The 144,179-nt window shown below is 43.2% G+C and overlaps 2 protein-coding genes across 4 annotated transcripts in view; both read left to right on the top strand.

Annotated features, from left to right (window-relative positions):
- The window catches only part of SLIT2 (slit guidance ligand 2), a 415,524-nt gene extending 410,346 nt beyond the window's left edge, over positions 1 to 5,178 (top strand). For 2 of the 3 annotated variants that reach the window (XM_082243064.1, XM_082243065.1), the window contains one exon: positions 3,344 to 5,178. In XM_082243064.1, coding sequence (XP_082099190.1) covers positions 3,344 to 3,585 — 242 coding nt within the window. In that variant the 3' untranslated portion in view covers positions 3,586 to 5,178. Of the gene's footprint in view, positions 1 to 40; positions 73 to 3,343 lie in introns of all 3 variants that reach the window. The other variant, XM_082243066.1, reaches the window with a different exon arrangement.
- A 73,926-nt stretch (positions 5,179 to 79,104) lies between these two features.
- Positions 79,105 to 134,617, top strand: PACRGL (parkin coregulated like). The gene is made up of 9 exons (XM_082243311.1): positions 79,105 to 79,223; positions 80,728 to 80,830; positions 90,177 to 90,340; positions 92,912 to 92,979; positions 96,632 to 96,722; positions 114,507 to 114,641; positions 120,953 to 121,060; positions 125,366 to 125,446; positions 134,127 to 134,617. Exons 2-9 carry the CDS (start codon positions 80,779 to 80,781, stop codon positions 134,181 to 134,183), a joined length of 756 nt encoding a protein of 251 aa, XP_082099437.1. The 5' UTR covers positions 79,105 to 79,223; positions 80,728 to 80,778; the 3' UTR covers positions 134,184 to 134,617.
- Positions 134,618 to 144,179: the final 9,562 nt, after the last annotated feature.

The raw sequence follows: 144,179 nt of genomic DNA, 5'->3' as shown, positions 1-144,179 counted from the left end.
CTTTTGCCTTATCACATGCTCTGCTCTTCACCCCTTTCAGCCTTCGCTGATATATCTCAGAGAATTCCACAGGTGAGATGGTTAAATAACAAGAGTTCACTTCTCTCCCCTCCCACCTCCATTCATTGTGGTGTCTCCTTCCGCCATATATCAATGTCTTCTCCTCTTTTCCCTCAGCTGGCATTTATTTATTTTGTCTTCAGCATCGATGTGACTGGGGGGCGGGGGTTTGGGGCCAGGGAAGTGATTAACAGATGGCTCATTTTTAGCTGGTTTATACTTTGGTAATTTATGAAGCTTGTGGAATGTAACTTGTATTAAGCAGCAGATTGAATAATACTGAGCTAGAGGTCTAATAAATTAAATTGCATGCTCTCTGAAACAGTTCCCCGATGTAAACAAAACCAGCTGTTTAGGCTAAGCACACTGGATATGGACTTTTATATTAAAGAAAAGATTTAAGCAACCAATTTTGTTGTCACTGTAATAATGCTGTATATGTGGTTCATAGACTGTGAGAAATTTTGTAAAAAAAAAAAAGATGGTTATTAAGATGTAGAAAAATTGAGATGATGGTGGCCCATGATGTGCACTTAACCTTGTTAACCCTCCATTATCCAGCATAAAGACACAGATCCAGTTTTCAGGCAAACTTTAAATCATGAGGTTTCGGGTCTGCAGAAGGAATCTGAAAATGTTACCATTTGCCAGAAGGGATGGCGTGTCAACGAGTGTTAGCTGGCTGCTGGTCCCAATGGGCTGCTCAGCCTAATTCATATCTGCCCTTAAAAAAAGAAAATTTAGAAATAAGTGCTCAGAAATGTGAGGCATTTGGGGATTGATTAAGCTTTTGTTGACATTATTACAACTATCAATTTTAAATTGTTTTTGCAATATGTCACTTTAATACCTAAGGAGACAAATCTGTTTTTATAAATGAGGGCATTTTAAATCGAGTATGACTGGTTTTATGAGTTAAAACTTAGTTCTGGATTTTGCAGAACTTTTCTAGAAGCTGAGTAAATTGGGATTCATTTAAAGGGTACTGGGGTCAGAGGCAGCACCTGTTAAATCAGGGTGACTGGGTTAACATTTTCATGGAATGTTGCTTAGATGTTTGGGGAGAAGATTGGCCTACTGCAGCCATTTATTGGAAACAAGAGAGACAGAGGTCTAACTGGGTTAAGCAGCAATGGTTAAAAATGGTTGGAGGGTAGCACAGAGTGACTATATAAAAAAAAAAAAAACATATCTGCTAAGGAACACATTTAACAAATTTTGCCTGGAGGTATTTGCATATTGCTAGAAATAGACCTTCACTCTTAGCAAGCTAATATTTCCATTATGGTTTGCCTACAGACTAATGACTGGTCTGTACTGAATGATGGGTAACAACTACCATGAGTAGTTTCTGAATGTTAAGCTCAGTGGATATAGATTGTACAAGTAAAGGTTAACATTTTGCCAATTTTAACATAGCCTCCTGTATCATAAAATTAATTGATACCATGGTGTGATAAAAAATTATCATGGCATCCTAAAAATAGCAGAAGAAACTGTGTTTGGGATTTTACTACAAAACTGGATGCTTAGGGTACAACACAACAATTTATTAAAGACTGTGAGCCCCACACCTATTGACTGAGGTTGACAATATGGTTATGCTTCTTAGAGATAATGGGTACCATTAAATATTTCATTTAAAGCTGAACTCTAGCAAGAACTACATAGGTAAAAAAATTAAGTTGTGTAAATCATACACTACTATACTTTAGAAGCCCTTTATGCCCTCCCTTCCTGTAAGTATGTGCCCTGTGCACAACTGGCAGCATTTTGCAATAAAGCAGAGACTAACCCAACTGGCAATATTGTCTTCTCTTTGCAGGAATTTTAAAAAGCTAATTAATGTTTTTAAACCAGCTATTTTTTAAAAACTATTTTTTTTTTTGTTGAATACATAACTGCAATCAATTTTGTTATTTTTATTATTGGCTTGGAGTTCAGCTGTTAGTCATCACAATTTTGTCCTCTTTAAACTGACCCTGTCACTAAAATAAAATGAAATTAAAAAAGCTCCTGCAAAAGAACATGTTTTATTTACCTGTCCCAGTGCCCAATCTTAAAATCTTTGCTTGGTTGCTGAGCAAAGCTGCCCCAAGCATCTTCACATTACCTTCCCCTGCGTTATCTTGTACTTTCTGCCAGCCCCTACATGACTCCTTGACACAGCAGTGATGTAGGGACCAGAAAGATGGATCACAAAACATGGAAACCGGTTTCAAACATAGTGTGCTGGATGTGAAAAGCCTTAAGAAGGTTTTGCTCAGCAATGGATAGTGTATTCTACAAACTGGGCCATGACAGGTAGTTTTAGCTTCAGGATAGCCTTAAATACCCTATATTGTCAAAAGTGTTGGCATGCCTGCCTTTACAGGCACATGAACTTTAATGGCATCCCAGTCTTAGTCTGTTGGGTTCAATATTGAGTTGGCCCACCCTTTGAAGCTATAACAGCTTTAACTCACCGGGAAGGCTGTCCACAAGGTCTAGGAGTGTGTCTTTGGGAATGTTTGACCATTCTTCCAGAAGAGCATTTGTGAGGTTTAGGTGTTCTGTCATGTTGAGGTCATGTTGATCAAGTTCCTCCACCCCAAACTATGTCTTTAAGGATTGCTTTTTTCCCTGGTGCGCAGTCATGTTAGAATAGGAAGGGGCAATCCCCAAACTGTTCCCACAAAGTTGGGAGCATGAAATTGTCCAAAATGTCTTGGTATGCTGATGCCTTAAAAGTTCCCTTAACTGGAACTAGGGGGGGGGGGGGGGATCCCAATCCCTGAAAAACAACCCTACACTATAATCTCCCCTCCACCAAATGATTTGGACCAGTGCACAAAGTAAGGTCGATAAAGACATGGATGAGTGAGTTTGGGATGGAGGAACTGGACTGGCTTGTGCAGAGTCCTGACCTCAACCCGATGGAATACCTTTGGGATGAATTAGAGACTGGGAGCCAGGCCTTCTTGACCAACATCAGTGCCTGACCTCATAAATATGCTTCTGGAAGAATGGTCTAACATTCCCATAGACACACTCTTAAACCTTGTGGACAGCCTTCCCAGAAGAGTTGAAGCTGTTATAACTGCAAAGGGTGGGCCAACTCAATATTGAACCCTACGGACTAAGAATGGGATGCCACTAACGTTCATGTGCGTGTAAAGGCAGATGTCCCAATACTTTTGACAACATCGTTTATATCCATGCATACAAAATGGGAAAAAAGAATTTATCAATAATTGGCTTCTTATTAAAATGCCAATATAACAGTGTGGTATTTCTCTTGCAGAAATCTCTTGCCGAGGGGAACGGATCAGAGATTATTACCAAAAACAGCAAGGTTATGCAGCTTGCCAGACGACCGAGAAGGTATCGAGACTAGAATGCAGAGGAGGCTGCTCCAATGGTCAGTGCTGCGGACCCCTAAGAAGCAAGAGACGGAAATATGTTTTTGAGTGCACCGACGGTTCCTCATTTGTGGACGAAGTCGAGAAAGTCATAAAGTGTGGCTGTACAAAGTGCCCCTCCTAAATATGTAACCGTCACGAGTCTTTGACAAAGTTGTATACCTTTTGACCGTGTTGGACTAATTCAAATTTCATAGTGGAAAATATTTTGAATTATATTGTAAAATACAGAAACAGACTTATTTTTATTAAGAAAAAAAATGACATTTTCTTCACTGGCAATGAAAAAAAACAAAAAGAAGCAAAAAATGTAAGTTCTTATCTAGGACTTCTAGTAAAGAAGAAGATATGTCAGATATGTCAGATGGACATTGACACACAAGTCTACTTAGATCTCTCTTGGGTGAGAGGAATTGCAATTGCTAATCAACATGGTTTGCTATTCTGAAGATAAAGAAGATTCTTGATGTGTTCTGCCGTCAAGTTGAAAAGTCGGGGGGTTATTTGTCCCGGATATGAGGTTTGGTAATTGGCTGTGACATATCAGCCCTCTTCAGCCCCACCGATGGGAAAACCACACAATTATGATAAAGGAAAAGCTGTGAATGATAAGGGATCAAGTTGAAACCCTGAAGCACTGAGTGCACCCCAACTGAACCGCTGAAACTTATCGGGAGCTCTGATGCATTTCAAGTCATCTAGACAAGAACCAAGGATGGGACTGAGAATTAGCCCAGAGTAGACTCATCTTTTCTGTTAATGTCATGTGATAGCACAAGAAGCATACGGAGGTCTTCATCTAGCCTTTTCCAGTATTATTTTTTTATTTTGTTTTATTTTTGTAATATGAAAAATTAACTGGGCCATTAGAAAACAAAAAAGGCAGGTAGTTTTTTTTTTTTTGTTTTAATTAGGAATAATTTTACAACTTCTAAGGAAAAAAAAAGTTTATAAGCAGTATTCAGATTGAATAAGACATATTTATTGTACCAGAGTACATCATTGTTAACAATTTTAGATTATCCCTTTTTTCCAATGCTTTAATATATATTAATTTATATTTGTCCTGATATTTTTCTATTTTGATAAATGCAAAATGACTCAAAGTCAGGATTTTTTTTCCTCTTCTAGAACTAACATGTGTCAGATGAACTAGTTTTTGTGTTCAAAAATGTGGTTGTGATATGCACTGTGTGCTCAATGTTAGGGCGCATGGTGACAAATGTACAATAGAGTGTGTTTACATTAGATCAAAAATGATATAGAAGTATTTTCCCTACATATAATATAAATTTAATGTATATTTACGTAAAGAAACTAAAATTGTGTTGTAGGCAGATGAACGTCACTAGACTAGAAGAAGTTCCTTAATTTTCCCCCCATGAAGTTGTATCTGTTTTTAGAGCAGATTATTCCGTTCACAACTGTGGCTTCCCCCGTAATAAAACTACCATAGTAACACGTGGTTCCCATGTTAATAAGCTGCTGCTAAATCCAGTATATGATTGTTAATGGTCGGTAGTGGGCTGTGTTCTCCTTCCCTTAAATAAAGAAACAAGCAGGCACTCTGTACAATACATTTGTTACGTTCAACATTTTTTATTTGTATTTACAAAGAAATTAGGTGTACATGTATAATGCAGTGTGCTTTGTCATATTTGGACTGATATCAGTAATGCAACTGATGTTTGTAAATTAAACAGATATTACTTCCATATTTTCTGACTTGTCGTCTTGTATTCATGCATTCAAGTTTATAATAAAGAGAAAAAGTAGGGTTTCTCTGCAGTTTCTGTAGAGTTTACATTGCCTAATAGGCTGTATGCTCTGGTCGAAAAGGTGGTTGATGCTTGGAATAGACTTCCAGCAGAGGCAGTGAGTCAGTCAACAGTAAGTGGATTCAAACTTATTTGTGACAAACCAATTTATACTCTGGGGGGGAATGAGGCAGACTCTATGGGCCACTTGGTCTTATTTCTGCTGTCACTCTTCTGTGTTTCTATGATTCTTCTTCACGCCACACTCTGCCAAAAGAGCTGTAAAATCCTAACCACATACAGCATGTTCAAAAAGGGATGACATTTGTCTCCACTGCCTGTCATTTACCTCTGCAAGCACCATTACATACATTGCTGGTTACAGTGGTTAGTGTCACACTTAAAGAGGAACTAAACCCATTGATTTAATGGTTTTGAAAAACAGTTATATTCTCATTATGCTAGGAATGTGTCGCATTTGCTTGTGCTCTCAACTAAACTGTCAAACCATCAAATGGCTGGAGTCATAACTGATCACATGTGCAGGACTATGGCAGTCACAGATCAAACAGAGGCTAATATGAAGGGGGAGAAACCATCTTTCAGCTGCAGGGAGAGCAGCACAGGACATCATTCCTGAAATTGTCCACTGCACCAATCCCCTTCACTGTCTGGACCCCCCTGTGTGCCCGGGCCCCCTACAGGAGGACCGATGGTCCTCCCCCTATCAGTGTCCCTGCATAGATTAGAAAAGAAGTGGGGAAGAAAAGGTGTTGTCACATATATTGAACAAAATTATAAACACAACACTTTTGTTTTTGCCCCCATTTTTCATGAGCTGAACTCAAAGATCTGAGACCTTTACTACATATGCAAAAAGCCTATTTTGCACAAATCTGTCTAAATCTGTGTTAGTGAGCACTTCTCCTTTGCCAAGATAATCCATCCACCTCACAGGTGTGGCATATCAAGATGCTGATTAGACAGCATGATTATTGCACAGGTGTGCCTTAGGCTGGCCACAATAAAAGGCCACTCTAAAATGTGCGGTTTTATCACACAGCACAATGCCACAGATGTCGCAAGTTTTGAGGGAGTGTGCAATTGGCATGCTGACTGCAGAAATGTCAACCAGAGCTGTTGCCCATGAATTGAATGTTCATTTCTCTACCATAAGCTGTCTCCAAAGGTGTTTCAGAGAATTTGGCAATACATCCAACTGGCCTCACAACTGCAGACCACGTGCAACCACACCAGCCCAGGACCTCCACATCCAGCATCTTAACCTCCAAGATCGTCTGAGACCAGCCACCCGGACAGCTGTTGCAACAATCAGTTTGCATAACCAAAGAATTTCTGCACAAACTGTCAGAAACCATCTCAGGGAAGCTCATCTGCATGCTCGTCATCCTCATTGGGGTCTCGACCTGACTGCAGTATGTCGTTGTAAACGACTTGAGTGGGCAAATGCGCACAGAGATACCGGGATGAGATCCTGAGGCCCATTGTTGTGCCATTCATTCGCGGCCATCACCGCGGCCATCAACGACAGCGTGTTCCTGATCCTGCCAATATCCAGCAACTTCACACAGCCATTGAAAAGGAGTGGACCAACATTCCACAGGCCACAATAAACAACTCTTTGCGTAGGAGATGTTGCACTGCGTGAGGCAAATGGTGGCCACACCAGATACTGACTGGTTTTCTGACCCCCCCCCCCCCAATACAGTGAAACTGCACATTTTAGAGTGGCCATTATTGTGGCCAGCCTAAGGTACACCTGTGCAATAATCATACTATCTAATCAGTATCTTGATATGCCACATTTGTGAGGTGAATGGATTATCTCGGCAAAGAGATGTGCTCACTAACACAGATTTAGTCAGATTTGTGAACAATATTTGAGAGAAATAGGCCTTTTGTGTACATAGAAAAAGTCTTAGATCTTTGAGTTCAGCTCATGAAAAATAGGGGCAAAAACAAGTGTTGCGTTTTATAATTTTGTTCAGTGTAGTTATGTAACAGCAGAGGAAACCTCTCCATGAAAAATGTATGCAATTACCTAGAGGTACCCAAGCATTTGATTTTCAAAAAGCCCAAAATTCACAGAAAATGTTTGATTTTTCTAGAAAAATTTGAAAAACTCCACTGTAACAAATAAGAAAATCTCCACTGTAACAAATAAAAACAACAAGGAAACCTAGCCGATGTTTTGTACATTGTTATTCCAATTCCACATTGTATCTGTTAGCAAAGTCTAAAGTGATAAAAACAATGACATTAAAAAGATGTGACATATTTGCATATCAGCACATTGGCCTATTTACTTATTACTAGCAAGCAATAAATAAGCATTAAAATATGCCCTCACTTACCTATGTAACTTCAAATACAGTGGAGCAACTCATCCTCAAATGAGAGCAACTGCAGTTCAGTTCAGGACCCTACTCTTTACTCTCCCTGTGCACCTGCTCTGTATTTACATAAGAAATTGTAAAGCTGGCAGGCTGTAAGGTCACTGCTTGGGGAAGGGCATGGGGAGGTGCAAAATATTTTTTTTTAAAAAAGAGAAAAATTAAATGTTTTTGCTGTAAACTTTGTGGCCAAACAGTGGTTGTATGACAGAGAGAGGAGAAATAGGGAAAAAGGCATTAGAAAAGGAGGGAGAGGGGGGTCTGTAACAGCATGGCTGTGAATGAGGGAAGAGAAGCTAGGAAGACAAACATGGCTGGATAGAAAGTAGACCCGGGATGGCAAGCATGACCGAGAAAGAGGGAGGAGAAGCAAAGATGACAAACAAACATGAGAAGTATGGAAGGGAAGCAGGGAAGATGAGCATGGCTGGAGAGGAAGCAGGGAAGACCAACATGTCTTAAAAGAAGTGAGGACTTACGTGAATCTAAGTCTGGGATAAATGTGTCGTAGAAGTTATTGCCTTGGAGATTTGCTATTGGTCTAGTGCTGAAATGTATGTTAAAGCAGTTGTATCCCGCTTTTTGACACTTTTACCTACAGGTAAGCCTATAATAAGGCTTACCTGTAGGTACAAATAATATCTCCTAAACCGGCACGGTTTAGGAGATATTTACAGTGCATGCAGCTGCTCGCGCGAGCGGCGCATGCGCTCTGAAGGTCCGGGGGGACCTTCAATTAACTTGCCGGGAGCTTGCCGGAAAAATCACTCCCGCGCGCATGTGCGGGAGTGACGTCATCGCGGCTCCGGCCAATCAGCGCGCTGGAGCCATCTCTTCCGGCCAATCAGCGCGCCGGAGCCGCCGAACCCGGAAGAGACGACGAGGGATCATGGCAACGCCCGCATCGATGTCCGGGGGTCCGTGTCGGGGCTTCGTTTTAAGGTAAGTTAAACATAATGGGCTAGTATGCGATGCATACTAGCTCATTATGCCTTTGTCTTGCAGGTTTTTTTTTTTTATTTTTTTTTTTATAGGGTTTACAACCGCTTTAAGTGTGTCACGTATCGCCTGAAATTGGGCTGATCTTAAATGTGGTATGTTTTTTTTTTTTTTGTATTGCTATGAAAACTCCAATAAAAAGAATTTAAAAAAAAGAAAAAGTGATGACAAGCAGAGATTTGCTTGTCTGGAAGGAAAGAAATGAAGCAGGGATGACAAGCATGGTTGAGAAGGAGGGAGGAGGAGCAGGGATGATGAACGAAGTTGAAAAGGAGGAATGAGAAGCAGCATGGCTGGAAGGGAAGTAGCTGAAGCAGGGAGGAAAATTATGGCTGAGAAGAATGGAGGAGAATCATGGAAAAAAAAAAGTTGAAGCAGGGAAGACAAACATGGCTTACAAGGAGGAAGGACAAGCAGGGATGACAAGCATGGTTGTAAAGGAATGAGATGAAGCAGGGATGACAAGCATGGTTGTAAAGGAATGAGATGAAGCAGGGATGACAAGCGTGACTGAGAAGGAGGGTGAAGAAGTACAGAAGACCAGCATGACTGAAAAGAAAGAAGATGATGCAGGAATAAGAGGCATGGCTGAGAAAAAAGAAAGGAGAAGCAGGGACGATAAACATGGCTGGGAAGAAAGGATGAGAAACAGATGACCAGTATGGCTAGAAAGGGGGGAAAAACATAGCTGAGAAAGAGGGAGGAGGAGCATGGACATGGCTGGAAAAGGCAGGAGATGAAGCAGGGATAACAAGCATGGGCATGGTTGTGAAGGAAGGAGAAGAAAAAGGGATAACAAACATGAATGGAATTGAAAGAGATGAAGCAGCAAATAAAACATGGTCAACAAACATGTATGGAATGAAAGAAGATAAAGCAATAATGGCAAACATGGCTGAGAAAAAAGGAAGACAAGCATGGCTTACAAGGAGGAAGGAGAAGAAGGGATGACAAGCATGGTTGGAAAGAAAGTTGGTGATGGGGCAATGGAAGGCGTAGCTGAGAAAAAGGAAGGAGAAGGAAGGATTATAAACATGGCTGAGAAAGAAGGAGAAGCAGGGATTACAGGTATGGCTGGAAAGGAAGGAGATGAATTAGTTGGCAAAAGTATGGCTAGGGAGGATGGGGAGAATCGGGAAACATGAGCATGGATGGAAAGGCAGGAGATCTAGCAGGGATAACCAGCATGAATGGGAAGAAAGGAGGAGAAGTAGGTATAACCAGCATGGCTGGAAAGGAAACAGATGAAGCAGGGAGGAAAAGCATACCTGAGGAGATGGGAGGAGAAGCATGGAAGACTAACATGGCTAAAAAGAAAGAAAATTATTATTATTTATTATTACACAGGATTTATATAGCGCCAACAGTTTGTGCAGTGCTTTACAATGTGAGGGAGGACAATACAGTTCAAAACAGGAGGAACTAGAGGGCCCTACTCGTTAGAGCTTACAATCTAGAAGGGAGGGTCAAGTGAAACAAAAGGCAAAAACCGTGGGGTATGGGGTGATGGAGAAAATGGAGGTACATTTGTTAGGGGTTGGTAGGATAGGCTTCTTTGAAAAGGAGGGTTTTCAGAGATCGCCTAAAAGCTAATAGAGTGGGAGATAATCGCACAGATAAGGGTAAGGAGTTCCATAGGATTGGAGAGGCTCTGGAAAAGTCCTGGAGGCGAGCATGGGAGGAGGTGACGAGGGAGCTAGAGAGCAGGAGGTTTTGAGAGGAACGAAGAGAGCGATTAGGTTGGTGATGTAGCTAGGGGCTAAGCTGTGGATTGCTTTGTAAGATGTTGTAAGTATTTTGAATTTAATTCGTTGGGTGAGCGGGAGCCAGTGGAGGGCTTGACAGAGAGGAAATGAATCAGGAATGGCAAGCATGGCTAAGAAAATGGGAGCAGGGAAGACCAACATGGCTTGCAAGAGAAAGGAGAAGCAGGGATGACAAGTATGGCTGGAAAGAAAACCGGTGAAGCAGGGATAACAATCATGGTTGAGAAAGAGGGAGGAGAAGCAGAGATGACAAGCATGAGCGAGGAAGAGGAAGGAGAAGCATGGGGTAACAAGCATAGTTAAAAAGAAGGGAGGAGAAGGATGACTGAGAAGGAAAAAAAACAATGACAATAAGGCAAAAGAAGGATGACTGATAATAAGCGAGAAGAAGCAGGGATGACTAAAATGGCTGAAAAGCAGAGACGGTATAAATTACTTATATGACCAATGTGTGGAGGGTGAATCAGGAGGTCATGTGGAAAAGGACAGTTTTATAGGAGTTGTAAGGAAACGATGGACTCTATGGACTATGGCTCTTCTCTGCTACAGCAACATATTTTATCCAACAGGTGTTCATGTCCTGTGACTGTGTATCCATTCATAAACAGGATGATTCTGAACCTGGGTTTAAACAATTTAGAAGCCAACTGTCACTGGAACATAACACTTGTACAATACAACTAGTACTGTAAATACCATTTAATTCGCTCAGTTAGCTGCTTTTGAGTTTTTAAGGGTTAAATATTTTTTGATCATTTAACAAAAAACATCTTGCTAATATTGTTTTCCCACACAGGGTGGTTGGAAATCAGAAATACTATGTGGGGCATTATCGATAGTCTGTCTCTGAGAATCCCAGCTATTTCAGGCAAATGCTCTGTGTCTGAACAAAGCTCCTCGGATTTGTTTTGTGTTACAAGTCAGAGCTGGCTATTGATTAAAGATGCTTTCCTCAGATGTTTTGCCATTGTTTTTAAGATGGATCTAATAAAGATGTCTTTTTTTTAATATTTGGCAAAAAATGTAAATACTTTTGTAAATTTGGACCATTTTTCAGCTGTGGTAAAAAGGGAATGTAGATGAGACAGAATTTCTTATGTCTGTGTGATAAGGATTAATGATGTATGATTTATAATGTCTTTACTGCTAGAAGAAAAACATCACTTGAAAGGAATTTATCATGCAAATATTGTTGATTTTCTTTTAATCATATCATATTTTCCAAGTAAGGCCTTGGTTCACATGAGCAAATACAGGAAAAAGTAGAAGCAGCTTAAAGTAGAAGTCTACCCCAAATTATTGTTAGTTGTGGATAGAGAGGGGGAGGAGAAGAACCTTTGTCAGTTTGATATAGCAAAAACAAATGAATCAAACACTGTAAATCAAGGTTGACGCACTGGCAAGTAGTACTACATCATCTAATGGATAGTGCAGTAACCAGACAAGTGCATACATTTCAGCGCTAAGGCCCCTTTCACAATTGTGCGACTTGTCCTGCAATTTGGGACTGCAAAGTCACATGACAAGTCGTGCTCCATGATTTACAATAAGTACTGTTTATATCTGTACGACTTCAAGTCGCAACGACTTCAAAGTAGGCCCTGCACTATTTTGGGATGATTTTAATGTGTTTTGAGGTCCAAAGACATAGGCATTGCTTCAAGTCCAGTCAAAATTGCGTCAAAATCGTGTGACTTTTAGGTCGCATAAGTATGGAAGGAGCCTAAAGGCATACACTACATTACTGTCTCATTGCAGGTAAGAGCCATTTTATTTGAATATGACTCCCTGGGCATGAGGTTGTTAAAAAAAAAAAGGGGCGAGTTCAAGTGTACATCTTTGTCATATAAAAATGTAGCGCTACCCCCGTAGGAACCGCTGGTAAATAGGGATCCCCCACCCTGCACAGCCAGGCATACCAAATCTCCACAGCACACTTGAGTCAGGAAAAAGTCCAGCAACTTTGTTTGTTTTGTTTATTAGGGGTATTAAACTTAGATGGGGATAGGGGTTTTATGGGATGCCCACTTGACTTTTCAGCAAAATAAATTCTTTAGGGAAACAACTATGTACAGTTCATATTTACAATCCTCTTCTGCCTCATGCACAAATCTTGCTTGCAGAAAATCTCAGGCCAAGCTGGAACACTGGGGGATCTAACAAGACACTCCAGTAAAAGCCCTTTACAGGCAGGGACCACAGGCCCCCTTGGTGTGTAGAAAAAAGTGCCAGTGTCCAGCTAACTTCCTGTGGCTACGGATCTCAGCCCCACCTCTTCAGGCATTGCCTGCCCACCTGGCTGCAGCTGCCCCTTTCACTAACCCTCCTGGCTAATCTGCCACAGTCCTCCTAAACTGACTCTACAGCCATGCCAGACTGCCACTCCTCAGTCCTCTCAGGCTGTCTCTCAGTCCTCCCCCACTGTCTACACTTCCCAGCCACCCAAGCGTCTTCTCCCTGGAGATCTCCTGGACGTGCTCGCTGGCTCCTGCAGTCCTCACACCTGCTCCCGTGCCTCTGGACAGGATTTCTCCTTGTGTTGTCCGAGGATCTCTCCTGCACTGAGCTCCAGGCCCGTGGTCACCCCCCTCCCAGAGTAGTTACCATAAAGGGCCTCCGGCAGCCCCCTCAGCACTCCATCTCCAGCTTCCACCCCAACTCCACTACCCCTGCTGGCCTGACCCAGAGCACCCAAGAGATATCTCCCTGCAAGCCCATCCTGCCTGGGGATTGGCTGGGGCCCTAATCAACACCCCAGGCAGCTTCCCCTATACTCCCTCCCATTCTTCTGGACGTTTCTCAAAAGTTCCAGCAAGTAGGGAGAGGTAACAGAGATGCTACCTGATGAGTCATTCCAGGCTCCCTGAGTCACTCACCCTCACCCAGATTCAAAACACACAGTCAAGCCAAACAATTCACCTACACTACCAAAAGCACTATTTATACTAGCACACTAAGCTAGAGGGTACTAGAAACATAAAAAAACATGCAGTACAACTTTCCAATACATGCACATTTTCCCACACATAGTCTATTTAAAAGCACTTGATCCTTACACAAATCCAGTACGTTCTTATTGTTTTACTGCAAGTTGACAACACTGCCTCTGCTGTACTAAAATTTCAAGCAGTGTTGTCATCTCTCTCTGAATTCTTTCCTGCTGGAAAGCACAACACCCACCTGTAACGGAACCGCAACCCCACAATGTGCTTTTGTGCTTCCATCAGAATACCGCTTCCTTCCAGACTTGAACATAGATATCAGATATTCTAGCCATTTAATTTAGCAATTAACTTGAGCCAATTAACTAGCAGACTTGCCCTCATTGAGCTCCTGAAGTACAATACACATTATTATAAGTGTAAACATATCCCACAGTAGACAATAGGTGAGTTAATCAGCAACATCAACAAAGTGTGGAAGACAGGTGTTTGAGCTATTGACATTAGCATCTGCCATGAGTCTGACTGTGCGGAACAGTCCCCTATTGGCAATTGTCCTTTACCATGGATCCTAGGCCTAGAGTCTCAGAGTCTGTGTGTCTTGGGGAGATGTGGACTTGAATCCAAAGTAACTTTACTCCAAGGGTCCCCCCAGCATACACTCCACAAAGAGCAGTGTTCACAAGAGGCTAGCCTGCAGTCCCCTCCAAAAGCCTGTCCTGAGTGAGTTTGTCACACCACCATTCCTCATATCAATAACATAAAGGGGAGGCATCCTATGATGCAGCAGAATAAAACAGTGGTGGTCAACTTTATGATATGGGTGGCCTCAAGTACAGCCCCCAACATCACCAAAAGACATCTAATAAAATTAAGTGAACATTCAGTCTGAGAGACAGCAGGCACGCAAAAGGATATATTCAAAGACTATGGGTATGACACAAGAGATGGTCAGAGACTGCGGACTTAATACAAGAGATGGTCAGAGAATAAGAATATGATACAAGAAATGATCAGAGATTGCTGTCATGATTCAAGAGATGGCCAAAGACTGTTGACATGTATCAAGATATGCTCAGAGACTATAGGCATGACACAGGAGAGGATCAGAGACTGCGGGCATCATACACGAGATGGTTAGAGACTGCGGACTTAATAGAAGAGATGGTCAGAGATTATGGATATGATACAAGAGATGGCCAGAGATTGCTAGCATGATACAAGAGATGGTCAAAGACTGTTGACATGTATCAAGAGATGCTCAGAGTGTATAGGCATGACACAGGAGAGGATCAGAGACTGCGGGCATCATACAAGAGATGGTTAGAGACTGCAGACTTAATAGAAGAGATGGTCAGAGATTATGGATATGATACAAGAGATGGTCAGAGATTGCTAGCATGATACAAGGGATGGTCAAAGACTGTTGACATGTCTCAAGAGATGCTCAGAGACTATAGGCATGACACAGGAGATGGTTAGGGACTGTGGGCATGCTGTAGGAGACTGTCAGAACTTTGAACATGATATAGAAGTTGCTGGAGCCGAAGAACATGCTTCATAGACTGAAGAGACATTGCAGGAGACTGCTCATGAAACACATATTAGTGTCTGCAGTGGCCCTGAGGACTGCACAAAAAGTGCCAAAGGGCCGCAGGTTGGATTCCAAGGGCATAGAAGCTATATAGGATGTGAGAGAAAATAACTTGGACATAAATATAAAAAAAAAACATTTTGTTTTACAATAACTTGGAAATGAGAAAGGTTTGGGGCCTAATTTGATATTTTTTTAATCTGTACGTGACTTTGTGTGGAAATTTATTTTACCTTCTGGTCCCAGTTCCTAGTGTCACCTGGGGCAGGAGGTAAGTTAAAATTGCTTGATGAGGACAAAACCACCTATAAAACCAGACTCTAGCCAGGTTCTAAAGCCCCGTACACACGCAACGATTATCGGCTGACTGATCGTCCGTCTTTTGTCCAGAGTTGTGTTTTGTTGGTTGGAATGTGCCTAGACTGCACACAAATTTTCTCGCCCAACAAAATCCTACTTCAGAAGTGATGTCATGTGTTGGTTTGCTTTCTTTGTGTTCTTTCTTCACTGAGCATGCCCAGACTTGCTCATAAGATTTTTCCCTGTCGAAATCTGTACTGACTGCAAAATCGGCCGTTATGTTGACGGCCAACAAGTCGGTGTTGGTTGTCGGAAGCATCATACTAACAAGCCGAAAATCGGCAGATTCTGTGCCAATTTTCGGCGCGTGTGTACGGGGCTTAACTCTTCCTCATGCTATCCAAAACTAAACAGTTGTTTGCTGGCCCCGCCTTAAAGGAAATCTGCCATGAGGGAAATACAGCAGCTATCATTGGGTTAACTTCCTTCAGAAAATGTTAGTTGCCTGGTTGTTACAATGAACCATTAATTTTAAGACTTATGACAGGTTTCTTTTACACTCATACGCATATTTGCCCATACAGGATAACCTCCATTAGGAGATGGCATACACATACAGCACAAGCCAAAACTATAGGGGAGTGCAGATGAGTCCCTGCTTTAATCTCAGTATTTGGAGTATGTGTCCTGTGTCACTGTGTAGGAATTAAAATATGTTTTATTACAACAACATATTTAAAACCTGGACCTCCATCACATATTTGATATGAAGTTTGCCAGATGTGTCACTTCAGAAAAAAATATCCACAATTTAATTTTACATTAGAATATTGCTGACAATTGTAATCTAAATTAACAAAATTACCATTGTACAATAATATTTTTAAGTGGAAATCAGGGACAGAGTGGAGTCCTAGAAAAGTTATTTTAATCCCCAAAGACTGAGAGCACACTGATAGGACAGCTGGATGTCATATGTCAAAGCATTTACACTTACTGAAACAAGAAGGAATTTTGTGTTAATGTCTTTCTGTTGTCTTTCTGACACCGCTGAGAACTCCAATGTGACATTATCTAGTGAATAAACACAAAGGATGACTCTCGACACATTCCACACTTTGATTCACTTCCTACAAATGTACTTTCACTGATTGTACAAATCAAGAGATTAACAAATCTACTGTTCTTGGATTAGGTAAATTCATGGCTCTTCACAGCTTAATGGCAGTAATATAAGCAAATGAGCAACAAACACTCTAAAGTCACGTGCATATATTACCAATGTTTTGGACCAGGGTGGTGCTGTAGACATTTCACAAGGCATTTGATACAGTTCTACATAATGATCTAATACAAAAAGTTGTAGAAGCTAGGACTTGACCCTTGGGCGGTTCAGTGGATATGCAGTTGGCTAAAGGATAGATACCAGCGTGTGGTTGTAAATTGGGTTCACTCAGAACAGAGACCCGTCACTAGTGGTTTACTACAAGGCTCTGTAATAGATTCTGTTCTATTTAATCTATATGTAAGTGATATGACTAAAGGTTTGTTGGGCAAGGTATGCCTTTTTGCTGATGACACAAAGGTGTTTAATAGGGTTGATATCCCTGGAGGTGTCTGTAACATGGAACATGATTTGGCATTGCTGGAAGATTGGTCAAAGTAGTGGAGGCTACAGTTCAATGTTTCTAAAAGTAAAATAAGGCACCTAGAGAAAAAGAACAGTATTGGGGTACCGTGTTAGCCAGCATTAAAGAGGAAAAATATTGGGGGTACTTATTTTCAGATAATTGCAAAATGAGCAAACAGTGTGACCAGGCAGTGGGAAAAGCAAATAGAATTCTAGGATGCATCATTAGAGGGATCACAAGCAGGAGGAAGAAGCTTCTGATTCCCCTATATCAGTGATGGCGAACCTTGGCACACCAGATGTTTTGGAACTACATTTCCCATGATATTCAACTACACTGCAAAGTGCATGGGCATCATGGAAAATGTAGTTCCATAACATCTGGGGTGCCAAGGTTGGCCATCACTGCACTATATTGAGCACTGTATAAAACAGTGATGGCAAACCTTGGCACCCCAGATGTTTTGGAACCACATTTCCCATTATGCTCATGCACTCTTCAGTGTAGTTTAGCATCATGGGAAATGTAGTTCCAAAACATCTGGGGTGCCAAGGTTTGCCATCACTGCCCTATATTGATTCCCCTATATTGATCTTTAGTGAAACCTCATTTAGAATACTTCTGGAGATCTCACGTACAGAAAGATATTGATAAAATAGAATGAGTCCAGAGACGGCTAACAAAAATGGGGATAAAACATATCGAGAGCGACTTCAGGAACCTAATATGTACAGTCTGGAGAAAAAAAGGGAAAGGGGAGACATGATTGAAACCTTTAAATACATCAAGGGGGTGAATAAGGTTCAGGAGGGCAATTTTTTCAATAGAAAACCAAAGTCAAGAACACGGGGACATGACCTCAAACTAACTGGAGGAAACTAATCCTAAAAAGTATTATTTTACTGAAAGTGTAGTTGATGCTTGGAATAAACTACCAGCAGAGGTAATAAGACAGTCAACAGTAAATGGCTTTAAACATGCTTGGGACAAACATATATCTATACTCAGACAAAAATGTTAACGTATCCTTTTTCTGCCGTCACTTATCTATGTTTCAATTCATACTCATTTAAAAGCCAAGTGCACTCAAAACAGAACTATTGTTTGGTGCTCTCTTAGTTTCCCTTGGGTTGTTATTATTCTGCAATATCTTAAGAGGAAGATCTTCCACTGTTACATAGGTTGAAAAAAGACACAAGTCCATCTGGCTCAACCAATAAAAAACAAACAAAATAAAGAAAACCCAACCTTACAATCCCATATACACAATCCTATACCCACAGTTGATCCAGAAGAAGGCGAAAAAACCCAGCAAGGCATAATCTAATTTGCTACAGCAGGGGAAAAATGGTTCAACTTTACCAATAAATATTAGTACCCAGTTATATTATGTACAACTAGGAAAGAGTCCAGGCCTTTTTTTTTTAAAGCAATCTGGCCAGAACCACCTCTGGAGGGAGTTGATTCGACATCTTCACAGCTATTACTGTGAAGAAACCTTTCCATATTTGGAGACCAAATCTCTTTTCCTCTAGACATAAAGAGTGCCCCCCTTGTCCTCTGTGATGATCTTAAAGTGAATAACTCAACACCAAGTTCACTATATGGATTCCTTATGTATTTATACATGTTGATCATATCCACTCTTAATCGCTTCTCAAGAGAGAATACATTTAGTTCTTCTAATCTTTCCTCATAGCTGAGCTCCTCCATGCCCCTTATCAGTTTGGTTGCTCTTCTCTGCACTTTCTCCAGTTCCCCGATATCCTTTTTAAGAACTGGTGCCCAAAACTGAACTGCATATTCCAGGGGAGGTCTTACTAATGATCTGTACAGGGGCAAAATGATATCTCTCTGGAGTCCATGCCTCTGTTAATACAAGAAAGAACTTTGCTTACTTTGGAAACTGCAGTTTGGCATTGCATGATATTATTAAGCTCATGATCTACTAGAACACCCAGATTCTTCTCCACTATGGATTCCCCCAGTTGTACTCCCCCTAGTATGTATGATACATGCATATTCTTAGCCCCCAAGTGAATAACTTTACATTTATCAACATTAAACCTCATTTGCCACATAGTTGCCCAATGAAACAGTGCATTGAGGTCGGCTTTTAAGTTGGAGACATCCTGTAAGGAAGTTATTCCACTGCAAAGCTTGGTGTCATCTGCAAAGACTGAAATGGTACTTTTAATCCCAGACCCTATATCATTTATAAAGATATAAAAAAGAAAGGGTCCCAAAACTGAACCTTGTGGTACACCACTGATAACCTCAGAGTAAGCATCATTAACAACTACTCTCTAAATTCTGTGATTTAGCCAGTTTTGTATCCATTTACAAACTGATCTTTCCAAGCCTGTAGACTTTACCTTACACATTAGCTGTGAGTGGGGAATGGTGTCAAACGCTTTTACAAAATCCAAGTATACTACGTCCCCAGCCACCCCCTCTGTCCAAGGTTTTATTTACCTCCTCATAAAAATAAATCAGGTTTGTTTGACAACTTCTGTCTTTCATGAATCCATGCTGTATGTTGCTTAAAATATTTTTTTCAGCAAGAACTCATCTATGTGGTCTAACCGATCCACACTTACTTGGCAAAGACTTTGATCCCTTTTTAAATATAGGCACCACATTGACCCTACACCAATCCAGTGGTACTATTCCAGTCCTTAACAAGTCCCTAAATGCACTGAGAAAGTGACATATCTACCTTGGTTGTATATCAAGTAGCTATGTGACAAGATGAATCTTACAAGGATTCTAATCTTTTAACCAACAGAGAAAGGTTATATGGATATGTAGCAACCCCCCCCCCCCCCCCCCCTGGCTGGAACAGGGAAAAACCCCCAACGCAATGTCGAGTTGACATTACTCCATGATGGATGCATTGCTGTAGTGGAGGACAGAAATAACGATGGGCGCCAGTCACCTTAGTCTTTTTCAGTTATTTATTACTTTGGCTCACAGGCAGAGAATGTTTGGGAATCAGATATCTCCAGCAACATGGGTTCCAGACTCTGTCACACTTGTGCATACACCTCCCCAGCAGTGCTAACCTTTGGGGCACCCTTTGCAGGTTTCTGGAGGTTTCTCCAGTTGGATAATGTTGAACTAAATAGTGTGCACGTTGGCCGCTAAATGGAGATGATCCTCACTACTGTACATTACACATATATAGGTTGCACCAAATTTTTTTACAAACTGACAGATGAAGACCTTTAAAGAGCCAAAGTACTGTATAATGTGAACCTGATGCCTATAGTTTATGTACTTTAAGTTGTTATTGGAGTAAGGAAATGTCATCAGCACATCAAAGGGTTCAAAACTTTATTTACATGGTCGGACAGTACACGTAAAGCAACGTTTTGGAGCCAGGCAGTGCACGTGCCTGACGAAGGGGCCCTGCGTGGCTACGAAACATAGCTATATGGGGAGGAGGAGGGGGGTGGAGGAGGAAGAGAGGAACTTCCCTTTTGGATAAAAGCATTTAACCACTTCAGCCCCGGAAGGTTTTACCCCCTTAATGACCAGGCCATTTTTTGTGATTCGGCACTGCGTTACTTTAACGGAAAATTGCACGGTTGTGCGACGCTGTACCCAAATACAATTGATGTCCTTTTTTCCCACAAATAGAGCTTTCTTTTGATGGTATTTGATCACCTCTGCGGTTTTTAGATTTTTTGCGTTATAAACTAAAAAAGACAGCAATTTTGAAAAAAACGCCATATTTTTTACTTTTTGCTATAAAACATTCCCAATAAAAAAAATTTACAATTGAATTTTTTTATCAGTTTAGGCCAATTTGTATTCTGCTACATATTTTTGGTAAAAAAAAATCCCAAAAAGCATATTTTAATTGGTTTGCGCAAAGGTTATATCGTTTATAGCGTTTACAAACTACTGGATACATTTTTGGACTTTTTATTATTATTTTTTTTTATTAGTAATGGCGGCTGTAACGGATCAACCGGCACCCCGACTGGGTACCTCAGTTGACGGATGCTCTTAGTGCTTCCCAAGGGCTCCAAGCACTCCACCAGACACCAAAACCACCTCAGACCCCATGAACCGCCACAGCTTGGTTGGGGTCTCGCCGTCTCCTACCCACCCTGGACCTACGACAAGGCTCCAGGTTCCAGTGGGTGAACCTCTCTTTCACCAGAAAGTGCAGCAGACACAGGAACAGGAGCAAGCTCTTACAAGAGCTTAGTGATTATTTAAGGGAGTATGAAGAGCATAGCAATCCCTTGTAGCAGATTCCCCCAATAAGAGACAGGACTCTCGATTGTATAAAAGAGCAGCTGTACCATTAAAGTTTGAGTTATACTTCACCCTCAGTTTTCCCCCAAAAGGTTACTGCCCAGGTGGACCTTGTGGGGAATAGGCCCTGAAATTCACAATCCAATAAAAACAAAGTTTAATACTCAGTCACTCCCATACAGTGTAGTCAATCCCTCCCCTCCGCATGATTACAGTATCATATGCAGATGAAAGTGTATACAGGAACAGAATTAACCTAAACTAATTATCTAGCCATCTGGACAGAACAATGTGAGGTAATAAACATTTAACAATGGGACAGGCACAATCCACATTCCAGCTCAATAGAAAGACAATAGGAAGAGACCCCAGTATCAGTCTGTCCGTCTCCTACACTCCAGTACATGGAATACACATTATCTCAATACACAAACAATAGGGAAAACCTGTCTGACATTGAGGGACATGGAATACACACATTATTTAGGAGTCACAGACTTCATGGCAATGGTCTACAACAGTCTAAGTCTCCCAGTGTAAAGTGGGAATAAATCTTCATATTTCTATATGAAGATATTGCTGACAAATATTACTGTCCCATCTGAAGCAATTCAAACCATTAATTATATGTCTTTCACTCCCAGTGACGGTGAAGTGTGGTTATGAGTAAGCGATCTTATGTATCGTGAAGTGCGTCAACCTGTTGCATGTCCCTGTGATGCATTGTCTGTATTGATTCTTCGTGAGAAATAAAAGACACTTCTAATTTCATTTACTTCCGAGTGCGGTCCATTTTCCTTTTGTATTCATACTTAAAGTGGTTTTAGAGGCTCAAGGTTTTTTTTTACCTGCATGCATTCTAGAGGGTAAAAACCCTCTGTGTGCAGCAGCCCCCCTAATACTCACCTTAGCTCTGTCTAAGGCCAGCAATGTGCACGAGAGCTGAGCTTCTACTGGGTCTCTCATTTCTCATTGGCGAAGCAGGAACCATTGGCTCCTGCTACTTTCAATCCCAGCCAGTGAGCCAATAAAGAGAGAGTGGGGGTGGAGCCAAGCCTTAGCTCTGTCGTATGGGCGCATAGAGCGGGGCTTGGGAGCAAGCATGCACCAGTGCCCTCAGAGCAGCTTGCTATTGGGGGCATTGGCTGAAGAGGAGGAGCCAGAAGCACCGGCAGGGGACCCAAAAAGTGAATGATCGGGGCTGCTCTGTGCAAAACCCCTACATAGAGGAGGTAAACATAATATGTTTGTTGAAAAAAAAAAAAATAACCTTTAATATCACTAAAAGAAAAGTTTGGGATTTAAAAAAAAACAAACAATTATTCTCGCCTAGGTGAATGCAGCATTAATCTGATACTGCATCTGTCCCCTGCTGCCTCTGCAGTGAGGATTTAGGGATTAAACACCACCAATTGCTCAGTTCTCTCCCATGACTGTCAGTCAGTGGCTCTCTGCTCTCCCCTCCAGTGACTGGAGAGCTGGGCTGTGGAGGGGTGGGAGGAGCTTTCTTAGGCTCCCAGGGGATTGCTGAAAGGCTGACCCAGGTGCCGGTCCAGGGATCTAGGTGGATCCTGACTGTGTGGTTGGGATCTTTCCCAGGCCTGGGCTGGCTAGGTGTTGTGAGTCAACAGCAAGCTTTAGCCTGTTGTCAACTGAAAGCTGATCACATGAGTGCAGAACGAACTGCAAGCCTGTAAACCATAGGAAAAGTGTGGCTAAAAAAGTGTTGGCCCTGTGTGGAGGAGACTCATCAGTTGTACTAGATTTGACAACTGTCTATCTTAACAAAAGATTAAAGGTTTAGGAGCTGGGCTTCTTCATTGTAAGTTATTGAGAACTGGACCCAGCCAGTCCCCAACTGAGCTATTGGGACAAATCCTGCTGAGCTGGCTGGGAAATGTTTGCAACAGGCCTTGACACCTTCTGCTCAGAAACATCTAAAAGGTAAGAACACGTTTTTAATTTTTTTTTTTTTTTTTTTAGGTATGATGTGTGAATAGGAACACATTACGAAAATCTAGAGGGGTTTTAGCAAATCTGACCACAAAAGTGGGAAAAACAATAAATGGGTAAAAAGAATGAAGCCTTGCCCAAATTACTAATTCTCCCTCAGCTGGTATTGTGTGTTCACATTGGAAGGATTCAACACATGCCATGGACTTATTTAATCAGATCAGCTGATTATTATCTAATGTATTTGAATAAATAACTTTTTTAGTAGTCCTGAAATTGACCAGCAAAGCAAAAATGTGCATCTTGGTTGGCTGGAGAACAGGTTCTATGATTCTTTGGAGACTTCTATTTCTGTCTTCTGTTAACTAATCTCTGATCATTGGAGCAACATACCTTCATCTGAAAGAACCACCATGTCCTTTTATCTACAACATTGTCTTCTAATACAAAATTATTTGTGTTTAAGCTTGATATTATCATTAATATTTTTACTAATGAGCTTGGCCTCCTTGTTCACAGGTACTTGGAAAACCAGCAAAGATCATAATCATCATCTGTTCAGCAGAGTGGGGGTCGGGGTTATCTGCTTGTGTTAAGCAGTTATCTCTATAAAGCTTAAAGGCTGACATCCAATCACTGATTATTTGGCTCTGCTGAAATATAAGCCTAGAAAAACAATACTCCTTAAGAATCTTTGAAGGCCTCTAAATCACCTCTGCTATCAGCTCGCCATGACTTGCAGGAAGTTGAAACTTAAATATATTGGAAAGAGAGGATTAGGTAAATCCTCAATGAGAATGTTTCCAGTTATAAAAATAGTTTCAAGATGATCTAGGGGAAAACATGTAGACACGCTCATAATAAATCCCCAAATACTGAGATATATATGAAAAGAAAATCTCAAGGAGTACTGACACATGTTCTCACAGGCACTTTGTACAAAATATTTAGTTCCTTTCTTTTATCATATCAAAGAAAGCAGATAGATAGATGGATGGATGGATGGATGGATGGATGGATAGATAGATAGATAGATAGATAGATAGATAGATAGATAGATAGATAGATAGATAGATAGATAGATAGATAGATAGATAGATAGATAGATAGATAGATAGATAGATAGATAGATAGATAGATAGATAGATAGATAGATAGATAGATAGATAGATAGATAGATAGATAGATAGATAGATAGATAGATAGATAGATAGATAGATAGATAGATAGATAGATAGATAGATAGATAGATAGATAGATAGATAGATAGATAGATAGATAGATAGATAGATAGATAGATAGATAGATAGATAGATAGATAGATAGATAGATAGATAGATAGATAGATAGATAGATAGATAGATAGATAGATAGATAGATAGATAGATAGATAGATAGATAGATAGATAGATAGATAGATAGATAGATAGATAGATAGATAGATAGATAGATAGATAGATAGATAGATAGATAGATAGATAGATAGATAGATAGATAGATAGATAGATAGATAGATAGATAGATAGATAGATAGATAGATAGATAGATAGATAGATAGATAGATAGATAGATAGATAGATAGATAGATAGATAGATAGATAGATAGATAGATAGATAGATAGATAGATAGATAGATAGATAGATAGATAGATAGATAGATAGATAGATAGATAGATAGATAGATAGATAGATAGATAGATAGATAGATAGATAGATAGATAGATAGATAGATAGATAGATAGATAGATAGATAGATAGATAGATAGATAGATAGATAGATAGATAGATAGATAGATAGATAGATAGATAGATTTTGTTAGATAGATAAATAGACATAGAAAATAATTAGAAGAACCATAGGGAACCAATATGGTTATTATAATCTAGAGAATTCTGGGAATTAATAATTGTCCAATTTAAAGGGAAAATGTTGAACTAGAAACATAGAAACATATATTGCTTATTAAACTAGAACTAAAAGCAAAACTTTTTTTTTTTTTTCATTTTAGGTAGTGTAAGAGACAATTGAGTACTGTCCGTGATACTTTTTTTATTTGCACTAACATACAATTTTTCAGGACAAGCTTTCGGGGTATGTCCCCTTCTTCAAGATCCAAGCAGTACTGATTCACAAACTGATTCACAAAATGTTTAGCAGAATGGTAAAAAAACACAAAATCTCTAAGGGCTCTTTCACACGGGCGACCCGATCAGATCCGCCTGTCAGTTTTTTAGGTGGATCTGATCGGATCCTCCATGCAGCTCTATGGGGCAGCGGATGTCAGCGGAGACACCTCCGCTGACACCCGCTGCCATCCGTATCTGATCCTGTCCGTGAAATCTGGACAGATGGAAACCTTATTTTTCCATCCGTTCAGGGATTGGATTGGATCGGATGAGAGCGGACAGGCGGTCCGCTCTCATCCGATCCCCCATAGAGAGCAGCGGGGGCTGTGACAACTCCCTCTCCGCACTGCAAGCGGAGACGGAGCTGTCATCCGCCGGCTCAGCGGCGATCGGCGAATCGATCCGCGCTGAGCAGCACGGATCTGCCTACGGAGGCGGACCGTGTGAAAGAGCCCTAAGCCAAAGGAAAAAAAAGAGAAAAACCAAACAAACATAAACAAATTTAACGTAAGGTTAAAAATCCCTGTCAGTTTTTTTTTTTTGTTTGTTTTTTGTCATCTGCGTCCTTTCGGGGAAATTTCTCTTCACTTCCTATCCCATAGCTAAAACAGAATATGAGAAGAATTCCATAGGTGCTACCAGAACTAGTGTCCCCTTTGGGACATTTTTCCTCTTTTACTGTTCTAGGGACAACCCTAAATTTGGGGTTTTCTTTCACTTCCAGTGATAATGGTAAGTATGATAAATAGAGGGGATTAAACTCTGTAATGGAAGAACAGACAGCAATTTAAACTTGACAGGTGTTCCAATCCCTCCTCAATCTATTTAAAACGAATCACTGGCTTCTCTGTTCTGTGCCAGCAACTCACAATGTAGTGATGTAAGGATATAAATGACAGCCTCGGGACCCACACCTTTAAAAACAAAGCAGCAAAAGCTACTCCCATAAGTATATCCTGACAGGTTCCCTTTAAAGTGTATACTGAGTTAAAATCATTTTTTCTGGTTTTGGATAAAGTGCTGAAGGATTAGAACTCTTTTATTGTTTTCACCTCACTTTCTGTGCTGCTCACAATGTTTTACGGAACATTAGGGGAACTCTGAAAAAGGCAACACAAACAGAATAAAAAGTGCTTTTCTTCTCTCTTGGCATAATAATACATGATGATATACTATGGGTTACTCACTGTGCCTATCATTGACTGCCTGTGCCATTTTGGTTTGTTTTCTTTCTACTGTTTTATCCTTGAATTTAGAAGAATTGACCATACATGTTACATTTGGCGCTTTTCCACTGCATGGAACCGAACGGTTTGGCTCGCTTTTGTACTTTTCCACTGCTGGTACCGCATGGTATAGTGTAGGAACGGTTCGGTACGGTACGGCGGCGCTTTTCCACTGCATGGAACCGAACGGTACGGCTCTCAAAAACAGTACCTACTCGATTGTGGTTCCAAGAGGTACCATACCGGGTACCATATCCCACAATCCTTTGCATGCAGTCACTACTAGCCACTGATTGGTCAGCTATCCAGCTATTGGTCAGACACCCACCCGTTGTTATCCCACCCACTTAACTTTAGTACTACTTTAGTGGAAAAGAAAACCATACTGTACCGTACCAAACCATTCCAACACCGTACCATGCGGTACCAGCAGTGGAAAAGCAAACCGGGCCAAGCAGGGCCGAGTAGAGCCAAGCCGGTACTTGAAGTGGAAAAGTGCCTATAGACCTTGACATTGCTACATGATACCCTGTATCTTGTCTAACATAAGACTATGCCTTGTAATGTACTGAAAACCTAATAAAAATGTTATTGAAAAAAAAATCTCTTTTAGTAGAGTAAGAAAAGACTAGAACCCCTGTCAGATTTTATTTTTGTTTATAAGCAATTCTATTATCAGAATGTTATGAGAGACATGCCTAGTAGACATCCTAACTAGTTCTGAGGTGACATACAATTCTGCATGTAAGTGAATACATATAGTTACAGTGATAGACAGATAAATAGATGTAGATGAAAGAAGCAATCTTACACGGAACTTAAAATTTGTAGCAGAATAATTAAAGGTTTCCTATATGGGTACTAAGACTGGACTACTGTATAGCCAACATAGGCCATAGCCAAGAAGGTAGAACTGTTTGGAGTGGCACACAGCCCCACAAACATCATGCTGTTTATGGTCAGTACTACATTCTTATGTACACTGCTCAAAAAAATTAAAGGAACCATTTGAAAACACATCAGATCTCAATCAGTAAAAAATATCATGCTGGATATCTATACTGGTATGGAGTGGGTAATGTGTTAGGAAAACATCATTTGATCGAAATGAAAATTATCACCCTACAGAGGGCTGAATTCAAAGACACCCCGAAGATCAAAGTAAAAAATGATGCAGCAGGCTAGTCCATTTTGCTGAAATTTCTTTGCAGCAACTCAAAATGGTACTCATTAGTTTGTATGGACCCCCCACATGCTTGTATGCATGCCTGACAACGTTGAGGAATGCTCCTAATGAGACGACGGATGGTGTCCTGGGGTATTTCCTCCCAGATCTGGACCAGGGCATCACTGAGCTCCTGAACAGACTGAGGTGCAACCTGTCGGCATTGAATGGATTGAAACAATGTCCCTGAGGTGTTCTATTGGATTTAGATCAGGCGAGCATGGGGTTCATTTAATGGTATCAATTCCTTCATCCTCCAGGAACTGGCTGTATTCTCTCGCCACATGAGGCCAGACATTGTCATACACCAGGAGGAACCCATAACCCACTGCACCAGCGTAGGGTCTGACAGTGGTTCCAAGGGTTTCACCCTGATACCTAATGGCAATCAGGGGGCCATTGTCTAGCCTGTAGAAGTCTGTGTGTCCCTCCATAGATATGCCTCCCCAGACCATCACTGATCCACCACCAAACCAGTCATGCTAAACAATGTTACAGGTAGCATATTATATATTAAACTGAACTGCTGTCCAGTCTACCAGAGCAATCTAGGTTGGTCCTAATTGTTAGTGACCCTGCACAGTTTGTATACTTGCAATGGTGGAATAGTGTGCTGTGTACAAACTCTCTGGGTCTGTACACCTAGAACTGCTGGCACAGAAGTGAAGCTGGTTGCCTGCTGGCACCCTCTGCCTCTGTGTTACCAGCTGTCTGAGAGGACTGTGTGTCTTCATGCTGGCCTCTCTCCCCCTGCTTCCCATCTGAGCTGCTGGCTGTGGGCTGTGTCTTTTCTACCCGCCTGCTGCCACTGCACTACAAGGAGGACAGAGCAGCTGTGTGTGTGCCTGTGCCAACTCTCCCTTCTACAGCAATGCTGTGCTAAAGAGCAGTTCAGTGGGCTCTGTCTACTCAACCCACTTCTCCCCCCTCCCTCCTGGAGACAGCAGCTGCAATGAACACTAAGAGATGTAGTTCACCAGGAGTGCTGCACTGTACAGTGGATAGGGGCTTGGACTTTAACATCCAGGTTTCCCTGCAAGCAGAGGAGGAGTGAGCAGGACTTTTCCCAGCCAATCTTTGGAGATCCAAGCAGAACAGTGTGGGGAGCCAGAGAGTGTGGACCTGTTGCTGTGAGTGTCTGCACCAGGGAGGCAGTCACAGAGGGCTGGTGTGTGTCTACAGGGGCTGGGGACCCAGCCACAGAAAGCATTTTGTGCTGCAGAGAGACAGAAAATGCAGACTTGCTGCTAGGAGTCTGTGCACTACACTAGAAGAGGCAGAGCCCAAAGCTGGGGTGAGCGTGTCCACAATGAAGAGCCTGGAGACTGATTCATTGAAAGTGCTTTTGCGGTACTGGAACCAGGGCTAAGGGATCTATTGCCACAGGTGCCTATACTGCACTTGAGAGACTGGGCCTTGTGCAGACCCAATCATGAGGACCTGATTGTGGGGATTGAGCCTTCTAGGACAACAGACTGTCAAGCGCACTGGACTAAATCAATTGCCTACCAGGAGTGGTGAGTAGAGCAACCTTGTTTAACCCCTTACTGCCCACAGTTAATGACAATAGAGTTTGTCCCTTACTTATCAGCCCATCAGCCATTTATAGTGGACAGCTTTAAAGGGACAGCATCAGGTGCACCACCTTACAGACAGGCCCTAACAATAGCTGGGTTAGTACTGCTAAATAGGCACCAGGTACTTTATAGCAATCTCCAGGGAAATCCTATGTGAAGAATGCATACACTCATCTGCTATTAGGGCTATATGCATAAAGTGCACTTGAGGACATTTTTCGGGGGATTAGGTAATGTGGTTATAAATAATGCCCACTGTTTATTCCAGCTAAAATCTGGTTTAACTTGATTGCAGTTAGCTAATTGCCATTGTATATGCCTGTGTTCACTTAACCAGTACAGTATCTTTAATCTACAGTATCTTTAATCACGTTAAATTGCCTGTTTACTGATTATTGTTTTGTTTAACTACTTTTCGGTGGCTTGTGGCCTATTTTCTGTGTACAGTTATAGAGAGGTAGCACACTAAGGCTTAAATTACACAGGTGTGAGTAGCCTCCAACATACATACATACATACATACAACCAGGTGTGTTGGTGGGTACCAAGCAGCTTAAAGAGTACCGCTACTGAAGAAATCCACCCCTCTGTAGGTAACGCGTACAGGGGGCGAAGTCTAGAGCTTGACGTCCTATCGAATTTTAGTTGTAAGCCAACACATGCACTTTCCAGCTAGCATTGCTTAAGTGCTTTTGATTGTGTGATTTATTTTATTCTGCATAATAAATATTGTAAACAGAAAGCACTAGATTAAGTATGTTCTGCTTCCATTTCAACATGCACACCTATGAACTTTGAGGTTGACATTGTGATGTAGGAGACATGGATGAGTGAGGACCCTATACTCCCATCTTTATCTCCCTTAGAGGCAATCACTGCTTGTTATGATGCAGGGATCATAACAATAAGGTGAGCGGCTAGTTAAGCATGAGTTTTGGGTGACACTGAAACTGCAAGATTTTGTCACATGGTGGTGGATTATTTATTATTTTTCTTGTTTAAATGTTTCATTAGTGACGGAAGGATAAGTACAGTAAACAATTAGCATATAAAATGTAAACAGGGTGTCATGAGATGATGAGTACAACAAACAAGTATGGACATGAGAGTAGGTACAAAAATGACAATGCAATATGGTTAAATGATTATAACAGAAACATTGTCATCATGGTAAGGGAGACCAGTGGTGCCCGAATAGAGGGGCAAGTAGCAAGGAGAAATGGAAACAAAAACGAAAACATGACACATTAGAGTCAATAGATATCGAAGTCTGGGGTTCATGAGGGTAAAAGAAAAACTGTGGCAACACCTAACCTAATCAGTTGGGGAGGCCGATAGTAGTGTAATGATTTGTGGTCTTACTAAGATTAGGCATGGGGTACCAGAGGCGTTGAGGCTTCGGTAAATCATAGAGGTACTAGGATAAACTTTTGCAAGGTTAATAGCTTGATAGGAAAAGAAAACATATAGGAAGAGAATAGTGGAGAGAAAAAAGAGAGATAGGGGGGAGGGATTGGGTCATGTCAGGGAAAAATGAAAGATGCACCATGCAAATGCATGTGGGTGGTTATGGAAGTAAAAACGAACTATCAGTTGGAGGGTAGATAGCTCTCAACCCAGGGTCTCCAAAGCTTCTCATACTGGGGTACCTTCTCCAATAGTATGGTTTCTATTTTATTCATTTATCATTTTTCATGGACTATTGTGTTTCATCATAGCAAAGCTGACAAGATCACTTTATATGGACATATAAGCGCTTTATAAATTGAAGGTTGATACAGATATCACTGAGTAAATTTGCTATATAAGTGTTTGTTACATATTGTGTTTTAATTTATTGATTTAATTATTTGTAGTTGCGCTGCCTGTTCATTTGGGTTTTAAACCTTCATGCAGAATGTGGTGGAATCACTTTTTGTGGTGTCGGCAGCAATTCCCTGTTTTTTTTTTTTTTATCGTTTATTAGCACAGAAGGAGGTTGCGCTATTTGTATTTATTTGATTTTTAGAGAACCCATCATCACCAGCAGCTCCTGTGGGGGTAGCACTACATAAGTAAAACAGATTGCTTGCATCTTCTTGGTGTGCTGAGACAGAAAGGGAAACCGAGCATCTCCACCCCTAGCCTTAGCATGTCTTATTTAATTGTGATATTTGATCTTGTTAGTTATAAATTAGCGTTAGCCACTCGACTGGGGTAAGAGAGGCAGTTGAAGATTGTTGGCCTAGGGTGACAGGAAATATATATGACTTGGCTTGTGTTGGATGACAAAAGAGTTTTCACAAACATATGAAAAATGCAGCAGATGCCTTCAGATACATCAGCTGTGATAGTCTTTGTAAGCGTTGGATATGCAATAAACAACAGGAACTTTGTGGCATCTACTTACCTGCTAACATTCCCCCCAACATTGTTTTTTTGTATCTTCATGGAGTTGTCCTTCCCAAAAACTGCTGTCAACCAGTCACCTTTCCCCATTTCTTACTTGGCAGTAACATTAGAAATAAAAATATATTTTGCTGTGGGAGATCATAACTATGGAAAAAAAAAATATTTTTTCAGGTCAGTCAGTATGTAGAACTAGTATCAAGCTTAAAATAACAACTGGCGCACAACGGGGAAGGAAAAGTATCACCAGGGACTTCACCGGTATCACTATGAAAAAACAACAGGGGGTAAAATAATATCAAACAAAGGGAAAATTCATGAGTCCATATGCAAAAGTTCCAGGAAAAAGGTCCATAAAAAATCCCAATAAGTACTCCTGAGGCAGCTCTGGTGACAAGTAGAAGATGCTTGGAGCCAACTGAAAGGAAAACACAGGCGCCACTCTAAGTGCAGTATCTTGAGATTTATTGGATAGAACCAAAGAAAGGGGTGTGATCGGTGGCAGTCCGCACTTCCTGGTCGCAGGGACAGGGGGTGGTCCGGGGGTGATTACGTCATAGCGCCGGCAACGCGTTCTCGGAGCATGCGGCCTGAGGAAGGAACGCATGCTCCGAGAACGCGTTGCCGGCGCCATGGCGTAATCACGCTTCCGGGAAGTGACGACGGATTGGCATCAGAGTGTCCCCGCGACCAGGAAGTGCGGACTGCCACCGCAAACAGCCTGTACACCGCAACCGCTGTTTATGAGCTTTGCATACTGTTACCTTTGTGAGTACCCCTTTCTTTGGTTCTATCCAATAAATCTCAAGATACTGCACTTAGAGTGGCGCCTGTGTTTTCCTTTCAGAACTAGTGTCAAGCAGTCCTGGAGCTGGTTAGCAGATCCAGCATGTAGTTAGCAATTACAAACAATGGGGAATGTGTTCTATGGAGCCTGCTGGCCTCCTTCTACTCAAAATGGATCCAAATTCAGGAATAATCAGGAGGCATTTGTGACTGTTAAAAATCACTATATGAAATGAAAAAAAAAAAATTATGTATAGCATTTGTTCAATTTGTGATGCAGAACAACAGCACAACAATGCCACGTTTGTTGATTTAGGGGTAAGCCACGGCTCATAAACTGGAAATTGTAACAGCAGAACAACACACATTCTAGAAGTAAAATTATTGCAAAATGTTAAATCAGCAGTCGTTTTTCAACCTGCTCCCTTAAATTGATACTGAAATGCACTAGCAAACACAATAACACAAGATAAATCTGGAATTAAATTTATCATGTCTGAAATAACAATTTTGATTACTGTTTGAAGCCACTGACATTTTCAAAATCAATAAATAAATTGGAACAAATGACATGACAGAATAGAGAGCTGAGGGATGAATTATTCATTATGATGTCTCCTACAGAATTCCATAGTGGTTCTTTTTCTCTCTTTCAGAGATATTTGTAACACTGTAAATCTTTTATATCATATAAATGCATTTATACTTGAGATACTGTGTATATATACAGTATCTCACAAAAGTGAGTGCACCCCCCACATTTTTGTAAATATTTTATTATATCTTTTCATGTGACAACACTGAAGAAATTACACTTTGCTACAATGTAAAGTAGGGAGCGTACAGTTTGTATAACAGTGTACATTTGCTGTCCGCTCATAATAACTCAACACACAGCCATTATTGTTCAAACCACTGGCAACAAAAGTGAGTACACCCCTAATTTAAAATGTCCAGGTTGGACCCAAGTGTCAATATTTTGTGTGGCCACCATTATTTTCCAGCACTGCCTTAACCCTCATGGGCATGGAGTTCATCAGAGCTTCACAGGTTGCCACTGGAGTCCTCTTCCACTCCTCCATGACCACATCATAGAGCTGGTGGATGTTAGAGACCTTACACTCCTCCACCTTCCATTTGAGGATGCCCCACAGATGCTCAATAGGGTTTAGGTCTGTAGACATGCTTGGCCAGTCCATCACCTTTACCCTCAGCTTCTTTAGCAAGGCAATGGTCATCTTGGAGGTGTGTTTGGGGTCGTTACCATGTTGGAATACTACCATGCAGCCCAGTCTCCAAAGGAAAGGGATCTTGCTCTGCTTCAGTATGTCACAGTACATGTTGGCATTCATGGTTCCCTCAATGAACTGTAGCTCCCCAGTGCTTACAGCACTCATGCAGCTCAGACCACGACACTCCCACCACCATGCTTGACTGTAGGCAAGACACACTTGTCTTTGTACTCCTCACCTGGTTGCCACCACACACGCTTGATGCCATCTGAACCAAATACATTTATCTTGGTCTCATCAGACCACAGGACATGGTTCCAGTAATCCATGTCCTTTGTCTGCTTGTCTTCAGCAAACTGTTTGCAGGCTTTCTTGTGCATCATCTTTAGAAGAGGCTTCTTTCTGGGACGACAGTCATGCAGACCAATTTGATGCAGTGTGTGGCGTATGGTCTGAGCACTGACAGGCTGACCCCCCACCCCTTCAATCTCTGCAGCAATGCTGGCAGCATTCATACGTCTATTTCCCAAAGACAACCTCTGGATATGAAGCTGAGCACATGCACGCAACATCTTTGGACGACCATGGCGAGGCCTGTTCTGAGGGGAAGCCGTCCTGTTAAACCACTGTATGGTCTTGGCCATCATGCTGTAGCTCAGTTTCAGGGTCTTGGCAATCTTCTTATAGCCTAGGCCATCTTTATGTAGATTATTTCAGATCCTCAGAGAGTTCTTTTGCCATGAGGTGCCATGTTGAACTTCCAGTGACCAGTATGAGAGAGTGAGAGTGTTAACACCAAATTGACCACACATGCTCCTCATTCACACCTAATACCCACATACTTTTGTGAGATACTGTATATAGGTGCATTTAATAAAATTAGAATATCATCAAAAAGTTAATTTATTTCAGTAATTCAATTCAAAAACCCAATTTCAGTATCACAGAAAACTAGAATATTACATTAGACCAATAAAATAAGGGTTTTTAATACAGAAATGTTGGCTTACTGAAAAGTATGTCCATGTACAGTATGGTATGCACTCAATTCTTGGTTGGGGCTCCTTTTGCATGAATCAGCCTGTGGCATTGCTGAGGTGTTATGGAAGCCAAGGTTGTTTTGATAGAGGCATTCAGCTCACCTGCATTGTTGGGTCTTGTGTCTCTCATATTCCTCTTGACAATAACACACAGATTCTCTATGGGGTTTAGGTCAGGCGAGTTTGCTGGCCAATCAAGCACAGCGATACCATGATCTTTAAACCAGATATTGGTACTTTTGGCAGTGTGGGCAGGTGTCAAGTCCTGCTGGAAAATGAAATCAGCATCTCCATAAAGCTGGCCAACAGAGGGAAGCATGAAGTGCTCTAGAATTTTCTGGTGGAGGGCTACACTGACTTTGGACTTGATAAAACACAGTGGACCAACACCAGTAGATGACATGCCTCCCCAAATAATCACAGACTGTGGAATCTTCATACTGTACCCCATGCAACTTGGATTCTGTGCCTCTCCACTCTTCCTCAAGATTCCGGGACCTTGATTTTCAAATGAAATGCAAAATTTTCCACAGACAGTAATGGTTTGGGGATTTTTTTTTTTGTCAAAACATTTTATTGAAGTAAAGAACATACATAGTGCAAAAAGAACAATACAGTAAGGGCATGTAAAGGAGCCCTTAGTAATGAACCAAGTACAAAGGTTATACACATGTAGGTAGGGTAAAAAAGGGGGGAACACAGAAGGGAGGAAAGAAAGAGGTTGTGGAGATAGAGGCATTACACTCGAGCATAAGATAAGCACTAAGAAGGCTAGAGGGAGCTGAACATCCAGGAAAGCACCCCATGGCATGGGAATCGTCATTAGTACAAGATCAAAGAGCTACAGAGTAGCCATCAAGCTTCAGGTGCTCAATCTTTGAAATTCTGGCAGGGATTGAAAATGGGTCCAGGGCGCCCAAGTTGTATAGTACTTGTGATGGGAGTCCTTGGCCTGAGCAACGATGTCCTCCATCTCCGCCACCCGCCGAACCCTGCGTAGCCATTCGGCAACCGTGGGAGGTGTGGTGGACAGCCAATGGCATGGTACACACATCCGGGCTGCATTGATCAGATGTAAGGTCAGGGATCTTTTGTAGCTGGCGTATGATAGTGAGGTGTGGTGCAAAAGGTATTGCGCCGGCATGTAGTCCGGTGTGTATGTGGTGATACGGCAGATTAAGGCATGGATCTCCTTCCAGAACGGCTGTAGAACGGGACAATCCCACCATACATGCTGCAGAGTCCCCTTATGTTGTAGACACCTCCAGCACTGTGGGGAATTCGTAGCGGAAAACTTGTGTAAGAGGTCTGGGGTCCTATACCACCTGGAGTAATGCTTATACCCAGTTTCCTGGGTCAGCACATTCAAAGAGCCCTTATGCAAGTGAAAGAGTACACGAGACCAATCCTCCTCTGAGAGGTCCACTCCCAACTCCCGAGCCCAACGCGCTCGAAGGGCTTCTGTGGGGGCGTGAGAAACGGGGAACAGCATGGAATATAAAATCTAAACCATGTGACGGTGCGGACCAGAGGCAGCACAGAGACGTTCAAAGGAGGTCAGGGGCCGGCCCCAGTCCGTTAGTGGCTGCGTGTGGGTCAAGAAATGGCGAATTTGGAGATAACAATAGAAGGGAATAGAGGCTTTAGGGAATCGCTGGCAGAGATCCTGATAAGAGAGTAGTCGAGAGCCATCAAGAAAGTGGCGAGCCTGGAAGGGTATATCCGAGGAAGGGCCCTCGGTAGGCATAAATGGGAGGCCAGGGGGGAAATCGGGGGAGGAATGCAAATAAGTTAAAGGACTGTGTTGCGGGGAGAGATCTAACTGCCCACGAGTGGTGTGAAATACCCGTAGGGTCGCCCCAGTCAGAGGATTAGCTAAGGTGGAGTGCGGAATCTTAGAGAGAGCTGACCAAGGCAAGTAATGGGTGGGGAATGTGGCTAAGACCCCCTCAAGTGGCACCCAATCCTTGAACACTGCGTGGGCATGCCAATCTACCACTCTGGAGAGATGTCACGCCTGATAATATTTGAGCAGATGTGGGAATCCCAATCCGCCCTCCTGTTTAGGACGCGTGAGCAAGTCCCAACTAAGCCTGGGTTTCTTCGAGGACCATAAGAATCTGGAGCACATACCCCGAAAAGATTTGAAGAAGGCAGGAGGGATATGTATAGGTAGGGCCTGAAGGATGTAGAGAAAGCGTGGGAGAATGTTCATTTTGACAATAGCAACTCTGCCTAACCAAGAGAAGTGACCCTGCGCCCAGGAATGCAAGTCTCTTTCAATTGTGTTCAAGATCGCCAAGTGATTTTTGGAGTAGAGGTCTGACAGAGCACTAGGTAGCTGAACGCCGAGATACGTGATAGAGTGGGGGTCCCATTTAAATGGAAAATTGGATTGGCAGAGTTGCAGAAGAGAGGGAGGGAGGGAAATGTTGAGGGCCCGAGATTTGGAATAATTAATTTTCAAATTAGAGAGATCTTGTAAACGTGCAAGAACGGATAGAAGATTGGGGACTGAGAGCAGAGGATCGGTGAGAAAAAGCAAGATATCGTCAGCGTACGCGGCCAATTTGTATGTTTTGCCTTTCAGTGATATCCCCTTGATATCTGAATTGGCCTGGATCTGTCGTAGGAGGGGTTCCAATGTGAGAATATAGATCAGGGGGGACAGTGGACAACCCTGCCTAGTGCCGTTCGACACAGAGAAGGCGTCCGACAGGGACCCATTTACTTTGACCCTGGCTGAGGGGTTAGAGTAGAGGATAGAAATAAAGCGTAGGAACCGGTCCGTCAGACCAAGGGCTTTAAGCGTAGCAGACATGTAATCCCATGCCACCCTGTCGAACGCCTTCTCCGCATCGAGGAACAGAAAGAAGCCAGGGGTACGTGACGTGGACAGCCAATGGTGTAGGTGAATCGCTTTGGTGGTGTTGTCCCGGGCCTCCCGACCGGGGACAAAACCAACCTGATCAAGGGACACCACCTCGGGAATGGAGGGGAGAAGGCGGTTTGCTAGCACTTTTGCAAATAATTTGATGTCCACGTTGAGTAAGGAAATGGGGCGGTAATTGGGTACCAAAGTCGCATCCTTTCCCGGCTTGGGAAGGACAGCAACATGGGCCTCCAAGAAGTCCGGCCCCAAGGCAGACGTATCAGGAAAGGCGTTGAAGGCCTTAACCATGTGTGGAATCAATTGATCCGTGAAAGTCTTATAGTAGCCCACCGTCAGCCCGTCCGGACCAGGGGACTTCCCGGGCTTGGACTGCTTGAGGGCCACCAAGACTTCCGTGGCAGATATGGGAGCATTGAGAGTTGCCAATACTTCCTCCGAGAGTGGCGGGGGAGAGTATTGGGACAAAAATTGGTGAATCTCATGCGCCCTGGATTGTGAAAGTTCCGGCGAATCCGCTCGTGGCAAATTGTACAGGTCAGAGTAATATCGGACGAATTGGGCCGCTATATCGGGGGTAGATACATATTTCTTGCCCGAGGAATCAGAAATGGAATGGATGGTGTTGGCCGCTCTTTTCTTTTGGAGAGCTCTGGCAAGGAGTTTACCCGATTTGTTGGAGTGTTCATAGAAGAAGCCGTGAGAGAGAGCAAAATTCCTGCGGACAGATCTACCAAGGTCCTCCAACAACTCCAGGCGGGTCCTAGTGAGTTCCTCAAGGGTGTTAGACGCTAAGGATAATTTATGAGAACGTTCCAGATGACGTATTTTGGACAAAAGCGCCTCCGTATGGGCTGTACGTTCCTTTTTCCGCTTAGAGGCTAGGGCTATGAGTTCACCGCGGATGACACATTTGTGTGCAGCCCACAGAGAGACGGGAATGACATCTGGGGACGCATTCTCCGAGAAATATATCGTTAAGCGGTCTGAGAGAGCCTTAACAAAAGTGGGGTCGGATAAGAGGGAGCCATCTAGGCGCCATGCTCTTGAGCAGCGTGGGAGGGCCGCGAAAGAAAGGGTAGCACTAATGGGGTGATGATCGGACAAGAGCATTGGCTCTATAGTCGCCGAGGAAAGAGCCGGCAACAAGGCCTGGGATACAAAGATGCAATCAATACACGAGTATCGGTTGTGTGGGGACGAATAAAAGGTGAAATCTTTGACACCTGGGTGGAGGGTGCGCCATGAGTCGTGGAGGAGTAGTGTTGTGAGCATTGTCTTGATAGATCGTGAAGGCCGCGTATTGAAGGGATGAGGATCCCACAGAGGTGTCCAAAAGAGGGGATAGGGCCACATTAAAGTCCCCGCCTAGGATGATCTGGCCGGAGCAAAAGTCTGTCAACTGCTGAAGAGTAGAGCGGAAGAAGGGGACAATGTTTTTATTGGGTGCATATATATTAGCCAGCGTCAAGGCTCTGCCATGTAGGGAGCCGGTAAGGAAAAGGAAGCGCCCATGCTCATCCGCCAAGGACTCAGACACAACGAGGGGGCAGCGCCTGGACAGGAGGATGGAGACCCCCTTGGATTTGGAATCCTTAGAGGTCGCATGATAAACCGTAGGGTACTGTTTAGCGTAAAGTTTTTGGATGTTATCCAAGCGGAAATGAGTCTCCTGTAAAAAGATCACGTCAGCCTTCGTCCCGCGAAGGGAGAGGAGAAGCTTGGAACGCTTTTCGGGGATGTTCAGTCCTCTCACGTTAAGAGAGTAGACTTTCAGTGTATCACCCATGACAAAGATGCAAAAGGTTTCTAGAAGAAGGAAGAGGGACAGTACAGCAGAGGACACGTAGAGAGGGGGGAAACAGACACGACAGGGAGAGACGCGGAGAAGGGGAAGGGGGGGGAGGGTTAAGCGGTGTAGGTTCGGGAAGGGACCACCACCAGACTCGGCAAGTCGAAGCCGGGAGAGGTGGTAAGGTGAGTAATCAGAAAAAAAAGAAATTTAGCGGTAGGGAATAGCAGCACTACTGGTAAACAAATAGATAGGGAGCAACGACCGCTAAGCGGGGTTGGAGTAGGGCAAACCGGAAGACGGGGTGAAAACCAAGAACTCAACCGAGAAGAGCCCGACCACGAGTCCAAAAAAAAAAAATCGTGAGCCCATGTTCAGAGATCGTCCGAGATGAGGGGATCGGTAAGGGAAAGGGAAGTCATAGCAACAACAATAAGGTCAATAATGATAACAATAACATAAATAGCAATAATACCATAATCAGCACCAACTTCCTGAGAAGGGTCTCAGCCCAACTAGGTAGGACAGTAGTGGGGGGATGTATCCATCCGGGGGGACACGACTACCGCGTGGGTTGCCGTGTACTAAGGCAAAAGTGGTAAGCCCGAACAGGGAATTGATGAGCAGAATTGGCCAATGACCGCCTCCCCCAAAATTCCCCCCGACCGCCCCCCGCCCCTGGGTAAACGGGTACTTATAGCCTACAAGCTAAACGAGGGAGGGGCGAACAGAAGAGGATCCAGGACGCCCCCCCCAGAGATCCCGAGGGAGGGTTGAGGAGGGGGGGGGACGAGGGGGAAAACCCAGGGGAGTCTAAAAATTAAAAAAACAATAACCTCGAACATGGCCTAAAGGACAGCTTAACAACATAAGGATCCAGGGCTATCCCGCAGTAACCAAGAGTTAGAACCTATACCCAGAATGCGTGTGAGACAACTATATCCCCCGGGGCACCCACCCGCGTACCCCGCCCCAAGCGCGCCAAAAGCCCGCAGAATCATGCGGAGGAAAGCAGGAATATCTAGAGGCACGGCCTGGGGCGTGAGCACCGGGTATCGATGGGTGCCACCAGAGGGTACAGAGGCATATGAGTACTGCATGAGGCGACCCCCAGTGCAGTACATACACAGATCACACCCAAGCAGACTAATCTGTAAAAGAGCTATAAATGACCGACCTGCACGCTACCACGGCGATGCAGCCAAGCACCGGGAGCGGCAGCGCGCAGCTCAATCAGAAGCATGGCATAGATCAGTCCCCATACACAGTTAAACGGCAGTGCACCCAATAAACAAGAATTCTCTTCTAAGCATACAATCATGGAATCATAAGGGAAAGGCCAGAGCATCACTACTTAACCAACCCACCCCGTGAAGGCCCTATCGCAGTCCTCTGATCGTGCCATAGATCCATAATGGTGCCCCCTCAGGCTGGTAATGGGCCGGGGAGGGCCGTAGCTTAATAAAGACCTACTCTTTGTGACTGCACCTAAGGCCTGATGCAAAGATCCCGGAAGCAATGGCTGCAGGCCTATGGTAACGATGAGGGTGATTGTGGGAAGCTACATAGTCAAAGTCAGCATAAGGCCAGAGGGGGGTGCAAAGTTCACCAGTCCTTACAGCGACCCTGGGAAACAGTGGCGATGCTGGTCCAAGTATTCAGTCAATCGAGGAGAAGTCATGGCATCGTCCTGAGGTTCCAACAGGTGGCACTAGAGCTTATGGGTGAGAGGAGGGGGAAACCAGCATATAGATCAGTTAATCCAACACTCAATACTGAGAAAGTGAAAGGGAAGAGCAGTGTAGTAAGAAACAGTGCAGATCCAAGTGTTTCACCAGAGGATACTATTCTGCAAGCGTTACGGTGGGTCAATTACTCTTCCGAGCTCTGCTCCGTTGGGGAGGCTTGGTAGGGCTGAGAGCATTAGCGGGACCAACCCCATCCCTCGCCGGCCTGTTCCCTGAGGGCGAACGGGGTCTGCGAAAGCGTACTTCCTGGGCATCCATTGGTTCACCCTCCCGAGGTGGTTCAAGGTCAGCTGCATTCCGGAATTCGGCGTACCAATTTGGCAATGCCATGAAAGGGATCCCCAGCGTAGAGCAAAAATGAGGCAGATCTTCTGGCACGCTAAGGAGAGCAGTGCGACCCTGTAGTGAGGCAGACAAGCAGAACGGGAACTTCCACTTATACGTTATATTCCTCGCTCTCAGGACGTCCAGCAAGGGCCTGAGTTCGCGTCTTCGTTGTAAGGTAATTCCGGACAGGTCCTGGTAAAGCTGCACAGGTGAACCCTCACATTCCAAGTGTGGCCTGCCCCTAGCCTTCCGCAGTATGTCCTCCTTGAGGCGATAGTCCACTAGGCAGCATATCACGTCACGTGGAGGGTCGCCCTCTAGCCCCCGAGGCCGCAAGGCCCTGTGACTACGTTCCAGATCAATGGGGGACAGTGGGGGTCGGTCCAGTAAGGAGTTGAATAGCGCAGTCACAGTGGGGGCGAGGTGTTCTCCTTCCACTGTTTCTGGCAAGCCCCTGATCCGCAGGTTATGGCGCCTGCCCCGGTTATCCAAGTCCTCCATGTGGCGCTGCATATCCCTCATCTGTAAGAGGTGGGAGTCTGATTTAAGATAGAGGTCTCTAATAGCCACGTCCTGTTGTGCTGTGGTTTGTTCTACCTCCTGCACCCGGTCTGTGAGGGAGCGGATGTCTCCCCTCAATTCCAATATGGCCGCCCCCAAAGTGTTCTTAATGTCTGCAGCGATGAAGTGGAGATCATCCATGCACAGTTGTTTTGGGGCAATCGGAGGAGTAGGAGCCACGTCTGCACCCCCTGATGTGACCGCCGCATATGACCGGGCGGGGGATGAGGGGAGAAAGGTAGTTGTGGAAGAGAGCCCGGGCTGGGACAGGGTTGCGGCCAGGGAGCGGAAGAGCTCTGGGATGCTCGGGCTCAGTTTGCTCGCCGGATCCCGCAGGGAGCGGGAGCGTGTGGCCGAGGAGGATCGGGCAGTTGTTGCCATCCTTACCGGAGCTCTGGCTGTATTGCAATCTCTGAGCGAGGCTTGTGAGGACTCGTGGCGGCGGGAGCTCCGTTCTCAAGCGGCCATCTTCCAGCGCGTCCAGACCACGCCCCCATGGTTTGGGGATTTTAACCACTTGCCGACCACGCTATAGCCAAGTTGGCTAGTTCCGGGAGGGCTTCTATTGACTTTCTCCTATGCTTGCGCTTCTCATCTGCCCCCTGGGGCATGCAGTTGGGAGTGTCTGTGATGGCTGGGTCCTCAAGACCCAGTACATTACGGATCAGGGTAAAGGACCAATCACAGACCTTTACCATGTGATCGCTCTGTCCAATGATGGAGCGATCACTTTGTCAACAAACCGGTGTCATGTCTGGTTCAGCTCTCTCCTCTCCTCACACCAATCGATACAGTGCGTCAGGAGGGAGACAGTGCAGCAGCATGAGTGGGCTGGATATGGGGTCCTCACAGTGCTCATTCATGCCACATCATTGCCATCACAGTGCCATCAGTGCCCCATCAGTGCCAAATCAGTGCCAAATCAGAGCCATCACAGTGCCCATCAGTGCCAAATCAGTACCATCACAGTGCTATCACAGTGTGCATCAGTGTGCATCAGTGCTATCACAGTTCCCATCAGTGCCATCACAGTGCTCATCAGTGCCATAGTGCCTCAGTGGAGGAGTAGCAGAATGTGTTTTGGGGTGTGTTGCAAGTATGCATATGCCATGTGAGAGAAATAACCTGTTAATATGACAATTGTGTGGAAAATTTCAAAGAATTGTGGGGAAAAAATGACAACTTCAAAAAACTTACCATGCCTCTAACTAAATACCTTGGAATGTCTATTTTCCAAAAATGGGTCATTTGGAGGGTATTTTTACTTTCCTGGCTTGTTAGTGTCTCAAGAAATGAGATAGGCCATCAGTACATCAGCTGTGATCAGGTGTGATCAATATTCAATGATTCGCATCATAGCTTGTATTCTCTATAATCTTCACAAAGACCTAATAATATACACTGATTTGGGTTAATTTGCCAAAGATATGTAGCAGTATAAAATTTGGCCAAAATGTATAAAGAAAAATCACTAATTTGCAAAAAATTTTTAACAGAAACATTAAAAGAAAAATTCATATTTTTACAAACTTTTCGGTCTTTTTTTATTTATAGCCCAAAAAATAAAAAATCCAGTGGTGAGTAAAATGCCACCAAAAAATGCTCTATTTCTGTGAAAAAAGGAAAAAAATTTCATATGGGTACAGTGCTACATGACTGAGTAATTGTAATTCAAATTGTGAGAGCACTGAAAGCTGAAAATTCGCCTGGTTAGGAAGGGGGTTTGTGTGCCCAGTGTTTATTAAATCATGGGGTTCAATCACCAGCTTTAACCACTTGCCGACCAGCTGCCATGGTTTTACTGCAGCAGGTAGGCTCAGTTACACAAAACGACATACCTGTACATCGTTTCATGTAGCAGATCGTGAGGGCGGGTGAGCACCGCCAGAGATGGCACACGTATTGATTGGCTAGCGGGGGAGCCAATCGGCACCGGCGATCACTCCCCATTGAGACAGAACATCGTTGTAAACAAGGCAGACCGCTGTTCTGTCAGTGATGAACACAGGGATCCTGTGTTCTCCCTATTTCGTAACACAGGTCTCTATGTTCATCTAGTAAGTACAACCCCCACACAGTTAGAAAGCACCCCCTAGGCACACATTTAACCCTTTGATGGCCCCTGGTGTTAACCCTTTCCCTGCCAGTGTCATTATTACAGTAACAGTGCCTATTTTTAGCACTGATTACTGTAGTAATGTTACGGGTCCCCTCAAAAGTGTCAAAAGTGTAAGTTAGGTGTCCGATCTCCCCGCCGCAATGTCGTAGTCCCACTAAAAAACGCTGATCGCCGCCATTACTAGTAGTAAAACAAAATTAATTTACATAAATCTATCCCCTACTTTGTAGAGGCGATAACTTTTGAGTAAACCAATCAATATGCACTTATTGGGATTTTTTCTTACCAAAAATATTTAGCACAATACATATTGGCCTAAATTTATGTATAATTTTTATATATAGGAATGTTTTTATAGCAGAAAGTAAAAAATATAGTTTTTTTTCAGAATTGTCGCTCTTTTTTTGTTTATAATGCAAAAAAAAATCAAAAACACAGATGTAATCAAATACCACCAAAAGAAAGCTCTATTTGTTGGAAATGGGTACAATGTCGCCCGACCGCGCAATTGTCAGTTAAAGTAACGCAATGCCATATCGCAAAAAAAGGCCTGGTCATTAAGGGGGTAAAACCTTTTGGTCCTTAAGTGATTAATAAGTCCAATTTTCAGGAAAAAAAAGAATACTTTTTAAGAGGATATTGAAGGCTATTTGTAGGTTCTTTTTTGGCTGATGTCAGACACTTGAATTCCTGTAACTAATTTGAAATGGACAATCATATACAGGCGGTCCCCGGGTTACAAACAAGATAGGGTCTGTAGGTTTGTTCTTCAGTTCAATTTGTACGTAACTTGAAACAGGTACATTTTTAAAGTATAACTCCATCCCAAATTTTTTTTTTTTTTTTTACGTTTTTCGTATAGCAAAGGGAAGAGTTAACACCCCTGTAACATTTGTTTTGCTGTCTGCGCCCCTATTCAGAAGATGTCACCTCACTTTCTCTCCCTATAGCAATTGGATTTTGAACATTTTGAAAATGTTTATAGAGGGGAAGGGGAATAAAATGGGTAGATAAAGGAGTATTGGAGGCACTTAGCCCTAGAATTGGCGTTGCCTCCTGAAAGTCCCACCTTGTTGTATGTGTGTTTGTGTCTTTGTTGTTATTTTGTCCTATATGTTATGCCTTGATTTTGAAAATGTTGGTTTGTTGTGGATTGGTGATAAAGCTTCAGTGGAGACACCTTTTTCCCATGGTAACTCTTACAGGAGTAAATTTCCCTTCTTAGGGGGGAGATTTCCCCTCACTTCCTGTTGTCTCCCTCCATTTATAGGTATGAGTCATACGTAAGTCAGATGTTTGTAACTCAGGGACTGCCTGTATATGAATGTATGAACTGGAAGACAGAAGGACCAGGTTTTGTGTCAAGCAGAGGTGTGGGACTGCAGACTTCTGCCTCCCATTACAATAGAAAATCACTCACACTTCATGCTAAGTGAAAAACATAAAGGATTCATATTTGCATTCTACTTATCAGTTATAGGTGAACGTTTATGAAACTGAGAAGTTTTCTCTCAGTTCATTTCTCGGCAGCTCTCCCTGTTTATGAAGTGGAGAACTTCACTTCTCAGAGGGAGAACAGAGGAGAAGTTTTTCCTCTGAAAACGCCTAAGATCCATGTAAAAGTGGGTGGGCTGACTAATCTCGTGAGATATTGTGAGATTACAATGTCGCCTAGTTTAAAAAGTGAAACCGAAGATAAAAAGAACATGTAATGACACATGATACCTAGCTAAATAAATATAATATCTATATACTGTATATACATACAAATATAATCAGAGTATAGCATCAAGTTATTAAACTCCTGGGATATTAATCTGGTCAGTTAAGTAGCAGAGGAGATTGTTAATCAGTTTCAGATGCTTTGGTGTTAATTGAACTAACAACAGGTGCACTAGATGGGCAACAATGAAACAACCTCCAAAACAGGAATGGTTTTATGGGTGGAGGACACTGACATTTTTTTTCCCTAATATTCTTTTCTGACGGTTTTTTAGTAGTTTAGCATTTGGCTAGGGTCAGTGTCACTATTGCTAGCATGAGGCGATACCTGGACCCTATAGAGGTTGCACAGGCAGACCAACTCCTCCAGGATGGCACATCAATATGTGCCATTACCAAAAGGTTTGCTGTGTCTCCCAGCACAGAGGAGATTCCAGGTGACAGACAGTTACTCTAGGAGAGCTGGACAGGGCCGTAGAAGTCATTAACCCATCAGCACTAATGGTATCTGCTCCTTCGTGCAAGGAGGAACAGGATGAGCACTGCCAGAGCCCTACAAAATAACCTCCAGCAGGCCACTGGTGTAAACGTCTCTGACCAAACAATCAGAAACAGACTTCATGAGGGTCCTTTATTAAACATCCTCTAGTGGGCCCTGTGCTCACTGCCCAGCACCGTGGAGCTCGATTGACATTTGCCATTGAACACCAGAATTGGCAGGCCCACCACTGGAGCCCTGTGCTTTTCACAGATGAGCACATGTGACAGACCTGAAAGGGTCTGGAGAAGCCGTTGAGAATGTTAGGGCAGTGTACATAGATATTCTCTGAGCTGGAGAATCTGGTACGGAGATATTTTAGGGTAACGGCCAGTGAGATCTTGAGATCTCACTTTCATAAACTGGCCGTTTGGGACAGAACAGTTGTGTACTGTGATGAGAACCAGAGAACATGTTCTCTGCTCCTCATCTCAGCTACATAAAGAGGTACACAAATCCTAAGGATCAAGACTTTTCGCTGTTTCATAAACGGACACCTTTGTGAGATACTGAGTACAAAAATAAGCATTTGGTAAATGGTCCCACTAATTGAGCTAAGAACTTCACTTCTTAACTACTATTTAACCCCTTAATAACAAAGGTAAATCAAATCTCAAAACTGAACCCAGTTTTGCAAGTTTGACATGTGTTAGTAAAACTATACATATCATTGCAATTACTTAGTGTATCCAAATGAAATATAACTTGCCTTTTAGCACAACCTTGGCCCTCATTTGGTGGTAAATGGTAATGGATATCTCGTGATGTATTTTAATTATCTCAGGAAAACTGGCCTAAAACAGTACAGTACAGTTTTTTCTACATTTTTCTACATTTTTTTGCCATCACCACATCCACCACCAAAAAACAACATAAAAAGATTTCCCCCCGCTCCTGATGTGCATTTAAAAACCTTATATATGGGTGTTATTTATTGTTTGTACCCGTAGTTGGGCCCAGAAACAATAGTGCACATTTAAATTTTTTTTGTTCTACCTAAAACACACTAAAATTAACACTAAAGTGAAAAATAAAACTAACACTAACTAAATTGACAATGATGCTGACACTAACACTAACCCTAACACTAACACTAACCTAAACCAGCCATGATATAACAATTTTATCTGTATAATTTTTTTTCGCTTTGTATATGCAAAGGAGATACAATGGAGGCTTATCCAACAAGTGATCCCCTGATTTGCTATGACAGTGATCATGCAAATGGAAACCTGTCTTACTGGCTCCAAATCATTACTCTGAGACCATGAGCCATTGTTGACAGCTAGGTTTTAGTGCTGGGCCACCTGATCATGCATATAGGCACACATTCCCTATATCACCATAAGTATTGGGATGGCTGCCTTTACACTCATGTGAACTTTAATGGCATTCCAGTCTTAGTCCGTAGGGTTCACTATTGAGTTGGCCCACCCTTTGCAGTTTTACCAGCTTCTGGGAAGGCTGTTCACAAGGTTTAGGAGTGTGTCTATGGGAATGTTTGACCATTCCTCCAGAAGCGTATTTGTGAGGTCACTGATGTGAACGAGAAGGCCTGGCTCTGAGTCTCCACTCCAATTCATTTCAAAGGTGCTCTATTGGGTTGAGGTTAGGACTCTGTGCAGGCCAGTCAAGTTCCTCCACCCCAACCCTACAGACTAAGACTGGGATGCCATTAAAGTTCATGTGTGTGTGTAAAGGAAGGCATCCCAATACTTTTGGTAATATAGTGTTTATGTGGCAGCATGGCATAAGGCCCAGTCCATGCAGTCACATATATGCGTATGGGTAGCCTTAAAGGGTAACTCCTCTTTTGTGGGAAAAAAAATAGCAAATAAAGAAAAAAGAAAATAGCATATATAGTTACGACAAAATTCAAATTATTAAACTGTTATTAAAAATTACCTTTCCTTTTCAATCTGCAGCCCCTGGAATTTTTTGAAAATGCAATGCAACACTCCCCAGAAACATCACTTCCTGCTTGTGTGATTGGCTCACCAATTTTCCCAAAAGGCTGCCGAAGATACAAGTCAATAGGAACACGTCTAAAGGGATGCAGTCCAAGCAGATTTCCTCATTGGTGCTCCGCAGCTGCACAGCTGATTGATAATTATGAAACCACTCACATTAGACCCACTCAGCACAGAGGCACTGAGGAACAAACAGTGATTTCTTCTGAATAACAAAAGGTAGGAATCTGCAACAAAGTTTGTTATAATCCTTGCAATGTACAGAGATTATCTAGAGGGGAATGTTTTTTCTCAACAAAAGTGGAGTTATGCTTTAAGGAGTTAAAGACTCTTGGTTTTCACTTTAAGTCAAGACGAATAAAATGCATCTCTTATACAGTATGTCACAGAGATGTTTCTTCTTTCCCTTGTAGGATATAAAAAATGCTCTATAAAAATGCTCAATAATTATCCCTGTTGGATAGTGAACCCCATGCAATCTTTGATCTATAATGTAGAATATGTCAACCAGACCAAAGAAGTTTTATACAGAGTAAATAAGACAAGCGGGGTAGTTTCATGGTTAATTGATTAAAAAGGTTCACAAAAAGGTGGAAGATCAAAGAGCAACATAATAATATCATATTACTCTGGGGAGCTGTCAGTTCATTTATTTGACAAGCTGACTTTGAATACTGATGCACTATTGTCAGTGAGGATGATTTTCCTTCCAGCAAACCGGACCTGTCCTGGAAACATTGCAATGACTAGAAATTTAGAAAGTACCTGAACATGGAATAACATCAACTATATTCACAATTATCCGGTATTCAAAAACAATTAAAAAACTGGAGTGTCACTCATATGAGTCAAAGTAAAAATGATAACACGAAAATATGGAAATGCTGGCTGCACAACACTTCCATTATAGTTGCCAGCTGTCCCTGATTCCCTGTCAGTCCTGGGATTTATCCCTGAAAATCACAAAGCTGTTCTTGTTTCTTTCAGGTATCAGATTTAAAGTGAAACTGTAGTGACTTTTTGTAAGTAAGGATGTAAATTTCACAGAACTAAAGGATTCACCAATCTCGGTCGCACTACTATTATTATTATTATACAAGATTTATATAGCACCAACAGTTTGCGCAGCGCTTTACAATGTGGGGGAAGACAATACAGTTACAGTACAATTCAATACAGGAGGAATCAGAGGGCCCTGCTCGTTAGAGCTTACAATCTAGAAACCCCTTTAAAATAATAGCACAAACTGTGCGACAGGAGTTTAAACGGCCACAGCAGCCATGCGAAACAAAATAAATAACATAACATTGATGTAACAATATCCAATTTCAACAATGCAATGAGGAGAAGGTCTCCATGTGTCCTTTATCACTCGCTGACCGCCCTATAGCAGTTTTACTGCTACATGACGGCAGCTGTGCACCAGATCATATATATATATATATATATATATATATATATATATATATATATATTGTGACAGGAAGTCAGGTAAATCTGTGGATGTAGTCACAGACAGGAGATACATTTCCACCTGGTTTAGAAAATTCACCAATTACCATAGGGTGTCAGCTGCAAAGGCAGCAGAAAAGGTAGCCAGGACGGCTTAAGGAAGTTGAAAGGCCTTCAGCTTGTTTGGAATGAGGAAGTTAAGGCCTCTATAATTTGTCCAAATGAAGTCTAAGGATTGCTGCCTCCTGACGCCGTGTGGGTAGAGGAGGACAGTCAGATGTGTGCCTCCCGACGCTGTGTGGGCATGGGAGAAGGGATGCCCCCTGAAGCTGTGTGAGCATGGGGAAGACCTCCTGAAGCGATGTGCGCTGAGGAGGGTAACAAGTGTGAACTACTCAAGGTGAGGTCTTGGATCGTTTCTATGTGAAAAGAAACCAATGGACATTTCCTGTGTGAAGGGGAAATTAATTAAGATTGAAGACTACTCAAGGTGAGGTCTTGGACTATTTCTATGTGGAAAGAAATAAATGCACTGTTTGCTATGTGAAGAGACAAACAAAGGAATGTGTTCTATGTGAAGAGAAAAGCAAAGGGACATGTTCAATGTGAAGAGGAAAAGGGACATGATCAATGGACATTTGTTGTGTGAAGAAAAAACATGGACTATTGAGCGTGTGCTGTAGGATCAGCAAAGTTTGCCCAACAGTAGGTTGGAGACAGATTCCGTAGGTAGGTTCCTGTATGTGAGAAGGTAGCCGCCCACAGTGGCAAGGATTTATTTTGTGTTTTATTTTTATTTTGATGTTTTTGAGGCTTGCACTTGTGTGAAGTAAATTGCAAGAATAAACCCAACTGTTTTTTACAACCACTTCTCGGCTATCTCCCTGTGTAAAAGCACCCCCCCAAGGGGTCATCCATACCCACCACCGAGCTAATCTCCCACAATATATATATATATATATATATATACACACACACACACACACGTGATCTGGGTAGGGGGCACAAATGTACACAGCCAGCGGGACGCTCTCACTGTGATTTCACACAGTGGGAGCTGATCAGTGGGTACCGCAGACTCGATGTTCTCCAGCACCCACTGATCCTCCTGCAGAGACACAGAACTGTGGTCCGCCTATGTAAAAAAAAAGGCAGATCACAGTTCTGAGGGAAGGCATGGATCCTGTGTGTCTGCAAAGCAGGGACTAGGATCCATGTCTTCCCCTAGTAAAAGCACCTCCCACACTGTAGTAAAATACAGCCTAAATTATGTTAATCCCTTCCTCGTCAGTGTCATTAATACAGTGAGAGTGCATATTTAAAAAAAAAAAAAAAATATATATATATATATATATATATATATATATATATATATATATACTCAAGCTATAGTGAATATCTGAATAAAAGTGTGAAATATCTGCAGCTGCTGTGCACAAAGTGATAATCACTTGTAAACATAAAAATAAAACAATACAGCGCTTGCAACCAAAACAAAACAATACAGTGGCTTGCAACTACGTGATGTGACACACATTTGAAAGCCAAGTTTGAAAGCCACGTTGGGGAGATTTTTATTGGATCCTTGAGACCTGCCATTCCCTATATCAGAGTCAAGCTTGTCTGACCCCCAGACTGAAAAGCTGGGAGCCCATTATCTCTGGTAAGTAGGGACACAGGAGGGTTGTGTGTCACATCACACAGTGAATTATTATTTCAAGCACTTCAGCACTTATAAGAAGAATGGAGCACAAGAGCACTTTATATGGAGATGCTGTTTGGATATTGATTATTATTGGACATTTTTTTACTTTTAATTTGGTTCCATATGTGTTGTATATGGTTGCAAGCGCTGTATTGTTTTGTTTTTATGTTTACAAGTGATTAGCACTTTGTGCACAGCAGCTGTAGATATTTCACACTTTTATTCAGATATTCACTATAGCGCAAGTATATATTTTTTATTTTAGTTTTCTCAAATTTTGAGTGCACTCAGTAGCTAGGTATTCACTTTTGTTAAAAATAGAGTTATCGATGCTGATGGATTTTTTCCCCCAAAATAATGGTAATTTAGATTTAAATCAAGATTTCAAACATCTATAAAATGCTTTAGATAAACAGATTAGAACATGTTGGATGTTTTCACATTGGGGAAATGTGAAATATGGCATTACACCTAGAAGACTAAGGTGGGAGGTAGCCCCCAATGATGGGATGGTTGGTAAAGAATTTGAGGATAAGTGGTTCTCCTTCTTTAATTTTACAGAAAAAGGGTTATTGGAACTTCTGATATCCAGAAAAGAGAAAAAAACAAAATGATTGGAGGCTGGTATTAATGCTGTGAAAGCTAAATTGGCTCCTTTGGAGGAAACAGTGGAATACAGAGAGAAAATTAAACATAGTAGGTGAGGTTGAATAAAGACAACAGTCCATCCAGTTCAACCCGTGTAGGTATGTGTGACTGTAATCATCTCGCATACCCCTGAATGTTCTGATCCTTGAGATGTAAGTCTAATGCCCCGTACACACGTGCAGATTATCTGCAGACTTTTGTCTGCAGACTTACCTTTTCTATGTAGTGCAAGGGCCTGCCGGATTGCATACAAATTGAAAGTGTTTAGGTTTGACCTCATGTTATATGGTTTTGATAAGTCTGCAGACAAAAGTCTGCAGATAATCTGCACGTGTGTATGGGGCATAAGAGTCTTTTGAAAGTCACCATACTTCCCGCAGAAACCACCTCTTGTGGTAGACGATTCCACAATCTTGTAGCCCTAACAGGAAAAAACCCTCCTCGTTGCCTGAGGTTAAAACGCTTCTCCTCTAATCGCATTGTATGTCCTCGAGTCCTCATGCAATTCCTTCGAATGAACAGCTTTTTTTCTAAGCTGAGATCCCCATTAAGATATTTATAAATTGCTATCATGTCCCCTCTCAGACGTCTCTTCTCCAGGGAAAATAAATCGAGCGATTGCAGCCGCTCTTCATAGTTAAGGTCCTCCAACCCTCTAATCAGTTTAGTTGCCCTTCTCTGGACTTTCTCCAGCTCCAACACATCCCTCCTGAGGACTGGCGACCAGAACTGGACAGAATACTCCAGATGCGGTCGGACCAGAGTTTTATAAAGTGGAAGGATTATAGTCTTATCTCTGGAATACATCCCTTTCTTTATGCATGCTAATATTCTGTTAGCTTTGGAAGCCGCCGCTTGACATTGCATGCTGTTGCCTAATCTATCATCAACCAAGACTCCCAGATCTTTCTCCATTTTTGATTCCCCCAAGAGTTCCCCCCCTAACATGTATTGTGTTTTTATGTTTTTAGTCCCCAAGTGCAGAACCTTACACTTCTCCACGTTAAACCTCATTTGCCATGTCTTTGCCCACTCCGTAATTTTGTCCAGGTCATTCTGTAGGATATCTGCTTCATGCTGTGCAGTTATTGCCCTGGCCAATTTTGTGTCATCTGCAAAAACTGATATTGAACTACTGATCCCGTCCTCAATGCTGTTTATGAATAAATTGAACAAGGTTGGTCCCAGGACTGAGCCCTGGGGCACCCCGCTTACTACCTCAGACCAGTCTGAGTATGCGCTGTTTATTACCACCCTTTGGACACGGCCTTTTAGCCAGTTCCGTATCCAAGAGCAAACCCTGCTGTCGATACCTGCGGACCTTATTTTATAAATTAAGCGCTTGTGGGGAACTGTATCAAACGCCTTAGCGAAATCCAAGTACACCACATCCACTGGTCTGCCCCTATCTAGCTCACAGCTCACCTCCTCGTAGAATGCTAAGAGATTGGTTTGACAAGAACGCCCATTTGTAAACCGATGCTGGTTACTGCTGATGATGTTGTTGTCTTTAGCATACTCTACGATATAGTCCCTTATCATCCCCTCCAAAAGTTTACATATTATTGATGTCAAGCTGACAAGCCTATAATTTCCCGGGATATGCCTCTGGCCCTTTTTGAATATCGGAATCACGTTAGCCTTCCTCCAATCCCCTGGTACATCTCCTGTCCTAATACTGTCAGCAAAGATCAGGAACAGTGGTCTGGATATAACCTTACTGAGTTCCTTGAGTACTCTCGGATGTACGCCATCCGGACCTGGTGATTTGTTTGTGTTAAGTTTATCCAGTCTTTCCCTGATTTCACCCTCTGTTAGCCATAGTGGCAAGTCCTGTGTACTACTACTAACCATACAGTCATGGTCAGTGTACCCCTCCTTTTCCTGCGTAAAGACTGACGAGAAAAAAGCATTCAGCACGGTTGCTTTTTCAGTGTCCTCTGTAACCATCCTCCCATCATTGTTAATTATGTGTGCAATATGCTCTGCCCTAGTTTTTTTGCTGTTGATATATTTAAATAATTTCTTTGGGTTCTTTTTACTATCCTCCGCTATTTGTCTCTCAAAGTTGATTTTAGCCTTCTTGATTTCTTGTTTACTTTTCTTGTTTGCCTCCTGTATTGCTGGAAGGCCGATACTGTGCCCTCTGATTTACATTTTTTGAAGGCCAATTTTTTTCCCCTAATAAGTTTTTTAACGCTACGGTTTAGCCAGCCAGGTTTGGCTTTGTCTCTTCTAAATTTATTTCCCATAGGAATGCACTGCAAGATGCATTTGCTTAATATGTTCCTAAAGCATTCCCATTTTTCCTCTGTGGTCAGGGATCCCAGGGTTTGGTCTCAGTTTATCCTTTCCATCAATGAGTACAATTTTGGAAAGTTTGCCCGTCTGAAGTTTAGGGTTCTTATGTTCCCCACTTGCCTTGTTATATTGTTATTTATACTAAATGTGATCATCCTGTGATCGCTAGAGCCCAGGTTGTCCTGGACTCCTACCTCCGAGATTATGTCTGGGTCATTAGTGATCAATAGATCCAGGACTGCGTTTTCTCTGGTAGGAGAATCCACCAACTGTGACATGTAATTATCCTGTAAGGTTTCCGTGAATAGACGGGCCTTCTGTGAGTGTGTAATCCCCTCTCCCCAGTCAATGTCGGGATAATTGAAGTCCCCCAATATGATGACTGATCCCAGTTTTGCCACTTTACCCATTAGTGCTAAAAATTCCTGCTCTACCTCCTCCCCTTGGTTAGGTGGCCTATAGCAAACCCCCACAACTACTTTTTTCTTATCTTCTTCCCTATCGAGTTCAACCCACAGAGATTCTAAATCCATGCTCATTCCATCCGTGATGTCACTCCTTTCTATCACCTTTATATTGTTCTTGACATAGAGACATACCCCTCCCCCTCTTTTTCCTACCCTGTCCTTCCGGTACACCGAATACCCTTGGATATTGGCCAGCCAGTCATGTGAGGGGTCAAACCAAGTCTCTGTTATTCCCACAAGGTCTATGTCATCCTCATACATCCAGCAGAATGCTTGGATGTATAGGGAGAGGTATAAGCAGTAGAAAGAGAGAAGTGCTTATGCCGCTGTACAGAACACTGGTGAGACCTCACTTGGAGTATTGTGCGCAGTACTGGAGGCCATATCTCCAGAAGGATATAGATACTCTAGAGAGAGTTCAGAGAAGAGCTACTAAACTAGTACATGGATTGCAGGAAAAAACTTACCAGGAAAGGTTAAAGGACCTTAACATGTATAGCTTGGAAGAAAGAAGAGACAGAGGGGATATGATAGAAACTTTTAAATACATAAAGGGAATCAACTCGGTAAAGGAGGAGAGCATATTTAAAAGAAGAAAAACTACCACAAGAGGACACAGTTTTAAATTAGAGGGGCAAAGGTTTAAAAGTAATATGAGGAAGTATTACTTTACTGAGAGAGTAGTGGATGCATGGAATAACCTTCCTGCAGAAGTGGTAGCTGCAAATACAGTGAAGGAGTTTAAGCATGCATGGGATAGGCATAAGGCTATCCTTCATATAAGATAGGGCCAGGGACTATTCATAGGATTCAGATATATTGGGCAGACTAGATGGGCCAAATGGTTCTTATCTGCCGACACATTCTATGTTTCTATGTTTCTATGTACTAACATTTCCAACTCATCCATTTTATTAGCTAGGCTCCTGGCATTAGCATATACCCCTCTTAGTTTTACAGAAGTTAAACGTGATTGGCGGTTATGTTTATTTCTGTTTGGTCTGCGGTTTTCCCGCACAGACCCGTCAATTGATGTTGTGGACCTACTGTCGCTGCTGACCCTACCACTGCCTTCAGTCCTCTGCTCCCTCCTGACTGATTCTACTTCTGAGCCCTCCCCCCCGTCTCCTAGTTTAAAAGCCCCTCCAACTTGGTGGCCATCTTTCTCCCCAAAAGAGCTGTACCGTCCCCATTAAGGTGCAGCCCATCCTTACTAAAGAGCTGGTAGCCGACTGAGAAGTCAGCCCAGTTCTCCAGGAATCCAAACCCCTCCTTCCTACACCAGTTCCTCAGCCACTTGTTAAGCTCCCTAATCTCCTTCTGCCTCTCCTGTGTGGCTCGAGGTACAGGCAGTATTTCAGAGAAAACCACCTTGGAGGTCCTTTTCCTCAATCTATTACCTAAGTCCCTGAGATCGTTCTTAAGGATCCTCCACCTACCTTTAACTTTGTCATTAGTGCCCACATGCACCATGACCGCTGGGTCATCCCCAGCCCCACACAACAATCTGTCTGCCAGATCTGCGATGTGCCGAACTCGGGCGCCCGGTAAACAATAAACTGTTCGGTTCACGAGATCTTTTTTACAGATTGCCCTCTCTGTCCTCTTGATAATTGAGTCCCCAACTACCACAACCTTTCTAACCTTTCCTGATTTACGGCCCCCCTTCTTCCTGGAGCCGTCCCTCCCCTGGCAGCTGGGGGAGGGTGCATGCTCCAGCTCTGCCACCCCTGAGTTGATATCCCCCTCAACCTGCAACTCGGCAAACATGTTAGGGTGTACCAACTCAGGACTGGCCTCCCTGACTCTCCTCCCACTAACATTCCTAACAGTCACCCAGCTGCGTACCTCTGCTGCTTGCGTCTCCTCTATTCCTCCCTCCTCTATGCTGGCCCCTGCCAGCGCCTGATGGGTAATGTCCAAGCTCCTTTCCAGGTTGTAGATGCCACGCAGTCTTGTCACTGTGTTCTCTAGATCCACGATGTGGGCTTCCAGAGCAACAAGTCGCTCACATCTTGCACAGCAGTATTCGTCCTCGATTGGTACATCAAGGAACGCATACATGGCGCAAAAAGTGCACTGAGTGGCATCCCCAATCCTGTCGGACATTATTACCCACTACTCTATGGGGATAATATTAACGACCTGCTCTTCCTTACCTACACTACCTCTAACTTCCCTGGTACTAAACCTGGGGTACCCACCAGTCGCTAATACCCTCACCAGTCACTAGATACTCACCAGTCGCAAGTATCCTCACCAGTCGCAAGGATACTCACCAGTCGCAAAGATACTCACCAGTCGCAAGGATACTCACCAGTCGCAAGATACTCACCAGTCGCAAGATACTCACCAGTCGCAAAGATACTCACCCCCAGTCGCAAAGATACTCACCCCCAGTCGCAAGATACTCACCAGTCGCAAAGATACTCACCAGTCGCACGGATACTTACCAGAAGCACGGATGCTCACCAGTTGCAAAGATACTCACCCACCAGTCGCAAGGATACTCCCCAGTCGCAAAGATACTTACCAGTTGCAAGATGCTACCAGTCGCAGATACTCACCAGTCGCAGATACTCACCAGTCGCAAAATGGTCACCAGTTGCAGATACTCACCAGTCGCAAGATGCTCACCAGTCGCAGATACTCACCAGTCGCAAGATGCTCACCAGTCGCAGATACTCACCAGTTGCAAGATGGTCACCAGTCGCAAGATACTCACCAGTCGCAAGATACCCACCAGTTGCAAGAGCACCTCTCAGTCTATAGTAGCCCCTTAGTAATCTGTATTGCTTGTAGTTTTTTGTACTTGTATGTAGATTGTACTTGTAATCCCCCACCAGCCCACCCCCCTACCAGAAGATCAGTTGCTTCCTACTTACGCCCCTCGGTCAGGTCCAGGTCCTTGTCTCTGCCACTGCTGTTCTGTCCCCGCACTTGCTCCCTGCTGGTCCGCACTGATGCCGCTGCTGCTCCTTCCCCGCACTTGCTCCCTGGTCCGCTCTGTCGCCGCTGCTGCTATGTCCCCCGCACTGTCACCCTGGTCCGCGGCTCCTGCACCCGGCCCCCCGGCTTCCTAGTGCGGCTTTTCCCCGCTCCCCCCCGCACGTGCGGCTCCTCCTCCTCTCCTCCTCCACACAGCTCTCCTCTGTGTGTGTGTGTGTGTGTGTGCGTGCGCTGTGATCACTCGCAGCTTCCGGCTTCCGGCTCCGTACTGTGCGGTGCCGGATTTTGTTGGGAAGGTAGACAAGGAGACACAAAAGATGAAAAAATATACTACAGATACTAATGACTACAAAGCTAACAAGGTATATAAAGTTATATATAGACAAGAAGAATTTGAGGAGCAAGGGAATGCTTATAGAGCCTCTACTGAGGAAAGAGAACTTATTTGCCCTACCCCAACTAAATCTAATGCACATTATGGGGGGAATGTACAAACACCTAAATCTTAGCGAAAACCTAATCCCAATGACAGAAATGGGGAAAGACCCCGCCCAGACACTATCAAATTTGAAGTATCTACCAATAATAGGTTTGAACCATTATATTATGCCAACAATATTTCTCACCATAGAGGGTCCTACTATCAAATAGACTATGACTATATGGGAGAATGGGAGGTTCCTCCTGGACCCCCGATCATTTTAGAGGAGGCCCCCCTAGGAGGGGACAAGGAACATATCCCGGGTGCAACAAGTTATAGGGGGGATTTTCAGAGGAGAGGATATGGAGGTCCCCCCCCCCCAGAAAGGGGTCGAGGAGGATCCCAATTCAGAGGGAGAGGGAGGGGTCACTATCCCCAAGAGAGGAGGGAAGGAGATTGGAGGCCACGGTATCCCATGGCACCACCCAAACCCTATGAAGAAGAAACAAGAAGGGAAGGACAAGAGGCTGCAGAGGGGGGGAAAGGGAAAAAGAAAAAGAGAGACATAATGCAAGGCATTTTTAAATTAAGTGACGCAACTTTTACAACAGATGAATTCAAAGTATTGAAACTAGGTCTTAAATATGCTCCAGAAAGGAACCTTATTAAATTTGATGTTTTTATAGATTTTCAGAAATTTATGAGGAGAATCAATTTGAAAAAAAAAAAACATTTTAACTAAAGTAATCCCTCACCAGAACAAGATATTTCAAGTTACCAACAGACCGATTAAGGAATAATTCAGTTTTTAACACAAAAAAATAATAACAATCATTTTACTGAAGTCTTCAGAGCCATGGTTGAACATTACCTTGAGAGACTTAAAAGAAATCCCACGTAAGAGAGATATCGAAAAGGGCCTGGAGATTAGAAAAGAAGAAACAAATTGTTATTAGAGCGTTAGGAAAGGGGGCAGGTTTGCTGATTCCTAATAAATCAGATTATTTGGCAGAATTAAATAGACTGGTGGGGGATAAAGAAACCTATGAAGAGGTAAAAGGAATTCCAACAAATAGGTATAAGGGTAAACTTAAACGACTGGTGAATGGGGCACAGAAGGAGGGAATATTGAATAAAAAAGAGGTCAGATATTTAAAACCAGATGCACCAAGGGTTCCTGTCATCTATCAACTGCCTAAGGTTCATAAGAACCCCCCTAAACATTCGTGGGAGACCTATGGTTAGTAAGATAGACTCCCTGTTCTCCAGAATAGGGAAAATCTTGATTGTTTTTTACAGCCCCTGGCACAGAAATGCCCAGCATATTTAAAGGATAGTGAGATCTTTTGGAATTACTACAAATGATAGAAGTTGATAGGAGATGTATATTGGCTAGCATTAATATTCATTATTTATACACCAAAATCCAACAACAACATGCAATAGAGGCAGTGACGTGGGCCTTAGATAGCACCAACATCAAAATAAAACAAAACAAAATTGATAAAGTCACTAGATTTTGTCATGAGCCACAACTTCTTCTGGCATGAAAATACATTTTTTCAGACAGAGGAAAGGAGTGGCCATGGGTGCCAAATATGCCCTTTCAGTCGTGAACCTTTTCAAGAGCCATTGGGAGAAGGAAGACATTTTTGATAATATACCTCAATTGAGGTTTTACAAAAGGTACATAGATGACATTATAATTATCTGGGATAGTTTACAGGAATCATTTGTACAATTTATTTGCAAAATTGGCAACAGTAGGTATGGTATCTCATTCTCAGCAACCTTTGATTTAGAATATATTAATTTTTTGGACCTTGCATATAAAGAGAACAACCAGTTATTCACCAAAACTCATTTTAAGGAAGTTGATAGGAATGGGTATATCCCACTGGGAAATTGCCATCACCCTAGGTGGTTAGGGGCGATCCCCAAAAGCTAAATGATGAAAGTAAGAAACTGTAACAAAAGAGAAGAAGAATATGATACAAGGGCAGACATCTTGGTAGAGAGGTTTTGTGAGAAAGGTTATCATTTCAAAGATCTAGAGAAAACTAAGAAAACGGTAGGTGACATGAGTAGAGAGGATCTGTTTAAAAACAAAGAAAATAGAAGAAAAGACTTTGGAGTCGCTTTCATGACAGGTTTGACCTGCCATTATAAGCAGATGGCAAAAATCATCAAGCAGCATTAGCCAATACTATTAAAAGATGTTGATTTGAAAAAAATGTTGCTTCATAGACCACAGTCTATTTACACCAAACCCCCTACATTACGTTTAAAACTAGCTCATAATGTAGTTGATCCGCCCAAAAAGACTTACACATTTTTAGACTAAGTGGGATTTTTTAGTTAGTTTAGTGTATGATTTGTATTACTTCCACAGAAAAACCACACATTTTGAATCCCACTCACATGAAGTGTCCTATAGCATAAAAAAATTGATCACATGTGGGACCACACATGTCACTTACCTCTTAGCCTGCCCCTGTGGGCTCCAATTTGTGGGTAGAACCACGCGAAAATTGGGAGTTAGGTTTAGAGAACATGTGAATACCATTAATAAGGGTTACAAACACCACAGCCTATCTAACCACTTCAGCCTCCACTACGGAAGGGATCCAAGTGGTTTGACCTTTTGTGAGATAGATAGAGTTGAGGCCCATTGGAGAGAAGGTAATCTAAAAAGGGCCCTTTCCCAAAACGAAACACAGTGGATCCATCGTTTGGGAACTATGAGCCCTTCAGGGTTAAATATTGAGTTGGATTTAAACAGTTTTCTTTCAAATTGGTGAAGTAACATTGTATATTATATTATATTATTTAATGATATTTCAATTTCTTTCGTCTTATTTTTTGTGTTAATTTTTTCATATTTTTTTCCTAATCTTATTTTCATTTATCATTTTTATTTTATTTATTTTATATACTGTATTTTTTCAATTTTTTTAATTTTTTTCATTATTATTCATTTTTTTAATTTTAATTTCATCCAACTTTATTTTTTATTTATTTATATGTGTATATATATATATATATATATATATATATATATATATATATATATAAAATAAAGTTTATGTGAATTAATTCTTAGCAGGAAAGAATGTTTTTACTTTTTTAATTAGCTTATGTGCATTAAGTTGGTGGAACTGGCTATGGTATGACAGATTTACTGTAAGTAATGGGAATTGAGGGTATGTACATCTAAAATGGCCGCTATTCATTCTGATTGGTCACTGAGAAGAGGTTGCTCACTTCTGGTATAAATATCAGGTCTTCGTTTACCGGAAATTAGGTCCTTTATGATGCCCTGTAGGATGGTGAAACGCGATGACGCAAGTTCCAGTTCCGAGTCCTAACAACATCACTTCCTGTTGCCGTTGAACACATGCTAGATACAGCATTCCCGGAAGTTTCCTTGCATTTTAAAACACTAGTTTTTATCCTTGCAAGGGAAAGGTTGGTATACAGTATCACTGGTTTGAGAGGGGCACCCCTAAACTTCTTGCAGGACAACGGTGGACAACCCGAAGACAATGGGACTGATTAAAAGCCTCTTGGCTGCAGATTCCTTCATTGTCTGTTCTACTGTATAGTGTTGCACTCTTAGGATTATGAATTTATTGGAGTGCTCCAACACAGAACTTTGGGTACCAACACATGCCAACATTAGTTACCACCCTAATGAGGAGTGGAGTAGGGAGGGACAGAATTAGGTGCATGTGGGCATATTTACTTTTAGTGTGAGACATTGGGAAGAGGCTGATTGGTTATCCTTACTTATTTATATTTGTGTTGTTTTGCCTGACAGTGATATATAGTGTTGTATTTCTGTTAAAGGGTAACTCCACTTTTGTAGGAAAATAAATTAGCAAATAAAAAAAAAAACAATAGTATAGCATATACAAATGAGACACAAGTCATATTGTAATTACATTTTTATAAAAATTATATTTCCCTTTCAATCTGCAGTGTTGTCATTTTCTGTAAAATTATTATTATTATTATAATTATACAGGATTTATATAGTGCCAACAGTTTGTGCAGCACTTAACAACATAGGGGCAGACAGTACAGTTGCAATACAATTCAATACAGGAGTAATCAGAGAGCTTACAATCTAGAATGCAATGCAATATGGCTACCTGGAGGCGTTCTGTACACAGATGGTGTACAGAATGCACCCCAGATATGTTCATTCCCATTTCCCTGATTTTCCCAGAACTCTGCACTAAGATAGGAATTTGATTTTGAGCATCCCCTGCAAGGTGCAGCAGCTGATTGATAATTACAAAACCACTCCCATACAGTTTCACTGTGCACATGGACACAGACAAACAAACAGCTAATACTGAAGAATTACAAAATGTAAGAATCTCCAACAAAATTTGTAAAAATTCTTGCAATGTACATAGATCACTCAGGGGGAAATATTTATATCTCAACAAAAGTGGAGTTACATTTTAACTTGCTACAGTATTGTCCCATCACATTTCACATATTCAGATACTATTTCCTGCTGTGCCCATTAGCCTACTCATTGTACAGTATTTTGTTGTGTTAATTTACCATTTGATTTAGACATTTGTTAAAGCGGAGTTCCGGCCACAAAATCGACATAGTCGATTTTGGGCCATCCGCTTGCTCTAGCTCACCTGAAAAAGAAATGGGTAGTTAGAATTTTTTTTTTTTTTTTTTTTTACTTACCTTGTAATTGCAGAAAGAAAATACTCACCTCTCTTCCACTTCCCCCCTCGGCCGCACGGCCTGCGCCGTCACTTCCGCTTTGCAATGATTCCTGGGAGCTGAACGTCATCGCTCCCAGGAATCAATGCACCTGCACTGACCCCGACGTCAGTTTCGGTGCATGCGCCGTCATACCTTGCTAAACAGCTCCTGGGCATGCCCAGAAGCTGTGCAGGGATGACGCTGCGGCACCGGAAGTGACGGCGGGGCCGGTGCAGTGCATCGTGGGACTCAAGCGGACGGAAGAGGACGCGGATAAGGATCGCGCTGGCTTCAAGCTGCCCACACCTGAGATGGCAGCGCTGGAGAAGAAATTTTTAAAGTAAGTATTTCTTCTAAAAGGTAAGTGCGAACCGGGACGGATCAGAGGCTATCCATTGTGGAATGCACTAGCCCTGACTGTCCCGGGGGTATGTTCATTGAAAAAAATTTTTAGTGGCTGGAACTCCGCTTTAAAGCCTGCTGAGCTCCACAAAGTGTGTTGGTAAGTTTTGGGAGGATCACTGCAGAAGAGATAGAAACAGAAGAAACTAATTATCAGAGGATACTTCTGTGGTGAGCATTACATACACATGTATTGCTAGCCCTAAATAAAACCTATTGTTAGCAGTCAAGGCAGGCCTGACCCATAGGTTTGCACTGTGAAAGTTATCTTTAGACTGTAAGCTACAGGTATATGTAATACAAAGAATTTAGAATATCCATTGTTACTGATAAGGGTGCTTATGTTAAGCTGATAATAAGTGTATACATTATTATTATTATAAAGGATTTATATAACACCAACATTTTGCACAGTGCTTTATAATATACATACATTATATATTTGGGGATCAGTTTGATCCTCTGTTGAAAGGATCCTATGCAGATAAAATAAGGACATATAAGGATATCCAAAGAGAACTATATAGAAATGTCACCAATGGGACCTAACATCCTGTTACAAAGACACAACAAATTTATTTCCACTGCGAGCTGTGTCATCCTTAAGAAGATAGAGTTTTTTTTAGAATCATACTTACCTAGGTGGATGCAGCATCGGTCTGATGCAGCATCTGTCCCCCGCTGGCTCTAACGCTGATCGCTCGGTTCTCAGGGCTCCCTGAGCAGAGAGCTGGTGACTGTGAGTCACCACTGTCTGCTCTGCCCCCCTTGCTCACTGGAGCGCTGGGCTGTGGAGGGAGTGGGAGCGGCTGGCTCAGGCTCTCAGCGGCTTGCTGAGAGGCTGAGCCGGGTGCCAGTCCAGGCATGTGGGTGGATCCCAGAATGAACTGCACTCCTGTGATCCACAGGAGAAGTACAGCCAAACAAGCTTTGGCTGTACTTCTCATTTATTAAAGCAGAGTTCCACTCAACAGTGGAACTTCCGCTTTTAGTGGCCCCAACCCCCTCACATGCCACATTTGGCATGTCATTTTTTGGGAGGGATAGCGGGTACCTAGTTTTGACAGGTACCCGCTCCCACTTCCTCTCAGACCGCCTAGGCGGCTCGGGCCAAAATTCTCCTCTCCCCCTCCCTCCCTGCAATCTTCTGGGACATGTCACAGGTCCCAGAAGATTGCTTGGCCAGTCACGACACCCAGTGCGACTCGCACATGCACAGTGCGCACCCGAGCTGTGAAGCCGCAAGCTGTCACAGCCAGGTGCCCACAGTAGTGATGCTGATGCCGCGGGGAGTAGACAGAGAGAACCGTGGCTCCTCCAGGCCACATCGCTGGACCGTGGGACAAGTGAGTATGTGTTTAATAAAAGTCAGCAGCTACACTTTTGGTAGCTGCTGACTTTTAATAAACACAAAAGCCAGTGGAACTCCGCTTTAGATTAAGCTCTGAATGTCTATAACAACCATCCTGCTCCTATATAAGTAGGTTCTGCCTTTTTTGCATATAGCCACTACAAAGAGGCTGCATTATGGAAGAGTTTGATGCCATTTGCAGTAATGTTCTGAGACTTTGTTGCTTCTACAACCTATTTTTACCTTCATGACCAGAAAAGTCAAGTACACAGTTTCCCTCATATCTAAATTACATTTCCTTCACAGCATTTGCCAATTTGCAAATATGTGATGGATCATGGAGAAATGTCATCAATTTTGAAAGAATGCCCAAACATGCTTCAATTACAAGAAAGCTTTGACTGTGTCAATAATGACAAGTTATGGAGAGCCCTACAAAAGCTGGGGCCTGGGGGTGCTAACACATCACTGTATACCATCCAATACATGACTGTATACATCCAATACATGACTATGTGTGCACCATATGTGTACACTTATTAGTTCAAGATAGAGGACGGAGTGTGTCAAAGTTGTACTATTTGCCCTTTCCCCCTGCATGCTGAAATGATCACGAGGATGCTGGAGTGTGAAAAATCAGAAAAAGAAGTAAAGACTGGAGGAAGAAGCATCAAAAATGATTGATATGCTGAAGACATGAACTTCCTCCCAAAAACCAAAGAAGGCCAGAAACATCTGATCAATAGGATCAAAGAAATTGAGAAATCTGGCTTTTTCTTGAACATCAAAAAGACCAAGGTCATGATCACTGCAATAAATAGATATATCAAAATAGCAAATGACACTTTGGAGAATGAATTCATGCAGAATTTCACTTTCCTGGGATCGAAGATTGATCAAAGTAATGACTGTAGTCCAGGAATAAAGTGCCTTATTACACTGGATGGCACAGCAATGATGAGCATGAACTAAAACTTTGAAAGGCAACAATGTTAGCCTTGCAACCAAATGCAGGTTGATCTGTGCTAATGTGTTCCTGACAGCTACCTTCACTTGTGAAAGTTGGACCATGAAAACATTAGGCAGGAAGAAAATCCATGCATTGAGCTACGGTGCTAGGACAAGCTTGTGCGTTTTCCATGGACAGCAAAGGTGACAAACAAGAAAATCCTGGTGTGTAGATGACAAAATTGAGAAGCTAATTATAGTTGGATTGGTTATGGGCAAAAAGAAGACAGGCTGCCAAAGAACAAAATGGTTAGACGCCATTAAAGATTGCACCGGCCAGAATATAAAACAATCAAAAGAAGGAGTAGATTGGAAAATCTGGAGATATGACCCACAGAATCGCCAAGAGTCATACACAACTGAACACACACACACATTTAAAGTGTATTTATAACATATCAGGATAATTTACTTATATCACATGGCTTACAGTAAAACTGTTCTATTGTAGAACATATGTAAGCATCAGTAAAGGTGGAACGCCATATTGAAACAATTTAAACCCTATGTTTGAATTGTGTAGTTGAGTTATCCTATGGTCTTCCAAATGTGTCCATTTACGTAAGAGTTCAGGCCAGCACAGCCATTTTACTACAATAACAACAGTAAAGGCCCGTACACACGTAGCGATTGTGGGCCGTAAATATTCGGCCGCCGAACGATCGGCCGATTGTCGGCTTGTTAGTGTGATGCTTCCGACAACCGACTGCGACTTTTCGGCCGAACAGAATTGGGTGTGCAGGCTATAAAATTTTTGTTGGCCGTCACCAGAACGGCCGATTGTTTGCCAGTCAGTACAGAATTCGGCCGACTAACAGCAGATGAGCAAGACTGGGCATGCTCACAGAAGAAAAAACACACGGAAAGTTAACCATCACATGGCATCACTTCTGCACTCGGCTGTTGTTGGCCGACAAAATTAGTCTGCAGTCTTAAGGACTTTTCAACCGACAGGACAGCACCGGACAAAAGACGGCCAATCGTTCGGCCGACATTCAGTACGTGTGTACGGGGCTTAAGATTCACAGTTGGACAGAGACTTCTCAAAAATCTCCAGTAGGCTGGATTATTCTCCACTGGCTGCATCCAATGTACACAAATGTTCCTGTCACTCACTAATAATAACCACATTCTCAATATCATGTCTTTAGTGCAGTATGGGAATGAAGCAAAGAGTTTGAGTGATTTAGTCAAGAATTTTTCTTCCTTCAGGCATTTTACACTTTGTAACCAGTAATCAATATGTTACTAGTTATCTCCTGTATATGAATCTGAAAATGCACTCTTCTAGACATTACACAGTGAGCTCCCTCCCCATCTGACTGTCTGCTGCTTCTCCAATACTTGTGCTTCTTCATCATGGCTGATGTCCAATTCTGTGTGAGACAGATGTGAGCAGGGCGCAGTGTGGTGAACCGGTGGGGGAGAAATCAGAGTAGTGCAAAAGCATATTATAACTGTTCGGTTCCAGGTATGGAGAACTGCTGAGAAATTTTGGACAATGGCAACGCAGAGAGGAGCGAGAATGTGGCCTGGCTGGTCCACATCCAAGAGTAGTAAGTAGGTGTAATCCCTGTGCTGTCCTTACTCCTCCGGAACCTCTCCCTGAGGCTAAACAATCTACAAAGGGGGAACCTGTCATTGCACTATCCACTTTGGAAAAATGGGCGCCAACCCCGGGAGTCAGTGCCATAAAAAGGCACTGCCCTCACTAAAGATGGCTACAGGAATCAGTCTGAGTAGCAGCATCCAATCAGACAAGATGTTTCCCCACTGATGGCAGGAAGTTGCACAGGATGTAAGTTCCTCTCACCTTCCTTCCCCTCCTGTATTGCGGCTATGATCCAGTGGCACCTACAGATGGGAGGATGGACTGCACCTGCCTAAACAGAGACATTGACTAAACATCTCTTGCTGAACACCTATACACAGATCTTGCCATGAGGCTATTTTCACATGGGTGTTTGCTCACAATTCCTGTTGCTGTGTTTGACAGCTGTGAGTAGATAGTTGCAGCCACTGAGCTCATACACTGCAATGACAGGCTGTCCGCGGCCACAGCTATTCCTGGCTGTTTGCACAACATGTGATAGTCAGAACTTTTTTTTTTTTAGTTTTCGATAGAGTAGCGACGAGATAAAACCCCAATATTTTTTTCTACGTCTCAGGGATAAATAGAGAATGTGTTTTTAAACAAGAGGGGACACAGACAGCAATAAAAATGACAGGGGTTCCAAGCCTTCCCTATCAAAATCCAACCATAGGAAGATGGACCGCATTCCGAAGTGACAATCAAATGGACCAAAGATCAAGTGAGGATCAAACGGACTTTATTGAACAAAAATAATGTTTCATAGAACAGACATCAAGGACACATGAACAGGAGCAGTTGAACTAAATTCGGTTACTGATAACCCCTCATAACTTATGAGTAAGCAAATTTAGTTCATGAAACGTGTCAACTGCTCCTGTTCATGTGTCCTTGATGTCTGTACTATGAAACATTATTTTTGTTCAATAAAGTCCGTTTGATCTTCACTTCGGAGTGCGGTCCATCTTCCTGTGTTTGGATATTGCTGGGTTCGTGGACCGGACGTGCACCTGTGGTTTGAAGACTTCATTGCATGTACCTGAGCGGCAGAAGCTCTATGAGCCATTAGTGACTTTTCTTCCCTATCAAAAACAAACACAAAAAGGTTTGGCTATACTTTACTATTATTATACAGGATTTTTTTTAGCGCCAACAGTTTACGCAGCTCTTTACAATATAAAAAGGGAGATAGTGCAGTCACAATAAAATAAAACACAAGTGGGTTAAGAGGGCCCTGCTCCTAAGAGCTTACAATCTAATATGGTGGGGCAAGTGGTAGAAAAAGGTTATAACTGTGGGGGATGAGCTGATGGAAGTGATAAAAACTTAGTTGGACGCATGATAGTCTTCCCTGAAGAGGTGACTTTTCAGGGATCGTCTAAAGGCAGCTAGAGTATGGGAGAGGCTCTGGAGAAGTCCTGGAGATGAGCATGGGAGGAGGAGACAAGTGAGCTTGAGAGCAGGAGGTCTTGAGAGGGGTGCAGAGGACAGTTTGGGTGGTATTTGGAGACAAGATTGGTGATGTAGCTAAGGGCAGAGTTGCGAATGGCTTTGTATATTATTAGTATTTTTAATTTAATTTGCTGGGCATTCGGAAGCCAGTGTAGGGAATGGTGGAGAGGGGTAGCAGACACTGAGCAGTTGGTAAGGTAGATGAGTCTGGCAGCAGCATTCATGATAGACTGAAGAGAGATAATCTACGGAGAGGTAGGTCTATGAGAAGGGAGTTGCGATAGTCAAGGTGAGAGATGACAAGGGTGTGAATTAATAGCTTGGTGGTCTCATAAGTTAAAAAAGGTGTAAATTTTAGAAATGTTATGGAGGTGAAGTTTACAAGCTTTTGACAATGATTGGATTTGAAGCTGAAAGGACAAGCCAGAGTCTAGGATTACAACTAGTACCCTGATGTGAGTGAAGGGATTGATGGTTGCATTATAGATTTAGCTGGAAAAGTCATGGAGGGGGGCACGGGTACGTCATGGGGGGGGGGGCATAATATTAGTTCCGTTTTAGAGAGATTTCGTTTAGGGAAGTGGTGTGACAGAACCTCATGGGGCCTTGTGCTATATAAAGAAAAATCACCCTTAACCAGTAGAGAGTAAATGTTCCCTATCTGACACTACAAATTTGATTATTCTGTCTTTGTGTTTCTCCCTTGTCTTCTGCAAAAGTTTGATGGAGGAGAGAGCATACACTGTGCCTATAGCCACATTGAAGCAACATACTTTTATCCAAAACATGAATTAAGTTGTGAAAAATGTTATGATATTGTTCTATACACCCGCACCAAACAGGGCAATGGACTACAATTTCTTAACCGCTTGCTGCCCGCCCACTGTCAAATGACGGTGGAGCGGTGCAGCTCTCGTTCTGGGATGACATCATATGACGGTGCCCCTCTTGCGTGCCCACAGTGGCGCGTAGTGCAGCGACTGTGGCCTCGCCATGCCCGATCTTGGTTAAGAGCCAATGACGTGGCTCTTTACCCATGTAATCTGCTGTGTCCAGTCACAGCCAGTCACATGTAAATGAGGAAGTGCAGTTTATATCGGCTCTCCTCACCTCACACTGTGTGTGGCGAGGAGAGCCGATCAGTGGCTCCTCCTCAACGGGGAGTCTAGGACAGGTAATCAGAGCACTGACCATCAGTGCCCTGGTTACAGAAAAGTAAAAAAACAGTGCACATAAGTCACCCCAGCCAATGCCCATCAGTGCCTACAATCAGTGCCCAAAGTTCTGCCAGTCATGGCCCATCAGTGCCTGCTCATCTGTGTTGCCCATCAGTGTCCATCAGTGCCACCCGTCAGTTCTCGTCAGTGCCCATCAGTGCCGCCCATCAGTGCTGCCCATCAGTGCTGCCCATCAGTGCCTGTCACTGCCGCCCGTCAGTGCCGCGTGTCAGTGCCCATCAGTGCCACCACTCAGTGCCCATCAGTGCCGCATTTCAGTGCACATCAGTGCCGTCTATCAGTGCTCATCAGTGCCGCCGATCAGTGCCACCTATCAGTGCCCATCAGTGCATGATAATAGTACCTCCTCACCAGTGCCACCTCATCAGTACACATAAGTGCCACCTCATCAGTGCCTATCAGTGCAGCCTATCAGTGCCCATCAGTGCTGCCTCATCAGCGCACATTAGTGAAGGAGAAAAATTACTTATTTTCAAAATTTACTGAGAGAAAATAATAAAAACTTTTTTTTCCCAACATTTTCTGTCTTTTTTCTTTTTTTTTTTTTTGTAAGAAATAATAATAATAAAAAAAAAAAAAAAACAGCGGTGATTAAATATCACCAAAAGAAAGCTCTATTTGTGTGAAAAAAAATGCAAAAAAAATTTCATATGGATACAGTGCAGCATGACTGCGCAATTGTCACTCAAAGTGTGACAGCGCTGAAAGATGAAAATTGGCCTGGGCAGGAAGGGGGTGAAAGGGCCCTGTATTGAAGTGGTTAAATTTGTATCCTGGCATTAAAAGTTTTCTTCAAAGACATACAATTGTGTATCCCTTATATCAGACGAAATTTCTTGGATATTACAAAAAATGAAAATACATATTTTACAATTAGCAGTTTTTCACAATAAATGTGAAGTTATATATCCCAATAATTTGCTCTCTGGGTGTACCGTATAGCGTCTACTATACAAACCAAGTGAAACAGTGCCATCTAGTGGCCAAAGACAGGCAAAATGAAAAGCGAAAAGAAGAAAAGTTGTGCTAAATTGAGTTAAAAGCAAAACCCAGTTTACAATTTAAGGCATAGGATAGCACAGTTGTGTATGGAGGAGTCAAGTAGCATAGGCTGGTGGAAAAATAACAACAATTCTAAGATTGCCTTTGTTTGATATTGTTTTCCAGCAGTATCTGTTATCTATTGGCATCTAATAAACTTGTATATGTAGTGAAAAGGGAATGTAGAGTGATATAGGTAACACATTACATATAAATATTTTATATTTATATTTTCAGCCAGCAGGCAAAGTGCCAAGCTCCTTTTTTAAAATGTTACTTGTTTATTCTTCTATGTTAAATCTTAGCTGCTCTGTCGAAAAAAAAAGCCTGTTCACAGTTCTCAATAGTTTAAGCTAAGAATAAACTAAACCACTGATTAAAGCGGTATTAAGTTCAAAACCAAAAATGTTATATAATGCAGCTTACCAGTCATTAGACGTGGTGGCTGCACTCATTTTTTTTTTTCCCCTTTTGTTTTCACCTGTTGATCTGGCCAGTAACCCACCTTCTGTATTAGACTGTCCCCATTCTGGATGAAGGAGCACAGGGGGAACAGCAGAAAACAATATTGTCCGTCTTGGGGGGAGGGGAGTGTTGGATGTACTAGCAGATTTAAATACACTAACAAATTGAAGCCAAGCGCCTGCTCACACTTTATAATAAGTTACAGAAACCATTTTTTTGCTTTTAGGATGAAGATTTTAAATAAGAATAAATAAAGAAGAAGAGTAAAGAAGAAGAAGAAATAAAAGCTGGCCATTGGAGGCACTCATGCCAGTGTTAAATGGTTTTTCCCATACCTGAAAAAAGATACATTTGGTATAGAGAATGTTCTTTTGAAAAACAACAGACGTACTGGCTGGATCACCAGAGGAAAAAAGAAGAACATCTAAAAAAAATTAATAAAAAATAAAAAATGAATGCAGCCATCACATCGAATGATTGGTAAGCTGTAATATAATAAATGTTTGCTTTTAGGTTTAATGGTACTTTATGACTGAAATTATTCTCTCTGCCATCCTGCCCTGTTCAGATAGGGACCTATGCAGTTCCAATTACAGAGAAGCAGTATAATTTCCAAACAACTTCTTCTGCACTGAATTTCTAACACACCTATAATGCTATGTGACACCAGTATTTTAGGTTTTATTTATTTGTCCAACAACTGGATCACAAAGTTTTAGAGACTCAAGGACTGAACTACATGATAGATGGCCCCCAACCTAATAAGAAGTAGTTCTAGCCTTTACTTCCTATAGTCAGGATTACAACGATTCTCCTTTTCAAAGTTGCCTAAGTCATGATAGCACCAGAGCTTAAAGTTATTGTAAACCTCAGACATGAAATATGAACAAAGCATATTCCTTCTTAAGTGAGAATTTGTCTCAATTAAGAGCAGAAAAAAAAAATGGTGAATATGGCTTAGAGCTAGTGAAAACCCAAAATTCAGTATCTCAGAAAATTAGAATAGTAAAAAGGACCTATAAAAAAAAAATAAATAATACAGAAACGTTTGCTTACTGAAAAGTATGTCCATGTACAGTATAGTATGCGGTCAATACTTGGTCGGGGCTCCTTTTGCACGAATTACTGCATCAATGCAGCGTGGCATGGAGGCGATCATCCTGTGGCACTGCTGAGGTGTTATGGAAGCCCATGTTGTTTTGATAGCGGCCTTCAGCTTGTCTGCCTTGTTGGGTCTTGTGTCTCTCATCTTCCTCTTCACAATACCCCACAGATTCTCTATGGGGTTTAGGTCAGGCGAGTTTGCTGACCAATCAAGCACAGTGATACATGATCATTAAACCAGTTATTGGTAGTTTTGGCAGTGTGGGCAGATGCCAAGTCCTGCTGGAAAATGAAATCAGCATCTCCATAAAGCTGGTCAGCAGAGGGAAGCATGAAGTGCTCTAGAATTTCCTGGTAGAGAGCTGCTCTGACTTTCGACTTAATAAAACACAGTGGGCCAACACCAGCAGATGACATGGCTCCCCAAATCATCACTGACTGTGGAAACTTCACACTGGACCTCATGCAACTTGGATTCTGTACCTCTCCACTCTTCCTCCAAACTCTGGGAGCCTGAATTCCAAATGAAATGCAACATTTTCTACAGTCTGTGATGATTTGAGAAGCCATGTCATCTGCTGTTGTTGGTCCACTGGGTTTTATCAGTCCAAAGTCAGCTCAGCCCTCTACCAGGAAATTCTAGAGCAATTCATGCTTCCTTCTTCTGACCAGCTTTATGGAGATGCTGATTTCATTTTCCTGCAGGACTTGGCACCTGACCACACTGCCAAAAATACCAATACCTGGTTTAATGTTCATGGTAACACTGTGCTTGACTGGCCAGCAAACTGGTGTAGCACCCTACCGGTTGGTGCTAGGTAAATATATAGTGGGCCTTGTCTGCTTAACAGCATGGCCATGATTTCTTTTGGTTAGGGTGTCATGGCTTCTCATAGGGCAGTGTGGGAAGCCCAATCAGGGGACACATTCAAGCTTGTAACTACCCCAGAAGGCAGATTATGCTGCAATGGATTCTGGGAGTGGGTCTAAGTTTGGGGGAAGCACATGACCCGGTGTCTTTGGCGGGAGCAGAGTCCCAGGAGAGAGAGAACAGCTGTCTCTCCTCCTGTCTGAGGAAGAGGATGTCTCGGGGTGTCGCTCGGGAATCCAGAGAGTGCTAAGTTGAGCTGCGGGAGTCCTGGAACCAGCGGAGAGTGAGAGGGGTCCAGTCCCAGGAAAGCCTACACAGGTCGTGAGTACTGAGGATTGCCCCTGGGGTTCTGCCTGGAGAGTTAGAGGGGACCACTCCGGAACAGGTTCTGGGATCCAGTGTCAGCTAGCTGTAAAGGGGGTACCTAGGTTGAGGACCCTTAAGTGTAAAGGGGGTACATAGTCAGTGGACTCTGAAGAGCTAAAAGTGTAAAGGGGGCGCCTGCGGTTTGGGCCCTGAATTGTGCAGAGTACCAGTTGAGAGTTGCAGCTATACAGTAATTCACAGCAAGCCACCTCAAGCCAGTGCCAGGCTGGAGAGAGCAGTCAGTGACTTTGCAGTGCAGCAGTGTCAGTAGTTCTATGCTCCACAGTCCTGAGTCTTCTGGACCTAGAGTCAAGGGTTCAGCACTTCTTTCAAGTTACAGTGTGTTCTAAGCGTCAGTGAGCGCTGGCTAGCTTTGGCTGGCGTCAAGGCTGCGTTAACTGACATTTTCTGGATAAAGTCCCGAATTGTATTTAGTTAAGCCTAAAGGAGTATCCCACTCATTCCCTTCTCCCATCCCCGTTATTTACAATAAAACCACAAAAACCCCCAAGATGCCGGAGTTGTCAATGTCTCAGTTCTCATACTCCGCAGCTCACATGGGCTGGAGAGGTAACCGGTAACAATGGCAGACCCACATCAGGCCACAGGCCTGGAAAACCTGCTGCACTCGCCTGACCTAAACCCTATAGAGAATCTGTGGGGTATTGGAGGAAGAGGAAGATGAGAAACACCAGACCCAACTATGCAGATGAGCTGAAAGCAAAGCAAACCTGGGTTTCCATAACACATTAGCAGTGCCACAGGCAGGTCGCCCCCATGTCACGCCGCATTTATGCAGTAATTAATGCAAAAGGAGCCCTGACCAAGTATTGAGTTGCAGTATTGGCCAGTAAACAAAGAACTGAAACCAGAAGTGCTGAAATCCTTGTTGCTCCAGCTTCATTCATCACAGAGCTTCGGGAGAAATAAATGTTCCTTTCTGTCCTCTGTAGCCAGAGTGACAGAGTGTATAGGTGGAATGGGAGAGCCCAGGAACGGCCGTAGGTGGCGGCAGGAGGCGGGAATTCCCTTCTCAGGACTGTAATACTAATCAAGTGGCTGTAGAGTCTCTTTGATCACTTTTACATGAAAGCCTATTGCCAGCTGCAAATTTTGATACCAGGGTCATGGCTGCAGCTGCAGCTTGATCCTGGTTTAACGACTTCCACCAGCTTAGACCCGGGGACATATGTTACTAAACCGCGACACCAACGCCGGTGACGCACACACAGAAGACGCTGCAGCTCAGCTTACGGTCCAGCCCTCGGCTTCACCTTTTTACATCACTTCCACATCCTGCCGGTCAGGACAGTACTACGATCGGCATCACATGACCTGGAAGGCGGCCCTCTGCAAACTGTGACCCCCTGGAGACCTCATGTGTCTGTTTCCACATTCTTTATGTGAGTTTTTATTGTGTCCTTTACTATTAAATTATTCATAGTTTATACTCTTTGTTTTCTTGCATGTTTGGAGATTGCTTCTGCTCCCCTCCAGGCTGGCCCTGAGTCCAGAAACTGTGCCGCATTCTTCTCATGAACGGAACTGGTGGTCTTCAAAACCGCTCTATGGACACTGCATTGATCCAAACGCATTCACTGCCACCACCTATTCTTTGTTCCCTTATATAAACAAGGCAGATTGCCATTCTGTCAGTAGGCTAGGCAGGGATCCTGTGTTCCTGCAAACCAGGGACCCGGATCTATGCCTTCATACAGTCGAAGCACCTCCCACACTACACAAAATCACTAGCTAGGCACACAGTTAACCCTTTGATTGCCCATGATGGTAACCCCATACCAGCCAGTGTCATTAGTACAGTGATAGGCACCACTGAAGGGCACTGAAAGGCAGCACTGATGAGGAGGCACTGTTTGGCAGCACTGATGAGGAGGCACTGAAAGGCAGCACTGATGAGGAGGCACTGAAAGGCAGCACTGGTTGGCACTGTTGGGGATGCACTGATAATCAAGACACTGATGATCAGTACCCTGATAATCAGTGTAGATGTCCCCTTTGACACTGGCCGGTACCTGGCTCTCTCCTCTCCTCAGCAGCATGTCAGCATGAGGAAAGGAATGCTGATAACCAGCAAGTGTGTTTACATCATAATCAGCTGTGATTGGACACAGCTGATCACATGCATAGTTGCCAACATTCTCAAAAACTTTTTTGTGTAGGCGGAGTATTATTTTAAATAGGGGTGGGGCATTTTTTGCAGGCGTGGTCTTGTGGGGCTCAAAAATATGGTGTGGGGGAAATGGGTGTGGTTTCAATTATGCTAAATAATGGGCATGGCTTTAAGGGGTGTGGTTAAATAGAGTTTGAGATGCCTTACATCGTGGAGGATGTGGTAATTAATATATTGGGAAAGAAAAACGAGAAAGAGGGATAGAGGGAGAGAGAAAGAAAGAAAGAAAGAAAGAAAGAAAGAAAGAAAGAAAGAAAGAAAGAAAGAAAGAAAGAAAGAAAGAAAGAAAGAAAGAAAGAAAGAAAGAAAGAAAGAAAGAAAGAAAGAAAGATGGAGGGAGGGATAGTAAGGGAGGGAGAGAGAAAGAAAGAAGGAAAGAAAGAAAGATGGAAGGAGGGATAGTAAGGGAGGGAGAGAGAAAGAAAGAAAGAGGTACGGAGAAAGAGGGATGGAGGGAAAGAAAAAGAATGAAAGAAAGAGAGAAAGATGGATGAACAGTAAGAGAGGGAGAGAGAAAGAAAGAAGGAAAGAAAGAGGTACAGAGGAAGAGAGAAAGAGGGATGGAGGGAAAGAAAGAAAGAGAAAAGGAAAGACAGAGTGACGGCGGAGCAGTGTGACATTTGTTATGGGGAATCAGACACTCTAGCCAAGTCCGCCCCTGCTCGGGACAAAACCTATTTTCTGGGATTCTGGCTGGGACAGCCTCAGACCAGTACATGGGTCTAAATTCCATGAATGTCCAGGCCAAATTGTGACTGTTGGCAACTATGCACCTGGTAACAAGCTGTTATGATTGGCTCTTTACCCCCATCTACGATCAGCTGTGTCCGAAAGACACAGCGATCACAGAGTGAGTTGGATGCGTGGTTCTGGGATGTCAATAGACACCCTCACAGAGCTGGACGACCGCGCTGTAGCTGTTAGTTGGCTATAGTGTGTTCATCCGGGGGGGCAGCGCCACCCTCCTGGAAAATGCCTCCCAGACAGGCACCTTGTTTGCCACACAGTGGATAAGCTCCTGCCTCCATTAACCCCTTCAGTTCACAGTGACAGGATACAGCACTGCTACTCCCTTAGACATACCCAGTGGCGGCTGGTGCTCCATGGGCCGGGGGGGGTGGCAGACCGGACCACACCAGGCCACATACCACCCCCCCCCCCCTCCCCAGACCACAGGGAGACAGGGGAGACAGGAGAGGACAGACAGGACCCCCCGCTCACTCACCCTACCTGGATGCAGCAGCAGGCGGCCGCAGCTTCGGCTTCTTACCAGTCTTTCTGAGTCTCCTCCCTCCTCCTCCATGCCCAATGGCATGGCTTCTCCTTTCGGCCAATCGGAAAACGGGTCTCAATACCCACTTCCTGATTGGCCAGGAGGAGGATCCGTGTGACAATAGCGAATTTTCATTCGCTATTGTCACACAACTAGTTGGGCTCGGGGCGCTCTGCACTGCCTCTGGCTGTAATCACATGGCTAAAAAAAAAAAAAAAAAAAAAAAAAAAAAGCCCCATTGAACTCCATGCGTCCGGCGCTCCGTATGTAGATTAGGGGGCCGGACGCATGGATAGGGGGGGGGGGGGCGGCGCCCCTGCGCCCCGTATGACCAACCGCCCCTGGACATACCCCCTCCTCCTCATCAGACTCTGTGCTACAGTAACATGTACACAGTGGTGGTGTTTGGGGGGGGGGGGGTTATTTACTGGAGAGTGAAAAATCTGGTGCAACTCTGCATAGAAGCCAATCAGCTTCCAGATTTTATTGTCATGTATTAATTGAACAAGCTGAAGTTAGAAGCTGATTGGCTACCTTACACAGCTGCACCAGATTCCACACTCTCCAGTCTTAGTCAGAGGCGTAACTAGGGTCTCCAGCGCCCTTGGCGAGGAGCTGTATCGGCCCCCCCCCCCCCCCCCCCCCCGGGGAAAGAGAGAGCGTTTGACAGAGAGAGAAAGAGGGGGAGGGTTTGACAGGTATACAGAGTAAAGGAGGTATACAGAGTATAGGAGGTATACAGAGTATAGGAGGTATACAGAGTAAAGGAGGTATACAGAGTATAGGAGGTATACAGAGTATAGGAGGTATACAGAGTATAGGAGGTATACAGAGTATAGGAGGTATACAGAGTATAGGAGGTATACAGAGGAGGGGTGGGATGCTGCACACAGATGGCATAAGGGAGGCACGGGTGCAGCACTGCAATGAATGTGTCAGTGTCCAGGATTGTATGTGGGTGGGAATGTGTTGGGGTAATTCCTCATATAGTAATGTACAGCCCTTACACTCCATGCACACTGTACACCGTGTAAATGAAGCCTAACCCATGTTATGTGAATGCAGAAATGTGAAAGGGCCCTCATAGATGTACACAGTGTGGGAAAGAGTTCATACCATGCCATGAACATTAACCCCTTCATCCTCCCACTGTATGTGACCTATACATTAACCCCTTCCGAACCCGGAAGAGACGCTGAGGGATCATGTCAGCTCCCACAGCGGTGTCCGTGTCAGGGCTTCGTTCTAAGGTAATCCATAATGAGCTAGTATGTGATGCATACTAGCTCATTATGCCTTTGTCTTGCAGGGTTTTATTTATTTTTTTTTTTTTTAGGTTTACAACTGCTTTAACGCAATGCTCGGTAACGCATGGGCATTAACGCAACAAAGCGAACGCTCTCCTGAAAGTTCTCAGGTATGACCAGGTCTATCTATCAATTTCCAGGTAATGCCTGTCAGCAGTAGAACATTTTATTGTCACTATCAGTTAAGGAGAATACAGCATGTGAAGTACATAGGTGGACTCAGGGCACATTGTGATATGAATGAAAAGTCTCACTCGTCACGTGACCATAACGCGGGCGGGCAGCGCAGAGAGGCAGACAGGGCATGCGCGCTGTGTACAGAGGATTAAGAGGAAGAGTACGGGAGCGAGCACGCAAGGACGCACTGAGGTAGAGACAAACGAATGCCTGTACGTCGCCGTCTTACTTCGGCCAGTGGTGTCGGCAGCGTCCTGTTGTTATGGCAACACGCCGCTGCCGTCCGCTCGGGTAACATGAACGGCTGCGGTGACCGGCTCTAGGGAGATCAGACAGCGCTGGGGATCGGCAGGTCAGTGTGTGCTGATGGACGAGGTACAGGTTAGAGTGCTCCCTGGTCTTGGATGAGGGTAGAAGGGTCCCCATATTCCTGCTAGGTGCCATGTACAATGCTGACTAATACAGTGACTATATTTTTATACATAGCAACATCACAGTGCATCAGAGTATGCTTGGGGCTTAGAGCTGCATATATTATCGTTTTGTGACATTTAAATAAAGTTAAAAAAATAAACAGTGCGATGCATCGCACCATCCTTTACTACACACATGCATTAAAGGAGAAGTATGGCCGATGCTGTTTTGGCTATATTTTTCCTGTAGGCCTTAGGAGCCTCAATTCCCCCTGCAGCCTGGCCCCTGTTATTTACCAGTCGCTTCCTTTTCTGAATGAGCACAGTGAGTGATTGGTATAGAATAGATCCCTCACTTTGTTCATTCATAACTGAAAAGTAATAAAACGGAAGTCATTCAGTACAGGCGGCAGAGAAAGGGCATGGAGGATCTCTGTCCTCAGCCTTTTTCTCTGATATTTCACCAAAGCCCCCAGTGGGGCTACTAAAATAATTGTAAATAAAAAATACTGTAAAAAAAAAAAAAAAAAAAAAACACTGACACTGCCCTACTGACACCGTCCAAGTACATTTTACATTTTAAAATGTTTGTTTACATTTATAAGTGTGTGTCTGTGTATATGTGTGTATATATATATACACACACACACACACAAACAAACACGGACAAGCATGTGTGTTTGAGCTTTGGGGGTGCACACCCTAATGCAATAGTCTGAGCACACCAATGCTTAGGAGTGCTCTTAGCTTGGCTCTCCTGTGACCCACAATCGGCGGTCAGCTAATGTCCGCTGGCGGCTGACATCATAGAGCCAATCCAGGCTCTGCAGGGATCCCGGCAATAATGTCTTGATCTGCCCAGATGCAGTTGGCTCAGCCTCTCGGCGCACCACTGGTAACCTGAACATGCTGCTCCCGCCCCCTCCACAGCTTGGCATTCCAGTGAGCACTGGAGGGGCAGAGCAGAGAGCCATTGACTGACAGTCACCACTCTCTGCTCAGTGAAGACCAAGAACTGAGTGATCAGCAGTCGTGTGATTGCCCTGTTCTCTGTCTTAGAGCTGGCAGAGTAAAGATCCATGGTACAGCCATCTAGGTGAGTATCAATGCTTATTTATTTTTTTACTCCCATACTTCTCTTTTAAACCCCATGTGGGTTAGTGTGAGCGAGTCCCATGGGTGCTATTTGGCTTGGTAAATATAGGGTGCCAAAAGTGTGGCCCCCAACCTGTCCCCAGAGCCATACCATTGCTTCATTTTTGTAAATGTGTTATTATTGATTAGGATAGAAATAATGTTATTGGAGGAGTTCTCTCCCCCCTCTATTTCCCTGGGTGACAGAAGGCTCCATTCCTAATGACGTACACCAGGAGAAATGTCTTTATTTTAGGCACGTGACTGTCATTTGCTAATCTCAGTGGACTTTTTTTTTTTTTTTTATAGGTACCATGTCACTTGAGCAACAGTCACTCCCACATTAACAGGACCAGTTAGATGTCACTCCCTCGGCAGCAATCTGGCCCAGTGAGAGAGGGATTCCGTTCAGGTAAGTGGACGCCTCTCCTTGGCAATGTCACCAGTAGGGATGAGTTTTTGCTGGGACTAAACTCAGAAGAAAGCTGTCCTTAACATCAACTGCCGCCAGGCCATTTGGCCATATAAGGTCAATGATGTCATGAGCATCTCTGTCCCCTTTGTGTACACACAGTTGTTGGATGAGGAATGAGGGTGTCCTGGCCACAGTTAAAAGCTTAAAGTGATTATACATTTATTTTTTTTTAAACAATAAACATGTTATACATATCAGCTCTGCACAATGGTTTTGCACAGAGCAGCCCCTATCCTCCTCTTCTAAGGTCCCCCGCTGGTGCTCCTGATTCCTCCCCCTTCTCAGTGCCACCATAGCAAGCCGCCTTCTATGACCTTGCCCATGCGAGCTCAATCCCACACCATGCTCTGTGTGTCCATAAACACAGGCAGCACAGCTAGGCCTCTCAACCCCCCCTCCCCCCCCCCCGCCCTCTGCTCCCCATTAAAACCACTTTAAGTGCTAAACTCTACAATACTTCCCTCTCTCCAAAAGCCCCACACCTGTGCCATCATCCTCTACCTGGCTTCATGGAGGTGACTGGCTCCAGCAATCTCTATTGGCTGGCGCAGGATGATGTCACTTCTGCACATGCGCAGAAGTTCAGTCATCCTGGCGCACAATCGCTGTTCCAGAATGTAAACTGGGCTGTTCTTGCTCAGCTCAATGTACAATTCAAAGAAGACGGCAAGCAAGAAGGTAGGCTTCTTACTTAAAAGAGCCTGCCTGCTCCTAGTTTTCAGAAGCAGGATTTTTATTTTACTTAAGTTGGATATCCATTTGGAGTTACAGTATCTCACAGTAGTGAGTACAATCCTCACATTTTTGTAAATATTTTATTATAGTTTTTCATATGACAACACTAAAGAAATGATACTTTGCTACAATGTAAAGTAGTGAGTGTACAGCTTGTATAACAGTGTAAATGTGCTGTCCCCTCAAAACAACTCAACACACAACCATTAATGTCTAAATCACTGGCAACAAAAGTGAGTACACTCCTAAGTGAAAATGTCCAAATTGGGCCCAACGTGTCAATATTTTGTATGGCCACCATTATTTTCCTGCACTGCTTTAACCCTCTTGGGCATGGAGTTCACCAGAGCTTCACAGGTTGCCACTGGAGTCCTCTTCCACTCCTCCATGATGACATCTAGGAGCTGGTGGATGCTAGAGACTTTGCGCTCCTCCACCTTCCGTTTGAGGATGCCCCATAGATGCTCAATAGGGTTTAGGTCTGAAGACATGCTTGGCCAGTCCATCACCTTTACCCTCAGCTTCTTTAGCAAGGCAGTGGTCATCTTGGAGGTGTGTTTGGGGTTTTTTAATGTTGGAGTACTGCCATGCTACCCAGTCTCCAAAGGGAGGGGATCATGCTCTGCTTCAGTATGTCACAGTACATGTTGGCATTCATGGTTCCCTCAATGAACTGTAGCTCCCAAGTGCCTGCAGCACTAATGCAGCCCCAGACCATGCTTGACTGTAGGCAAGACACACTTGTCTTTGTGCTCCTCACCTGGTTGCCGCCATACACGCTTGACACCATCTGAACCAAATATGTTTATCTTGGTTTAATCAGACCACAGGATATGGTTCCAGTAATCCATGTCCTTAGTCTGCTTGTCTTCAGCAAACTGTTTGCGGGCTTTCTTGTGCATCATCTTTAGAAGAGGCTTCCTTCTGGGACAACAGCCATGCAGACCAATTTGATGCAGTGTGCGGCGTATTGACAGGCTGACCCCCCCCCTTCAACCTCTGCAGCAATGCTGGCAGTACTCATACGCCTATTTCCCAAGACAACCTCTAGATATGATGCTGATCATGTGCACTCAACTTCTATGGTCGACCATGGTGAGGCCTGCTCTGAGTGGAACCTGTCCTGTTAAACTGCTGTATGGTCTTGGCCACCATGCTGAAGCTCAGTTTAAGGGTCTTGGCAATCTTCTTATAGCCTAGGCCATATTTATGTAGAGCAACAATTCTTTTTTTCAGATCCTCAGAGTTCTTTGCCATGAGGTGTCATGTTGAACTTCCAGTGACCAGTATGAGAGAGTGAGAGTGTTAACACCAAATTTAACACATCTGCTCCCCATTCATGCCTGAGACCTATCATGTCACCAGGGAGGGATGTCCAATTTGGACATGTTCACTTAGGCCCCTTTCACACATACGGTCCATTCAGATCCACCTGTCAGTTTTTCAGGCGGATCTGAACGGATGCCCCATGCATCTCTATGTCTATGACATGTCCGCTGACATTCGATCCGATCCTGTACGTCAAATCCGGATGGATGGAAACCCTATTTTCCATCCGTCTGGCGGATCGGATGAGAACGGACAGGCGGTCCATTCTCATCCGATTCCCCGATAGAGGACAGTGGGGATCTGACACCTCCGTCTCCGCACACAGAGCGGAGACGGAGCTATCATCTGCCTGCTCAGCGGGGATCGGTGGATCAATCCCCACTGAGAAAAACGGAGTCCACCGGCGGAACGGACATGTGTGAAAGGGGCCTTAGGGGTGTACTCACTTTTGTTGCCAGCAGTTTAGACATTAATGGCTGTGTGTTGAGTTATTTTGAGGGGACAGCAAATGTACACTGATACAAGCTGTACACTCACTACTTTACATTGTAGCAAAGTGTCATTTCTTCAGTGTTGTCACATGAAAAGATATACTGTAATAAAATATTTACAAAAATGTGAGGGGTGTATTCACTTTTGTGAGATACTGTATTTAAGGTAATAGCTTCTTCTTGGATTCGGTCCTAACCCAAGATTTATCTCTAGTCATCAGCAGTAGGGATAAGCTTAGGCATGTTAACATCCTATTCCAAACCCACCTGATTGAGCCTGCCAGGAAGCTGTCACTGTACTGAGCCCTTGTATACTTGCAACTAAAGCGCAGGGAATGCACCAGCCATTCATGATCGTCCTAGTACAGTGACAGGTTCCTGGTGGGCTCCCTCAGGTGGGTTTGGACTAGGATCTAAACATGGCTGAGCTGACTGCTAATGAACACTGAGCTTAGTGGTGTTCGGACACAAGTCCCCCCGCAGCCATATTAATATTATAATTATTATTTATTATTGTTATTACACATTGCTTGTATACATGTGACTGCAGATTTGAGAATGCCTCTACCACCTATGATTGGCTGTCGGCTTCCTTGCCGCCCCCTCTGTTTGGCAGTGATGGTGGTTGGTGGGCTGTTGCATCCTCCTTACTGCCTCGTAGCGGTGGTGGATGGACCTACTTGTGTCAACCTGTTGATCGGGGTAGATGGGCAGTTGTTTCCTTCTTGTTGCCGCCACTATCTAGCAGTGGTGGTGGTTTGTTGTAGCCCCCTTGTTGCCTGGCAGTGGTGGTGGAAGAACCTTCTTGCTTCTCTTTCCACCTGGGGATGTTGGTAGGTAGGCTATTGCAGCCCTCTTGTTTCCCCCACTGCCTGGCATTGGTGGTGGTGTGGCCTACTACCTGCCCTTGCTGCTTGTGTTTGTTGATTGGTAGGCAGTTGCCATCTCCTTGTTGCCTGCCTTCAGACCAAGCAAAAAATCTGAAAAAAAATTGTTATACCCGTGTTTCCCCGAAAATAAGACCGGGTCTTATAATAATTTTGGCTACAAAAAACACACTAGGGCTTATTTTCAGGGGATGTCTTATTTATTTATTTACCCCTCTCTATGTTCTAAAACACCTGGAAAACAATAAAATGTTTTTTAAAAAAGTTCATGTGTCCTCTGTCTTCTCTCCCTCTCTCCCCCTATCAGCTCAGGAGTCAGCATTATGACATTCTGTAATCCCAAAAATAAACAATGGTTAACGTATCATAAAATGATGTATGGGGAAAACCTTATTTACCGCACTGCTGGGCGCTCACGTGACCCGCCGAAGCTCTTCTTCCCCGCTCCGAGCACTGAAGAGGGAGAGGCAGCTGACCTCAGCCGGGAGAAGAGGAGAAGATCTCCGGCGGGTCACGTGAGTGCCCAGCAGCGTGGTAAATAAGGTATTTGCCACAATAAAGTTACAAAAAGGAGACACACTGTACATTATATAACCTTTTTACAAAATGGATTACATGTTTTTACAACAACATTAACTAGGGCTTATTTTCAGGGTAGGGCTTATATTGCAGATATTCCTGAAAATAACGCTAGGTCTTATTTTCGGGGTAGGGCATATTTTCAGGGAAACAGGGTATTTATCTTACTTTTATATTTTTTAAAGTCCAACTGCACAGCAAGTAAAAATCCCCCCTTGCAGTTAGGTTGCCCCTACACTGCAAGGGTTAACTGCTAATTTTGGTCTAGGGAATGTTATATGGTTTCTGCCTATGGCAAATGTGACCATTCTATAGAAACAGTCCGTTTAGGTGACTCTTCAATGAATCAGCCTGGGGTTTGTGTGACCTTTATATAGAGGTTTCTCTACGAGTTGTAGTGTAATGCCATAGAATTGACTTTATAAGATCATAATCACATCAACTAAACTGCCTACTAAATATTCTAGTCATTATTCTAAGCACTTATTGAATAATTAGGCAGCTTTTGATGCCTTGTATGCTTCAGTAATAATTCATTATACAGCAAGCGGTAGGACTACACAATATCAGGGTCATTCATTATTCATATATGTGGTGGTTTTAATCATTGTGTTTTCGCTGTGTGTTCACATTTCAGCATAATGTATGTCCAGTTGGTGGTAGCAGCACACGTTACCCTGTTCTGTATTTTCAGATGTGGCATGGAATAAATTCAATGCTTCTTTTCTATAAGGGAGTCAGCAGAGTGTCTCTTGTCTCTCCTTTTTTTTCACCCTTCTATTTACTGAGGGACAGTACATTATCGGCCTCTTGCAGACACGCATTTTTTAGGAAAGTACTGCAAGTACAAAGATGGCAGTAGTAAAGAATTTCCTATGCAGCAGTCTGCCCAGGGGGGGGTTTGAAGGGCGTTCTGCTTAGCCATTAAGGGGCCGCCGCGCCTAGTAAGAACTAGGAAAAACACCGTAGATCCTGCTCCCACTTTATGGTCTCTCACCTCACCTTGCTCCTCTTTTTCCTCTTGCAGGGAGGATCAGGATGGAGATCGGCGAACTTCCAGTCACTTATTCTCTGATTTCCCTTGGCTGAATGAACCTGGATGTGCTCCAGGTTCTGAGCCATCAAATCCCAGCTTCAGCAGATTGCATACTGCAGGACTCCTGCTCTGTATGTACTAGTGGAAGAGGCTTTAGGCATCCACTAGGGGTATATGGATGTTGGGTGATAAACATAAATCGACTCTATTGTGGAATGTAATGGAACGTTTCCTAAATAAAGTAGTGAATTTATTTATTTTTAGTAATAATATAATATTTTTAAAATTTTTTAATAATAAGCATGTCATACTTGCCTGCTCTGTGCAATGGTTTTGCGCAGAACAGCCCCGATCCTCCTCTTCTTGGGTTCCCCGTCGGCGCTCCAGGCTCTCTCCCCCGTGCTCTGTGGCCCCAGAGCACTCCTGAGCTGCCTAACTATGTGTAATGTGTGTAAAGTGTGCTGCTTTTACTAGTTGATCTCCAAGTTTCTCATCCCTGCTGAGCAGGAATGAGAAACCTAGAGATCGTTCTGTGTTGAAATGTCAATACAGAGCTCTGGGCTGTGTTTGTACACAACCGATCAGCATGTCCCAGTTGTGAATCATTGGCCAGGACTTGCTGACATGCTCCCGCTGTGAACAAATACAGCAGGAGCCAGCCGGGGGGCACGCATGCCCTAAACCTGGAAGTAGGCAGAGACATACCAGTACGTTGCTTTGTCTACAGTGGCGCTCATCTGCAATACAATGTGGGTGGGTGGTCCCCAGACATGGGAGTAAGTCACACATGTGCAAGTCACAAGCAAGTCTTAACCTTCAAGTCTCAAGCAAGTCCCAAGTTACTGTGGCGAAAAGCAAGCAAGTCAAGTCGAGTCCCTGCTAAAAATCAAGCAAGTCAAGTCATTTATTTTGGTCAAGTCACAAGTCAAGTCAAAATACTGATCTACCCCAATTTTCACCTTTAAATCAGTTAAAAGTCAGTGGTCAGGAAAGGTTTTGTTTTATTTTCAACATTAACAAAACTGCTTAGTGTTTTTTTTTCTTGGCATATTAAAGAAACACTTTGAATGCCCAAACAGCTCAAAATCCTTTGTCCTGGTCATGTTTCAACACCACAGTCACTAAAACATGTTAAGTATTAACATTGTTAAACAGCCAGTGTCCTAAAAATCAGAACACAGTGAGGTGTTTTAAGTGACTGTGGTATCAGAAACATGACAGGCACATTCATTTTGCTTTAACACATCTTGAGAAAATGCAAAGTAAAGTCATTTCGAGTCATATGTCTCAAGTCAAAGTCAAGTCTCAAGTCATGAATACCAAGTTAAAGTCAAGTTGAGTCTTTTATTAATTTTAGTCAAGCAAGTCTCAAACTGGTGACTTAAGTCAAGTCATGTGACTCAAGTCCCCCACCTCTGGTGGTCCCTAAGTGGTGAAAATAACAAATATGTTATACTTACCTACTCTGTGCAATGGTTTTGCATGGAGCAGCCCTGATCCTCCTCTTCTTGGGTCCCCCGCTGGCACTCCAGGCTCCTCCCCACCTGCTGAGTGCCCCTAGAGCAGTGATGGTGAACCTTGGCACCCCAGATGTTTTTGAACTACATTTCCCATGATGCTCAACTACATTGCATCGTGGGAAATGTAGTCCCAAAACATCTGGGGTGCAAAGGTTCCCCATCACTGTCCTAGAGCAAACTGCTTCTCTGGGGGCATTTGGGCGTGCCCACTCCTGAGCTGCCTCTGTATGTCTGAGACACACAGAGGGTGGCTCAGCCCCACCCCTGCTCCCTCCTCACTGTCTGTGATTGACAGCAGCGGGAGCCAAGGTGTCTCAGCCAATGAGAGAGCTTCTGTTCTTTTGCATATTGCTGGGACGGGCTCAGGTGAGTATAAGGGGGGAGCTGCTCACTATGCAGGAAGGTAAAAAACTTTCAGGCTTCAGAACCACTTTATGACCCATTGAAGAGCTCCATTAGGAAGGTGCTTAGATTAAAATAAAAAAACAGTACAAATTTAATGACTTAATGCATATATTTCTAACAGTTTTATTCATTAGATCAGCTGACCAATATCTAGGTATTGTTAGAGATGGGCTAACTGCACACCTTGCATAGGCAAAGAGTAAGTTTGTAGGCAGGTGCAGTCTGCTTCCTCCACTTTAGGTGGCGCTTTACTGGAGCGACATCACAGCTTGGAGACAAAGTCGGGGAAAGCTTGGTTTCTTTGTGGTTTCCTGGTTCCTGGGGGCAGCGCTCTGGTTGGCTGTGCTACATCCAGGTGACCCTTGGCCGGCCATCTTGGGTCAGCAGAGTTTTTTAAGTCCCTGTTCCACAGGTTTTGGCAAGCATTCACGTGTAGGTAGTGTAGAGACAGGTTACCTGTCTGTCAGGGACAGTATTAGCAGCGGGGGAAAGGCTCCAGACAAGAAGGGAAAGCTTGGGACTTGCAATTCCCTTGGACTTCTTCCCGACTAGTTATGAGAGAGCCAAGAAGCATTTTGCCCTTCCAGACAAATGCTGTGAGTTTGATGGATGCCTGCTCTGCTACACGCCATTGGCATTTGTGAGTGTTCCCAGTTGGTCCCTCTCTAACTGTTTTGCCTTTGTTACAATACGAGTTCTGCTTTTGCCACAATACAAGTCTTCACTTCTACTTTAAATATTGTGTTAGTGTTGCTACAGAATGGTGTTGCCTACTGAAACCAGTGCAACTCTAGAGTTATTTGCGCCCGTTCACACTGGGACCACACAGGAACATGTGCCACGATTCCTGTGCATTCCTATTTGACAATTTTGTAGCCCAATTATTTGAATGGCTGAAATTGCACCAGAACACTGAGAAGGTGGTGCATACACTACCTTTAGAAAAACTCACTGCACCAAACTGCATGTTACTGTAGTACTGCACTGTATTTGCCATCTGCGCACGTGGTACCATTATTGTTACATTGGCACTCTCAGCAGATTGCAAAGGCAGTGCATTTTGAGCACGGTGTGGGAAATGTGCACAGAACTCACCTTTCCCGCACTGCAATCTAATGTGAACTGGCGCTTACAAAGTACATATAGGCATGTGATAGGTTGTTGTGGGCAGTGACCTCAGTTTTCTCTACCAGGGACGTTCCTGCTCCCTTATATGATTGTCAACATTTTACCTACATCTTTCTGTGTATTTAATGAATGTGTACATTACCAAAATACTGTATTTTCAGTACTACTTAGTTGACCTTTGTTTAAAAGTACATGTGTGATCACCATAGACCAGTGATGGCGAACCTTGGCATCCCAGATGTTTTGGAACTACATTTCCCATGATGCTCAACTACACTGCACAGTGCATGAGCTTCATGGGAAATGTAGTTCCAAAACATCTGGGGTGCCAAGGTTCCTCATCACTGCTATAGACTATCAAGTGCTGGAACATGACTGTAATACAGCATGGTATATAAAGCTGGAATTTATTTGGTCCAATAAAATACATTTTGGGTCACAACTGGCTAAAATAAGTATTATCTGCAGGCCTAACCAAATCCACCAATGTGACTTTAGGGGGTTGTCCACCTTCAACAAAAATAAAACCCCAAAGTCAATACTTATGTGCTGCACTGAGGATAATTATCCAGCAAATTCCCCTTTCCAACCATTGTTTCAGTATATGTAAATTTAGTTCTTAAACGTCTGAAGAGCTGATTGCTCACGTGGACTTTCTGAGGCCAGGGCTATGTGGTGCCAGAACAAAGCATAGCAGCTCTTGGCATTCTCATCAGTCTCAGAGGTGATTGTAAATTGCATAAAACTGATCTGCAACCTTCACTATTTGACATAAGGCTACCAGTAGATGTGTGCCCACTTAGTTGTTAAAAGTTGAAAAAAATAAAAATACCGTAATGTTAGCACCTGAAGTTTTTGAGCCCTTTCTGCTCTCAGCAAAAGCTGTTCCCGGTCTCCTAATATACTTCCTCACACCTAGACACACTGACTGCCTCCTGAATTCTGTGTCCGTTTGGCAATGTTAATTTGATTTTGGCATAAGTTATCAATATGCAATGCCTTGCATTACCTGGTAAGACTACTACAGCTATTACTTAGGCATAGTACTTATTGGTAATTATGTGCAGGAGGAAAACAACATCTCTTTACAATATGTTAAAATTTGAAGTGTTTATTTTGCATGAGCATTTTTAACATTTATAGACCGAAATGAATCATTGCACCCTGTTCTAGAACTCTGTGGTCCAGCAATGTCTGCGTCTTCTCGAGGGCCATCCAGAAACACAGGTCAGAGAAGCAAAACCACGACCCCACCATTGGCTTCTCCTTCCACAAGCTCAGCAAGTGGAGTCCGAGCAAAACCAAGTGATAAGCTCAACCCCAAAACTATAGATCCGGTAAGCGATATACGTAATGTTTTATCAAGAAAACATTTTATAAATAAAAACTTTATAGAATATGATTTATATAACTGTTCTGTCATTGAAAATGCTGTGATTGATGTGAATGGTCACACAAAGCAAGGTGGGTTAGGGCAACACTCACACCTAGCCTAAAACTTTTAGTGAGAAATTGGTGATCTTGGAACTCTTATTTATTTGCTTGTTTGTAAAGCAGGAAAAGTGTTCCCAAACAATGAAATAAGTGCTTGCTCTTATTCTGTTGCCCCATTGTCTTTCCTGGAATGTGTTCATACCTGGGGTGAAGAAATTATGTATTCTCATGGTGTTAGCGTAGAAGACCACGGGCAGAATCGTGGTGATTCTGCCCGCGATCCGGAAATCATTGCAAATTGTGGGATGCCTATGCGTTGCCGTTGATTTGCAATGGCACCCCAAACGCTGTGCAATGTTGCCGCGATTTCCGCCTGCCGAATAGCGGTAACATCGTGCAAACAAAATCGCGGGTCGCATGACGCCCAAAAATGGTACAAGAGCTTCTTTGGGGCGTCATGCGACCCGCGATTTTGTTTGTGCGATCTTACCGCGATTAGGCAGGCGGAAATCGCGGCAACATCGCACAGCGTTTGGGGTGCCATTGCAAATCAACGGCAGTGCACAGGCATCCCGCGATTTGCAGTGATTTCTGGATCGCGGGCAGAATCGTGGTAATTTTGCCCGCGGTTCGCTGCGCTAACTTGTGAACGTAAAAAATGACATTCAAAATCTGCAAAAAACACTTTTCCATCAATAGGGTTTGTTGTTTTTTTTTATTTTTTATTTTTTTTTACACCTAGGGCTGATAGGTGGGACTGTATGTATGATGACCACATCTGTTACTGAATATAGTCCCCATACAGCTGACCATTATGTACCTACATATATGCTTTGACAAACTGTGAACAACTTAGTAATAGAAGAGCAGGAACCTAAGATGTACAGTATCTCACAAAAGTGAGTACACCCCTCACATTTTTGTAAATATTTTATTATATCTTTTCATGTGACAACACTGAAGAAATTACACTTTGCTACAATGTAAAGTAGTGAGTGTACAGCTTGTATAACAGTAAATTTGCTGTCCCCTCAAAATAACTCATCACACAGCTATTAATGTCTAAACCGCTGGTGACAAAAGTGAGTACACCCCTAAGTGAACATATCCAAATTGGGCCCAAAATGGCAGTATTTTGTGTGGCTACCATTTTTTTTCAGCACTGCCTTAACCCTCTTGGGGTATCCATCCTCCAGGAACTGGCTGCATACTCTCACAACATGAGGCCGGGCATTGTTGTGCACCAGAAGGAACACAGGACCCACTGCACCAGCGTAGGGTCTGACAATGGGACCATGGATTTCATCCTGATATCTAATGGCAGTCAGGGTGCCATTGTCTAGCCTGTAGAGGTCTATGCATCCCTTCATGGATATGCCTCTCCAGACCATCACTGACCCACCACCAAACCAGTCATTCTGAACGATGTTACAGGCATCATAATGTTCTCCACGGCTTCTCCAGATCCTTTCACGTCTGTCACATGTGCTCAGGTTGACAAGTTGACCTAAATATGAAGACATAATAATTAAAGATCATAATGTTTCAAATAATAGATTGTATAAGAATATTTTGAGGGGACATTTTTGCAAAATATATTTACAAAAATGTTAGAGGTGTACTCACTTTTGTGAGATACTGTATAACCGTGGTCTCCAAATAGCAGCCGGGGGGCCGGATGTGGGCTTTTGCTTGATTTTTATCTGGCTCTTGGGGCACAATCGCTCCTACTTACAAATGGGGGGAATAATTCTTGCCAGGGACACCAACAATAGGACACTTTTTCTCCCACTCACACCAATGATGGAGCACTATTCCCCCACCTTACAACAACAATGGGACACTATTCCTCCCACTGACACCAACGACGGAGCACTATTCCTCCCACTTAAACCACCAATTGGTAAAGATGGAATATTGTTTACTCCCACTGACATCAGGTCATTTTCTACTCCCACTGGCCCCCAAAGTCTAAAGGACAGTAAACTTGCCCCTTGTTTATAAAGTTTGGAAACCCTTGATGTATAGGAAGGAAAAGAGGAGGAAAGATAAACTGTAGACACGTGGGTATATACAGTATGCCTATATATTATGATCTCAGTGCCCCTGGACAATTTTCTGCTGTTCTATTGTGATTTTGCATTGAACTCTGTATAATATAATCCTTTTTTTTTTTTTCTTTCTTTTTTTTCTATTTTTCTTTTTTAAGACCCATGAGATTCATGTGTTTCACTCTCCATGGTCTCTAGGGGATTTATTTTTTAATTATTCAACCTGCTGATATGTGTTAACAATAAATCAAAGAAGGAATCTTGAGAGAAATTGAAATAATTAGGCGTCATTGCTGTTAGTGGACTTATTCCTACTTGTTGAATTAATAATATCTGTTCAGTGAACAGTTTATTCTTTAAATTTGAGAAGATGTCAGAAATCAGACGCTGTCAGTCACTTTTACATGTCTATTTTTATTTCAGTTTGCTGATTCCCAGAGATCTTCCTCTGCATTTGCTGCCATATACTCCAAAGGAGGCATTCCATGCAGGTACATTTAGTATATTCTTGCCTTTAGTTTTACAGACCTCTGCTTTCCAAAACCCAATATAAGTATTTTTATTTAAAAGTACACACTTTTTTTTTTTTCTCATATTATTTCTATTTCTTATTTTCACGTTTACTTATATTTTTTTATTTATTTTTCTCTTTGTCATTATTTAATAATTTTTTAAACAATACCCACCCTAAAAGTACACACTTTTGACTTTCTAATTGACTTTGACTTTCTAATTTATGTTCTCTGCCAACTCCGGGAACTAAATAATGACCTCTTGCAGTGGGACTGCGTCCCCATTTGCAGGGGTTAATTGCTCATTTTATCTAGAGGCGAGGAGAAACCATTTTACTTAACTGATCCTCCGCTTCCCGGGCATTTGGCACTCCCCCACTATCCAGTGTTAGACTGTCCCTTGATGTTCTTGCGTCCAGTGCAGAACTATGGACCCTGTTCTTTTCTTGATGACATCAGGAACCTAGACTGCTGGAACACAGGGGTGCAGATGCTGCAGGGACCGGTCTAGCTGTGGGGAGGAGCGGTTAAGTAAATCTCACTTTTATTGTTCCCTTAAAACAAGCAATTAACCTTTACAGTTCGTTCAGCACACATCTTGCAGCCAGAATGGACCATTGCACTGTCTAACAATTTGAATACAAAACAGAGGTTTTAGTTGCACAACATTTGAAAAATATATGTGGAAGCCGCATTGCCTCCTCCAGGCCCCTCTTTATAGTGGGGTCCTAACTGGTTTATGAGAGTCTCCATGCTGAAAAATATATAGCAATTGGTAAATTAAAGGATAGGTTCACCTTCTTTAACATGTTATATGTTACACCTATATATATTCAGGGTGTAACATGCAATATGTTACAAATGCACCGACACCCACAACCCCCCAGTCCCCATTTTGACAGGGAGAGGGGAACTTATCCCCAGGCTCGCTGTCACAATTTAGAAGAAACATGGCTGTGCGGGGTTCTGCCTTCCCAGCCTTGTCATTCATTCACAGTGTTCTGTGGATGGAAAAACTACAAGTCCTGACAGCCTTTGCGGCTGTCGGCTTGTAGTTCTCACGGAATTACCAGGGCCCTGTTGAGTTTATTCAGCTTCCCGTCAGTGTAACTGCCTGCCTGTATAGGAGGTAGTCAGTCTGCAGGACCGTGACATTACTCCCACAGTCTGCTGATCATGGGTGCAATGCTTTACAGGTCCATTAGAAAGAAAATAATAAATGCATATTTTTTACCTGCTAAAAAATGTGCATTTATTACTTTTTTTTTTTTGTAAAAGTGAACATCTCCTTTAAGTATGGGTGTGCCTAGAGGCAGCTTATTCCTCCTCAAAGACACAGGGACACACCAGAAGTCCAGTAAAACACAGTACCTTCTACATTGTGTCAGGACGTGCTGACACCATAGAATGATACCATCATTTAAATCAGTATTGAACCCAAAATCAAAAATTTGCTAGATTTTAGCTCGCCAATTCTTAAGTGTGTTGTTTTATCTTTATTTTCACCTGGTGATCTGGACTATAACCCACTTCCTGTCTTAGGTCATCTTTAGGGTCCTTTCACACGGAGCAGACTGTATTTTCCTCCGCTCCGGCACTTTTTTTTTTTTTTTTTCTACGGACATGGATGACAGTTATGTCATCCGGTCCGTAAGTCCGTTTATCATCCCATCCGTTTGCGGATGATAAACTAAGATAATGTATGTCAATGGGATTGCGGATGACACTGCTAACATCCGTTTTTGCGTCCGTTCCATTTTTTAAACGGAAGAAAAATAGGGTTCTCTTCCGTTCCAAAAAAACTGAACTGATAGGAAAGGATGCAAATCGGATGTCAGCGGATGGTCATCCGCTGACATCCGCAATCCCATTGACATGCATTATGTCAGTTTTTCATCCGCAAAAAAATGGGATGAAAAACGGACATACGGACCGTCCGTGTGAAAGGACACTTACTCTGGACAGAGTAACAATGGAGGCCCCTTTGGACAGCAGCTGGCGAGAGGGTAGTGTTAGACTAGCAGATTTAGATAATCTTGACTAACAAAATAAAGCGAACTCTGGGTAATGCTTTTTACCCACTTCCCGCCTTCCCACCGTCACCGTGTTTCTAGGACATGGTGCGACCCCTGATCTCGGTGAAGAGCTGATGACGTAGCTCTTTACTCTTGTGATCTGCTGTGTCCAATCACAGCCGGTCACATGTAAATGCGGAAGTGCCGTTTATCGGCGCTCCTCGCTTCACACTGTCAGAGTTTGTTGAGAAGAGAGTTGATTAGCGCCATCTCCTCGAAGGAAGGAAGGACGAGTAATCAGGGCACTGACCTTCAGTGCCCTGGTTACAGTAAACAAAGAATGAGAATGAGATGGTATGGTGCTGCGCTGCCTTATACAGTGTAAAAATACAAAATAAACAGATTTGTGTAGTTACATATAATGGAACATCTTGCGAATATAAAGTGCATGAATCCACATGTAAACCTCCCTAAAAAGTGCCTCGTGCAATAATACAATCAATAATCGTATAAACAAATGATCATACATGATGAAATGAGTGAGCTAAAAATAACAACAGAGTTCGTAAAGCGAATTCTCCTATGTTCCTCCAAAGGTGTACCGTGTACAAAACATATATCAATTGTTACACAAACCAATAAACAAAAATTGAAGTGAACAAAATACCATATGTAGAAAAAAGTCCTTCATATATATATATCTTGGTGTATCCCTTCACCGATTAATTAAATTCATATGTGATGTTTTTCCTCTTCCAAGTGACAGCAATGTGCTTTCTTGCCTCTCACCTGACTATTTCTTGAGATAGACCTGTAGTATTACATCACCATAGAGTTGTTATGTATCTTATTCACCACTAGATATCTTCTGTGACTTTCCCTCAATGCTTTGTTAGCTCTGTGGGTGGTGGATTCTCAGGGACTTTCCAAGGTACTCTCGCCATGTATTGCAGATAGGGAATATATAAATGAAACTCCCATAGTTTAGTAGATAAAATATTTAATAAAAATAATTCAGCAACTTACATTTAAGCTAAAAACATCCGACAACTATTCCTGAGTTCTCGTATAGGTTTGTACGACACTTCCCGTAATTTCCGCTCATGCCCTACGCGTTACGTCAAAACCATGTGACTTCTTCAGGGGATGGTCATAACGTAATGGGTAAGGCGGGAGCGGAAATCACCGGGAGTGATGTACACACCTATACGAGCGTGGCGCTAGGGAATAGTTGCCAGATGTTTTTAACTTGAATGTGAGTTGATGCTGCGTTATTTTTAATAAATATTTTATCTAATGCACTATGAGAGTATCCTTTATATATTCCCTATCTGCAATACATGGCGAGAGTACCCTGAGAAGTCCCTGAGAATCCACCACCCACAGAGCTAACCAAGCATTGAGGGAAAGTGGAAAAAAAAGGAAACAAAACTTAAAAAATAATACACAGCGACCATTTTTATAGATTGTTAAACTGTACTGTAATCATTTTTTGTTTTGGGGTTTAGATACATTTTAACATTATAAACCATTCAACATGTCATTTGTTTATGGAGGGTTGGAAATGTATTATGTACAGGATAGCCCAAGTCACATGAGTACTTTCCATCACTCAGGCTGGTCCATGGCTCTGTGAAGCACAAGCTACAGTGGGAGCGCCCTCCAGAAACAATACCATTTGAGCCGCTGCTCATCAACTTGGCCGAGGTAATTTAATTTCTCAATTTTTGAAATTGTATTATTTATTATGATATATTATAAATAAATTCTATATAATATATTGTGTGTGTATTTGTGTGTAGTATACAGGTGCATCTCATAAATTTAGAATATCATCAAAAAGATAATTTTATTTCAGTAATTCTATTCAAAAAATGAAACTAATTTATTTTATATGGATACGTTACACAGATATATATATCTCTATCTCTATCTCTATATCTATCAGGCATTTCTTTCCTTTAATTATGATGATTATGGCTTAAAGCTAGTAAAAGCCCCAAATTCAGTATCTCAGAAAATTAGAATATTACATGGGACCGTTATAAAAAAAAAAACAAAAAAAAAAAACATATTTTTAACCACTTCCCTCCCGTCATATAGCAAAATGATGCCCGCATCTCCGATCCCGGTAAAGAGCCTATGACGTAGGCTCCTTACCATGTGACCAGCTGTGTCCAATCACAGCTGGTCACATAGTAAATAGTAAGTGCTGTTGATCGGCTTTCCTCAGTTTGCGCCTGGCAGGCGCGAGTAGAGTAGAGCCGATCGGTGGCTCTCCTGAGGGGGGGGGGTGTCTGTGCCGGTAATCAGATCATTAATTACCAGTGCAGACCCTTGGGGGAGGCCACTAGAGCCACCAGGGATTGCCCACCCATGGCCAACAGGGATGCCCACCCATGCCACCAGGAATGCCAATCAGTGCTCAGGGAGCTTGTCAGTGCCCTCCTCATCAGTGCTGTCCATCAGTGCTGCCCATCATTGCCATCTATCAGTGCCGCCTATCAGTGCCCACCAATGCTGCATATCAGTGCTACATATCAGTGCTGCATATCAGTGCCGCCTATCAGTGCCCATCAGTGCTGCAAATTAGTACCTCACCATCAGTGCCACCCCATCAGTGCCTCCTCATCAGTGCCTGTCTGTGTGGCCTCATCAGTGTAGGAAAAAAACGTATTTATTTACAAAATTTTATAACAAAAAAAAAGTTTCGGTCTTTTTTTAATTGTTTAGCAAAAATTAAAAAATCTTGCGGTGATCAAATACCACCAAAAGAAAGCTCTATTTGTGGGAAAAAATGACATAAATTTGGTGTAGGTACAGTGTTGCTTGACTGTGAAATTGTCATTTATAAATGCAACAGCGCTAAAAGCTGAAAATTGACCTGGGCAGGAAGGGGATGAAATTGTCCTCTATTGAAGTGGTTAATACAGAAATGTTGGCTTACTGAAAAATATGTCTATGTACAGTACAGTATGCACTCAATACATGGTCAGGGCTCCTTTTGCATGAATTACTGCATCAATGCTCTGAGGTTTTGGTCAGGCAAGTTTGCTGGCAAATTAATCACAGTAATATCATGATCAGGAAACCAGGTATTGGTACTTTTAGCAGAGTGGGCAGGGTTGGTTAGCAGAGGAAAGCATGAAGTGCTCTAGAATTTCCTAGTAGAGGGCTGGGCTGACTTTGGACTTGATAAAACACAGTAGACCAACAACAACAGATGACATGGCTCCCCAAATCATCACTGACTGTGGGAAATGTTGCATTTCATTTGGAAATCAAGGTCCCAGACTCTAGAGGAAGAGTGGAAAAGCACAGAATCCAAGTTGCATGAGGTCCAGTGTGAAGTTTCCACAGTCAGTGATGATTTGGGGAGCCATGTCATTTGCTGGTGTTGGTCCCCTGTATTTTCCTTATGCAGCAGGTGGATTCTGGCAGAGAAGGAGAAGCTGGCTTTCAGCTGTTGCAGGAGGAAAATACAGATCAGTTCCAGTAAATGCCGACCGCTGCTGTCCAAGTTCAAGGGGTTGGCAAGAAAGGGACACGCAATCTACCTGTCACCTGCCCATGATTGACGGGTTGCCAACACCTGCTCTAGATATAAATAACTATGAGACTGACAATTTACTAAAAGCAGAATACACTACTCTAGAGATACAGGAAGAAAAAGTGGAACTATCCTTGCATGATCGCATGTACCAGGGACTGGATTAGATAAATGGTCGTGTCTTCCCTGTACATAGGTGTACTTTTATGAACGGGTGAATTTTTTTCTCTGTTGGCTTCTCTACAGTTTTCCAGGGAAAATTATCACATCTGGCACCCATTTTATGAATCGGAGAACTTCAGTTCGCCCAGGGTGATCAGAGGAGAACGGTTTTCTCGGAGATCTGTGTAGAAGTCAATGGGGCGTCTGTAATCTCGTGAGACAAAGAGAGATTACAGTAGTATGAAAATCCCTGGCGCGCTTTAACAAGCAGTGATAAATTATCACTGCTGAGTACACGAGGTTATAAATAATAGTCCCCTTACATAAATATATATATACTGAATACACACACATACATTGTGTATATATATATATACACATTAAATATATATCTACATGTATGTGTGTATATATATATACATGTGTGTATATATATATACATAAATATGGCAGGGGGACATGATTACTGTGTTGGGGGGCCTGAACGAGGAAGAAGGAAGTCGATAATCTTCCTTTTTCCCCCTCAGTTCTCCCCCGATTCTGTCTTCACTCCCCGCTTCACAAGCTCCAGGCTGGTGAACCCGGGAGTGTGAATTCTGGCACAGATCGCCAGTGAAGTGCGGGGATCGCAGCTTCATAGCCTGGCTGTGTCTGTGTCAGTCATTGACAGATTCCCGTGTGAAGTGATGATCAGCGGAGAACATGTTCTCCCCCGATCATTTCTGTTTCATAAACTGAGAATGATCGGAAATGAGCTGTGATCAGCAGGATCACTGGTCATCTCCGTTTCATAAAAGGACACCATAATGTGCTTTCTGAAGCGAGTAAGAAAAGAGTATAAAACTATCAAAAAGAGGACTGTCTCTCTTTAAAGAGATTTCCTTTTAAAGAGGGTGAATTAATGGTCTGGAACAAAAAAACAAAGTTAAATGCAGTTTTTTTCCCAAATTTCCAGAAATACTGATCCAGCATTTGAGGACATTGAGGGGGTATTAAACGATGCTATAGACAATTCCCTTCTCAATTACCTTCTCAAAAAAGCGTGGGATTCTACTTTGTCAGATTAAAATCCAGCAATGAACTCAACAGTAGCAGCCAGAAATTTGGATTTTTTACTTTGTTAATCAAAAGACCTCATTGATGCAGGCACCTCACATTGGGAGTTGTTGGAAACTATTTCCATGCTGTTAAAAGGTGGGAGGTACATGGCAGATGCCTCACCTAAATCTATTAGAATATCTGTCAAGTATTCTGCTCTGGTTAATTTAGCACGACAGGCTTTTTTGCTCAAAATGTGATTCGGGAACTCAGCATCAAGGGTCAAACTTTGCAGTATCCCTTTTTCAAGAGATCTCTTGTTCAGGCCGGACTTTTGGATAGAACTGCAGATAAGAAAAAGACACTCCAGGTGAGGAAAAAGAAGGGGCCTATGGGAAAACACAGTTTTTTTTATCAGTCCCAAAATACCAAAGATTCTGCTCAGAAAAAATCCTGAAATCCCCAGAAAGAAAAAGGGAAGGAGGAATTTTGTTCAGGCATCCTGAACAGGCCTCCAAAATCCAGTGACCGTGTACTACCAGTGGGGGTGAGTCTTCAGGCCTTTCTTTGCATGGCACCCAGCACCTTCATTCAGAATGTCATTGCTCAGGGCTACAGGTTAGAGTTTTCAGAAGTTCCTCCAAGGAGAATTATTGTAACTTTAGCTTTCAGTGAACTGGAAAAAATCCCTAGCTATGATATCTCTTCTGGAAGAGTTGAAGCAGCAGGGAGTTGTTTTCTGGTAGTCGGAGATCAGGAAGAGCAGTGATTCTTTTTCCATGTGTTTCTAGTGAAAAAAACATCCGGAAAGTTTTGTTTAATTCTAAACTTGGAGATTTTGAAAAAATCAATTTGTTACAAAATGTTTCAGATGGACAACATTTTTTTAGTGAGGAGTTTACTAACCTCAGGCTGCTTCATGGTGTCAGTCCATCTAAGGGATGTGTATTTTCACATTCCCATATGTCGGAGTTTGCATAGACATCTTTGCTTAATGGTCAAGGTGAGTGACAGTATTTCTCACCTTTAGTTCAAAGCTTGCCCTTTTTAGGTTGTCCTCTGCCCCAAGAATCTTCACAAAGGTAATAGCAGAAGCCCTAGGTCCTCTGAGAATGAAATGGATTTTGATTATCCAGTATTTGGATGAGCTTCTGCAGTTTGCCAGTTCCAGGGAACAGTTGGTGGCAGATTTACAGATGACTCCGTCTCAGCTGGAGGATTTAGGTTTGCTGCTGAACCTGCAAAGATCTGGTCCCTGTTTAAGTAGTCAGATTTTTGGGGTGCACCATACACTTGGTGCAGGAAAAGATCTTTCTCCCAGTAGAAAAAAATGAGAAAATCCAAATAGCTTTAAAACCTATTCAGTCCAATCAGTTGGTGTCAGTAAAGTCAGGCATTTTGGCACTGGGCCTGCTCACGGCTTCTATACCAGCAGTTCAGTGGTCCCGTCTACACTCTCCTCCACTTCAGCAGTTCATACTGCTGAACTGGGATCATCGACAGTCCCTGGAGAACACCATTAGGCCTTCGGGCCGCGTTAAGAAGGCCCTTTGGCGGAGGAGAGATCAGGCCAACCTTACCAAGGGTTTTCTGTAGTTCCTACCACCAGCTAAAAGGCTGATGACAAACACAAGTGCCTGGGGTTGGGGGGCCCATCTGGAAGGTCAAATGGCCCAGAGTTTTGGTCAAAACAGTAGGACATCCACTTGGAGAGAATAAAAAGCAGTAGTGCTTGCCCTCCTCCTTTTTATAACAGTCTCTCCAGGGTCACCACATTCAGATTCCTATGGGCAGTGCTTCAGCCGTGGCCCACAAAGAGTGAGGGAAAAAGTATTTGATCCCCTGCTGATTTTGTACGTTTGTCCACTGGCAAAGAAATGATCAGCCTATAATTTTAATAGTAGTTTTATTTTTACAGTGAGAGACAGAACAACAACAAAGATATCCAGAAAAACGCATTTCAAAAACGTTTTATATATTGATTTGCATTTTAATGAGTAAAATAACTATTTGATCCCCTTTCAAGCAGCAACATTTCTGGCTCCCAGGTGTCTTCTATACAGGTAATGAATATACTCAGTGGGCGGAACCATTTACACAAAATTAAAGCACCAACATCCCAAAATAAGACAGGTAATGAGCTAGAGATAAGGGCACTCTCTAGAAGGGAATGCCCCTAATCCCAGCTTGTTACCTGTATAAAAGACACCTGTCCACAGAAGCAATCAATCAATCAATCAGATTTCAATCCCACTACCATGGCCAAGACCAAAGAGCTCTCCAAGGATGTCAGGGACAAGATTGTAGACCTACACAAGGCTGCAATGGGCTACAAGACCATCGCCAAGCAGCTTAGTGAGAGGGTGATAACAGTTGGTGCAATTATTCACAAATGGAAGAAACACAAAATAACTGTCAATCTCCCTCAGTCGGGCTCCAGGCAAGATCTCACCTCATGGAGTTTCAATGATCATGAGAACGGTGAGGAATCAGCCTAAAACTACATGGCAGAATCTTGTCAATAATCTCAAGGCAACTGGGACCATAGTCACCAAGAAAACAATTGGTATTACACTATGCCAAGAAGGACTGAAATCATACAGCACCTGCAAAGTCCCCTTGCTCAAGAAAGCGCATGTACAGGCCCGTCTCAAGTTTGCTAATGAACATCTGAATGATTCAGAGGAGAACTGGTTGAAAGTGTTGTGGTCAGATAAGACCAAAATTGAGCTCTTTGGCATCAACTCAAATCACTGTGTTTGGAGGAGGAGGAATGCTGCCTATGACCCCAAGAACACCATCCCCACCATCAAACATAGAGGTGGAAACATTATGCTTTGGGTGTTTTTGTGCCAAAATGGACAGGACAAATTCACTGTTTCAAAGGGACGATAGATGGGGCCATGTACCATCAAATCTTGGGTGAGAACCTCTTTCCCTCAGCCAGGGCTTTAAATATGGGTCGTGGATGGGTATTTCAGCATGACAATGACCCAAAACACACAGCCAAGGGTACAAAGGGGTGGCTCAAGAAGAATCCCATTAAGGTCCTGGAGTGGCCTAGCCGGTCTCCAGACCTTAATCCCATAAAAAATATGTGGAGGGAGCTGAAGGTTCAATTTACCAATTGTCAGCCTCAAAACCTTAATTTGTAGTGGAACTACAAAGAGGAGTGGGACAAAATCCCTCTTGAGAGGTGTGCAAACCTGGTGGCCAACTACAAGAATTGTCTGACCTCTATGATAGCCAACAAGAGTTTTGCCACCAAGTACTAAGTCATGTTTTGTAAAGGGGTCAAAAATGTACAAAATCAGCAGGAGATCAAATACTTTTTTCCCTCGATGTATCAGAGCAGGAGGGCACGGGAAGCAGTACTCTCCTACCCGTGAAAGAGTAAATTCTTAAATGGGCAGAAAGAAATCTTGCCTCCCTAACAACAATGGTCAACCTAAAGGGGAAATGAAGAGAAGAGCCACTCAGGTGAGGCTATTTATCCTGGTACAGGTCAATTATCCTGGTGCAGGAAAAATCTGCCATCCAAAATTGTTGAAACCAAGAAAGTAAGACCGCACTCGAAGATGAAAATGAAATCCATGGTATCCTTTATTCCTCATGAACAAATTCATATAGACAGTACATCAGAAGACATGCCAGGTTGACGCGTTTCACGATACAGAGGATCTCTTACTCATAACCATGCAGTGTTAATTTTGGCAGCAAATTTCAATTTAGTTTTAGTCTTAGGACTAAAATGGCATTTTAGTTTTAGTCCAATTTTAGTCTTCTGCAAGTGTTTTAGTTTTAGTCGCATTTAGTCGACTAAAACTCCAGTACATTTTAGTCGACTAAAACGTCCTACATTTTAGTCGACTAAAACTCATTTTAGTCATCTATAATGGAATGGGTGTAGTTCAATTGTAATTTGTAATGCATTATTTAAGCATTTCTCTACAATTTCTAAAACTCATTATATACTACTGCTGGTCCTGGAGTGAAAAATCTAATATGTTATTATTTATGATATTAAGCTTTGAGCATGCATCAGTGTTAATTTTGGCAGTAAATTTCAATTTAGTTTTAGTTATAGTCTTTTGACTAAAATGCCATTTTAGTTTTAGTCGTATTTTAGTCTTAAGACTAAAATGCCATTTTAGTTTTAGTCGTATTTTAGTCATCTGAATTGTTTTAGTTTTAGTCGTGTTTTAGTCGACTAAAATTGTGTTAATTTAGTCGACGAAAATGTTTTAGTCGGTTTTAGTCGACGAAATTAACACTGTAACCATGGCATGTCTTTTGATGCACTGTCTGTATGAATTTGTTCATGAGGAATAAAGGATACCATTGATTTCATTTTCATCTTGAAGTGCGGTCTCACTTTCTTGGTTTCAACCTAAAGGGGAGTTTGAATCAGCTAGCATACTTCTTAAGCAGCAAGTGGGTTCTGGAGTCAGAAAGAATCCTTAACCAGGAGGTCTTTCCAGAACCACAGTCTTTGGGCACCAGATGTGAGAAGGTATGTCATCCAGTACTTTAGAAATTTCAGGAGGGCTAATGCCTTGTTTGTCCTATATTCTGGAGGCCATAAATGTATGAAAGCCACTATGGGCATCCTTGGTAGACGGGTAAGATTGGCCATTAAGGAAGCATTTACAGCATCCGGTCTAGAGGCTCCAGATATCAGTATTATTATGACAGCCAGGAAATTAGTATTTTTAGAACATGAGGTTAGCAGTGGAAGCTTCTATACTTCTTCAGTACAGGTTCCCTTTAATAGGTTTTGTTTGGCTAATATAATATTATTCTTCAGATTGCGCCATTAGACTGCTGCATCCATGAATTAATGTTAATGCTTTAAAAATGTGACTGGTTTCTTTTTCAGAATCATTTTTCATTGCCGTTTTATAAGACTTCCAATCATTTATATTGGAAACTTTCATTTTCAGCATGTTCCTTAAATTATGTGTAAACGAGAGAGATCAACATTATGTCACACTGAAATTCCTAATAAAATGATTGATTGTCATTTAGCATCAGCCTATATAGTAACATCTGTCAGAGATTTAATTGGAAGAAAGCGTCCCTTGGTGTAATTATTTTCAGATGTCTTGGCCATGGCTGAGATTAATCATAGCCCATCACAGTCATTTTATTTATTTGTCACTTGTTACATTGTCTGGCCAGGCTTTGGCTCATGTGTGTCCATTTTGTCAATGAGAGGAATTGAATTAAGGCTTATTAGTCCTTTGTTCCCTGTATAATGTTGTACACTCTTTCATGAGACATGACATGTTGGTTTATAAATTAATTTACCGTATAATGTGCCACACATTTGTCCAGTAAATATAGGCAGCAAACTGCGTATTCTACTTTTAGCTACAGCTATGTGCCTTTTCAAACATTTATTCAATAAAAATATCAATGTATGTAATAGTGTATAATGTGTATGGAAAATGTAAGTACATTCTTGATTTAAGATGGTATTGGCCCACTGTAGCAGAAATGACTACTAGCAGGATTTTTTTTTAATAAAAAAAATAGTTCTTCGGTTTTAAGAGGTTTGTGGGTTTCAGTGTATGAACTGTCCATTTTAAAAATGTCATTTGAGCCATTCCTTGGTGGATTTTCTAGAGTGCTTCTGATCATTATCATGTGAAAAGACTTCTTTCCGGTTCACCTTCAATGTTTGGACAGATGGCCACACTTCTTAAATACACTTTGATATGATACAGAATGTATAGTACACTCAATGCACTCAACTTGAGTGCATGTTGTCTAGGCCCTGAAGAACCAAAACAACCCAAAACCATAGCATTTTCACCACCATACTTCACAGTTATGAGGTTTTGAAATACTGTCTTTTGTTTTTGGCACACATCTACTTTTATTGAGGCAAAAGAGTTCCTATCTTTGACTGATTAGGCACATTGTCTGAGAATTCACTCAAGCAACACAGGGAAAGCCGCTCAGGTGAGGCACAAATATCCAGGTGCTGGTCGGATCCGCCGTCCAGTAATCAAACTTCCAAAGAGAAAAAGTGACCGCACTCAGAGATGAATGAACTTGAAGTGTTTATTCCCATTCATAAAAGACAACGGTGCATCGAACAGACATGGACACGGTTGACACGTTTCACGACTCTGTGGGTTGCTTACTCATAACCCTTTTGAGTAATCGACCTACAGAGTCGTGAAACGCGTCAACCGTGTCCATGTCTGTTCGATGCACCGTTGTCTTTTATGAATGGGAATAAACACTTCAAGTTCATTCATCTCTGAGTGCAGTCACTTTTTCTCTTTGGAACATTGTCTGAGAAGGCCTGGTCATTGCCTATATGTTCTGTGGCTATCTTGGATAGCTTTTCTTTACATGCCTCTCATATAGGTGCAAACTCATTTTAATTTTAGTTGAATGTGCTTTAACCCCAACTGTTGCAAGAGTTACCTATACTATACACCCTGTGATAAAATGTTGGGGTTCCTGGAGACTTCTTTTAACATTAAATGGTCTGCTAATTTGTCCAGGAATGGTTGACCCAACAAACTTAACCCAAGAGCAATTATTTGATATCTACACCATTTTTAGGTTATTTTGCTTACAGTGGATTAATTGATTTCAAATAATTTGGTGATATTTGTAAATCCCTTGCCAAACTCATGGCATCTATAACCTTGTTTCTGAGGGCCTTAGAGAGCTCTATTGATCTTGACATGATGACACCATATGCTAGCAAAGAGACGCTAGGGAGATGATATACTAAAACTGGAGAGTTCAAAATCTGGTGCAGCTCTGTAAAGAAACCAATCAGCTTCCAAGTTTATTGTCAAAGCTTAATTGAACAAGCTAAAGTTAGAAGCTGATTGGCTACCATGCACAGCTGCACTAGATATTGCACTCTCTGGTTTTAGTTAATCAACCCTTCGATGTCTGAGGCCCCTTTCACATGAGCTTTCTGATCAGGTCCGCCTGTCAGTTTTTTTTTTTTTTAGGCGGACCTGATCGGATGCTCCATGCAGCCCTATAGAGCAGTGGGTGTCAGCAGTGAAATCTCCACTGACACCCGCTGCTATCCGATCCTGTCCATGAAATCCAGACGGATGGAAGCCCTATTTTCCATCCCTCTGGAAGATCAGATCTGATGAAAATGGACAGGCGGTCCGTTTTCATCCGATCTTCCATAGAGGAGAGCAGGGATCTGACAGCTCTGTCTTTGCAAAGTAAGTGTAGACAGACCTGTCATCTGCCGATCCCCGCTGAGCAAGACGTAGTCCGCCGGGCAGAAAGCCCGTGTGAAAGGACCCTCAGACTACCTGCATGCTCCCTAAGGTGGTTCTCATCATTAATACCTATCTGGAATAGCAGGTTCCAGTTTGAAGAAGTGTAGGTGTGCACTTACGTTTTTCTATTTGACAAATCTGCATTTTTGGTAATTGAGATCATGAATACTAGTATACCATTTCAATTCTATTTTTTTCTATTCAATTATACCACCTTCATCTGTAGGCACTATTTGAAACGGGATCTAAAGTTTGCCTGTTCATATATGTTGAAAAAGTCAACAATATCCATTATTCACATGACTATACATAATGAAGAAGAAAAACTCAAATGAACGAGACAGAGAAAATAGTTTGTTTCCTATAATGAGCAATTTATTTTTGCAGTGTGTACCTTGAAATGTCTGACTTTCACATTTTTAAGTTTCCTCTTCCTTTTTACTTTATGGAGAGACCTGGACCCCAAAATTTTTTGTTTGTCTATTTAGAAATAATTTTTCTTGCAGCATCTTATTTCCCTAATACAGTGAGTTTGGTGCACCCCAAAAAATAGTTTTCCTTGAACTGAAGATTAAGCACGTCTCAATCTTGGTCATATTGGATGTGATTGCAGTGGCTCCAGCAGAGACAGAGCTGTAACTCTGATGACACTTACTAGTAATGCCACTGCTCCTGGCTCTTCTTTGTGTGTGCGCTCCCCTTGACAGTTTTACCTGTGCCATAAAAGTCCTCATTCCAATGTATATGCTATCTTAAACAATTAGGGGTTGATTTACTGAAACTGGAGTGTGCAAAATCTGGTGCAGCTCTGCAGAGAAGCCAATCAGCTTACATCTTTTTTTCTGTCTAAGCTTAATTGAACAAGCTGAAGTTAGAAGCTGATTGGCCACCATGCACAGCTGCACCAGATTTTGCACTTTCCAGTTTAAATACATCGACCCCTCAGTGTCTTCACCGCCTCTACATGCCTGGAAGTCTCTCAAGTCCATATTAAATGTATTCTAAAAAAAAAAAAATGTATTCTGCTTAGAAATGTAAGAGGAGGATCTTGTTAATAATATTCCTGCTTTACTGGTCCAGTGCCTAAAAATGAAAAGTGAGATATGATGACGGGGTTGAGACTTGTGGATCAGCTGCTAGAGGCAGAGGAGATAAGCTGCTTTCATGAAGTGTATATGTATATACAGGGTAAACTCCCCATCAGGATCATTTTTGCTGTCTGTGTATTATTAAAGAGAAGCAAAGTGAGGGGAATCCCCTTCTTAGGCAGTTGCCATCAAAATAGGTGTCCCCACTGGGAGTTTTGGATTTTTTTTTTTTTTAATACTTCTAATTACGTCTGTGTGCGGGGGGCTTAATATGATACAAGACTCTACTACTTCTATCAAAAAATCTGAATGTTCATTTTTTAAAATTACATTACATACAAAACTATTCCTGTTTAGTGTTTATTTTTCCTGAAAATTCTTGGCATTTGTAGCCAGTATGAGGAACAGCAAATTTTTGATCCTCCTATTGGCTATGATTTAGGGAGGCAGCCCCATTGAACTTGTCAACATTGTGCTCTTTGCTCGTGATTATTCGTTTTAACATTGCTGATCTCAAGGTACTGTAACTTCCAGTGGTTTTGCTGTCTTTGATAGTGGGTAATGCTTATGAGTAGGTGCTATCTACGTGCAAGGACAGCGATTGTATGCAAGACATCAAGGAATTTGTTTTCACAAAGTGATATAAATATTGTTTTGATACAGGCAAAATAAATTTCTCTATCGCTCATTGACGGACGTAGTCCTCGGTGATACAGCACCTTCGGGTTATGTTGCCTCCACAGGAGTAGGACTAGACAGGAAATAAAATGCTCTGGCCACACCCTAGGGGCAGTCCCAGAGGGTATATCCTCTCTCTCTCTCTGCCTCAGCAAATCAGTTTTTTTCTGTCTAGTCAGGAGTAAGGACCTAGATACCTTGCTGGGATCTTCGGTCCTGGCAGGATTTTTTTCTTAGAAAAGATTTTTTAGACCGCTTTTTTTCTCCAGTGTTCCTGTGAGATCTTCAAGCAAGAAAGCTGAACTGGGCGACGGGCGGGATGTTGAGATCCAGTGGTCACCCCAGTTCAGCCTACGAGCGCGTGCAGGCCATAGCTCCGCGCTGGGTCGGCCGCGACATAGTCCCACTGGACGGGGACTGACCCTGCGAGTTAAACGTCTCGCTGAAACGCCAAAGACCATGAGTCACGGCGCCCGTATTGGTCGACAGCCCTCCTACCTCGGTGGAGAGGGGTACTGTCAGGAGTTGGCGCCCGCCTGGTTGCGGTATGGTGAGTAGTATGTTCCCCCTTTCCCCCTGACGGGTCTTGTGGTGAACGCGGGCCCCTCTCTGTAATGGTAAGGATGGGTTCCCCTCTATCCTATAACATGTCACAGATCCCCCTAATTGAGTGTGATTTTTGTGTACAAGAAGCCAGGAGGCTTGGTTTGGGAGCTGACAATCTAATTGTAAAGATGTGTAAATGATTGTAGTCAGTGGCAGTACTAGAACTTTACTGTGATAGTATAAGGTATCCTACCTGTCAGTAGCCACAGGGCGATGTCTATACATGTATACTGCATTCCAGATCATTCCTCCAGCTAAGCAGCGGACCGCATACGGCCCGCTAGGGTCCGGTACCTCCGACCACGCTGACCACCATGAGGGTGAAGGGTTGTGAGGCCGAGATCCTTCTGCAGACATGCCGCTATTCTGTGCAGGCCGCCGCCATTGTCTGGTAGATCGCACGAGGCCGCCATTTTGGTGTAGCCTCGTGTCTCCAGCATGGGGGCGGCCATGTTTGAGGTGACTCAAACACCTCATGGAGCCAGGGGGAGGAGCCGGCAGGCGTGTTAAGGGGCGGAGCCGCCTATTTTACCCAGGAAATAGGGCCAAAGACTTCCTGTCTGTAACAAGACAAGCACTGAGCAAGCTGATGAAAACTTCTGTGCATCAGGGATGAGCCTTGGGGTCTGTCTCTCTCTCTGTGGGGTCCAAAAAGGCAGGTAACACTGAGGGGCGCTGTTGCGACTGGGGGACACAAAAAAAAAAAAAAGTTTTGTTTTTTTTTTTACTTTGTCATTTTTTGTCGCTGGCAAGTGTCTTGTATAATCATTGACCCTGCCGCATAGGTATCCCCACCTGATCCCCTCAAGGTGGCCGCAGGACCCTCCAGTACCCCACTTGTTTTTAATGCATTATCGGCAATTTTGGAGTCTTTGGTATCCCGGGTGGAGGTGGTCTGTCAGGGACGGGGGTCAAGTAGCGACCCCCGCCTACCCCTATTGTTTATCAGATACTTCAGATACGGATTCGGAACTGGTCAATGCAGTTGCAGGTCCCTCTTAGGGGGCTGTTGTCTCAGGTAATATCTCCTCAGCAGTGAGGAGCACGTTTCTGCCTCCGCCATAGCACAAGAGTGGTGGATGCACTAGTTGTGTCCGTCCGGGAAACCTTTAGTCTTGAGGTTACACCGGCAGAGGTAGCTGAGACTGAGATTCCTTTTTGGTACTTGTTAGCCTACCAAAAGGGCGAAGGATTTTCCTTTACCCAAATGGGGTCGTTTTGAAACGAACCCCTGTTATTTCCAAACGCATGGCTAGGTGCTATCCGTTTGAGGAATTCCTCTTTATAGGATAGACGGTACCACCTGCTGTCTTGCCACAGACTGTTAGGATAAAAAGACCTCGTAACTAACGAGGACCTTCCTTTTCTGCTCATATAGAGTTGTTTGTTCCGCGAGGGCGGGCGATAAGGCGAAACCCTCCAAAGCCCCTTTTGAGGGGTTTCAAAGGGCGCTGGTCGGGTAAACAAAGAGTCCGGCTCAGCCAAGCCTGAAGAATATAGCCTGATGCGCCCCTACCCATCTCTGGGGTGGGGGGGGGGGGGAGCGGTCTTCACCGGTTTCTGGAGGACACAGGATCGAGTTTCGATCACTTCCACCGGTGCGATTCTGCCCTTCTAACATTGAACGGTTTCAGGGGTTCTATTCGAACCTATTCACAATGCCCAGGAAAGAGGGCAAGGTGCGTCCAAATCTGGACTTGGGAAGAAATAGAGTCCATCCGTACAGTGGTGGCCTCCCTGCATAAAAGAGATTTCCTGGCGTCCATAGACATATAGGATGCCTATCTTTATATCCCCATCATCGCAGGACATCAGCGTTTTTTTCACTTTCCCAAAGATCATCCCTGGTTCCCACCAGGAGACTGAACTATCTGGGCCTAAGGTTGGATACATCCGGGGCAAGAGAGTTTCTCCTTGCTGGGAAACTCCAGAAGGTTTAGTCAACGATTCGGATGTTGCTGTCCGTCAATTGGCTGGGACTGATGGTGGCCTTCTTAGAGGCAGTACCGTATACCCAGTCTCATACCCGAATTCTCCTGAAGGAGATTCTTTTTTAATGGAATCAGAATTCCGATTCCCTGGACAATCGGATCCGGTTGAGCGAGCGGACCAGGAAGTCTCCGATGCTCAACCAGGGGAAGTCATTTCTTCCGATAGTATCCAGATTACCAATAAGGGTATCGGAACTGAGAGCGATCAGATTTTGTCTGATTTACTGGATGGAGCAGCTCTAGAGCAGCCCGATTCGGATCCAATCGCATATGGCCTCTTCATCCAGAGGTTTTTTCCCTAGCTGTCCCTTCATTGGGACATCCCGGATGTGGATCTGTTGGCACCTTGGCCTAACAGGAAGGTGCGGAGGTTTGTAGCTCGCGCCACGATCCTCTAGCGGACGCAGCAGAAACGCTGATCGCCCCGTGGGGGCAGTATCAGCTACGGCATGCCTTCCATCCTCTCAAGTTGCTGCGGGAACTTCTTCGCAGGATAGAGGTGGAGGGAATTCCAGTTATTCTGGAAATTCTGGATGGACCTCGTCAAGCCTGGTACGCTGACTTGGCGAGGCTAGTCGCGGACGCTCCTTGGAGACTTCCTCTCAGGGAGGATTTGCGGTCTCAGGGACCGATCTTCCATCTTGCTTTACAGTCGCTGGCTTAATGGCCTGGCCATTGAGACCCAGGTACTGAAGGACAAGGGAGTGTCAGCTTCAGTTATTCCTACCTCCAGTTAAAGCAAGTAAAGCGACTTCCAGCACATGGAAGTCTTATATTGCATGGTGTGAATCTATTGGATTTCCCCCACAGACCTATTCGGTGACCCGAATTTTGGTCTGTCTGCAACAAGGGGTTGAGCAGAAACTATCCTTGAGCACGATCAAGGGTCAGGTTTTCGGCGTTAGCAATCTTCTTTCAAGAAACCTTTGGCTAATCATTCCTTGGTGCGGAATTTCATCCAGGGAGTGCGACATCTGGCTCCGCCAGTGCGCGCACCCTTACCGCCTGGTATCTTTAGTGTGGTCGGTTCTTCAGAAACTTCTCTTTGAAGATATTAGGGAGATTCCCTTGCTTACATTCCCAGAAGGTGGCCTTCTTGGTGGCCATTACTTCTCTACGCAGGGTGTCAGAACTGGCCGCATTATCCTGTCGTTCCCCAGATCTGGTGGTTCATAGGGATAAGGTGGTTCTTCTTCCGAATCCATCCTTCCTTCCTAAAGTGGTTTTCGTAAGACGGACTCACTTTTTGTGATCACGGATAGCCCTTGAAGGGGGTTGCCTGTGTCTGCCGCGACCATATCTACATGGATCAGTCAGACGGTGGTACAGGCTTATTCTATTAAGGGTCGGAATCCTCCGTTCCCTGTTAGGGCGCACTTCACTCGAGCGCTCAGTACTTCCTGGGCCTTTCGCCATCAGGCGTCAGTGGTCCAGGTATGTAAAGCGGCCACCTGGTCGTCGGTACATACCTTTACAAAATTTTATAAAATTGATGTGATGGCATCGGCGGATGCCTCATTTGGCCGCAAGGTTTTGCAGGCCGCAATTTGAGGAGACCGGTGGTCTACCTCGAGGGTTTTTTTCTGTTTGAAAATTTTTTTGTTGAGTCTCATCATTAAGGATGAGCATTGTAAACTTCTAGTTGGCACCGGTTGGGCCTTCTAGATTTGGATTTGATTTCCATTTTCCCACCCCTCATTTGTGATACTGCTCTGGGACTTCCCGAAGGTGCTGTATCACCGAGGACTACGTCTGTCAATGAGCGATAGAGAAAAATGGATTTTTGTAAAATCTTACCGTAAAATCCTTTTCTCTTAGCTCATTGACAGACGTAGTACCCGCCCCTCTGTTTTTTTGAGTTGGGTTGGGTTAAATTCTCTAAAGACTGCTTTTATGACATAACTGATTTGCTGAGGCAGAGAGAGAGAGAGGATATACCCTCTGGGACTGCCCCTAGGGTGTGGCCAGAGCATTTTATTTCCTGTCTAGTCCTACTCCTGTGGAGGCAACATAACCCGAAGGTGCTGTATCACCGAGGACTACGTCTGTCAATGAGCTAAGAGAAAAGGATTTTACAAAAATCCATTTATTGAAAAACCGGTATAATAATATGGTAGCATGCCTAATTCCCCCATATTTGTAATTGTAATACATTGTAATTTATGCTAAATTTTATATATTTTCCTGTTCCTTGTGGGTACCCTTTGATTTCAGTCTTAGGGTCTACACATATGATACTAAGCCCCGCCCCACCCAAGCAATAAGCCCTGCCTCCTGATATTCAGCTATCAATTTCTTGAGTTTGTATTGGATACCGAGCCTCTGACATTTGACAGCTGAATATAAGGGGTGGGACATGGCTCCAGTAAGGAGTTGGGCATAATACTGACTTGTGGCTTCTTATAAAGCCTGAGATCCACAGGGCCACACAGGGGCACAGGAATTGGTTTGAAGACTAACACCAGTACTTGTTGATTTTTGTGTTTTTGTTTTGTTTTACAGCAGAGCATGTGTTACTGTGTTCTTTTTATTAAAAAAATAAAAAGGAAATTGATTGAAAAGCTTCATAGATTACAATTTGATTGGCTAAGGATTTGATTAGAAAATAAAAATAAAAAGATTGAAATAAAAAATAAAAAAACATTTAGGTAGTCTCCAAACCCTCTGTTTATCTAAGTGTTTGCATTGCAATTTGCCTGTGCATCTTTATGGGTGACATTTAGCATTACCTCTACAGCCTAACCCTGGCTGCTGTGATATATTACACTTACTGGCACTAGAGGTGGGGCTTCAAAAATGCCCTAAAACCTGGATATATAAAAAAAAAATAAACATATTCTTGTTTGGTACAAAACAGCAAGCCCTCTTTAAATATTTGTAAAATGATGGACATTTTCAGTTTCCACAATCACCACGTAAATGAACTGAAAATTAAATAACCTTGTGTATACATATTCTTGTGGGGGTTTTCTGTTGGTTGCGCTCTTCTTCTTATTTGAAAATCACTGAACTTTAGAAATGTATTTGCTGTTTGTCAGTTAATGAGATTCATAATTACAATAGTAAGCACATTTTCCTCCTCCTTTCTTTTTCTTGTGTGACAGGGCCTTCGAGAGACCAGACACCCTTACACATTCGTTTCACAAGAGGGATTTAAGGAGTTATTGATGGTTCCCGGAGCTGCAGAAAAAGCCTTGCCTTTATTACCCAAGCTGGCTGCTGCTTTGAAGGCTGCCCTTGTATGTATACTTTATGTATTATACATCAGTTATAAAGACTAATTTATATTTTGTGATGGAAAAAAGTGTGCGGAGTTGTTATAAAATAAATTCCGACATAAACCTCTTGGGTTGTGGGTTAAACAGATAGGCAACAGATCTGTGAACAGATACCCATTCTGTCAGTGTTCATGGGGGAATAACTTCGGCAGCGCTACTGTGTTCTGTTGGCAGGGAGCCTACCCGGTCGGCAGAATGCGGTGATTTCTGCAACAGCTGTAGCTGCTGGCAATAATTGCAGGTAAAAAATACGTTAGGCTGGTTGTACCCAAGTCAATCGATGAATAGACTTGGGTAAACACGCCTGCCTATAGATGTATCGAATCTTGGCCAGTCCCTTCTGAACCAGCCAAGACTTGATCCATCTATGGCCGGCTTAAGTCTTTATTGGATAAAACACAGACTAGAGGATTACCTATTACATAAATACATAAAAACTCTGATTTATGCCTAGTCATCAACCCGCTGAATCAACTCAATGTCTAAGCAAATGTCATACTATTACATTATTGTGTTATATTCTTTTGGATCACAATGTATCTTCCCTCTTCTGCTGTATTAAAGGCAATCATCTATTTTCTGTGTGTCTGTATGCTCAGGGTTTGATTTACTAAAACTGGGGAGTGCAAAATCTGATGCAGATGTGCATGGTAGCCAATCAGCTTTTACTTCAGCTTGTTCATTTACGCTTCGACAATAAAATAGATTGGTTTCTATGCAGAGCTGCACCAGATTTTGTACTCTTTAGTTTTAGTAAATTAACCCCTCTTTATTGTTTTATGATGTACTGTACAAAACATGTTTTTAAAACATAATCTTAGAAAAAAAAAGTTTTGGGATTACCTTTGCAGCTGTCTAATAGGTTGTACCAGAATAGAGTAGAATAAATGGAGTCAAAGGTGCTGATAATACAAATAGGTCACCATTACTGTATTTATCGGCGAATAACATGCACGTTTTCTCCCTAAAAATAGAGGACAAATCATGTGTGCGTGTTATGCGCCAATATTTTACCTGGCTGCCTTGAAGGGGAGGGGGGTGAGCGCCGCCAGATTACACAGAGGCGGGGATCTTCTGTTTACTCTGCGCTCGCAATCACACACAGTCCCGCCTCCTGGACCGGCTTCTAGGATAAACATCACATGTCCCGGCATTGGAGCCGTGTTCTTTCTATCATAGAAGCCATTCCAGGAGGCGGGACTGTGTGTGACTGTGAGAGCCAAGTGTAATCTGGCACTGATCAGGCTGCAATGATGGGCAACGACCAGGCTGCAGATAAGCACTGATCAGGCTGCAAAAGTGAGGCTGCAGATGGGCACTGATCAGGCTGCATTAATGGGCAATAGTGAGGCTGCAGATGGGTACTGATCAGGCTACATTAATTGGCAATAGTGAGGCTGCAGATGGGCACTGATTATTATTATTGTTATTATTATACAGGATTTATATAGCGCCAACAGTTTGTGCAGTGCTTAACAAAATGAAGGCAGACATTACAGTTACAATACAATTTGGAACAAAAGGAATCAGAGGGCCCTGCTCGTTAGAGCTTACAATCTAAAAGGGAGGGTCAATTGATACAAAAGGCAATAGCTGTGGGGGATGGGCTGATGGAGCAAGTGAAACAGTGTTATTAGTTAGTAGCCGGGTAGGCTTCTTTAAAGAGAAGGGTTTTCAGGGATCGTCTAAAGATGGATAGATTAGGGGACAGTCGGAGAGATTGGGGTAGAGAGTTCCAAAGAATGGGAGAAGCTCTGGAGAAATCCTGGAGGCAAACATGGGAAGAGGTGACAAGGGAGCTAGAGAGCAGGAGGTCTTGGGTGGACCGAAGAAAGCGGCTTGGTTGATATTTTGAGATCAGGTTAGGGATGTAGCTGGGGGCAGAGTTGTGGATGGCTTTGTAAACTATTGTTAGCACTTTGAATTTTATTTGTTGGGTGAGTGGAAGCCAGTGAAGGGATTGGCAGAGAGGGGTGGAGGACACTGAATGGTTGGTAAGGTGGATAAGTCTTGCAGCAGCATTCATTATGGATTGAAGGGGGGATAATCTATGTAAGGGTAATCCAATAAGGAGGGAGTTGCAATAGTCGAGGTGAGAGATAACCAGGGCATGAATTAAAAGCTTGGTGGTGTCATTGGTTAAAAAGGGCCGTATTCTAGCGATGTTGCGGAGGTTAAGGCGGCATGATTTGGACAGGGATTGGATGTGAGCCTGAAAGGACAGTGCAGAGTACAGGGTTACCCCTAGCACCCTGGCATGTGTGGAAGGCTGCATTGATGGGCACTGACCCTTATTTAGCTTCAAAGTTCTTAAAATTTTTTTTTTTTTTCCTGAAAGGTGCGTGTTATTCGCCGCTACATACAGTATGTACCTCCTTGCAGTTTTTTTGCCAAACAATTTAAAAAAATGTGTTTTTTGAATGCTGCATGGTGTAAGCTAAAATCCTGCTTGTAAATTCAAGAAAAATAGCAAGGTGGGGAAATCTTGGCTAGTTTCATGTGATCAGACCTGCTTCATCAGGGATTGTTGTGCCGCTGTATTGAATGTTTGAGCACCAACTTTGACAGTGTATGTTCTCTAAGGGTTTTTTGAAGTCCAGACCTGTGAACAGATAGCCAACAGATCTTTGAACAGATACCCATTCAGTTCTATAAATATCTATGGTGCTGGTTCATAAAGCTGCAATAACACTTATATCTGTATTCCCCTGGCAGCTCCCTCTCCTCCCAGTAAATGGCATTTTTAAACTTTCCTATTCTTACACTTGAAGAAATCATTTTCTTTGCACCTGTGATGTTATTTTGAGGGGCTGCCATTGTCTTCTCTAAGTTGGAGGTACGGTAGTATCCAAGAGGGTTCTCTGCTTTACATCCTCTGGGTGCATTATAATCCTGTTGGATTATTATGCTAGTTCTACAGTCAGTGTTAGGATTTTTAGCAGTGACAAAGTGTGGTAGTCACGCAGGCTTATTCGGCTGCTGAGGTTGACAACGTTCCAGTGAATTTACTGCAGTCCTTTTAGTATTGTCTTCCTTCTGGATGAAAGGTGACGTCAGTGGCAGTTTTGCCGGCTTTTAAAAATGTTATTAGGCATTACAATAAAATTGCTTATTCTGCTAAATTTGTGAAATTATTATTTTTTATTTTAGGTATAGTTTTTACTTTGAAGTGCAATTTAAATAAAATGGTGTGTTAACTGATTTTTAGATGGATCCATTACATGGCCATAGTTGGGCAACTTTTGGCATAGTAACATCTACATAGTAAAAAAACAAACACAAGAGGGTGCCTCGTAGGTGTAGCAATGTATTAATAAATAAATAACAATAAATATTAATAAATCGCTGCACCTAAATGGAGACGCCATCTTGTGTGTGTGTTTTTGTTTTTTTTTTAATATGTGCATTAGGATCTCAAGACCTATTCTGAGAGGAGCTACATCCACTTCACATGGTGTTCCCTACCACTCTCCTGGCCCTTTATGTGCCCCGTTAAATGACAGTTGGATTCTAGTCAGTGGAATAGCTTAATCATTTTCTTTAATACATGTACTCAATGGCTGCCTCCCCTCTGTGTTTGCCTTCCTCCTTCATTGCTCCAATACAGACCTATCCCATGGCAATATGCCTGCTGCCATCATCTCCACAACTTCACCCAGTTAGGCTGGGCATAGACTGAATAAAATTTGGCCGGTTCAAGAGAGATCTGGTCTTTATTGTTACCATCTTACAGATGCTGGTAGTGTGCATTGTAGATGCACTATTCTAGAAAAAAAAGTAAAGTATTTTTTAGAAGAAGAAAAAGGGTTGTCTGTCAAAAATCTCTACCTCCTAACTAGCTGCCTGACTAGGCCAATTCTAACAAATCTCACATACAGTACATGAAAAAAAAAAAAATCAGTATTTGCTAGAAAATACTCAGGATCCCGAAACGTATTATATATTTTCTGAATGCAAAGGCCCTTGAGAATAAAATGGTATCTGCCTTTTCCTGGATTAAATAAAATATTTGAAAAAAAAATGGCGGCTTTTGCAATGTTTTCACAATAAATGGAAAAAGAGTAGCGCGCGTGCGCTACTCTTTTTCCATTTATGTATTTACAAATATCTTCCATTATTTGTTTAAGTAGCAGCAATCTTTATTTGTTATAATAGTCAAGAGATTGACTCCTCCTCAAGCGCAAAGATATATTTTCCTTGACCATTTGTGTCCAAGTTTATATATATTTATTTAATGTTTTCACAATATTTACGCAATAGTTTACCAAATACAATTTTTTGGGAAAAAATACATTTAAATATATAATAAATTGTAGTGCACACAAATAAATTATAATATCACTTTTTTGGGAAAATATAAAAAAGCTGATGATACACCGAGTAAATAGATACCTAAAGGTGTCCTTTTATGAAATGGAGATGAGCAGTGATGCTGCTGATCACAGCTCATTTTCGATCATTCTCAGTTTATGAAACAGAAATGATCAGGGGAGAACATGTTCTTCGCTGATCATCTCTTCACACGGGAATCTGTCATTGACTGACACAGAAACTGCCAGGTCATGAAGCTGTGATCTCCGCACTTCACTGGCGATCTGTGCCAGAATTCACACTCCCAGATTCACCAGCCTGGAGCTTGTGAAGCGGGGAGTGAAGACAGAATCGGGGGAGAACTGAGGGGGAGGAAGGAAGATTATCGACTTCCTTCTTCCTCGTTCAGACCCCCCAACACAGTAATCATGTCCCCCTGCCATATTTATGTATGTATGTGTATATATATATATATATATATATATATATATATATATATATATATATATATATATATATATATATATATATATATATATATATATACACACGTGTGTGTGTGTGTGTGTGTGTGTGTGTGTGTGTGTGTGTATATATATATAATATACACACATACATGTAGATATATATTTAATGTGTGTGTGTGTGTGTGTGTGTGTGTGTATGTGTGTGTGTATATATATATATATATATATATATATATATATATATATATATATATATATATATATATAATATAATGTATGCATGTGTGTATTCAGTGTGTATATATATATATATATATATATATATATATATATATATATATATATATTTATGTAAGGGGACTATTATTTATTAACATTAGTGGGGATCGTGTACTCAGCAGTGATAATTTATCAGTGCTTGTTAAAGCGCACCAGTGATTTTCATACTACTGTAATCTCGCTTTGTCTCACGAGATTACAGGTGCTCCCATTCACTTCTACACAGATCTCCGAGAAAACAGTTCTCGTCTGATCACCCTGGGAAAACTGAAGTTCTCCACTTCATAAAAAGGGTGCCAGAGGTGATCGTTTTCCCCGGAGAACTGCAGAGAAGCGAACAGAGAAAAAAATTCACCCTTTCATAAAAGTACACCAAAGTGTAAAGCTTTAAAATTGCGCACACCCGTGGAATGGGGACAAATGATAAATTACCCATAGACAACACTTTAAAAGTCTTTATCAGTTTTCTTTACCCCCTTTTTTTTTTACAGTGTGTCTTTAATTATTTTTTTTTTTTTGTGGATCAACTTCAATGCTATCACAAGGGATGAATAACATCCTTGTGATAGCACTGGCAGTGACCGGTACTCTGGGGACTATTAGACCCCAGATCTCCCCTTTGCCCTCCAAAGCAGCCAGTGAAACTAAGGGTTTGATCGGCTGCTTACTAGCTGTTAATAGCCTGTAAACAACTGAAACCAAAAGTGACAAATTCCTTGTCATAATTATATATTCCTTTATACACCATAGAGAAGTTCAGGAAATTGATGCTCCTTCTTCTCCTCTATGGTCAGCCAGCGCAACTGCCCACAGTGGCCCCAGCCTCCTCGGTGGGACAGGAGAGCTCGGAAATGGCTGTGCTCAGCAGTGGCAGGGAGGGCATCGCTGGCTTAAAAAAAAGGACAACAGGATCATGGCTGTAACTGTATACTGTATATACAGCCTAAGGGTACAAAGTGGTAAAGTTAAGGCCACTTTAGCATTCCTAAATTACCATTTAATGTACCCTATGTACTGTTGCAGCTTCATGAATTCGAACCTGTGGCACATGACTTTTCAGGGACATCTCATCTCATCATCTCTTTTCTTTTTGGGGAGCACTTTACCTTGTTTATATTGATTACATACTGCTAAATAGCTATAAATTGTGTTATATATGATCATGAATTTGGTGCTGCTTTAATATTTAAACTAATGATATGTCTTGATTCTCAGGTACACTCAGATGATGCTGTGTTTGAACGAGGTTTGAATGGCTTGGTACAGCTTAGTGCTGTTGTTGGACCAGCATTAAACATTCATCTAAAGAATCTTCTCACCAGTGTAAGTCCTGAAATTACTTTTTGAAGAGACCCTATTGCTAGACCATTCATTGCAACGCAGATCGTCCTATAAGATGATATGTCCATTTAGTGTATTTTATGCATGTTATTTAGCTGTAAAAGCATCCATTGTGCAGATATTCCCCTAGGTTATATGGAGGAGCTGGGCCAGCACTGACAATAGACACTCTCAGTAGAGGAAATAACTATAATGTGGAAGGAGAGAGGGAATGTGAACTTGATGTGCTTAGAAGTCTTCCATCTAGTGGAATAGCAACCTAGATGCAAGACCTAATTTATACACTTTCCTCTACATTTCCCACCATTAAAAGCAAAATCCTTTTTTTTTTTTTTTTTTTTTTTTTTTTTTTTTACATTAATGGACACAAAAAAGGGTGAGTATTGTAGGTCAAAGAACCCCAAATAACTCCCTTGGCACGACTCAAATTAGGCTAGGTTCACACTCATGCGGTGCAGGAAACGCAGCAATCCGTGCGTGTTTCCTGCACTACATTGAAATTGCACTTCCCTTGCAATTTGCTGCGAATGTCAATACAAAGTTAATGACACCCCAAATGCAGGTCGCAAACACAGTGCGTTTGCCGGCACCGGGTTACATGGTACAAATGATCATGAGGTCCGGCTTCGTGCGCCTCCAAAAAAAGGTGCATGCACTTCTTTGGTGTGACGCGGTGTAATTTGAGCCCATTCACAATAAATTGGGTCAAATCGCACCAAACTGAATCGCATGTAAATTGCACAGAAATGCGGTGTGAGTTCTGTGCGATTTGCATGTGGTGTACAGTGTGAACCAAGGCTTAAAGCGATTGTAAACCATCACCTTGCAAAACAACCCGTTCAGTTTAAAATAGAAATGAAAGGCAAAACATTTTTATATAGATTTAAAAAAACATTATAAATGCAGTTTTTTCCTTATTTTTTAAGTCCTCACATTACCTCTGTTCTCAACTGCATAAGAGCTAGAGGGAAGAGAAGCAGCAGCACACTGTCTTCCCAGTGAATGGCTGTTCAGCGGGGGGGGGGGGGGGTGTCAGCACAAGTCTGATCATTGGAAGAGAGCAGTCTGAGATCCCAGCATAGCTAGAGAACAGTTTTTAATAGGAAAGCAGAGGAACTGGCAGGAACAGCAGGGATTTTTTTTTTTTTTCCTCATCGCCATGCCACAGTCACACAGTCGAAGGCCCCTTTCACACAGCTGTCTGATCAGGTCCACCGGTCAGTTTTTCAGGTAGACCTGATCGAACCCTTCAGTCTCCTCTATGAAGCAGTAATCTGTCGCCATCTGATCCTGTACGCCAAAAACAGACGAATGGTGGTTCTATTTTCTATCCATCCTGTGGATCGGATCAGATGGCATCGGATGTAAAAAGACAGACAGTCTGTTTCCATCCGATTGTGCTATAGAGGAGAGTGGGGTTCTAGCCATCTTTATGTGTAAATTTAGTTTAGTTTAATTGGAAATAAAGCTTGGTTGTTTGTTTAAAAAAAAAAAAAAAATGGCTCCTAACTTTTTTAGCTGGCTCCTAGATTTCAGGCAAATTTGTCAAGCCCTGGTCTATTGAACCAAAAAAGCAAAACCGCACCGTATTGCATTTAAAAAAGTCTCCGACCCTTTCCAAAAACGCAGATGCACAAAAATACATTAAAAATTGTCCTGCATTTCTGCAAAAAGCATGAAAAAACACATTGGTGTGAATAAAGCCTAAAAACGGGTGGAATATGTAACATGTTCCCAAAGGTGAACTTATCCTTTAACCACTTGCCTTCTGTGCACTTAAACCCCCTTCCCATCCAGGCCAATTTTCAGCTTTTAGCGCTCTCACACTTTGAATGACAATTGCGCGGTCATGCTACACTGTACCCATATGAAATTTTTATCATTTTTTTCACACAAATAGAGCTTTCTTTTGGTGGTATTTAATCATCTCTGGGTTTTTTATTTTTTACAAAAAAAAAGAAAAAAGACAGAAAAAATTGAAAAAAAAAGTTTTTCTTATTTTCTGCGAGTAAATTTTGAAAATAAATAAATTTTTCTCCTTCACTGATGTGCGCTGATGAGGCGGCACTGATGGGCACTGATCAGGTGGCACTTATGGGCACTGATCAGGTGGCACTTATGGGCACTGATGAGGAGGTACTAATATGCCGCACTGATGAGCACTGATAGGCGGCACTGATAGGCGGCACTGATGGGCACTGAGAGGTGGCACTGAGAGGTGGCACTGCTGGGCACTGAGAGGAGGCACTGCTGGGCACTGAGAGGAGGCACTGCTGGGCACTGAGAGGAGGCACTGCTGGGCACTGATAGGCAGCACTGATGGGCACTGGTGGATGGCACTGATGAGCACTGATGGGCGGCACTGATGAGCACTGATGGGCAGCACCATCAGTGCCCACACTCAGTGCCCATAGTGCTGCCAGTCAGTGCTCATCAGTGCCTAGATGAGTAGGCACTGATGGGCACTGACTGGCAGCACTATGGGCACTGATTGTGGGCACTGATGGCGGGCACTGTGGGCACTGAGTGTATGTTTTTTTACCTTGTGTAATCAGGGCACTGGTGATCAGTGCCCTGATTACATTCTTCTGTGTCCCCGGCGGCTGATCGGCTCTCCTCCTTCCTCACACTGCAGGCTCCGTGTGAGGAAGGAGCGCTGGCGATGAGAGATGATCTCATATGTTTACATATGAGATCATCTCTCATTGGACGGTCCGATCACGTGGTGAATGGCCGCTGTGATTGGCCATTCACCACGATCTGTGATCGGCTGTGTCCAAGGGACACGGCTGACACAGATTTTCCCCGATGCGCGCTCGCGGGAGCGCGTGGGGAGCCTGTTTCTGGGAGGCCGTTTAAAGACGGCCTCCCGAAAATGTGAGTCCGCGCTGCAGCCGTACATAGGCTGTAGCGCGAATGGGAGGTGGTTAAAGCCTCACCTATGGAAAATATGGATACTGAAGTCTGTCACCATTTCACAAGCACACACATTTTTAAGGTATTGGGTCATTGATTGTATTTGTGTGCCTTATAATTAACTTTAGTGTATTTTTTACAGAAATTTTGCGTTTTCCTTTGCGATAATATCATGTAACATAACAAAAATTGGAACTACCGCCATTTTATTCTCTAACATGTCTGCTTTCAGAAAATATATGATGTTTTGGGGGTTTTATGCAATCTTCAGGGCTAAAATGATTTGTGTGTAGCACCCTCCTAGGTAGGTCTGCCTATCAGAGGAGCAGCAGGTAAATTCTATATTGCACTCTGCTTAACAGGGAGCAGGATCTGTGAGTTAGGTCTGCTCAGTGTGGCCAGTGTGTGATTCGTGTGGTCTGAGGGAGTGTCCCCACTGTGCCCAATGGGGAGGCACATTGGACAGTGGAGGAGAACTGGCCAATGAGGACACAGGCTTTTATACAGCCCGAGAGATTGGCACAGACGGCTGTCTTGGTGCATTGTGGGGTGTGGTATAAAAAGCCAGGGGCACGTGTGCACAAGGTCTTTGGCGGGAAGCAGAATCCCAGAAGGAGGGTGGCGGCTGTCTCTTCTGAAGCAGTGGGTGTGTGGCCACAGGCGGTCCCTGGTGAGCCAGAGATGTGGAGCTGAACCCAGAGGTCCAGGAGAGCTGACTAGATGAGTAGAGGCACTGCAAGAATCTGGAAAGCAGTATTGTGAGTACAGAGGATCTTGCCTAGGGTTCTGCCCAGGAAGGGGACCACTCCGAAGTAGTGTAGTCAGTGGATGGGTGTCAGCTGGAGGAAAAGGGGGTACCAGGTGAGTCCCCCGAAGAGAAGTACTATAAGGAACATTTACCTCAGATTCATCCAGTGGTAGGATGAAGTAGCGGCCATGCCGCATCCTCAAGTTAGAAGTCCTCAGAATTGTGAATAGTTCAAGCATTGGAGTATCCCACTCATCCCTTCTCCCATCCCAATATAAAATGAAAACAATAAAAACCTCAACCCCTAGACTGATCATTGACTGAGCCAAGAAGGTAAAGTGCTAAGATTTCTGCTTGCAGTTGCTACGGGTAACCCCGGGGAATCCAAAAGTGTTAAAAACCAGCAGCTCTTAAGGGGGCAGTGCTACATGAGTAAAAATGGATCTGGCAGCGAAAGTGTGGGAAAATATAGTGTGGGAAGGATTCAATCTGAGATTTTTTTTTTTTTTTACACCACAGGTTTGCTTTGATGTGTGTGCTTTATGAAGAAAAAGATGCTTTGATATGTGTTTTATGAAAAAAAAAAGCTGTTTTTTTTTTATGTTTGTATTTTCTTTTGACAGCTCTCCAAAAGACTAATGGACAAAAAACATAAAGATTCAGTCACGACTTCTTTACAGAAATTGGAGCATTATGGTGGGAAGGTAATTTCTGATAATACATTATAAACATGAAGATGTGCATTAAACAAAAAAGATTATTATCAGCTAAATTAACAGCCTTGAAATTACAAAAACCTTTTATTGCTCTGCAGTGAAGCACTAAGCAGTGAATTATCTGCAGATGTATTACATTGGACGGGTTCATTAATCAATAGGGCACATGCTGGCACTCACATTATTATTTGGAGTAAAATAAACTCAACTTTACCACCCTAAATAAAATAAAAATGCTCCCAAGTTTCCTTCATGCCACTTACCAACTAGGCACCGTAAACCATGTCTGTGTCTACTATGAGCATTGTGAATGTTTTACATCAGGGATCCTCAAACTACGGCCCTCCAGCTGTTGCGGAACTACACATCCCATGAGGCATTGTAAAACTCTGACATTCACAGACATGACTAAGCATGATGGGAATTGTAGTTCCTCAACAACTGGAGGGCCATAGTTTGAAGACCCCCTGTTTTACATTATTAGAGAATGATAAGCCTGTCTTCAGTCAGACAACTCTTGTCTGGAAGACATTCAGTAAGATGAGAGAATCGGCAAGACACAATCGCTCTGCTAAGCAGCAACACAGACCATGTATGCCGTAGTCCTATATGGTAGCCTCCATGCGCTGATATAAATACAAGCTGTCCCCGGGTTACAAACAAGATAGGATAGGGTCTGTAGATTTGTTCTTAAGTTGAATTTGTTTGCAAGTTGGAAAAGGTACATTTTTAATCCATCCATCGAAAAATATTATTTTGAAGTTTTTTGGATAGCATAGGGAAGGCTTAACACCCCTGTAACGTTTGTTTTGCTGTCTGTGCCCCTGTTCAGAAGATTTCACCCCACTTTCTGTCCCTGAGACAATTCAATTTTAACAATTTTGGATTGTTGTGGAAACAACTATTAGTGATAACGCTTCAGTGGAAACCCCTTTTTCTCTTACGTCCTCCGACAGTCGCCGCCTCTTCATATTCGTCACTAATGGGGTTATTGACCTTTGCTCCGTAGGAGTGCTAGGCAACAAAATATATTAATATCAAAGCTTTTAGCATATCCCACCCCCAGGGGGTGGTCCCCTCAGTCAATACCTCCTTGCTTCCTGCATACCAACTCAGTTTCATATGCCTAGCTCAGGAGTGCAGGCTGTTCCTGTGCTGGGGCTCTTAGTCTCAGCCACTTTTCTCTTTTTTGATTTTATTTGAAGTTTTTTCTCTTTCTTTTACTTAGCTGTTTATTTCCAGCTTTAGTTAGTTCTTCTGATGAAGATGATCGTGCGGAGCTGGGTCTCAGTCTGGCCACCCTGGATCCCAGGGCTCAGGGCCAGGGGCTTCCCAGCCTGCCATCGAGCGTTCAGCTTAGGGTTTGCCCTGGCACATTGAACGACCCATCCCTGTTCGCTGCAGGGATGCTATCGGTGAGGTGGCTACCTCACTGGACGCCATTGCGGTTTCGCACCGCAACTCCACTGCGTCATGCTTGCGACACTCCCTGTCCTCAGTACTGCGGTTTGGTCGCTGGAGCAGGCTCCCCACGCCACCCGGACTGGTAAGTGTATCTCTATGTGGGGACCTGTCTTTTTTGGGTGTCAGTCTGGGACTGTGTGACCCTGCATGTCTGTGTGGCTGCTGTGCTCCCTGTCAGCTCCTGTGTGCACTTGCTGCCTGTGTGTGGGCTGTGAGGGGGAGGGGGCTCTCCCGCTCTGCTGGGTGTCATATGAAGCAGTAAGATTTTAGACATGCTGTGCGGTGATCGCTGCGGCGATCCGCCATTTTTCTGGGGCAAAAATGATGGTGGCAGGTCCTGTGAGGTACTGCACACATTGTTGGCGCCAAACGCCGCCATTTTGAGCGGCGATTGATCCCACATGTCAGCGCCATGTTCTCTTTGCCCAGGGTTTTGTCCTCAGCCGAGCAGCCATGTTTGTGGAGCCTTGCAGAGGCTTCATAGGGGCGGTCAGTCTTGCATCACTTCCTTTTCCTCTGGGACAGCGATCGGTGCAGTAGCCTGTGTGAGCTCTCCAGGTTTTATATCTCCTTTTGTCCTGTATTCCTTGCCCAGTTTCTTATCCCTGTGGGGGTCAGTGTGTTCAGTGGGTGCGGTGGGCAGCGCTCGCCGCGATCTTAAAGGGGCAGTACCCTTTATTACTTATTTTGCTGGGGCATGGATTCTCAGGATTGCAAGTTTCCTCCCACCCTGGTGGGGGGCCAAGGGGCGGCTGCTTCCCCCGAGGGGGCTGATCTGGCCACTATTGTGGCAAACTTAGCTGCTCAGGTGCAGATGCTGGTGGCTGACCGATCCACTAAACGGCCCAGGGTGTCTATTTCCTCTGATTCAGAGGGCTATGGGGCTGCTATGGCTGGAGTGCCCTTCTCAGGGTCTCACTCATCCCTAGACCTTGTGGGGTCTGACGGGGAGGCTGAGGTGGAAGGGGTTGATAATTCTCCCCCTGGCTCGTCTGAAGAGCTTGCACTCATGGATGAGTTGGTTGCTTCTATCAAGCAAACGCTGCATTTGCAGGATGAACCATGTCCTCCTGCTTTGATGTCCTCTTATGGGACTCAGAGAAAACGCGAAACATCGCAGGTTTTTCCTTGCTCTACGGAATTTCAGCACGCGGTTGATGAGCAATGGCTCAATTTAAAAAAGCCTTTTGCTGTGCCGAGTAGGTTCAAGCTGCGTTATCCCTTTACACCGGCTACTGATGAGCATTGGTGTGTACCGCCTCAGGTGGATCACGCGGTGGCGATTTTGAATAAATCAACTGCGATCCCTGCTGAGGATACCCCGGTGTTCCGGGACCCGACGTACAGGAGATTGGAATCTCTGGCCAGTCATGCCTATACGGTTGCTGGCTCTATGCTGAAGCCTATTTTTGCTTCCATTATGGCAGCCCAGGCTATTGCGGATTGGACGCAGGTTCTCAAGCGCACTCTGGTGGCTGACTCTGCCCCGCCAACAACTTTGGCTATGGTGGATCAGATTCATCAGGGTGTCATGTATTTGTGTGATGCGGACTTGGATTTAGTCCCTTTGGCGGCGCGCCTTTCTAGTGTGGCGGTCTTGAACCGTCGCCTGATATGGTTGAAATGTTGGTCGGTTGACCAATCTTCTCGCAAGACTCAGGCTAATTTTCCCTACGTGGGATCCCGCCTTTTTGGCGAATCTTTGGATGCTCTGATAAAGGGTATTTCTGGGGGTAAGAGCACTCTCTTGCCCCAATCTCACAAGAATAAGTTTGTTCGTGGTAAGAAGAATGCTTCGTTTAGGCCCTCTCAGGGGTCCTTTCGTGCCTTTCGGTCGCACTATAAGGGCAAGCCCTTCAAAGGCCAAGGCTCCCAGTAGAAGCCGTGGGCGGGTAAGCAGAAGTCCGGCCAGTCCGGATCCGCTGCCCATAACAATGCGGCCTGAAGGGGCGCCCTCACCCGTTTCTGGGGTGGGGGGACGTTTGCTCGGTTTTCTTCAACCCTGGCTGGACCGCATTCGGGACAGGTGGGTTCAGGAAATCGTTCGATCTGGATACAAGATCGAGTTTCTCTCTCGGCCGGCGGGCAGATTTTTCCCCTTAAACCTTCAGCTGCCTCCAGAGCGCTTGCAGGATCTGCACCTGGCGGTGCGGGACCTGCGGGCCCAGGGAGTGGTGGTTCCGGTGCCTCATCGGGACAGATTATAATATATATATTTATAATATATTATAATAGGGGTTCTATTCCAATCTGTTCACTGTGCCCAGAAAGGAGGGCAAAGTACGTCCGATTCTGGACTTGAAAGCTCTGAACCGCTTTGTGCGGGTTCGCAAGTTTCGCATGGAATCCCTGCGATCAGTGGTGGCTGCCCTGGTTCCGGGGGAATTCATGGCCTCCATCGACTTGAAGGATGCGTACCTACACATCCCCATTTTCGAGGGTCACCAGAGGTACCTTCGATTTGCCATTGCGGAGGATCATTATCAATTTGTGGCGTTACCCTTCGGTCTCGCCTCGGCTCCGCGGGTTTTCACTAAGGTGCTCGCGCCGGTTCTGGCTTTACTGAGAGCCCAGGGCATCTCTTTCTTGGGGTATCTGGACGATATCCTGATTCGGTCTGCGACCAATCAGGGTCTGGTGAACGACCTGTCCATCACGATGCAGACTCTGCAGGAATTCGGCTGGACGATAAATTTTCCAAAATCGACGTTGTGTCCGTCGGTTCGTCTTCCCTACCTGGGGATGATTCTGGACTCTGTGCAGGCGAAGGTCTTCCTGCCGGAAGACAAGCTTCGGACACTTCAGTGCGAAGTCAGGTCCCTCAGGGACAATCAGTGCTCGTCCCTCCGGACGTGTATGAGGTGTCTGGGATTGATGGTTTCGGCTTTCGAGGCGATTCCCTTCGCCCAGTTTCACACACGGGAGCTTCAGGCGGAGGTTCTGGCCGTATGGGACGGGCGTCCGCAATCTCTGGATCTGCGGATTTCGTTGGGCCGCCACACCCGAAGGGGTCTTTTGTGGTGGCTCCAGTCCCCGGCGGTGTCGGGGGGCAAGTCCTTTCGTCCCTTGTCATGGACGGTGATCACCACGGATGCCAGCCTGTCGGGCTGGGGTGGTGTTCTGGGCGTTTTGTCCGCCCAGGGAACTTGGTCGGAGGAGGAATCCTCCCTTCCGATCAACATTCTGGAATTGCGAGCGATAAATCTCTGTCTTCTGCGTTGGACGGACAGGCTTCAGGGCCGTCCAGTTCGGGTGCAGACGGACAATGCCACAGCGGTGGCCTACATCAACCACCAAGGGGGCACCAGGAGTGCCCGGGCGGCTCGGGAAGTAGCCGACATGGGCTGAGACGCACGTCCCGGCGATCTCTGCAGTTCACATTCCGGGGGTGGAAAACTGGCAGGCGGATTATCTGAGCCGCCAGACCCTGGACCAGGGGGAATGGTCCCTTCACCCGGATGTCTTCCAGATGTTGTGCGCGAAGTGGGGGTCCCTTAGATGTGGACCTGTTCGCGTCTCGTCTAAATCACAAGGTGGAAAGGTTCGTGGCAAGGACGTGCGATCCTCGGGCAGACGCCTCGGACGCGTTAGTGACGCCCTGGCATCAGTATCGTCTGATGTATGCCTTTCCACCGATTCAGCTGCTGTCCAGGTTCCTTCGCAGGTTGGCCTCGGAACCGAAAACGGTGATTCTGGTGGCACCGGACTGGCCTCGCCGGTCTTGGTACGCAGACCTCGTGAATCTGGCGGTCGACGCTCCGTGGCGTCTGCCTCTTCGAGCAGACCTTTTGTCTCAAGGACCGATATTCCATCCTGCTTTACAGTCGCTGGCTTTAACGGCCTGGCTGTTGAAAGCCACGTCTTGAAGGATAGGGGTCTCTCCCCTGAGGTCATTCCCACTTTGATCAAGGCCAGGAAGGCCTCTTCAGGGAAGATTTACTACCGTACTTGGAAGGCGTATTTTGCCTGGCGTGAGTCCAGGGGGTATTCCCCTCGCTCATACTCGGTGTCGAGAGTATTGGCTTTCCTTCAAACGGGCGTGGACCAGCGTTTGGCGTTGGCCACGATTAAGGGTCAGATTTCTGCGCTGGCCGTTCTTTTTCAACGTCCTGTGGGGTCTAACTCTTTGGTTAGCACCTTTGTTCAAGGGGTGCGACATTTGGTCCCTCCTAGGAGGGAGCCTTTGCCTCCATGGGATTTGAACCTTGTTCTGTCCGTGTTGCAACATGCTCCTTTTGAAAATATCAGGGAGATCTCGTTGTCTTTGTTGTCCAAGAAGGTTGCCTTCTTAGTGGCGATTACTTCGGCTCGCAGGGTGTCGGAGCTGGCGGCCTTGTCTTGCAAGTCTCTGTATTTGGTGATTCACTTGGATAAGGTGGTCTTGCGACCTAACCCATCTTTTCTTCCGAAGAGAATTTCTGAATTTCACCTCAATGAGGACATTGTCTTGCCTTCGCTTTGTGCGAAGCCTAAGCATCCGAAGGAGGTGGCTTTACATTCCTTGGATGTTGTTAGGGCGATCAGGGTTTACCAGTCGTCGACTAAATCCTTTCGCAAGTCGGATTCTCTCTTTGTCCTTCCTGAGGGACCTCGGAAGGGCATGGCGGCGTCGGCTTCTACCATCGCCAAATGGATCAGACAGACCATTGAGCAGGCCTATGCTTTGAAGGGGAAGGTTCCTCCCGTGCCTGTGAAGGCGCACTCTACCAGATCTCTGAGTACGTCTTGGGCCTGTCCTCATCGGGCTTCTGTGGCCCAGGTGTGTAAGGTGGCGACTTGGTCGTCCGTTCACACCTTCTCCAAATTTTACAAAGTGGATGTTCAGGCATCGGCAGATGCTTCTTTTGGCCGTAAAGTCCTTAGTGCGGCGGTGCCTTAGGGTCCCTTGTTTGGGCCCTTGGTTGTTGGGGTGTTTTTACCCCTGAGTTACTTGTTTTTTCCTGGCTTGTTGCTCCTGTTGAGCACGTTTTCCTGTTGCCCAGTTGGTTCTCTTACTTGGTAAGGTTCCTTTCTCTGATGTGGGTATTGCGTTGCTTTAGGCGCGGCTGCTGTTTTTCCCACCCCTCATGTCTACACTGCTATGGGGCGTCCCCATTAGTGACGAATATGAAGAGGCGGCGACTGTCGGAGGACGTAAGAGAAAACGGAATTTTAGTAAAATCTTACCTGTAAAATTCCTTTCTCTGAGTCCTCCGACAGTCGCCGCCCCCGCCCCTCTTTTGGGGTTTGTTTGTATACTCTACTGCTATTCTACTGAAACTGAGTTGGTATGCAGGAAGCAAGGAGGTATTGACTGAGGGGACCACCCCCTGGGGGTGGGATATGCTAAAAGCTTTGATATTAATATATTCTGTTGCTTAGCACTCCTACGGAGCAAAGGTCAATAACCCCATTAGTGACGAATATGAAGAGGCGGCGACTGTCGGAGGACTCAGAGAAAGGAATTTTACAGGTAAGATTTTACAAAAATTCAGTTTTCCCATGAGAACTCTTACAGGAGTGAATTTCCCTTCCTAGGGGAAGATTTCCTCTCACTTCCTGTTGTCTCCCTCCGTTTTGTATGTAGAAATCATTTGTAACCCGGGGACCGCCTGTAAAGTTGTTTTGACACCATAACCCACAATGATAAGAAAATGGTCATTAAAGCAGAATTCCTGCCGTAATTCTGTTTAAAAATGTCCCCTCCTGCTACCTATGCGAAAAAAAATTGTCTATACTATTATTACAGGTACTTTTATAGCACCATCACTTTACACAGCACCTTACACATATATATATTGTACATCAGTCCCTGCCCTCAAGGAGCTTACAATCTAAGGGTCCCTAACTCCAGAGGTGGGGGGGGGGGGACTCAAGTCACATGACTTGACTTGAGTCAGACTTAAGTCACCAGTTTGAGGACTTGAGACTTGCTTGACTAAAATTAATAAAAGACTCGACTTGACTTTGACTTGGTATTCATGACTTGAGACTTGACTTTGACTTGAGACATATGACTCGAAATGATTTTACTTTTTTAAGTTATTAAATATTTGCATTTTCTCAAGATGTGTTAAAGCAAAATGAATGTGCCTGTTATGTTTCTGACACCACAGTCACTAAAACACCTCAGTGTGTTCTGATTTTTAGGACACTGGCTGTTTAACAATGGAAATACTTAACATGTTTTTAGTGACTGTGGTGTTGAAACATGGACAAAACATGGACAAAGGATTTTTGAGCTGTTAGGGCATTCAGCAGTTTTGTTAATGTTGAAAATAAAACAAAACCTTTCCTGACCACTGATTTTTAACTGATTTAAAGGTGAAAATTGGGGTAGATCGGTATTTTGACTTGATTTGTGACTTGACCAAAATAAATGACTTGACTTGACTTGCTTGACTTCTAGCAGGGACTCGACTCGACTTGACTTGCTTGCTTTTCGCCACAGTAACTTGGGACTTGCTTGAGACTTGAAAGTTAAGACTTGAGATTTGCTTGTGACTTGCACATGTGTGACTTACTCCCGTGTCTGCCTAACTCACATGCGTACATACAAATACTAGGGCCATTTCAGACAGGAGCCAATTAACCTCCCAGCATGCCTTTGGAGTGTGGGAGGAAACCCACGCAGGCACAGGGAGAACATGCCAACTCCAGACAAGTAGTGTGATGATTAGGATTTGAACTGACAACCCTAGTGTTGCCAGGTGAATATGTTAACCTCTTAGTCTCTGTGCTGCCCTACATGTATACTAACCTATTTTCAGCCCCAGTCATGTGATCCCCTGTCAGAGAGGAGGGAATGCTTGACAATGGTTGGAAGATCCATCACCCATAGGCTCCCATGGCTCAGCTGTTGCTGCCTCTCCCATCTCTACCCTGCAGTAGCTGCTCAATGACACCATGGGGGAGATTTACTAAAACTGGAGAGTGCAAAGTCTGGTGCAGCTCTTCATAGTAACCAGTCAGCTTCCACGTTTTATTGTCAAAGCTTAAATGTACAAGAGAGGGGGTGGGGAGGATGCAGAATGTTAGTTCACCAATTACATTTTTTCTGACAATGTGAATTATGTCCGTTTAAAAAAATTGCAGATTATTTTTTTGTCCTGTTTAGGTATATATTGTTTATTACTTGATACAAAAAATGCTTTTAATTAATTCATGAATTCATTTTGTGTCTTGTTTGGCAACTGAATTTGGTTGAATTGTTTTCTTTTTAAAGGAAAGCCTGAACATAATCAAATCAAAAATACCAACCTACTGCTCCATATACAGCTGAACTTGATGGAAACGTTTTGTGAGTGTGGACTTGTAAGAAATAAATACACAAGCTTTCTGTGGCCTTTCCTATGGAGATATAAAGCATGGATGCCAAAACCTATTTGAAGGAGGCTAAACCCCCTGTGTGCAATGATTGTTTTCTGCATTGACTGATGTGTCTGAAAATATATATACTGAAAAAACAATCTGCGAAAGTCACTTCTACTGTGTGATCTGCAATGCCAAGTGCACTCACAATTTATTGGGATTAGTATTTGACTACTTACAGTATAATTTAATACGTTCACTTGTATTATGCAATTGGTACACATTGTAACCAATCGGATTCAGCATTTCAGACTCCACCTGATTGAAGGTTGTGATGCAGATAGCTGACCCTCATCCTTTGACAGAGGTGTCGGGCTGCAAAGTGTATAACATTCATATCATATATTCTGAGCAAAATAAATATTATTCAAAGACAAGAGCCATGTGTCTCCTTCCTTAGATTATAAGTGCACTTCAAGACAAAGGGGTTGAGTACAAAATCTGGTGCTGCTGTGCATTGTAGCCAATCAGCTTCTAACTTCAGCTTGTTCAATTAGGTTTTTGGAAAAGCGGATTGGTTTCTTTGCAGAGCTGCACCAGATTTGCACTCTCCAGTTTAGGTAAATCAACCCCAAAGTGTCCTTTATCCTGTTTGCCCTATTTCACTGACCAAAAGTAACCCATTCTCCCCCAAGATCTCATGGCTGCTGCCTCTGGTGTTTGTTTACAGTCTGGCCATGCCAGTGCATTAAAGCCCCATAGACATCTATTGGGATGACTCTTGCCATCTCCCTTCAACTCAGATCTAGAAACATAGCCTCATAAAGCCTATGGGGCTGTAATGCACGGGGGGGGGGCAGGAGAGCAAGACTTGTGGTGCTAAAAAACACTAAATCCTGGTCACTACTACTCTGTATCCCTCTGGAGGATGACTGGTCCTGTATCCACCACCTGTAGCTTGCTACAGGCGACCTGCACAGACTATGTACTGCATAGCAATTACTCACCTTTACTAGTAAAAAGCAACATTGGGGTTTCCGAAGGCATTTGCTGCATACAAAGAGGACTGATATCCTTTTTGGCTATTGAGGAATATATTTAAATGAAAGTTATTGTGGTTGGAGTTACCGTTCACTGTTAATGACATTTCAACTTTTCCTCCATCAGTTAAAGTGAAGCATCACCCAAAAAGAGGAAGTTCTGCTTTAAGGCCTCCTCCCTGGCACTTTTTTAGGGTGGGGGGGTGGAGTGGGAACCTGGTTTTGAAGTTCTCTCCCCACCTGCAGTCTTCTGGGACACATCAGTGTCCCCAGAAGACTGCGGGACCATTTGCAAAGTGCAGCTGGCTATGAAGCCGCAAGCTGTTGCAACCAGGTGCCCACAGTTGAGATGTCTGGGACAGGTGAGTATCTGTTTATAAAAAGTCAGCAACTACAGTTTTTGTAGCTGCTGACTTTTATTTTTTAAAAAGGTGACTGGAGCTCCTCTTTAAGCTGGATATACACACATAGATTATTTTCGTTCTATCTATAAACTGAATGAAAATAATCAAACCTGTCTCATCCCTGCTATACAGTGCAAATGGAGGCATCTCTTGCTGCAATTATTGCATTCTGACAGTCACAGCTGGCACCTTTCAGAATATCCCAGCAGTGGCTGCATCTGATTGGATGCAGACGCTATTCAGCTGACAATTTTCTACCCGACTCCCTTGATTTTTCAATTTAAAGGATATCAGGCGGGAGGCGGCCAACAGGACCACCTATGTAGCGTTCCTGAGCAAACAGCTGAAATTTGTCTAGTGTGTATACAGATTTAATTTCCAGCCCAGTCACAAGCAATGACTGGGAGTTTCTGGAAAACATGGAAGCTTTGTGTATGAGCTCTTTTTACCGCTTAGGAATTCAGTGAACAGAGCTCACAGTGTTCACCAGAGACATAGGATTGTACTGAACCTTGCCAGAAGGTCACCTGCCTGTACCCATATAAAGGAATTGACAATAGCTGTCGGGAACAAATAGAATTTGTTTTCTAGCAGCAGATGAAGCCTCCCACGTGTGTGAGCAACCAGTCTGGATAGCTTTTATAGACCCCTTTAAATTTTATACATACATTTTTATATGGTAGTCTCGTAGCAGGTGAAAAATGAAATTAAATCTTGCTCACGCTCCTTGTAACTATTGCAAGCAAAGCTGACATGAGGTAAACCTGACTTGTGGATTGATTGGACATTACATCATTTCCATTATATACGTTACATAAAGAGACCACGTTCCAAAACACACAGAGCAAAGTCTACAATCCAGCATGTAACATGGGGAAAAAAGCCAGTCATAACTTACTTGGGGTCAAGTTCAGAAACTTTTTGGCATTCTTTCTGTTCCGTTCCAATACACATGACATGAGTTCCTGTCAGTAAATCTACTGCAGATGGTGATGTTAAATCAGAAGTACAATTTGTACCCTGTCAGTCAGGAGTCAGGAATGGATGTGAGAAGACAAATCACATATTTGGACGGTCCTCTGAGGGTAAACCAAGTTTGAGTGTTTTCCTGCGCTCTACATAAGGTCAGCATTGTTAGTTGGGTACGATGGCTATGTTCTTTTATAAAATCCACACTGGTGGCTAAACAGTCTATACGCTGTATTTAAAGTATTATATGAACTAATATATGCTTTTTATATTATTTATGTAGGTATCCCTTATAAGGCATACATCTCCATTAATATGTACTATTTCAGGTTTTTTAATGGATATTTTCAATTTGACCTACCTTTCCAGGGCTTTTATCTTACAGCACAGCAACACTGCCGTACTACCATTTAAACTCCGCTGGTTATCAATAACCAGTGCTGTATCTTGGCCTAGGCCAACAAGGCCCAGGCCTAGGGCGGCACTTTGCAGGGGGGGCAGCAAAAAGCTGCTCCCTGCACGAAAAAAAAAAAACAGCCTCCTCCCGCTACACTTTTTGTATAGTGCCAGTCTTATGTGGTGAGTTGGGCCGAAGGGCAGGGTCCAGGAGGAAAATCAGTCTGGTACCCCCATAAAGTGGTCACACTGCTACCTACCAGTATGATAATACTGGCCGGTCAGGACATTTGGACAGACCACAGGCCGCCGATGGCTTAGCACAACTGGCCCGATGGCCGCCAATGCTAATAAGTGTGGCACTGCAGCCTACTCCCCTCTGCCCCCAGGCACTGATGGGCACTCATATGCTGCACTGATGAGCGCTAATAGGCTGTACTGATGGGCACTAATAGGCTGCTCTAATGGTGAATGATGAGGCGGCAATGGTGGGTACTGATAAACTGCACTGATGGGCACTAACGAGGCTGCACTGATAAGGCAGCACTGATATGCTGTACTGATGGGCACTGATGAGGGTGCACTGATGGGCACTGATGAGGCTGAACTTATGGGAACTGATGAGGCTGCACTGATAGACTGTGGCTGTGGTCTGTGGTTTAAAGATGGCAGGGTGGGTCATAAACAAGAAGGGGTGTGGCCTTTACAGGAAAGGGTGGGTCATATTTAAATTAGGGGGTCACAAGTTTAGTCAGGCCTAGGGCAGCACAAAACCTAAATACGCCACTGTCAATAACCTGGTGTCCTGACAACACCTAGTTCTGAACCTGTGCGCTAACAGGAAGAGAATGTACTAAACTCTGGGGAAAAAAAAAAAGGTATTAACAGAGTCTGAAATATCCTTGCAGGATTGTTCCTGGTAGTATTATTTGGAGCAAGTGGCAGGAGAACTGCCGAAGAGGCTGCAGAACCACCCATGAACGACATAAAAAATCAGCTTCCAAATTAAATCACAGTTAAAGTTTACAAGAAAATGTATAAAAGTGAAATTCAACGATATTCTTATTCTCTAAAGATAATCCATACACATCCACTACTTAATGGCCCAGTAACCTATTTTTCATGAAATAAGTTTCTTACTGTGTTTATCTGTCACCTGGTAACGTCCCCTGTGAACCTCTCATTTTTCTCCTCACTTATGTATGCTTGGAACAAGTAGTCACAAATCAAAATGGTCGCGTGGCCTCATCAATGCAAACTGCAAATACTGTAATTCATAGTTCATTTTAGGAGCGAGCAAGAAAAGGTGGCTACATTCCTACATACAGTGGGCTACAGAGAAGGAACATAGCCACCTTTTAATGGGGGGGTCAGATCCCAGCAGTAAAAAAAAAAAAAGTAGTTTGGAAGAGGCTGAGAGCAATAGAAGGAACTTTTGTGAGGTTAGTATACATACTTGAATAGATTTTTTTTTTTAAAAGAATGTTAAGTATATCTTTAAAGTGGAACTACACCCATCGATTTGACAGTTTCCCAAAACACTTACATTATCTCACAAAAGTGAGTACACCCCTCACATTTTTGTAAATATTTTATTATATCTTTTCATGTGACAACACTGAAGAAATGACACTTTGCTACAATGTAAAGTAGTGAGTCTACGGCTTGTATAACAGTGTAAATTTGCTGTCCCCTCAAAGTAACTCAACGCACAGCCATTAATGTCTAAACTGCTAGCAACAAAAGCGAGTACACCCCTAAATTAGGCACAATTACCCATTTTCCTCCCCAATATCATGTGACTCCTTAGTGTTACAAGGTCTCAGGTGTGTTAAATATGGTGTTATCGCTCTCACTCTCTCATACTGGTCACTGAAAGTTCAACATAGCACCTTATGGCAAATAACTCTCTGAAGATCTGAAAAAAAAATGCATTTTTGCTTTACTTAAAGATGGCCTAGGCTATAAGAAGATTGCCAAGACCCTTAAACTGAGCTGCAGCATGGTGCCCAAGACCATACAGCTGTTTAACAGGACAGGTTCCACTCAGAACAGGCCTCACCATGGTCAAACAAAGAAGTTGAGTGCACATGCTCAGCATCATATCCAGAGGTTGTCTTTGGGAAATAAACATATGAGTGCTGCTAGCATTGTTGCAGAGGTTAAAAGGGTGGAGGTCAGCCTGTCAGTGCTCAGACCATACACCGCACACTCCATCAAATCGGTCTGCATGGCTGTTGCCCCAGAAGGAAAGATGATGCACAAGAAAGCCCACAAACAGTTTGCTGAAGACAAGCAGACTAAGGGCATGGGTTACTGGAACCATGTCCTTTTGGTCTGATGAGACCAAGATAAATGTATTTGGTTCAGATGGTGTCAAGCGTGTTTGGCAGCAACCAGGTGAGGAGTACAAAGACAAGTGTGTCTTGCCTACAGTCAAGTATGGTGATGGGAATGTCATGGTCTGGGGCTGCATGAGAGCTGCTGATACTGGGGAGCTACAGTTCATTGAGGAAACCATGAATGCCAACATGTACTGTGACATACTTAAGCAGAGCGTGATCCCTTCCCTTCGAAGACTAAGCCACAGGGCAATATTCCAACATGAAAACGACCCCAAACACACCTCCAAGTTGACCACTGCCTTGCTAAAGAAGCTGAGGGTAAAGGTGATGGAATGGCCTAGCATGTCTCCAGACCTAAACCCTGTTGAGCATCTGTGGGGCATTCTTAAACGGAAGATGGAGGAGCGCAAGGTCTCTAACCACCACCAGCTCCGTGATGTCGCCATGGAGGAGTGGAAGAGGACTCCAGTGGCAACCTGTAAAGCTCTGGGGAACACCATGCCTAAGAGGGTTAAGGCAGTGCTGGAAAATAATGGTGGCCCCACAAAATATTGACACTATGGGCCCAATCTGAATATTCGCACTTAGAGGTGTACTCAGTTTTGTTGCCAGCGGTTTACATAATAATGGCTGGGTGTTGAGTTATTTTGAAGGGACAGCAAATTTACACTGTTATACAAGCTGTACACCCACTACTTTACATTGTAGCAAAATATAATTTCTTCAATGTTGTCACATGAAAAGATATAATAAAATATTTACAAAAATGTGAGGGGTGTACTCACTTTTGTGAGATACTGTACATTCAAGGCATGCTGTGAATGATAACTGTTACATTTGCTTGTGCTCTCAAGCCATGAAATGGAGGGTTTAGTTTGACAATAAACTTACATTTAACACGTATAAAGTGTACCTTTTATATTTCCATGGCTTTTAGTGATACCATATAATCTTTGGGGATTCTTAAGGCTGGTGCACTTAGGCTGAATAGCAAGCCAAGTATCGACCAGTGTTTATAGCAGCCTGTCCGACAGAAGCTGTTCTAATAACTGGCTTCTGTTGAACGGGCATGCTGGAAAACCACTCAATGGCTGCCAGCGCTGATTAGTGTGTTCTGGCGGGAGGGATCATTATACTAACATTGCTTCATAAGTACAGTAACCTCTCAGTTGTGTTTCATTCAGCATGCTGGGTTGAATGAAGAAAGAAAACTTCTAGTGTGTACCTAGATTTAGCCCCCTCCTGCAAACACCAGCCTTTGATTGACAGTACAAGTGAAGAGGAAACATCAGGAACCGAGCCTATGGTGTGCTCTGGGACTATGCCATACATGTGTTTGTAGTGGTGAGCGCTCAATACACTTTGAGATTGTGATGTCTAATCCCCGCCTACTGCTTCCTGACAACATGGAAAAGTCATTCTCAGACTGCATTTCGGAGGGATGAGGAAAAAAAGGTGAAACATTTGATCTAAGGATTATTTAGGTTGGTTGTTTTCATCATTGTTAATAACTTGAGGCTTGGCACTTGATTAGTTGAATATAAAAGTTTATTTCCACTTTAATCTTTTGTTGATTTTGACTTCTCTTAACATATGTGTAAAATCTAAATATGGACAACAACCCTTTTCAAGTTGCAAACCTATTCCTTTCTTTCTGCAACACACATATATTGGACCACCTGTTGTCTAACCCATTTGATGCTTCTTCTTTATTCTGACTTGGAGTTAAAACTAAACTCCAGCGATGAAATATTTTGCATACTTACATTTGGCCAGCTTGGCCTAATATACATAAGTATGCATATGTAATAATTGATCGGCCCCTGCGGATGCTGAAAATAACTGCAATAGCCCAAGTGATGGCCACAATCTTTGGGTGCTGTGACAACCTAGAGAGGCGGGTTGGTGACATCATGGTCTCCACCTCATCTAATCAGATGCTTTTCAGTCATTGTGAAAAATGCAAGGCATTCTATGAATGGTGGCCGAGCGAGCGTGCATCACAAAGGATGCAGCAGCTGTGATTGACACCCAGGGGCATCTATGTCAATCAGTCTCCTGGGAAACTGGCCATCTGTAGAGAGGAAATGTGCTTGCTGCAATGTAGTCCAATAAAAAATGTAATGTTCGCAGTAAGAGGGAAAAAATATAAAAAGCAACACAGTTGTCCCACAACCACCATAGGCAGAAGCGGATATGATAGAAAAAGGTGAAGCTGGAGTTCTTTAAATTTACCCACACAACTAAATGAATTGTAAGCTATCCTGCTGTTCTCTAAGTGGGCAAAATAAGGTCTAGAAGTGAGTGACAAAAGTCATCTGAAGGAGCGACTTCAAAGTATGTGAGATGTGAGAAGAGGGTGACATTACGCTGCCCCTAAACCTATGGCAGCAGACCGCATTTTTGTGATTCCAAGCAATAAGGGAATTTTGGGTGCAGGGTGAGTTGGCACACGCAATCAATGCCTGTATACAATGATACCGAATGCCTTGGTAAGTTGGTTGTTTCACTTGTATGCTGCTCAGGGCTTTATTTGCAATTTTAGCTGTAGCATACCTACTACTTAAAAGTGTCACATCAGTTAAAAGGTTAAAAAAGTTTCAGTCTATTCTGTGTTCCTTCTAAAGTGGTTGTAGAGTTTATTCATTTCTCATAATCAAAACAAAGTCATTGTATTCGACTTATGAAAGAAACACCCTGCTGAGATTTATTCTTTGCACATGTTTAGCCTTATTTTTTTCACTAAGACTTAAGTTCTGATATATTAAATAAAAGGAAGTTTAAGGAAAGAGCCCTCCATGCTGTATTCTTTTGTTGCATTTTAATATCCAAAGGTCACATAATTTTTATTAAGATCAGCTGTTGGAATTTGATGAACACCAAAAAGTCACCTAAGTTTATGTTCTCATAAGATATGCAGTTTCATTAGGCATGCCTTGTAGTTGTTTGCGTGGGGCAATTCCAGACAGTGAGTAAAATTGATCATTGATCTACTGAGATTTCCAGGAAACATGATGTACTAAACTCAAGCCTTAGTCTCCTACTGCCATGACTACTACCTCTACTAAGCGAAAGGGACATTTTTGCTCTTCCCAGGCGTCAACCTCCTAACCCCCTCACTCATCAGGGCTGTCTTGTTGCACTTTACACAAATCTGGATCTAAGACGTCTTGGAGCTCTGAGTACAATCTGTCATTTCAAGGGGATTCAAAATAGAGTTTCTATCCTCGCCCCTCCTTATTTTCTGCCTTTCAATCTGCCAGCTTCAGACCAAAACAAGGCAGATTTAATGACTTTCTTGCACCCACTTCAGGCACATGGAGTTGTTTTACCAGCTGCTTTAGAGGAATGATTTAAAGGATTCTATTCAATCCTATTCACAGTCCTAAAACCAAATGGAGGCATCTGTCCTGTACTGGACTTAAAATCACTAAGCCGATTTCTTCATGCACCAAAATCAGTGATATCTGTCAGTGCTTCGCTCACACAAAGGCAATTTATAGCATCAGTAGACATACATGTACACATTCACATCTTCATCGTTTTTCTGTGGGAGATCAGCCATTCCAATTTGTAGCACTACTCTTTAGGCTCTCCTCTGCACTGAGTGTTCACAACGATAATTAACCTGTTTATGGTTCTTCTGTGAAACCAGGCCATTCATGCCACAGGTTACCTGGATTACTTACTGAATAACTTCTCAGCTACAAACTTGTGTGCCAATGACCAAAGGACAACTCGGTTCCTTCAAACATTTGGCTGAATAATTATTTTTCTGAAGTGTGCTCTGTAGCCCTGACATGGTCTGGAGTACCTAGGTCTAATCCTGGACACAGCTAAAGCCAGAATTTTCCTTCCTCAGGGGAAATTTCCTTGCCTAAAGTCCTACACAAGGATCATCAGGTTAAATCATCACCCCTCAGTTTGCTCCTGCATGGGCCTAATGTTAGCCTTCTTTGAGGCTACCTTTTGCACAGTTTCACTCCAAACCTCTTCAATCCAGAATGTGGAACAGATAAATCCAGTCTTTGGACCGTCTAATGCCTCTGTCCAGCCAGACAAAGCTCTCACTTACATGGTGAATCTCCAATCCTGCCCCGGAAGACTTACCTTTACATGCCCTGAAAGTTGATGACATGGGATGGCAGCCTTACAGGTTGGGGCAGAGTTTACCACCTGACTGTCCAGGGGACCTGTCCCCAACAGGAACTGAAACTTCATGTCAACATCCTGGAACTGAGATCAATAAGATGATATCTACAGCACTGGACTAGCCATATACAAAGTCACCTTGCCAGGGTACAGTCTGACAATGCCACAGCAGGCAACCTGAGATCTTTCAAAATCTCTGTCACTGGTGGGGAAAACCAGATGTGGACATCCTGGCCTCCAGTTTCAAATTCAAGTTAAATAAATGAATGTCCAAGATCAGGGACCATCTAGAGTTTGCAGTAGATGCTCTGGTGGTTCCTTGTACTCCATTCAATCTGGGCTTTCCTCCATTAAAGATCCTTCCTCAACTGCTACCCAATATAGAGAGGGAAAGAGTTCCAGTGATTCTCATTACACTTAACTGGCCCAGACAAATGTGGTACACAAGACATATTTCTGGCAGATGAGCCTTGGCCTTTTCCAAACAGGCCAGACTTACTGGCACAAGGCACCCTATTACATTAAAGTTGCTGACTCTAACAGTATGGCCATTGTATCCCAAGTGCTAAAGGATAGGGGTATTTCTGACTCTGTTATTCCAACCTTACTCAGAGCAAGAAACTGAACTACAAGATTTACCATTGCACATTTACATTGCACA

The sequence above is a fragment of the Pelophylax lessonae genome (genome assembly GCF_965119305.1).
Source record: "Pelophylax lessonae genome assembly, chromosome: 1".
Classification (NCBI taxonomy): Eukaryota; Metazoa; Chordata; class Amphibia; order Anura; family Ranidae; genus Pelophylax; species Pelophylax lessonae.
The sequence above is the reverse complement of the archived record's forward strand: the minus strand, read 5'-3'. Positions and strand labels throughout refer to the sequence as shown.

What these genes read in the sequence shown, in the direction of transcription:
- PACRGL (XM_082243311.1), top strand. Translation starts at nt 80,779, where the DNA reads ATGTCACTCCCTCGGCAGCAATCTGGCCCAGTGAGAGAGGGATTCCGT. An exon ending in GAGAGAGGGATTCCGTTCAG is followed by an intron (nt 80,831 to 90,176) that starts GTAAGTGGACGC and finishes ACCCTGTTCTAG; the next exon opens with AACTCTGTGGTCCAGCAATG. An exon ending in ACCCCAAAACTATAGATCCG is followed by an intron (nt 90,341 to 92,911) that starts GTAAGCGATATA and finishes TTTTTATTTCAG; the next exon opens with TTTGCTGATTCCCAGAGATC.